This window comes from Babylonia areolata, chromosome 21, assembly GCF_041734735.1.
Source record: "Babylonia areolata isolate BAREFJ2019XMU chromosome 21, ASM4173473v1, whole genome shotgun sequence".
In the NCBI taxonomy this organism is placed as follows: Eukaryota; Metazoa; Mollusca; class Gastropoda; order Neogastropoda; family Buccinidae; genus Babylonia; species Babylonia areolata.
Window position 1 is genome coordinate 31885159 of NC_134896.1, and position 135000 is coordinate 32020158.

Consider the following 135000-nt stretch of genomic DNA (forward strand, 5'->3'; position numbering starts at 1 on the left):
GACCAGTTACAGAAGCATCGACGACAAAGAACCAAAACATTCACCTGGGCAAGGAAGGGTCTCCGTCCCGGAGACTTATGACGCGGTGCAGTGAAAGCCGAAAGGAAGCTGCAAGGCTGACTCCCCTTCTGACACCCAGGACAACAACGCGAGTACCCACATGGAACATCAGGACGATGTATGAAGCAGGAAGAACCATCCAAGTAGCAAGAGAGATGAAAAACGACAAGGTCGGAGTGCTAGGATTGAGTGAGACAAGGTGGCTACAGTCAGGACAGATGAGACTTTCATCTGAAGAGCAACTGCTGTATTCAGCACGCACAGAGGATGGAGCCCCCCACACTGAGGGTGTGGCCCTGATGTTGGCACCGGAGGCACAGGGGGCACTCATCGGCTGGGAACCTGTCAACTCCCGCATCATCACAGCCAAGTTTACCACCAAGAAGAATGACATCAAGCTGAACATCATCCAGTGCTATGCTCCCACCAATGATGCGTAAGAAGAGAAGAAAGATGACTTCTACCAACAACTGCAGACAGTGATAGACAGAAGAGGAGCCAAAGACATAACCATACTGATGGGAGATTTCAACGCCAAGATCGGAAGGGACAACACCGGCTACGAAGACACCATGGGGACACACGGACTGGGACAGATGAATGAGAATGGTGAGCGCTTTGCAGACCTGTGCGCCCTGAACCAGCTGGTGATAGAAGGAAGTATCTTCCCACACAAGCGCATCCACAAGGTCACATGGAGATCCCCGAACCACGTCACGGAGAACCAGAGCGACCACATCTGCATTAGCCGCACGTTCAGGGGATCATGGCAGGATGTACGAGTGATGAGAGGAGCCGATGTGTCATCAGACCACCACCACCTTCTTACGACGACAGTGAAATTTCGCCTCAAGAGATTCACTAACGCCAACAACACACGGACAAGGTACAATGTTGGACTGCTCAGAAACAAGGACACACAAGTAGTATTCCAGATCAGCCTGTCCAACAGGTTCCAGCCACTACAAGAGCTGATAGAAGACGGTTAGATGGACATCGAGACACAGTGGGAACACAGCAAGAAGCTCTGGCACGACACATGTGAAGAAGTCCTTGGCAAGAAGAAAACTCAGCATAATGAATGGATCTCTGCCAACACCATCCACAAGCTGAAAACAAGGAAAGAGAAGAAAACTTTGCTGAACACGAGCAGAACAAGAGCAACTAAGGCAAAGACACAGGAAGAGTACACAGCAGCGGACAGAGATGTAAAGAGGAGCATCAAGAAGGACAAGAGGGAATACATCGACGACCTGGCCAGTCAAGCAGAGGCAGCAGCCGGACAGGGGAACCTGAAGGACCTGTACCTGGTGACCAAGAAGCTGACGGCAAGTTCCAGCAGACAGACAAGCCAGTGAAGGATAAGAACGGGAACCCACTGACAACAACCGAGGAACAGCTGAAACGATGGGCAGAACACTTCAGGGAGCTGCTGAACCGCCCCGCCCCTGACGCACCACCGGACATTCCACCTGCAGAGACAGAACTGCCCATCAGCTGCGACAAACCCTCAAAGGTAGAGATCAAGAAGGCCATCATGACTCTGAGAAATGGGAAGACTGCAGGGCCGGACGAGATACCAGCAGAAACCATCAAAGCAGACATGGAAACAGCTGTCAACATGCTATACAGCCTCTTCAGCAAGATCTGGGAGAAGGAGGAAGTACCGGTCCAGTGGAAAGAAGAAATCATCATCAAGCTGCCGAAGAAAGGAGACCTCAGGGACTGCAGCAACTACCGAGGGATCATGCTCCTGTCAACGCCAGGCAAGGTTCTCAACAGGGTTCTACTGGAAAGGATGAAAAAGGCCGTAGACCCCAAGCTCCGAGACCAGCAAGCAGGCTTCCGGCGGAAAAAATCCCGTGCCGACCAGATCACCAACCTGCACATCATCGTGGAGCAGTCGCTGGAATGGAACTCACCCCTCTACATCAACTTCATAGATTATGAGGCCTTCGACAGTGTGGACAGAGAGACGCTGTAGAAGCTGCTGAGGCACTACGGAGTCCCAGAGAAGATCATCTCCCTCATCCGGTGCACCTACCAGGACATGAGCTGCAGGACTGCCCACGCAGGCCAGCTGTCCGAAAGTTTTGAGGTGGAGACCGGAGTTCGCCAGGGGTGCCTGCTGTCACCGTTCCTCTTCCTCCTGGTCATCGACTGGATCATGAAGACCACTACAACAGGCAGGAACAACGGTATACAGTGGACACTCTGGACACAGCTGGACGATCTCGACTTCGCTGACGACCTGACGCTCCTGTCACACAACCACAGCCAGATGCAGGACAAGACCACTCGCCTGGAGACCACGTCAGCCAGGCCAGGGCTCAAGATCAACAACAAGACCACCGAGCAGATGAAGATCAACACCACTGCCAACACACCAGTCACAGTCGGTGGAGAGCACATCAGGGAGGTGGAGTCTTTCGTCTACTTGGGAAGCGTGGTTGACCGACAGGGAGACACGGACCGAGACGTCACAGCCAGAATCGGCAAGGCAAGAACAGCTTTCATCATGCTCAAGAACATCTGGGCATCTGGAGCAATCAGTATGAAAACCAAACTCCGCATTTTCAACTCCAGTGTGAAGCCAATTCTGCTCTACGGATGCGAGACATGGCGGACAACACAGACAATGCAGCAGAAGATTCAGACATTCTTCAACACCTGTCTGAGGCGCATCTACAAGATCCGATGGCAGGAGAAGATCCGAAACGAAGATCTGTGGGAGCGAGCGGGACAGGAAACAGTGGCCAAGCAGATACTGCGGAGGAAGTGGGGCTGGATCGGACACACCCTCAGGAAGCCAGTGTCCAGCATTACACGCCAAGCCCTAACCTGGAACCCACAGGGAAAGAGGAAGAGAGGCCGGCCTCGCAACAGCTGGAGGCGAGATACCGAGGCAGATCTGAAGCAGCAAGGGACCAACTGGACTGGAATGGCCAGAACAGCCCAGAACAGAGTGCGTTGGCGAGGGGTCGTCGATGGCCTATGCTCCACCAGGAGCGATAGGCATAATAAAATGAATGAAAAATCCCTATGACAAAGTTAATCAGGAAAATAAAAGGGGGGGGGGGGGGTATGAAACTTAGCAATACATAAATAATAAAAACACAAAATATATGGCGACTGTGATGACACTGTGACGGACGCTACCAAGTAATCGCAAAGAATATCATACAAATCCGACAGTATTGACTGTGAACAAAAACACTGAAACTGGAGAAAATGATATAAACTGCATTGCTTTAAAGAAAGAAAGAGGAAGTGGAGAAAAAGAGAGAAGGGGGAGAAGAAGAAGAAGAAGAAGACAACAACGTGAACAAGAAAACGAAGAATTGAGAAACCGATCGAAAGAGAGCACAAAAGATCAGGAAGATAGGAAAATCGAGTTATTCACACACCAAGAGCAATGCCAACTACAATGACGATCATCATCACGGAGGCTGAAAAGCAACAAATACAACGTAGAGGTTGAATTATATGTGCAGACAAAGCGGAACCAAATGCTCTGCTGAGTGTGTGCTGATATCGCGCGCGCGCGTGTGTATGTGTGTGTGTGTGTGCGCGCGCGTGTATGCATACGTGCGTGCGTGCGTGTGTGCGTGGGTGCATGCGTCCGATGTGTGTCCGCTCGTGTGTGTGTGTGTGTGTGCAGTGCGTGCGTGCGTGCTTGTGTGTGTGTGTGTATGTGTGTGCAGTGCGTGCGTGCTTGTGTGTGTGTGTGTGTGTGTGTGTGTGTGTGTGTGTGTGTGTGTGTGGTGTGGTGTGGTGTGTGTGTGTGTGTGTGTGTGTGTGTGTGTGTGTGTGCGCCTGCTTTCTGGCTTTACGCAAACGCTTGCACACATGTATGCCTCATAGATGTGTATGAAAAGTTGCGTCTTTGCACGTGCATGCGCATACAGCTCCCACTATATCATGCACATGCGTCTGCATGCAAACAACGTGATATGTCCCACAAAATGATAAGCTGGCTCATACAATGGCGTGTACATATATGTCCATGTGCACCCAGATATGCGTGCCGTGCTTGCGCTAATTAAGTGCGTGTACGTGAACTACAGGGCGCGCGCACTCGCACGTGCGCGTCCGTGCATGTGACACACGAGTACTCACAGCTGGGTGATGTTGGCAGGCAGGTGTCCAGGTACCGAGGTGACGTTCTCCCCTTTGCAGGTGAAGCTGTACACATTGTTATCCGTCTCCTCCGTGGGGAAACAACCACTGCCCGCACCCTCTCTCCTCTTACCGTCCCCGTCGTCGTCGTCGCCCAGCTCATCGGTCCAGGACGCCAACGATAGCGGCAAGAAAAGAAGTGCAGTCATCGCCGCTGTCGTTAATACAACCACCACCGTCATCTTTGGCTACAACGGTGACAGCGTCGCCAGCGTCGTCAGTGTAAAGAAGAGTGCGTTTCGCTGATGGTTTCTTTCAGTTTGGGGAGAGAATGAGTGGAGAAGAGGGAGTTAATGATGCAGGTGTTTTCGATGTTGTAGCTGCTGTTGGTGCTGTTTGATCTGTTGTCCAGGAAATGTGTTGCCCCTTTCCAGATAGTTTATACTTGGTAGCCGATGTGGTGGTGATGATGATGGAGGATTGGCTTTAGCGCGGCATTTTGCTGTTCCCGTCAACAATTTGTTGATTATTTGAAGTCGATTTGTTCTTGTTGTAGATGATAACTATGATTTTCTGTTGATTTCTGTTGGACTGACCGTTCGCTAGGGCCTTTCTTTTTTCTTTTTCTTTTTTTTTTCTTTTCTTTTTTTTTTCTTTTCTTTTTTTCCTTCTTTTTCTTTTTGGTTATAAAGTTGTTTTTGTTTTGGTTCCTTGTCGTTGCACTTCTACCGTCTTCGTCGTCGGAATCGTCTTGACTAACGTTCTGTGACTTGTCGAGAAGAACATGATATAACACTGCAAAATCAATGTGCTGTGGAGACCACACTCTCGGGAGTGTTTAATATCACTCAAGTCAAATTCTTATCGAACCGTTCTTGCTCTGTGTGTGAGTGTGTGTGTGTGTGTGTGTGGTTTGTTTTCGGGTTGTTGGTTGTTGTTGGGGTTTTTTTGTTTGTTTTTGTTGTTGTTTTTGTGTGTGTGTGTTTTTTGTTTTGTTTGTTTGTTGTTGTTTTTTGTTGTTGTTTTGGTTGTTTTTTTTGTTTTTGTTTTTGTTGTTGTTTGTTGTTGTTTTTTGTTCTTTTTGCTGTTTGTTGTGGGTTTTTTCCTTTTTTTTCTTTGTTGATGTTGTTGTGTGAGTGTTTGGTCTAAAAATAGTAGTTAACGGCGAAATTCAGTCCAGTTTTCACAACGGTCGCTGTTGTTGCTGCCTTGTTAACGGCGAAATTCAGTTCACTTTTCACAACGGTCGCTGTTGTTGCTGCCTTGTTAACTGGCGACTTTTTTTTTCCTAGATGTTTCAGTCTGATGTATCAAAATGATATCCTTTTAACACACTAAGACGGCGTTCACACCACACAAGAATAATTCACAAACGAAGTTAATATCACATGAATGATGAAAATACTATAGGTTGATGTTCAGTCTGATGACAAGGAACGGAAATTGATCAAAATATCAAATTTTGTTTTCAAATAAAATAGTGAAAAAAGTAGTCTCTCAAAGTGTCTGGCAAGTTACTCACCGAGTGTTTATTCTGTTAATCCTCATTCGCAAAATTTCAACATGAATTTGATGAAATTTTCCACCCAAATATATGTGACTGAATTGGACGAAAAATATCGTGGAGAATATCCGAGGATGTACACACACAAACGCTGCATGCACTTGTTGGTCGGAAGCGTTGATCTTCCGAAATTCACATTTCCACTCACTTGCGTAGTTTTCTCTCAATCTTTTACGAATAAGTCAAGGAACGTACCATCGGAGCAGACGCTCTACTCAGTTTCTCCCTTTTGCACACGAACCTGACTTTGCCGTCTGCAAGTGACAAGAGGTGCAAAACGTGCTCAATCTTTTGAACAGTATTGGTTTTGTTGAAATCAATGACCAGATGTGATCAGGTGAGAAAGGTTTGTGGTCACTCGATCCTTCAAAAAAAAAAAAAAAAAAATTAAAATGCCCGGCAACCGGGTCACTATCAGAAACCAGATTGTGTCTTTTCATTCCAGCCTATCTTTGAAGTTATTGACTTTCGCCGTTCACGTTGATTCGCCTGTAAGGCCTACCTTTGAAGTTCCTCACCTTGTTACTGTGAAGTTAGTTTACCTGTCTGGCTTCAAGGTGGCAGGGTAGACCTAATTAAATATCCGCAAACTGCGCTGCCTTCTGGGATACACAAAATGCTGACAAGAAACCTAATTCCAAACAGAAAAAAATGTTCGTACAAGCCTACAAATCTGTCAGATTGATTTTTTTCATATCAGAATATACCGTTTGCATCAGTTTCGTTTATCTTTTTGTCTATTTGTTCAGTTTATTTATTATTTTCAGTAGGAACTTCTGCCTCAAAAGTTCGTAAGCCTTGGGATATTGTAACACTGATCAATCATCGCTAAAATTGTTTATTTCAAGAAAGTTTTTTGGCAAAAATGTCTCAAAGAAAAACTAAATCATCACATTTTCCATTCACCTTACATTCTGTCAGCTGGTATCTATGTCTGCAGACTCTGGAGTTGAAATCTTAAATCAATGAAGTGAAACCAGTTATCGAGTGGGTGAAAAAAAAAAAAATCAATGTCGATGCAGAGAAGTGTAAACATAAATTTCAATTCAGCGATATCTCCCATGGAAACTGCCACAATATCTGCTGCCGCGCATGCCAGACACGAAAACTGACAGATGAACAATCACGTGAAGCTTGTTGCCTGTTTATTGGTCAACCGCGCGTGCCGTTTGCCTGCCAATTTCCCTCCCGTCATGCGACGTGCCGGGGAATACCGGCTCGCGGCTCGGGCAGTCGCCGGCTTTCAATGGACATCTCACAGGTCAATGGGCCTGCACAGCACAGCCTTCGCGAATCCGCACGCGCCGTCCGTGTCAGTTTTCATGCACGTTCCCCACTCGGCAGAGTCCACCGCACACGCGCGCGCACACACACACACGCACACATACACACACGCACGCATGCACACACTTATTTACGCGCGCGTATGCACACGCATGCACGCAGGCTGGGTGATGGCTTGTGGACAAGATCGACTTGATTGCAGCACCATTCGGTGTGACTGAGTTCACATCGTCATCAACTGGTATGAGAAGCACGTGCGAGATAGTTCGGGTCTTTTTTTTCTTCTTCTTCTTCTTCTTTGTGTCAGTGTGTGTGTGTGCGTGTGAGTGTGTGTCATCAGCTCGTCAATTTCGTTTTTGTTCTGCTTCTTCTTCTTTTTCTGTTTTTTTTTCCCCACACGCGTGTCTCGAGGGTGCTGGAGTGGGAGCCGTGATCTGTGTTTTTGTGAGTGAACTCTGGATTCTCAGCACGTAAGCACGTTGGCGAAAAAAACACATTATGTAGCCAATAATCGGATAGACGTTTGACCACATTTGCTCAGAATTCATTCAAATGTGAAACATCTTTGTTGAACCATTCAAATATTTGGAAACCCCAAATACAGTCATTTAAGAAGATTGATCCATTAGATTTCTCTCTCTCTCTCTCTCTCTCTCTCTCTAGGTCTGACAAAGCGCGTAGGTTTATGCTGCTGGTCAGGAATCTGCTTGGCAGATGTGGTGTAACGTATATGGATTTGACCGAACGCAGTGACGCCTCCTTGAGCTACTGATACTGATACTGCCACTTCGTTTGGGTTGTATCCACATTTCTTCCCTTCGACTCTTCTGTGTGACTGGCGGAGTGAACGTCCACGCCTTGTGAACACTACTCAATCCGTCTTGAGTGGGAAATTGTGAATATTGCCCTTCCTTTGTATGCATACCATAAGTATTAAGTTTCATTGACTCTGTCATTATCTCCGCGCAAAGTCTCCAAGAATCCCACTGTGACTTGAAGCCACTGTACAGCACAGTAGACTTGATTTTTTGCTGTGAAAGAAGTATTTTTAAATACATGGAGCACACGGCAGTTCTCTATTTTCCATCCCATGTTAACCTGAGTAGGCTGTCAAGGCCTGGTCAGTGCGCTGGGTTTAAACGAAAATCAGGCATCTGATCTTTATATATGTATGTGTATATATATATATATATATATATATATATATATATATATATATATATCAGATGTGGTGTAGAGTATATGGATCAGCCCGCACGCTTTCACACCTGAAAACTGAAATTATTCTGTCTCCTTAGATCCGACAAAGACAAGGTTGTCTCACAAAGAAACAAAACAAAACAAAACAAACAAACAAAAAGGGGGGGGGGGGGCATCTCATAAAAGGATATCTTCAACAAAAACTAAGACACTTTACATCAGTCGAACCATACTTGCGTTACTGTTAAACTCTTTGTCTTTGGATCATTCTGAAGCGTTTTTACTGCTCTTCAAAGCTTTTGGAATCATACAGCTAGCTGATCCCTGTTGGAATTTTAGCCCAGGTACTCTTCAATGGCAATGTCTTCAATACGTTTGAGATAAGCAAAGTTGTTAGGCAGGGATGCGCTTTAGACCGGGTTGAATGTTTTTTTTCACGAGCATGCTGTCTCACGCAGTGCAAGATCTGGAGGAGGAAGTATTCATCCAAGACAGCTTGTACAGTTTCTCCTTTGAGCTCTGATGCATCGGTGCCAAAACAAAGTGCCTTGAGGACCTTAAGAAAAAAATCTTTTGTTTGTTTGATAACAACGTTTTCATAGTTCCAGCACACAAACACCTATCTGCAGATGCTGCTTGATCGATTTCTAGAAACATCCACACCACCCAGTCATGCTATAAGTCTCAGCAATCTATAGGTACTGCTCCAGAACGTCCAGAGCAAACTATCTGAACAGCAACGTGACAATATTGACAGTTTCAGATACATGGAGAATGAACTTTACAGCGATTACACAGTTTTTGGACGGAAAGGTCGCCGGGCAGCAACTAACAAAGTTGCTGTGTGCGGAGTTGCGACTGGGAAGATAAACCAGGATGGTTCACGAAAGCATTAATTAGAAAGACACCATCGGCAGCAACCCGGGCCCTGTCGGCGGAACGTCCAGCCACAAGAACTGGAGGATGCAGATGCTGACCTCCCTCGATGGCACACACACACACACACGCGCGCGCATGCACGCACGCACACATACAAGCTTGCACACACACACACAGACATACGCACGCACGCACACTTGCACACACACACACAGACATACGCACGCACACACACGCGCGCGCGCGCACATACACACACACACACATACACACATACACACTGTAAATTTGTTCTATACTACAATATTTTTTTTTAAACGGTTAAGGAATGAATAAATGGAAAGTGGGAACAAAAACCCACGTCTTTCCATCATAGCATCCACGTCTGCATTAACAACAGACTGTTTGGGCCCTTTCTTCACAGAACAGCAAACCACGCCAACGAAGAAAACACAAGATTGTTTACTATCCATCTGAAATAATGGATGAAACACAAACTTTACTCTGTGCTTATAATCGATTTTCTATAACGTTCTCTTGCTCTGATGCATAGTATGCACAATAAACACCACTTTCGTTTTCTGTAACACGAATGCATTCCTTTTTGGCATATCTGTTTGTTGTAGCAGATTCTGAGTTTATTTGTATCCAATATAAGTTTCATATGAGTGTCGTCGGACAGAATTCGATTGTTGCAAGCAGATTCATGAGATTATTTGTATCCAATATAAGTGTCATATAAGTATCCTTGGACAGAATTGTTTTCTGCGGAATCGCTTGTGCGGATCGATTCAAGTGGTGGGTTGTAATGTAGTAAACCTATACATCAGAATCTGTTCCATCCATCAAAGCGATAAACAATCAAACAGCTGGGCCCTCTCAAAACACGAACACGAAACCAGCATGGAATGTGAAAGACAGACATGCATGCAGACAGTGAGAGACGGACAGTTTCAATAACACGCGCCATGTTATGAAGGCCACCAACCCCAACACAAAGCAAGGAAACAGACACATGGACAGACGCAAATAGAGAACTAAAATGAGAAAATATTCACGCTTGATTCGGGTCTACTGTCGTGCATAGAAGAACAAGGTGAAGAGGGTTTGGGGTGCTGGAGGGGGTTGGGGGTTGCGGACGACGAGTTAAGACAGACGGAGACAAAGCAAGATTTTTGCACCTGCTCACTCGTTGATGAGATGGAATTGAGACAGCTATACAGGCGACAGAGATACACACACAAACCAACAGGTGACAGGGATACATATGAAGTCTTGCACCTGCTGATATGACCAGTGGGACAGTTATAAACGGAGTATGGCTGCCTACATGGTGGGGAAATGACCAAACTGTCAAACAAGTGAAACGGTGTGTGTGTGTGTATGTATGTGTGTGTGTGTTTGTGTGTGTGTGTGTTCGTTCTTTAGTTTAACATCTTTTTACTGTAAGTGATATTAGACGAGGGTTGGAAAAGGGGGTGGAATAAATTACTGTGTTCGCATGCTAGTAAGTGAAAGTGTGTTTGTGTGTGTTACATATAGAAAATGATTGATTAAGTTTTGTTAAAAGAGAAAGAGAGAGAGAGAGAAAAGCATAACAATATAACATCTTTCTAATAACAACTAAAACAGCGAACCAACTGGACTATTTAACAAGGATTTGCAAAAGTCATACATTATCAATGGACTGCTGAAGATTGTCAACACTGAAGATGATTTCAGTTCAGGGATGTGAGACTTTAACATATGGTAAGTTAGTATATGATCCGTTGTTATGCCGGTGAGCACCACAGATGCAAGGAACATTACCGACATACTTGGTCTTAAAACAATTCATTTCCCATCTGCAGATTAGAAAAATGATTTGCCTCTTATGAAAATCATTTTGGTAATGTTTTCCCTTGAAATCATACATTTTCCGTATATTTTTATGTAACTCCGAGTTACCGGTGGTTTGTTTGTTTTTGTTCTTGTTTTTTGTTGTTGTTGTTGTTGTTATTGTTTTTATTGTTTGTTTGTTTTTTGTGGGGTTTTGTTTGTTTGTTTGTTGTTGTTGTTGTTGTTTCTGGCTGAAATTTTTATCATTGGACTTTTTCTACCATGGTGTAACATTCCAGTAGTGAAAGCGAAATATCAAAATCTGCCTCCTTCATGGAACTTCTAGTTCCTTTTTTTTTTAGCCAAAATGTCATCTTTTTCATTATAGTAAAAACCGCAATGAGAAGGAATCCAGCAAAAGTTTGTGTGTGTAAGAGCCTCTGAGTACGAGTTCGTGAATCAAATGGTTGGTTTCAATAATGAGTTCATACCTAACAGTTTCTTTTTAAAGTTCAATAGCGTGAAGAACTGATTTAGAATAAATACAAAATAGAATCTGAAACATAGTTTTCGGAAAGGATATCATGAAATATAACGCCATTAGAATTATTATGAGTTCAGTTGTGAAGATGGACTTATTCTCTCCCAGATGAAATGAGTTTTGAAAGTTAAGGTCTGGAATATCGAAAGCAGCACCAGCTTTAGTATTTACAACAGAGCCGTCTGTAAATATCTTTAGATGATTAAGGTATTTCTCTTCCAAATGAATTCGTACATGCGATGTAAGTAAATTTATGTTGTCATCTTTGGTCAGATCAGTATGATCTATATCAAATTGCGCTCTTTGGAGTTCCCATACAGGTGTAGGTGATGCCACAGACCTTTTAGCAAAGTGTGGGTTTCTAATCACGCCGGAATTTGTGGTGTGAGGGGATATAGATCTAAGCTCTCTTTGGAAAACTGCGGTCGGATTTGAGAGTTATTTCTGATTCCAAATCATTTCAATCACTTAGACTTCTCAAGACAAATGTGTGTGTGTGTGTGTGTGTGTGTGTGTGTGTGTGTGTGTGTGTGTGTGTGCGTGCGTGCGTGCGCGCGCACGTGTGTGTTTGTTGTTGTTGTTGGTATGTGTGTGTGTGTGTGTGTGCGTGCGTGACTGAGACATGACTGAATGACACAGGAAACGAATGATGAGCGCCCAAAGTCATTTGACAGCCGGCTCTGCCCAAGCAGGCAGCCTATGTGCAAATGACCCCGTGTTTGAATAGTGCTTTGAGCTTGGTCTCGAACTAAGGATAGGCGCTGTATAAGTATCCACATCACCATCATCATCATCCTTGTCCTAAGCTTATTTTCTTTGAACTAGGAAAAATGGTACAGGATAATTTCCTATGCTTTTGCCCTCTCATGTGCTTATGTGTACGTATGTTTGTGTTTATTTGGGATGAAAAGAGGGTTTAAAATTAAAACGGTGTGTTGTTGACAAACAAACACAAAAACGTCATCTGGGCTGGAACTAGCGATCTTTGCCGCTTTTGTCCCCGACGTTCACACATGTTCTGATGTCTTGGATGCAGCACCCATCAGAGAGAGAGAGAGAGACTTATATGGCACTTACACTGGATGCAAATAACCTCATGAGAGAGAGACAGACAGACAGAACGAACGAACGTACGAACGAAATTTTATATAATTTTTCCAGGGTATTGAGATAAGCATAATGTCAAAAACGCTTTTTCCATCCAGCTCTGGGGTACTTTTTTTTCCCCTAAAGAAACGAATAAGAAGAAATAGAGAAAGTTCATATTAGAAGAGAGGAAAAGAGAGGGGGCAGGGGGGGAGGCGAGAGAGGAGAGAGGAAAGAAGAAGATAGAGAGACAGAGACAGAGAGAGACGGAGAGAGATGTGGATACCGTCGGACCGGATACGGATATTTTACTCATATAAAGGCCAAGTTATCCCTCATGAAAGGGTACAATATACAAATAAGCACAGTATTTGCACAAAATTATGAAGTAGCAACAGATCAGAAATGTGATGCCTTGTACAAATAAATTGACAAATTTCTTATGATGCTTTCCTTTTTCAGATGCAAGAAGCAAACTTTAGCGAAACTGACAGGGATATCTATAAAATATACCTTCAAACTATTTAAAGCAGGACAACATAAAACAGAATGTACCTCATCAGTATTCGTTTCCACTTTTGCATGAAGGACAAATTAAGTTATGTGCAAAATGTTTCCTGTAATGATAGTAATGATGAGAAATCTCTGGAATGCCAAAACTACGAAACCTTGTCATGATATATTTCAAGTGTCTGTTTAAATTCATTCGCAGGTAGATCTTAATATATTTGAATATGCAGCATAATCATTACTTAAAATACGTTCTGATCAGAACTAGAACGCCACAAGTTTTGTGATTGTATTTATCTTTGTTTTTTAATTTAATTTTAAAAAATAATAAAAAAATAAAAAGCTGCACAGCCATCAATTTGTGTGATATCAGTATCCGCCACTATAAGGGAGGGGGGTTGACGGGGGGGGGAGGGGGCGGGGGGGGGGGGGCGCAGGGGGGAAGGGAGTGACGATTGCTATACATACATTCAAAGCTAAGCAACTGAGACAAAGTGCAGCAGGACCACACATACTACCCAATTAACTAACAGAGCTTTCTTTATTGTTGTCATCATTCTTATCATCTCTCACTTCGTCATCCTCATTCCGATTGTCACGTCCATCTGTATCACTGGCTGCCATCGTCAACATAATCATCAATGACTGTACGTAACATTTATGTGTGTGGGTGGGTGCGGGTTTAGATTGATGTTTGGGGTTCCTATGTGCATGTGTTATTCATTTATTTTACATATTTTCACTAACTGATATTTTTGTAAGACAGCCCCGTGTGTGCGCGTGAGTATAATTAAATTCATTGTTATTTGTATTAATTTACTTTTGTTGTTTTTTCATCTCTCTCACTCAATATGTTACCTGAGCAAGAGAGAAATTCCACATTATTTTTCTCCCTCATTCCAATAAACCTTATAAGATTATAAGGCCCGACCAGCACATATGGCCTGTGGTTGATAAAGAATCCTCCATATCCCCAATCTATTTCAAGTAAATGTGCAGCTTTTTTTTTTTTTTCTTTGTCTTTAGTCATTGGAGCGACGTTTTCTTTGATGGGCTGAGTCATGTCTCGTTCTGTTTCCCCAGCATCAGTGCTGGAGTTCCAAAAACAAGGTTTATAAGCAACAATAAATAATAATAATCTTTTTTCGAGAAAGCCTTGAATATGTTACGTAATGTCTGCCAGAGGGCCAGTTCAGAATTGACAATTTTAAAAACTGGTTTTCAATAAAAAGTACTTACACAATTATGTTTATATTATTATTTTATAAAGTTAATCAAAAGTTTTCATTAACATTTATTAAAACTTTAATTAGTATTTATGTGCAGTAACATTAATAGTTTGCATTGCTAAATTGAAAAAAAAATCCACAAAGTTAATACATTACAAAACTCTTTATCAAGGGAAATAACTGCTAATGACCTTTCAGAATAACAGAACATGTGAGTTGCTCGTAACAAGTACATCAACACACACGAATATTCTTACACGTATGTGGTTTCTTATAACTTTTATTATCGTCGTCTCAATTATCGTCATTACTTCATTGTAAGTGAACAGTTGAGCTTTACATCAACACATTACATCATAGCTATATTTATGTCCCATTTACGAATGACCCCTCTCTCTCTCTGTGATCATGATGTCAAACCACCTCTCTAAAAACAGTAATGACAGCAATAACAACAATAAGGAACTCTTGGTTTATTGTTAAAAAAAATCTCATGCATTGAAAAATTATAATTGTAATGTGTCAGAAATTATCACTAGAGAATGGGGGTAGTCCTGTCTCAAATAATGTTTCTCAATGACAATTTATTTACAAAGGAGTATCTCATCTTACAATAATCAAAACCAAAGTTATCATTCAAACATCCTGTGCATGGTTTGTCTTAAGAATGCGATTAAGTGTCGGCACCTTTGTGAAAGTTTGCGTTTCGCAAACTTGCGTGTCAGGGGAAATAACTGCCAAAAGACTTATTGTGCCAAAAGACTTCTCATTGAATAGTCACAGTTACGGGGGAGCGCAAAATTGCCATCAGTTCCTGATCACACTCAAAATGGCATGGAATAGTCACCAGCAGAAAGACGGTGACCCAAATTTTATCATGAAAAATACAATCACAGAACAGCCACTTAGACGCATCACTGAGTGGGAACTTCAAGTTAATTGAGGCCCTTGTACTGATATACAAACAGTATTCCAGTGCGAACATAACCCTCCCTCCCCCACCCACCCACCCCGCCAAAAATAAACCCAACCTCTTTCAGTCATCTGTTCATCTTCATACTGCCTGACACCGGCCCATGACCCAGAGTATTCTGACAAACGCGTTCGTCTGCTCGAACTCACGCCGCGTGCCAGTGCACACCGGCCGACTCCGTCGGACACGCACTGACGCCGCCGCTGACACTACTCCGTCAGTGACACACACACTCAGTGACTGACGGACCGGCACTGGCACTCACGGCTCACACACACACACACACAGACACGGGCACACACTCAGTGGCACACCGGGCACACACGGCACACACACAAATAAACAACGGCACCGGAACAGAATCCGGCACACACACACACGCGCGCGCGCACACACACACACACACACACACACACACACTACGGCACACAGCACACACACACACAACTTAGTGATACCGAAGACATCGCCACACACACACACACACACACACACACACACACTGACACGGGCACACACTCAGTGGCACACCGGGCACACACGGCACACTCGCAAATAAACAACGGTACCGGAACAGCGGACTCCGGCACACACACACACACACACACACACACACACTACGGCACACAGCACACACACACACACAACTTAGTGATACCGAAGACACCGCCACACACACACACACAGACAGACAACGGCGCGCGCACACACGGCCGATATGTACAACGACACACACACACACACACACACACACACACGTCTTTTGGGCCTGTCTAACAAACGTATACACAACAATGATCCCAGTGGCATATGGTCTGAGTCAAATCTCTCTTTGATATTAAATACACTGACAGGATGAACACGAAAAGGCAAACAAATCGTTTGACATAAGAAAATAATCGTTCACACCACTGCCAGAATCAGTGATGATGAATGCGGCGTAGCAGCAACTTTGATGATCGCAATTACATGCACCATTCAAGATCGATAAGTCAAATGTAGTTCACTCAGTAACGTTTCCCGTAATTATCTTCTGTTTCTATTGATCCTAACTGGATGATTTATAGTTAATGAGCTGGAATTATTGATGGAGTCTTCCGTCGGTCCGACGGATGAGTAGGCAGGCAGGCTTATCTGTCGGTGTGTGTCCTCCATGATATGGGAGAAGAGGCCGATTCTGGATGCGCAGCACTTCCCACAGGTGTTGCAAGGGAAAACGTCTCCAGAAGTTGAGCCCTGCTTCCTTCGCTCACGCTTCTCCTTAATGGCCAGCATTCTCTTGTTTTCAAACGTCTTTATGCCACTAGAGCACAGCATCCGTCAGCGACAGCGGTCAAAGGCATCAGTTTCCCAGGAAGCGATGTCTATGTCACAGGCTTTGAGGTTTGTCTTCAAGGTGTCCTTGAAGCGCTTGCAGGATCTTCCAACTTCACGGTGGCCTTCCTTCAGCTGGCCATACAAAAGTATCTTCGGGATACTGCTGTCTGTCATGCGGACAACGTGTCCTGTCCAGCGTAACTCGGGCACTGGATCAGCAGGCTTTCGATGCTGGGCAGGCCGCTCCTCTCTAGGACCTGGAGGTTGGAGACCCTGTCTTGCCACTTTATGCCGAGGATCTTTCGTATGCATCTCTGGTGAAACTGCCCAAGTTGTTGAATGTGACGGCGATACATCGTCCATGTTTGACAGCAATACAACAGCTCTGTAGGTTTTCATCTTGGTGCTGAGCCTGATACCTTTGTTGTTCCACAGCCTGTTGTTGAGTCTGCCAAAGGCGGAGCTGGCCTTGGCGATGCGCAGCGTCACTTCTGCATCAAGGGCTCCGTTGCTGCATAGGGTGCTGCCCAGGTAGCAAAACTTGTCGACTGACTTGATCTCAGTGTCATTGATCTTGATTGCAGGTGGGGGGGAAGCACTGGCGTTCTGTGAGCTAGCTGGTTGGTACATGGCCTCCGTCTTGCTGAGGCTGACGGTGAGTCCAAAGCACCTGCAGGAGGTTGAGAACCTGTCCATAATGAACTGCATGTCCTCATGGGTGCGTGCAGCAAGCGCACAGTCATCAGCGAAGAGGAACTCTCTTATCAGTGCCTCAAACACCCTGGACCTGGCATGGAGTCGCCGCAAGTTGAAAAGTTTGCCATCTGTGCGAAACTGAATGTAGATGCCCCGGTCACAGTCTTGGAAGGCGTCAATCAGCATGGCAGAGAAGAGAATGGAGAACAGTGTGGGTGCCAAGACGCAACCCTGCTTCAGTCCATTTACCACAGGGAACGGATCCGACATGTCAGTATTTTCCTGTACTCTTGCGTGCATGCCATCGTGGAAAGATGCAATCAGCTGGATTAGGCTCTCTGGGCAGCCGAACTTTAGGAGGATCTTCCACAGACCATGGCGGTTCACCGTGTCAAAGGCCTTAGGCAGGTCTACAAAGACCATGTGGAGCTCCTTGTTCTGCTCACGGCACTTCTCTTGCATCTGGCGTACAGCAAACACCATGTCACATGTTCCCCTGCCTGAGCGGAATCCGCACTGTGCTTCAGGGATGACTGTGTTGGAGACATGGTCAACCAGTCTGTTCAGTATCATGCGGGCAAAGATCTTGCCGGCGATGCAGAGGAGAGAGATTCCACGGTGGTTATCGCAGGAATCGGAGGAATTATTATCATCATCATTATCACCAGGAGTAATGATTGATGGAAGTTCTGCTATTTAAGTCACCAGAAACAACAAAAACATCAGTAAATGCAGGTAAACAATCTGATAGTCATTCTTCTAATATATCAATGCCATTGTCAACACCAAAATTTGAAAGGCGATTCCTCAGGTGTAACATAACACATACATACAAAATCAGTATCTTTCAAAGTGCCCTGTATGGCTTTGTCAATCACAGTAAAAACCAGAACATTAACATACACATCATTAATACATGTACAACGATTATAAGGGGCGTACACTTTCTTAATGAGACTTAAAACACCACCTGAAGGTCAACAGTGTCTTTATTCTCAGTCCATGTTGACGAGATTTTGAACTCGTTCTCATCACCATGAAAATGAATGAATCAATCAATAAATAAATAAAAACAAAGAGTCCACATCATTGTCTAAAGGCAATGCCTCTATTCCGAAGGCATGATACTTCAGGACGACGTATGCTACAAATGAAGGCACACGTGTGTCTGTATCACTGGCAATAGACAATTTCGCGAGGGTTGAATTTACATGCTATGCGCAGGCTGGGCTTCATTCCTAACTTTTGAGAGAGAGAGAAAAAGAAACAACAATAACAATATCATAAATCCATAGCATTTCACAGAGAGCGTCCCTTAACCAACACCGAATATATATAATGATAATTCACTCCCAAATTCGAATGGTAAAGACTCCTTATCACCACCGTGACCACTGACCACCATCCAGCTGAGTGATCCTTGGCCCTTAGCTGACACTTCCACGGAACTTGAAGAAAATCTGGCGACATGGAGCGGTGGCCTAGTGGTAATGCGCCCGACGAGGAAGCTAGTGTCCACGGGTTCGAGACCTAAAATACGGACCGGTAATTTTACTCCCCCCTCCATTAGACCTTGAGTGGTGGCCTGGGCGACAGTTTTTCGCATGAGTCAATAAACCGACTTAGTCTCGCATGCACATCGATGCGCACATAAAAGACCACACGATAGAAAAAGCGGGTTGTCCCTGACAAAACTGCAACAGCACTCAATTACAACTACAGACATTTAATAAGATAACGCACACGATATTCCTTATCGGTGCGTGCATGCGTGTGTATGTGTGTGTGTGTGTGTGTGTGTGTGTGTGTGTGTGTGTGTGTGCGTGCGCGCGCGTGTGTGTGAAATGTAACCCAACTCTAACTTTCTCAAATGATGGACTGTGATAGATTTCCAGTAAGCCTACACGGAAATTACTTCCTTTCAAAACCCATGTGACATTCATCTCTGAATTGTGCGTAGCTTAGAATACTAGTTTGTATACGTTATCTTGAAATACCTTTCGTTTTATCCGTAGTTTATTCTCCCGAACCTCATCCTCACCCTTCCTTTCCCCATCCTTCTTCCTCAAGAAATCAGTTGCTGTCGAGGCTTTTGTTCCATTCTTCTGTATCCAAGAGGAATGAGAAGCCGGCTGTCAACAATTCCAAAGAGAATTAGCTCAACAAGAAAGGACAGTCTGTTACACACCCACACACACACACACACACACACGCGAGCGCGCACACACCCACACCCACACGAGAGCGCGCACGCACTGCGGCAGAGAGAAGAGAGAGCGGAGAGAGAGAAAGAGAGAATGAACTGATGAATGAATGAATCTTTATTTTCCAACGGTAAAGATATTAGCACTTTGGCCGATTTACATATCTGCCGTCGTTCTAAGAGACACGCAAACAAAAACATATATAAATGTTGTTATATTCAATACATGTATAATGTACAAGTATAACACAGCGTCAAACTGAGAGACACAACATATCATCTGTACGAAACGGAAGCGAGTCACACACACACACACACACACACACACACACACACACACACAGAGAGAGAGAGAGAGAGAGAGAGAGAGAGCATTTCTCTATGTTCATTCTTTCGATTTCCGTAGCCTAAGCCGAATTCATTAACACCTCCTCTACCTCCTCCTCCTCCTCCTCTCCCTTTCTCCAACTTCCCCACTTTCGATCTCCTTCCACCCCACCCCTTTCTCCACTCTGTAACTTCCAGGTTTCTTACAGTAATATCATATTTTCCCTCTTCAGCTTCTTTCTGCGTACTGTAGCCTTTTCCACCACCTCACGCCCACAGGCATTCACCTCCACCCCCTAAGCCCTTCCCCACTCCTCTCCACCGTCCACGTGACACGCCGCGCTCCTTTATAGTTCGTCTTTGCGGCTGCTCGAAGTTCCTGTGCGTACGTTTGTTTTTTTTGGGTTTTTTTGTTGTTGTTTTTAAATAATGCAGACACCAGAAAAGAATGACTGATGACATACAGATAAAAGGTCACCAGGCAAGTCATATAACAAGAGCTTGGTCAATTTTCAATACACATTCAACCGTAAAACTATGTTGGTATCAGGACTTAGCTACGTATGCAATCGAGCACATTTCTTTGGATAATACAGAATACCTGATTCTCTCAAGAAGAGAAATTCAAGTGTGGTGTATGCAACACACGAGACACCATGCAGGTCTTTTGTTTGTTTGTTTTACCGTCATTTGTGTTTACTTATATGAACAGGACAGATGACAGAACTATATTAGGGGAGCAGTTGTTGAAGTTATTTGGACAGGAGGAGAGAAGACTAGCTTGATGAAAACGGACATACTGAGCTCTGCTGACAGGAAAATTGGCCGGTGATCCATAGAACGAGCTTTTGGATGAAAGAAGTTTCAGTGCCATTAGAGGTGGTTGGGTGAACGAAGAAGAAAATTCTATAAACAGAATATAAGAAGGAATTTGGTTTCTCGGGTACATTTTTGAACTTTTTGATGTTGTTGTTGTTGTTTTTCTAAGTCGCTAGTTTTCAAGTCATTGCGTTGTGAGAGCGTCGACAGAACTCGTTAAACCGGTTTAGAATGCGTCAACTAATTTCTAAGTCCGCTTCGTCATCATTGTCTTCATCATCATCACCAGCAACAGCATTGAGAAAAACACCTTCTTAAGTTTCAAGTGATGTGTGTTCGGACGGTATTTTCTTGTTTTCGACGATAGATCATGTCACTGGACGGACGCTGACATGGATTAGGTATACACGATATCTGACTTGCATGATATAATTTTATCTTCAGAATGTGCATACACATGAAGAAGAATCAGGTACTAACAAGTCTGCAATATATACGTTCTTATGTTGAACTGACAAACACTCCGGCATCAGATTCAAAGCTTTCAGTTGTTACATTCTTCTTCATCTTTGAGGGGAGCTCCTCAGTGGTCACTGTGACAAACCGCCGCAGCCGCCGGAGTGGTCCAAAAGGAAATGATAGCTTCAACACCTCCTAAGAGAACTAGCCTATCACATGCACACGCGCCGTGCGCCCCCAACCCCTCCCCACCTTTGTCTGCCGTGCTAATTTCTCTTTTCATTTCCGTAACCTAAGCCTAATTAATACCCTTCTCTCCTTCTCTCCCTTCACCAACCTCCGTGTCCTGACATTCTTCCATCTCGTCCTCCTTCGCCGTCTTTAACCATTTTCAGTCCTCAGAGCATATCATATCCAACTTTTCCTCTTCCTTCAACACACATTTGCTTTTTCCACATTTCCACCTGCCCAGTCGATGCCCCCAACTTTCAAACCCTTCTGTCTGCATACTATTGTCTTCAGTGTCTTGCCTCACAGATCTCTGCCTGCCTTTTCAATCCCCCCCCCCCCCACCCCCCAACCCCCTCCACTACCTACCTCCAACTGACCCACCTCGACCCCCATCACTTTGCCACTCCCCCTCTTTCCCGCCCATCCGCTGCCCTCGCTCTTGTTCGTTTTCTCGGTCGCTTCCTGTCTGCTACTCATTCTTCGTCCGCTTAGCCATCGTCGTCGTCGTGTATTTTGTCATCGTCATCAGCAGCAGCAGCAGCAACAGCAGAACAATACTTTCTCCTCAGTCTCGCCCTTTCATCCACCCTTCCCTCATTCATCAATGAAGCAGTTGCCGTTGAAGGCTTTTGTTCCACTCAGCCGGATTCTCCTTCATCCTCAGTGGACAGAATGGGTTTTGGAGAAACGCCGCTGCGAAGTGCCCCAAAAAGGAAATGAGAAGCTGTCATACTTCGAAAGAGAATTACGTGAACAGTAAAAGACAGCGCACACACACACACACACACACACACACACACACACCGTATCTGCACATACTTTCGGTTTTTACCTCACAGTGATGTCATGTGATCTGTCAGTGATCATGCGCGGCAAACTTAATTACACTTCCGCTTTCGTTGTTTACGGCTGTGTGCAGACCAGTCAGTGGTAGAGTATCGATCAATTTTATTGTCGTCTGCTGTTTATGGAGGCCATTTTTTTCAACAGGTGAAAAATAGGCATGCTTGCTCAAACTATTGGGTTGCTTTGTGCATCCTTTTTGTGCCTGGTTTGGGTTGCTGAAAGCCATGTTCGCTTCGTTTGCCCGCGTCCAACGAGCGTTCAATCTGACATCTCATTTAGCAATCAGGTTCGTATTTTTGTTTTTTTAAACTCATGTCAGTATGTTTAGATGGAAAGTGTGTAGTTTTGTCCAGAAATATTATTCCTTCAACACTGTGATTATTTATACGTTCAATTTGAGTATTTAAATGCTGACTTGCTGGATTTTAGATGCTGCATTTTCGATTTGTTTTGACTACAAGATAAGGGTGCTAACTTGGCTTCAAACATTGATGGATGATCGATTATCATTAAAATAGGATGCTAAAGCTTTGATTTTGAGTTTTGGTTTCTGAAGGTGTCGTCACTACAATAAAACAAATCCATGTGCGCTACACCACATCTGCTAGGCAGATGCTTGACAGAAGCATAATCCAACGCACTTTTCAGGCCTTGGGTGCTTATATATATTTGTGTACCTGTTTTGCCAGAGGACAACATGCCATGGGCTCTTTTTCAGTGCGCCAAGTGCATGCTGCACATGGGACCTTGGTTTATTGTCTCATCAGAATGACTAGGCGGTCAGTTTGATTTTCTACTCTAACTTGGGAGAAAGAGTGAGAGCGAGAATCGAACTCACACTCTCATGTACACTGTATTGTCAGATAAGCATCATAAACATTGTGCCACCTTGCTTGCTTCCACACACACACACACACACACACACACACACACACACACACACACACACACACATTCCCTGCATCCTCTTCATTTGATTCATAAACAGTTTCTTGACAGTTTGAAACGGTTTGCTTGGTGTTGATGGGCTGAATCACTCGTGCTTTTTTTTTTCTTTCCTTTCGTGTGTGTGTGTGTGTGTGTGTGTGCTTGGGTGCTCAAAAGAAGTTGTGGACAAGACAGAGGTGCAAGAAAAAGAGTGGGGTGGGGGCGGGAGGACAGCAACGGTAGAAGGAGGAATGAGAGTTGGGGGTATCACTTAATAAATTTCATACATCAACACACTTGCTTCTCGCACTAACTCATGCACTCATGTATTATGTACACAGTGGTACAGTGGATAAGAGACTAGAGAGCATTCTTTTGCTTAAAAAAAAAGAAAAATTTAACTAATTCAGACTAATTCATGGTTGTGTATACTCCTTGCATACTTCATTGATCATATTTAATTTAAAGATAAAATATATTTATATAGACAGAAGTGTACAAGACAGTTATGTAAAATTTGAGTTTTCATATCCACTAGTTCTTTAACTTGTTTAAGACTCATTGCATTTTATAACTTAATATAGATATTTATTTTATACTCTTATTAAAAAATTTTTTTTAAAGATATTGAATGAAAATACCTTATGAGAATTGTTCATTTTGTTGTTGTTGTTTTATATTTTCCACAGAGCATGGGCTACTGTGGAGTGGATATGAAAGGGCAGTTTGACCAAGAATATATGGAAGTCATGCCAGGTCTCTTGACCATTCGCTTTGAGGAGACAGAGTTTCACAGAAGTGAGTAATTCAGTTGTTTTGGGTTGGGTTTTTTTGTTTTTTGGTTATTTTGGTTGTTGTTTTTTTCAGAATTAAATGGCAGTAGTATTTTCTGTACTCTGAAACTTGGGCTGATGTGTATAACTATAAGGATTTAGTTTTTGTTGGGTTTTTTTGTTGTTGTTGTTGTTATTCTTGTTCTTTTTCATTCAAGGTTATGAATCCACTATACGCTTTAAGATGCCCACATTTTGCATATGGTTTGCAATTTTCCATCCACAGCCTAAACTATCATGTAGATCTCAGTCTTTCTGTTGATTCAACGGTACTCATATTTTTTACAGCAATAAAGCCAAGCTTATTGGATTTTCTGTGTACATGTAAACTTCCATTATTTTAGATTGTAGTGCATTAATGCAAAAACTTTTTTAAAAATATATGTTGGCCAACAAATACATGATTGAAGATTTGTGTTTTCTTGTGTAAGAGTTACGTGTGTGTGTGTGTGTGTGTGTGTGTGTGTGTGATACAGCTTTGTCTGAATGGAATATATTAACCAGAGTTTGTTTCTTATTGATTAAAGAACTGGCAGGGGCTGTTTGAGAGATGGGGCAGTGTATGGCTGTGTGTAGTGTGGTGAGGGTGAGTAATTGAAGGAGTGTAGTGTGGAGAGGGTGAGAAAATGAAGAAGTGTAGTGTGGAGAGGAGGAAAAACTGAAGAAGTGTAGTGTGGAGAGGAGGAAAAAATGTAGAAATGTAGTGTAGAGAGAAAGAAAAAATGAGTGTCGTGTAGAGAGGAGGAAAAAATGAAGTGTAGTGTAGAGAGAAGGAAAAAAATGAAGAGGTGTAGTGTGGAGGGGAGGAGAAAATGAAGGAGTGTAGTGTAGAGAGAAGGAAAAACTGAAGAAGTGTACTGTGTAGTGCGGAGAGGAGGAAAAAATGAAGAAGTATTGTGTAGAAAGAAAGAAAAAATGAAGAGGTGTAGTGTAGAGAGATGGAAAAAAAAAAGAAGTGTAGTGTGGAGAGAATGAAGAGGTACAGCAGAGAGAAGGAAGAAAAAAATAAAGAGGTGTAGTGCAGAGAGAAGTAAAAAATGAAGAGGTGTAGTGTAGAGAAGGAAAATAATGAAGAGGTGTAGTGTGGAGAGAAGGAAAAAATTAAGAGGTGTAGTGTGTAGTGTAGAGAGAAGGAAAAAAATAAGAGGTGTAGTGTAGAGAGAAGGAAAAAATGAAGAGGTGTAGTGTGGTGGTGGTGTGTGTCCATCAAGATTGATGATGACAATCGTTGTCATCCAGCTGGGGGATGGGGGGAGGGTGGTGGGGGAGTGGGGGTGGGGGGGGCAATGCTCATGAATCTATCTGTGAATGCGCAGATGGCTGAATAGTCCAATCTGCGCACGAAATGTTCGCTGACAGTTGGGGCAGACAAAGACAGGCATATCATTGTCAGGGAGCTTGTTTGCCCGTGACTTTCTGGCCTGCCTCTTCTGAACAGCTGCAGCAGTCCTGTTAGCCTCGCACAACTTGGCGCCTTTGTGCATAGAAGCGCGCCATTTGTCACGGTCTTCTGCAGATTCCTCCCAGGAGTCAGGGTTGATGTCAAACGCTTTCAGAGAGACTTTCAGAGTATCTCTGAAGCGCTTCTCCTGACCTCCGTGTGATCTCTTCCCTTGTTGCAGCTTGCCATAGAAGAGCCTTTTGGGCAGCCGATGGTCTGGCATGCACGCCAGAGGTGTAGTGTAGAGAGAAGGGAAAACATGAAGCGGTGTAGTGTAGAGAGAAGGAAAAAATAAAGAGGTGTAATGTAGGAAAAAATGAAGAGGTGTGGTGTAGAGAGAAGAAAAAAATGAAGAGGTGTAGTGTAGATAGAAGGAAAAACATGAAGAGGTGTCTCTAGAGAGAAGGAAAATAATGAAGAGGTGTACTGTACAGAGAAGAAAAAAAAATGAAGAGATGTAGTGTGGAGAGAAGGAAAACATAAAGAGGTGTTGTGTAGAGAGAAGGAAAAACTGAAGAAATGTAGTGTATAAGGGAGGGGGAAAAATGAAGTGCAGTGCAGAGAGAAAGAGGAATTCTTTGAAAGGGTTCTTTCCCATGGGCTGACAATTTTCAGCAAATGAGAAGCGTGAGACCTTTGAGGGCTCCCCTGACTGGGCGCAGTGCAGAGTGGCGCTGTGAAGTCTGATGGGAGTATGTCGCAGGAATTAGCCAGCTGATGAGGCAGACTGGCATCAGCAGGGCTCTGCACTGATGGGGCTTTCTTCTCTCTTGTCAGACACCTTGGAAGGAGAGAGAGAGAGACAGCGACGGTAGTTTGTGTGTTTTGAAAGTGGGTGAGGGCAGGGGGAGTGTTTGTGTGTGAAGCGTGTGCGTGTGCATGTGTGTGTGTGTGTGTACGTATTATACCATTCGCTGATTCAGGCCAATGTCTGTACATATTACATGTTTTTGTGTGTGTGTGTATACATTACATACATGTGTGTGTGTGTGTGTGTGTGTGTGAATATTTGTATCATTCAGGTTAATGTCTGTCCACAGATCATGGTATAAGACTCACAACAACAACAACAACAACAACAAAAAAAAAGCAGAATAAGAGAGAATGCAACATAGACTTAATAAAAAACACAAAAAATAACGAACTTAACTGCAAATGTCAGAACACAGAGTTGATGATAAAACAATACATGCTCTGTGCGTATGCATGTGTATGCATAGACAGTGTGAGTGTATGTGTGTCTATGCATCCTTTATGAGTGACCACAAACATTGGCAGATATCTTTTGGGGATGGCATAATAGTCATCTGGCTTAAAAACAAAAAAAGAGACATATTCATCTTTTTGATAGTTTATATATCGGTCTTCAGTCATGAGTGCTAACGTAGAAAGCTTGGGTTCTTTTAGAATTTATGGGTGCTCTTTAATCAACTCCAGACAGTCACACACACACACACACACACACACACACGGACACACCCACACATACACACACACACACAATGTTGATCACAAAATTGAACCTACTTGTCACCCTCAGAATGAAATCAATGTTTTTGATTAAGGAAAATGTAGAATGTTAGCACCATCAGGAACACTTTTTAACAGTTTTTTTTTTTTTTATTAAGGAGGTGCAGAAGAAGAAGAAGGAAAAAAAAGGGAAAATCATGGTAAAGTGTAAGTTTTAAAGTTGACTTGGCGTTAACAGTATTTAAAAGTTATTGCTTGGCTGTAAAATTCTGTGCAAAGCAAGTTTTCAGGAAAACCAGAATGTCTTCAAACGACTGTTGAAATGCCACACAAACTGTGGCATTATTTTTTGCAATAACTGGATAAGAAAGCTGTGATTTTGAGGAGAAAAGTAAGATGGAGTCTTCAGCATTTTTGCATAATTCGTCTCCTGTCTACATATTGTGTGTGCACATGTGTGTTGTGGATGTGTGTGTGTGTGTGTGTGTGTGTGTGTGTGTGTCTGTCTGTCTGTCTGTCTGTCTGTCTGTCTTTGAAGATGGATTTGGAGGGATGTGTGAGTTTCTCTTTGAGTGTTAATGCAGCATAACTCTCTCCCACTGTCTGTCTGTCTGTCTGTCCCTCCCTCTCTCTATGTCTGTCTGTCTGTCTCTCTCCCCCTTTCTGTCTGTCTGTCTCTCCCTCCTTCTCTTTCTCCCTTCATCCCCCTCTCTCTGTCAGTCTCTGTCTGTCTGTCTGTCTGTCTGTCTCCCCTTCTCTCTTCATCTCTCTCTCCCTCTGTCACTATAGTGTCAGTCTCTTGCTTCTTGTGAGTGCCAAGTCAGAAATGAATCATAACACACTGGAAATGAAGTTGGAGTACATTATTGATTGTCGGCATGCTTCACTTTCCCTGAATCTGTCATCTTTCATCATATATATATGGTTATTACATATGTGTTATCATATACCTTTTGTTTTTCTTCTTCTTTCTCCTCTGTCCATGCAGGGACCTTTATCATGTTCATTGTCTTCTTTTCCTCCGCCTCTTTCTTTCAGTTTGTCTTGTTTTCCTCAGATTCTTTTCCCCCCATTTGATTTGTATTCACCTCTTTCTTCTTCATCTTCTTGTTTATGTGTTCCTCTTCGTCTTAGTGTTCAAATTGTCATGATAGTTTTTGCCTCCTGAAAAATGTACCGGTACTCTTCTAGATGGAGTTATTATATGTGAAACAAAAGAAATTATATATATATATATATATATATAGAGAGAGAGAGAGAGCTACTGTCAACATGTTATTCTCAGCCATGCAGTGACAGCCTGGTACTGTGCTTCATGTGTTTGGTTTTACTTTCTTTCTTTCTTTTTTTTCTTTTTTCTTTTTCATAATAAATTTACAGCTTTGTAATCTAGTCACTTTTAAAGTTTTTCTTCCATTTTCATGGATCTTCATGATTGTTGTCATTTCAAATGCAAAGAATATATAGACTAAAAACATTTTTTTCAAAACAATAGAAGAGTACTTAGGAGTACATTCATAATAAGTTCTCAGGTAAGAAACAGCAAAAGTCACTCCAAAAGCCTGTATATTTGCAAAATATTGTGAAAAACAACTTTGATGTGTGTTCGTTAGGTCACAACAAACCAGTAAAAAACAAATTGTTCATTGCACAAACACACACACACACACACACACACACACACACACACACACACACACACACTACCACCACCACCACCACCAAAAAAAACCACCCCCAACAGAATGCAGTAAATCGGTGCACTCAAGAAGTTTTTTTTCCTCACTTTTGTCCACAGATTCTCCATACCGAGTGAGCCTTCACAGCGCAGACAGTGAGGCCTACTGTGTGCTGCTGGACCACATACCACACAACAACCATGCACTGTTCTCCAGCAAGTGTGCAGAAAAGGTCTGCTGCTTATTACTACTACTACTACGACTACTACTACTACTATTACTACTACCACCAACACCACTTCTCCTCCTCCTCCTCCACCTATGAAAGTACTACTATTGCTGCTGCTGCTTTTTTTTTTTTTTCTTTCTTTTTTTTGTTTTTTGTTTTGTTTTTTGTTGTTGTTTTTTTGTACGCTTATAGTTGACTTCATCAAGTTTTTGCGCCTTATACATATTATTATTAGTAGTAGTAGTTCTTTTTTTTATGTATTTATCTTCTTTTTTTTCTCAAGGCCTGACTAAGCGCGTTGGGTTACGCTGCTGGTCAGGCATCTGCTTGGCAGATGTGGTGTAGCATATATGGATTTGTCCGAATGCAGTGACGCCTCCTTGAGCTACTGAAACTGAAACTGCTGCTACAACTACTACTACTACAACTTCTACAACTACTACAACTGCTGCTGCTGCTGCTACTACTACTACTACTACTAAGGAACACCTCCCAGGCATGGAGCTCGTGGCGTTTACAATAGAATGTTAGGCTTACAAAAAAGTTAATTGTGCACAAAGACGGCCAGCTGATACCAAATCAGGAATTTTGCAAAATGTTTATGGTCAAGATACGTTTTGCTATATATCTGTATTTCTGTGGTTTGCATCATACTTTGTGTGTGTGTGTGTGTGTGAGTGAGTGCATGTGTGTGTGTTTTAATATGAATGTATATGCATGTGTGTGTGTGAATATGTGCAAGTGTTTGTGTTCATGTGTGCTCACACATGGGTGTGTATGTGTGCATCTGTGTATGAGTGTGTGTGTGAACACATGAATGATCTGCATGAAGTTGTGCATACATTCCTTCAGTTTCTGTGTTCAGGGAAATGACTATCCCCTGGGAGTGTGTGAGAGCAGTACCTACTACATCACCATCAACATTCCAAATGTCATGTGCCACAGGTGTTACCTTCGCCTCACCCACATCCTTTTGGATTCCAGTGACAGTGAGTGATCATTTTGCTTCTAATCCTCAGCAACAACAGGAAATGTGGATCAGACCCTCAGATTAACCAGCTGGCTGGCTGAATTAGTTGAGCGCTGAGCTTGCATTCAAAACGTTGTGAGTTTAAATCGCCAGACACCCAAGTGCAAAAATTGGCATTGTTGCTGCCCATCTTACCAATGCAGTTTCTCTCTGGTAGTGTCAGTGTGGTGTTATGTAGTTCTTCCTCTTCCCCCACCTTTCCTGGAATGGTTAAATCCCCATCAGCCATTCCACCTGAGCCAGGTGTTGTTGTCAAACTCGGACATAACTAACTTGGCTTCTTTCTAGGTTCTCCACAAAGGAAATGATACACACACACACACACACACACACGCACACACAAATTCACACCACACACACCATACACACACTCACACACACACACGCACACACACACACACATACACACACACAAAATCATTCATTCACACTCTCTATGTCACTTCAAATTCAGGCTGGTTTAACTTTTGTTATTTTTTTACCTTTCAGATGCAAACCATTTTGATGTAGCATTCCGTGTTGTGTGTGTTTGCAGAAATCCCATGTGATCTGAACAATGGAACCTGCTTAGGCTACGTCAGCTGCGCCAATATCAGAATCAGGTATGTGACCTGTTACTTGAACATATTTGATTCTGAGTATTTTCAGGGGGCGCCATGGCAGAATCAGTTGGGTGTTGGACACATGATATATGATCCCGTGTTCATCAATGTTCAGAGTTCAGGCCCCATTTCAGCCTGGTGGTGTGTCCTTGGGAAAAGGTACAATACTCTGATTTCCTCTCTCCGCCCAGGTGTAAATGGGTACCGTAAAGTTCGGTCTGTAAGCCGTGACTTTTTTACTCCAGCTTCAACCTCTGCGGGTTATACAATGATGTGGCTTTTTTTGAGGATTTTAACGATCCCAGGAGTGTCACGTTCTCGTCTATTCTTAGCTGCCTTTCAACTCACCAAAATCATGACTTCTGTCCATGAATTTTTGGATGAGCTTCAGGATAGTGTGCTAACTGTTCACGTTTTATAAATCAAATCCGCACACATTAAAGCCTTCAGATCAGCATTCAGTTCTACTCTGCTCAAGCGTACACCCTCATCATGCCAAAACGTGACGTTATGCCTATGATGCAGCCTTCAAATTGAAGGCGATCAACCTAACAGACGACGAACCAGCAGCGACCTCCACCTTCATGTTTATGAAGTGAAAGCGAGGCTGAAGTCAGTGATAAGATGGCGGAGGAAGCTGTGCTGGTTCTCTTCAACTCGGACACTGAAGACGAAGATTTCAGTGGATTCAGTGAGCAGGATGACGTTGAATAAATGTGACTATCCCAAAATTATGGATCTTAGTTTCATTGTGTTTGTTTATTATTTTTTTGTGGCACTAGCAGTATTTTCGCTTGCTTTTCTTTCTTTTGTTCCTGCTTGTGTTTATTTCATAACCTACAGTATTGACAGCTTTTCTGTAGTATCAGTATGTGTTCCGGTACCGGAAATAGCCAGTGCGGCTTATGCATGTATAAAGTTTAATTTTTTTCCAAAATTAAGTGGGTGTGGCTTATATACCGGTGCGCTCAATAGACCGAACTTTACGGTACTTGACTTTGACTGGGCAAGGCTGAACTGGTGGAAGGAGAGAACTGGGCCCCACCATTTTTATGCCAAGCCGTGGACACAGTGAATATGTAAGGGCTACAGCAGAAAAAAAGCTATGGGACCGTTAGCATTCTTTAACTGAACTTAATCTGGAGAGGGCACCATACTTTTCAGCCAGGAAACCAATATGCTACAATACATAGTCGCATAGGTATTTGGTTTTTGATATTCTGAGACATCAGCCTGAAGTGTGGTGGGTGTGACTGCCAAATGTTTCAAGTGTTGGACTTTCAATCTGAGGGTCTTGGGTTTCGATCCTGGTATTGTTGCACACACACACACACACACATGCACACGCACACATGCAGACACCACACACATATTGTTCCCATAAATAAAGAAATAAGTAAATAAATAAATAAATAATAGATAAATACATAAAAAAAAGAACGACTACTACTACTAATTTTTTTTGTTGTTGTTTGTTGTTTTTTTTTTGGTTTTTTTTTGTTTTGTTTTTTTTTCTCAAGGCCTAAGTGCGTTGGGTTACGCTGCTGGTCAGGCATCTGCTTGGCAGATGTAGTGTAGCGTATATGGATTTGTCCGAACGCAGTGACACCTCCTTGAGCTACTGATACTGATACTGTTCCCATACAGATAAACTATGTTCACACACGTGAGTGGAAAATGCCCACAGTGAGGGGTGGTTGTTGTTGCAGGGCGAGGGGTGAAGGGCAGGGGAGGAACCTCAGCAGCTGCAGCAGGTATGAAGACAACCTGGCTGGCAACTGGCCCTTCAGACCCCAGGACCAGTACAAGGTATTGTTATTGAAGTATCATCGCTACTTGTGTACAAGGTTTATACAAGAATACTTTATGATAAGAGAAATTGTTGACACGTTTGCTGACAGAAAGGCAGCACATGCGTTAGCTCCCCAGAACAACACAGTGCAGCTCAGAGACCAAACTCAGAGTGCTTCACAAACACTTACATAGCGCCTGTCTTCAGTCAAAGACAAAAGTTGAAGTGCTTTACAAACACCGAGTCATTTGCACAACAGGCTGTCTGTATTGGTAGAGCCAAACGACAGCTGCTGTTAGTTGCTCATCATTTGCTTCCTGTGTCATTCAGTCAGGCTCACACACACACACATACACACACGCGCACACAGACGCACACGCACACGCGCGCACACAGACACAGATGCACACGCACACGCGCGCGCACACACACACGCACACACACACACACACACACACACACACACACACACACAAACACACACACACACACATGTATAGTAAAGTAGATTTTACAACAAATTTTGCCTGATGCTAATCTTGTATTGCTGTGGGTTCGTTTGCATGCACGAAGTGTATGCTGCACACAGAAGCTCAGTTTATCGTCTCATCCAAATGACGAAGACAAGGGGCACAGAGCTGTCAGTTGTCCTCCACAATGCTATGTGTATTGCTCACCAATTTGACGCTTTCTGTAAATTCAGTCACAAACAAAAAGCCATTTTGTAATCAAAAACAAATGAAGAAAAAGAATTATATGACTGTGTCTGCTTTTCCATGTGTGTGTTGTGCTTGTACATGGGCAGGTGGGCGTGGCAGTGGGGGAGGAGGTGGAGGTGGACCCTTTGTTGGTGTATGACGCCATGCACAGGGCCCTGCACATGGACATCCCACGCCATGCTTGTCCGTAAGTCTGAAGGCTTTGTCTCTCTGAGTCAGGGAGATTTTTAAGGCTTTTATCTCTAAGTCAGAGAGATTATGAAGGTGGTATTTTTTCTGAAAGTCTGGGAGACCTATAAAGGCTTTTAACCATAAGTCATGGAGACTTCTGAAGGCTTCTGTAAATCTTACAAGACTTCTTCGGGTTTTTATCTGAAAATCAGACTTCTGAAAGCTTTTATCTGTTTTTGAGGATGCTCTGAATGCCTGATGTTGTTTGGTTTTTATCCATAAGTCAGGGATTCTCCTGAAAGCTTTAATCTCTAAGTTGGGTAGACCTTTGTCTGTAAATTGGGAGACTTTTGAAGGCTTTTGTTTGTATGTTCAGGAGATTTTGAAGGCTTTCATCTGTAACTCCCAAAGACTTACGAAGGCTTTTAAATGTAGTGTAAGTTGGGGAGACATCTGAAGGCTTTTATCCCTCTAAGTTAGGGGTTAGAGATAATATATATCCATGTGATGATGAAGATGAGATTTTTGTTTTCCCAAGACAGAAATAAAGGAGGATAAACATAGTGTCGTGTTGGGTTTTAGTTTAGCACAAAGAATGATGGTGATAAAACATGAACATTATGATGGGTTTTTAAGCACAAAAGGACAACGATGGTGAACATAAGGCTGTGTTGTTTCTCCAGGACAGAGATTGAGGAGGTACAGGTGGCGGCGAATGGAAGCGTGGTGTGGAACATGACGGTGCAAGAGGAGGACAGACTGGCGGACACTGTGGTGGTGGTGTGGCCAGGTGTGGACAGCGAGTACCTGCAGCTTCTTCAGGTAACACACTACATAGATGTGGACAGTGGCTCCCTACGGCTGTTTATAGGCTGTTTGTAGGCTGTTCTTGTTTGACATCATGCAAAGATGTCAACTGTTACAATTTCACCATATTTTGTTACGCTTGATCGCAGTTTGTTCCGACGTTACGCCAATATCAAAATTGTTCCGACGAGTTCATTTTTGACTATGTAGCATGGTTACATGCATTCCTGTCTTAAAATTACCCAGACGCTTTAGACCTATTGATCACGAGGCCAGGGCAGTCACTTCTAACCTTGGTCTCACATGATGATCTCAGCTAATCGTGTGTGTGTTTACATTGAAACAGCATTAAAGTAGACCAATCAGCTTAATCAGTAACAGTTACACCATGTTGTAGGTAGGCCCTTTTGTTTGTTGGCTTGTAGATAAAATGTACGTTTGCTGATGTGGCTGGGAGTGTGAGTGTTCCTACCAAATTCAAAATGTTCTTACCAAATTTTCTGATTGCTCCTTCAAACACTTGACAGGAGTTGGCATCTCTGGTCATGTGCTGTTATAGTGATCCATGTCATTGTAAAGGGCACTTTTGAAATGGAGCATGTCTGAGCAGATTATTTTTGTTGTGGTGAACTGAAAGTACAGGGACACCTCAGACTTTTTTTTTTTCTTTTCATGTGTATGTGTTGCATATATGCATGATACACTCATACTTATTTCTCTGTGTGATTGCTGAATCAAAACTTTTTATATTTCAGGATGGGCAGTTGATGCTCAGATTCAGGTGTGAGGATGATTTGTTTGAAGGCAACATTTCTCTTCAAGCACAGGTAATTAACGTTTGTTGGCAGATCTTTGTTTTGTTTTTAGATTGTTTGTATGCTGTGACACCTCTGTGAAAATATCTGGAAATAACTCTGCAGTTTCCAGAAAGAAGGGATAAGAATGAAGAAACAGAAAAAGTTCAGTTTTGAATGGTTGTTCCAAATACAACAAAAAAAGCAAACAATAAAATGTGGGGTTGGGGTGAGAGTAGAAAATAAAGAAAAAACACAAATAGCTATAAATTTTTCCCGGGATGTGTTTACAGACACATATTTGTGTACATGCGACCACATGTGTGTGTGTTTTTTTGAAAAGCATTTTTGTCTGCCTGTATTTGATGAGTATTGGTACTTGTATCTATTTACATGTATAGTAAGTTTCTGAAGGCTGTGTACAGTGTATGTGTATGTATCAGCATCACTGTACAGGTACAGTTTGCAGGGTTCATACAGTCATGGAAGCCTGGAAAATTCTTGGGAAAATACCATTTCCAGGGCAGGAAAAGTCTTCAAAAAATATGTTTTTCCCTTCAGGGTCTACAAAAGTCTTGGAGTTTTAATTGAAGACTTGACCAATATCATTCAACAAGGAGTTTCATGCATTTTTTAAAAAGCAAAAAGGGATGAAACTGGAATAACGATACCAGGATATTCGCCAATCATCAGCGGTGTAGTTGACAAATTTTTCAGTCAGTTTGGGTTTGTGTTTGGTATGGAAAATCTTAAGTGTGGACTGACAAAGGTATGGAGAAAGTGTGGAATTTTGGTCTGGTCATATGTGTGGGAGTTACGATGTTTGTTTGTGATGGTGCACTACCTTGTGTATGGTTCTGTCCACCCGCTCTGACACCTCCTTGAAACAGAAACTGCCACTGTGTTTTTCAGAACTACGCAGAAGGGAAGTACGTACAGGGGGAGAAGGAAGAGTACTCATTGGACGGCTGGTTGGCTGGCTACAGGTTCAGAGGTCGTCAGGCCGAGGACCTGACTGTGGTGACTCCAGCCGGACCTTGCTCTCCCACACCCAGAAACTTCATCGTGAGGAGGAATTTTGTTTACTGTCCTGTCACAAATACTGATGATTGTAGATAAATGTTATTGTTTAAGAGGTAGGTGGGCAGGGGGGAGTTGAATGATGAGTTTTGGGAAGCAGGGTAGAATGAGGGTGGAATAATTTATTGTGACTCACATTCCTTAGTGTGTCATTGTCTTCACTGTCTGAATGGATTGAGGTTTCTGGCTCTGGCTTTTTATCATGAAGACGATATCAGATAAAGGATGTTTAATTACACATACTTAACCGTGACCCAACTAGTGCAGACTCCGGCAGGGGTCTGACATTCCTGTCCTGTGCAAACTACTATCCGCCTATGCGGATAAAGGATGTTTAAAAGTGTTACTGAGCCACATGATAGAAATCCCGTAGAAGCAAATTTAAAAGGTTAAAGCCCCTATAACTATTTTCAGCCACTGGGGCAGTGAATTCATATCCACTCTGTCTAGGGCTCAGCATAGGAGAGCAGGGCTCAGTCCTCTCCTTCCACTGTTTTCCCCAGTGGAAGTCAGGTACACATTCAACAAATTTTGAGTAGTTCTTGCATTGATTGAATTTTTTATTTTTATTTTTATTTTTATTATTTTTTTCATGATTCTGATTGGGCATAACTTTGTTTCTGATTACTCTAATGTTTGTGTGCATACTTGCGGTCTGCTTGTGTAAATATTTTGTGATCTGTTTTTGATTAGTTTGTTTGTGGTTTGTACTGTACGTTTGTGTGAATGCTTGCTGTCTGTTTTTGATGAGTCTGTTTGCAGTCAGTGTACAATGTTTGGTTGAATACCTGCAGTTTAATCTTATTAGTCCCAAGTTTTTGGCAGAATGTTTACATTGCATATTTGCAGTCTTTCCTACACCTGCGGGAAAGTAGAGAGTTTGTTCACGGAATTCTGGTGGCGTCCATCGTGGGAGGCTATGCGGACATCACAATGGCATTTTACAACATCAAAGACGACATCACTTCTATTGTCATCCGAGGATCAGAACTTTTGGGTAAGTGCTGGACACTGTAACAGAAAGACACTCAGTTCATATTTGAGGCTGCAATTTACCAGTAACCATTACCAAAATTCAGCCCTGTATGAACATTTCAAAGTAATTTTACAGTGCCTAAAATAGCCAGTAAATAAATGCAGCCTTGTATAAAATGTTCAAAGTAACTTCACAGTGCCTAGATTAGCTAGCAAATAAAATTCACTTACATGCATGATCATCACTGTTGCACATACATAAACATGCACACTATATTTTTCTCTTTCTCTCCCTCTCACTCATACATAAGTAATAAGTGAAGTTTCACAAAGAGGAACAACAGTTAATTGATGTTTCGTACAGCTCCATTGATCTGCCGCCGTCACTTTTTCAGCATGGCATGCTTTGCTGAGCTTCAGAATTCTTCTGCACATAATTGTCATATCAGAAAAAAACTGTGTGACAGTGAGGTAGACATATAATTGATATACTGACTGATGCAGTTTCACATTTTCAGAGAAACATATGATTATGATTTTCATGCTTAAAAAAATAATTAATTAAAAATAAATAATTTGGAAAAATATATATATATGTATATACATATAAAAATTAACCTCTTCCCTCTTAAACCCCCACTTTGTTAATGGTCACTTGCATCTGTGATTTCAGTTGATTCAGCTTTCTTGTGTATTCTTTGATTGTCAGTCATGATAAAGAGCTGTGATAGATAACATGTAAAAACCTTTTCACTGCTGCTGAGAAGTGATCTCATCAGTGAAGGGCTGTCACTTCACTGAGCGAAGATTGAGCTTACATGGTGACAGCCACCATTCTTTATTTGAACTTCTTCCTCTTGGGATTGTTTACTTTTGATCAAAAGAGTCAGTCACATCATTGAGAAGCACACAGAGAGTAGTAGCTACTGCACTTGACATTCACGCCACACTGATCTCATTACATCAAGGTGTGAGAAGCACACAGAGAGTAGTAGCTACTGCACTTGACATTCACGCCACACTGATCTCATTACATCAAGGTGTGAGAAGCACACAGAGAGTAGTAGCTACTGCACTTGACATTCACGCCACACTGATCTCATTACATCAAGGTGTGAGAAGCACACAGAGAGTAGTAGCTACTGCACTTGACATTCACGTCACACTGATCTCATTACATCAAGGTGTGAGAAGCACACAGAGAGTAGTAGCTACTGCACTTGACATTCACGCCACACTGATCTCATTACATCAAGGTGTGAGAAGCACACAGAGAGTAGTAGCTACTGCACTTGACATTCACGTCACACTGATCTCATTACATCAAGGTGTGAGAAGCACACAGAGTAGTAGCTACTGCACTTGACATTCACGCCACACTGATCTCATTACATCAAGGTGTGAGAAGCACACAGAGAGTAGTAGCTACTGCACTTGACATTCACGCCACACTGATCTCATTACATCAAGGTTCAGCAGTTTAGGGGTTAAAAAAAAAAAAAATGACGGGCGCCATAGCCGAATGGTTAAAGCGTTGGACTTTCGATCTGAGGGTCTCGGGTTCGAATCACGGTGACGGCACCTTGTGGGTAAAGGGTGGAGATTTTTACAATCTCCCAGGTCAACATATGCGCAGACCTGGCACTGGCCTGAACCCCCTTCGTGTGTATGCGCAAGCATAAGATCAAATACGCACGTTAAAGATCCTGTAATCCATGTCAGCGTTCGTTGGGTTATGGAAACAAGAACATACCCAGCATGCACGTTAAAGCCCACTCGCGTATATACGAGTGAACGTGGGAGTTGAAGCCCACGAACGCAGAAGAAGAAGGGGTTAAAATGATGATTGTTTTGGTTTGGTGAGTGCTGGTGGCTGATAGTTTTGCTTCTTTTCAATAATGAAAAAAAAAACCACTACTTTTTGTCCAGTTAGAGTTAGACATGTGTTTCAACATGCGACAGTACAAAGTTCTTCATGCTCACTGCTGTGCCGATATGCTTTGGGCTGTGGACTGCTGACTGGGAGGATGCAGGTTTGAGCCCCATCAGAGGTTATTTGTGGGATTTTTTATGCTCATGGCCGGCTCCTACCCATAGTTGAGCATGCTATGGGCTCAAATATGAAGACTGGGACCACACGTTCAAAGGTCATCCACTTCACCGATGTGCCTCTGGAAGTATTGATCAAATTTCCTGACCTACACAACAGGTGTCTGTATTTTTCAGCCAGGATAAATTATGAGAATACAGTTTTGTCAAGTCGTCCCAAACCTAAAGGGAACCCCATAGCTGCATCTTATTATCCCAGTCATCACTCATCATCATTGAAATATAGAAAACAAAAAGTCACATAGAGAACAGAATGTCACACAGAGAACAAAATGTCACAACCCACACACGTGTCCACATGAGCATGCGTGCATAGACAGTTGGATACCAACAGTGTGATCTGACTTGATTCCCGTGGCTGCAGGAGCACCAGACCTGAAGATACCTTTGCCCAAGGAGAGGAGCAGCATTCTGCAGGTTTCTGTGGACATCTCCAGGCAGATCCCCTACATCGGCACAGGTAGAATTGTCACGGTCTTACTCAGCAGTCATTAGTCCTTGCTGTGGTCAATTATTTTTTTCTTTGTTTGAGGAGACTGTCGTGTTAGATTGTACTGTTCATTGTCCATGTGCAGCTCATGTTCCAGACTTTTGTTCAGGTTTTGTGTGTGTGTGTGTGACTGTTTGTGTGTGTGTGTGTGTGTTTATCATAAAACTCCAACTTTTTTAAAATTTTAACCAGATTATGACATACTAAATACTTACAATTTAACCAGAGTTTGACATACTTGAAACTTAGATTTTATACAGATTATGACATATTTCAAAACTTACATTTTATAGGAAATGAACAAACATCCTTGTGAATGGAGAGAGTTGCCACTCTTTACTATTTGTTCCGTATGAATGGAGAGTTACCACTCTTCACTGTTTGTCACATTTTATAGGTTTTAATCAGATTTTATATTTTGGCATACTTCAGAACTTACATTTTAACCAGATTATGACATACTTTTACCATAGAGATGATCTTTGGGTAGGCTACGTTTTTAACCAAAACAAAAGGAAATCGGTGTCGGCAGATTCATGGGGGGCTGTTGTTTGAGGGACGTGGTGGTGGTCTCCAACTCTGGAGGGGACACTCAATCAGTCTGGCTCCGCTACTAAGCCATTATTGTCGTTAGTAGGGGGCTTAGTAGGTGGTGTCCTAAGTACGTTAAATCAGAACAGGCTCCACTGAACACCACCGAAGTGACTCAGCAGCAGTGCAGGGTCTCCTCTGGTGTGTGGCCTCCAGGCGACCTAACATCGATGGTTCCCTGCGGACTGCCGACGCTGAAACTGACGGACGAACCCGGGTGTGGCCGTATATGGGGGAATCTAAATGAGCGGTGTGGGAGTCATGCCACTGAAATGGTGCAGATGATGGGGCAGCAAAAAATAAATAAAATAAAATAAAAGGAAAACATTGCAAGCACAAGTGGCACCTTTTTTTCTTTTGTGGGGGTTGGGGGGATACTGATTTAGGTGTTGGGGGTGGGGATGCTTGGGAGGAATGCTGAAATGTTTGTGACTGTTGTTTTATATGTGAGAGTTCACTGCATCTTGCAAGTTTGCTTCATGTTTTATGTCACATGCAAGTTTGTTTTTATCTTTCAGAGCCCGATTGCTTGTTTTCACAAAGGTATTTTAATGTGTTCATGGATTGATTGATTTTTTTATTTTTTTTTATTTTCATCTTCATTATTTGAGTTTCTTGTAACAGTAATTCAAAGAAGGGTATGTAATAACGTGAAATTTATATTCATTGGTTTGTTTTTAACATTTTTCTTGTTATAGTTTGTGATTATGTTATAGCTTGCAGTTTGTGATTATTATAGTTTGATTTCTTTCTTCATTTGTGCATTGATTTTTTTTTTTTTTTTTTTTTTTTGTTACTTGTGCATTCATTATACTGTTCTTGGATTGTGCATTTAGTATATTTTTTGTTTATTTGTGCATTCGTCGTATTTTTCTTCACTTGGGCACTCATTATATTTTTATTCACTTGTCCATTGATTATTTTGCAGTTCAGTTCTTGAAGACAGTGGAGGTCAAAACAGACAACCCACAAATTGGTCTGTCAGGCAACTTTGAAGAAGGGATGTATGTAAGTAGTTCAAACATTGTCAGCAAAGAAATTACTTTTATATACATCGAATCATGTTTCTTTTTCATGTCAGAAATGAGGAATTCCTGTGTGATGTCATGTTATGACGACAGTGGAGAAGAATTGTTTACCAGGTTTTGGTTGAGGCCTTTGTGTGTGATGGGAAGTGTGGACATTATCTTGTTTTTCCATGTTGAAATACTTTTTCAGTTTGTGTATCTCGTTGAATTGATTATTATTAACCTTCAAGTGAGAGTGAATTCAGTTTGAATGTGTTGATGTCCTGCCCGCCAGCTGTATAATCCTTGACAAGCATCATGGAATGTTTTGGCTGCATGTGTGGGAGAACCACTGAAAGAATATGAGAGGGATTGACAGACATCTTCTGACAGGAAAGTGGCCACTAGATTGTGACTGTTATATTACAGGGTAAAGGTCCCATGTCCTTTTGCAGCCATGGGGGCAGTGGATTCATATCCACATGTCCAGGGCTCAGCATAGGAACACAATCCTCTCCTTCTGCTGTTTTACCCTCCCCACTAACTGAAGTCTGGTACCCATTCACGTCTGGGCGGAATGAGGAAAACTCTGCGTAAAGTGCCTTTCTTAACTCACTCGGGACGACAAGTTTTCTCCCTTGCTTTTCCCCACAGACGGCCCATTTGTAAGGGTTTGGAAAAAAAATTACAAAAAATACAAAATACTGTGTAAGAAAATGAAACTTTCAGAACTGGTTTATTACATGTTGAGCTATTACATATTAAAAAAAAAATCAAATTTCTCATCTTATTTTTACAGTTTTGCCATATGTAGAAAATACTGCCAATTTTTCACCCCGAATCACCATACCCATGCTCGCTTTCTGCATTAAATTCGCTTTCTTCTTCGTCATCATCCACCTCTTCAATGTCCGACCCTTCAGTTTGTAGCATTTCAAGTACTTCAGCAACCCTAAAACATTGCCGTTACTGCCTTGTTCGCTTCACAACATTCTGAGAAGAGGCCGCTTTGCTAACAGGCTGGCACGCAAGCAGACGACCGGTCAGTGACTTTGTCAGCGTGTGTGCGAGACAGGCCACACATCCCAGACTAACCAGTCATACTGTTCGATTGTGGAGTGACCCAGAATAGCGCACTCTGCTTGGCTAATCACAAAATCACGTGTACAGTGCATGATGGAATTTTACTTTCGGAGAATGCTATTCCATTCCTTCGTCCGAAACCGAATACGTTTTGTGTAGGAATGCGTGAGCATTCCTTTGTCCAGAAAGAGTTAAGGACACAGCACCATGGCAAAACGGAGCCTCGAACCCTGTTCACTAATGACCACTGAATCAGAAGTCCAAGACCTATCTGATTCTGCCACTGCGCTTGCAACTGTTATATATTATGTTTAAAACAAAAATTTTAAACATGCACTCCTCAAAGTGCAAAGTATCACATAAGCCACTCTCATGATAAAATAGTATAAAGGCATATTTAGCTGCCCCCCCCAACCCTCCTAAAAAATAAATATATTCTTTTTGCTGTATGAATGACATGAGTAGCTGTTACAATATTCAAGAAAATGTCATGTGTGACAAGTTTACAGAAGAAATTGCAATCTGTTGATGTGTATAGATGTTTAAGGATATGTGGCCTGTTTGGAAATGCTGCAGAACTGACACGGATAATGGGGAAGTCAAAACAAATAAATAAATAGATTGATTAATTAGAGAATGGATAAACACACAAAAAAATAAAATTAGCAAGTTTCACAGGGTAAAAAATACTATCAGAGAGTCAGCTGAATGAACATGTGGTGTGTGCGTGTGCATTTGTCATGAAAGAGAGAAAACTCATGTTTGGAAATAATAATGATTTTTTGGTGTAATTTGTTATGATGTTATTTTTTTTCTTTTTTCTTTGTGTGTGTGTGTGTGTGTGTGTTTGCATTTATATCTGAATGCTACGATTCTTGATGTGTGTTTGAACAGACACAGAATTTTCCCTGTGAGGGTTTTACAGAGTGGTTTTGTATTGTATTCTGCTGTGTTGTATCGTATTGTGTTGTATTTGCAAGCATGTATTTTGTTTGCATGTTACAAAGTGCTTTGTTTTCTTCAGACAATCTTGAGAGATGGCCGAGACATACAAGGAATTGGAGCGTTTCAGTTTACCAAAGGACAATGGCTGAAATATGAAGTGTTGGTAGGTACAATCATTTGTCATGTATGTGTGTGTCCGTGTATTTACTGTACATAGATATATAGATGAAAAAAAGTTTTACACAGACTTGTTATCTTATTCCTCTCTCTCTATCTCTCACTCTTTCTCTCATACTTTGTTCTACTTTCTCACTCTCATCTCTTTTTTCTTCTTTTTTTTTTCATCTGTTATTCAGTTAGGTGACCATCTGTTTGAGTGATGTGAGCACAGAGTGACTTTGAGTATACATATTAACTTGGAGTTTGCAATAAGAAATGTGCCAGATGAGATTTGGGGTGTGCTTTCTACATTTAACATGACCAACAAGAAGTTGTTCTGGGACCTGGTGTCTTCCCCTTGACTGTGGTGGCTGAATGGTTTGAGTGTTTGATTCTCCCCTGGTTTGTTTGTGTGTGTGTGTGTGTGTGTGTGTATGTGTGTGTGTGTGTGTGTGCATGTGTGTGTGTGTATGTATGTGTGTGTGTGTATGTGTGTGTGGGTGTTTGTGTGTGTGTGTGTATATATATGTGTGTTTGTGCATGTGTGTGTGTTTTACTGAGTGGAGTGCTGGCCTAGTGGTAACATGTCCACATAGGAAGCGAGAGAATATGAGTGCACTGGTTCGAATCCCACAGTCGCCAGTAGTTTCTCCCCCCTCCACTATACCTTGAGTGGTGGTCTGGACGCTAGTCATTTGGTTAAGGTGATAAAAAAAAAGCAGGTCCTGTGTGTAGCATGCTTTTAGTGCTCGTAAAAGAACCCACAGCAACAGAAGGGTTGTCCCTGGCAAAATTCTTTTGAAAAAAAAAAATCCACTTCAAGAGGAGAACAAATAGAATTGCAAGCAGAAAAAAATATTTTAAAAAGATGGGTGACACTCTCAGTGTAACGTCACGCTGTCCTCGAGGAGAGCAGCCCAAATTTCACACAGAGAAATCTGTTGTGACAAAATGAGTAAGACAATACAATACAGTGCAATGCAATACAATACATTGCAATGCAATACAGTACAAAACAACAGCGACATGCTCTCCTTTGGGAGAGCAGCCCGAATTTCACACAGAGAAATCTGTTTTGACAAAATGAATACAATGCAATACAATACAATACAATGTAGTACAATGCAGTGCAACACAGTACATATATATGAATATATGTATGTGTGTGTGTGTGTCAGGTGACTGGGCTTCAGTCCAACATTCAGAGCATGGAGCTGCAGGGTGACCCAGGTGTGGTGTACAACCTGAGTCGCAGCTTGTTGCACCTGGACCAGGGCTTCTGTCTGGTGGAGGGACTCGTGCAGGTCAGGGCCCACCTGGTGTCCATGGTGATGATGATCATGATGGTTGATGTGGTTATGATGATGATGATGGATGATGTAGAGATGATCATGATGGATGATGTGGTTATAATGATGATGATGGATGTTGTGGTGGTGGTGGATGATGTGATGGTGATGATGATGGATAATGTGGTGGTGGTGATGTGATGATGATGATGGATGTTGTGGTGTTGGTGGATGATGTGATGGTGATGATGATGTGGTGGTGGTGGTGGTGGTGATGATGATGGATGTTGTGGTGGTGGTGGTGATGGATGATGTGTTGGTGATGATGGCCCCAAGAAACGGAGTATGACTGCTTGCAGGCGGGGGGGCGTAAAAACAGTCATACACGTAAAAGTCCTGTTGTGTACATTGTGAAAGTAGTTGCATACCACTTTTGGCTGCTCTGGAATGGTCCAGGGTAGGTTCATATCTAACTTAACATGCCATAGCCAGTCTGTCCTCGTTGGTCATGATCCACTCCTTCTGTGTTGAAGTATGGAGTGCCACAGGGTTCAGTCTTGGGCCCAGTTTTATTTGCTACATACACGCGATCTCTCAGCGCTGTCATTCGTCAGTCAGGTCATTCATGCCATTTCTTTGTAGATGATTCCCAGCCCCACAACTCTACTGTCCCACACATTTCCCAGCTCTTGCCTGTAGTTTGAAAAATTGCTTTAATGACACATACTTAACCGTGATCCACTAGTGCAGACTCCGGCAGGGGTCTGACATTCCTGTCCTGTGCAAACTACTATCCACCTATGCAGAGAAAACAAAAGTAGCTACAGCCGATAACCTCCCGGAAGTAGGTAACCTCCCATTTGCCCCCCTGAAAAGTAGGTAACCTCCCATTTGCCCCCCTGACTAGCGCCTTCTTTTTCCGGCAGCCACCAAGCTTTCCGTATGCCCCTTCATGATGGTACCTACCTGGGCAATTACACAGCCCTGTCCCAGGGACACCAGGGACCTCAAGTCTCTTGTTGCCAAATGTCCGCCATTCTATGCATAGGCAACATGCCAGTGCTGTTTTTTTGGCAACAACAGAACAGGGGGGAGCGCTCATTGCCTGTCAGCTCACATGGAGAAGCTCTACAGATCTGGCTGTCATGCCTAAGGCAAGCCCAACATGGTGGGCTACCTCTGTCTCGTGCCACAGTTTCCTTCAAACACATATATCCCTTCCACTATCGGCCCACAACCAATGTGGAATCATCAGATCAAACCACATGTGCACCTCCTTGCATTGACGCTCACCCACGCTCAAGTGAGACAACCCTATAGGGTAAGTGTTTCCTTCCCTTCCTTTGATTCGAAGGGCTCTCAATATAGTGTGGATTCAACACACTGACCCGATTTTCTTTGCACTACATTTATCAGCACAGCTGTGGTCCACAGACCTCTCCCACAATACAGCTGCGGACCTCAGTCTTCTTTGCCCGCTCCAATATCCTTAGGCGACACAGTACACTCTACCTTCATTGAATTCTACTTGAGGGACGTCTATCACTTTAGGGATGATGGCTCAAGAGGCGTTGCCTCTGCAGTGGTCACACAACGGGCCATCGCAGCGCACTGGCGATAGAACAGATGAGCCCTCCACCTTGTCGTGCCATTCTGCACTAGTGGGTCACGGTTAAATATGTGTAATTAAAAGGAAATTTTCTGCCTAAAATTACGTTTAAGTAACATACTTACCGTGACCCACATTTAAGACCCTCCCATTCCTCCCCGCTTTCTGTTCTCCCTGCACACTGCGCTGCTTGCGGCGATTTGCCATAAAAAGAGGATGCTAGTCAGGGGGGCAAAGGGGACGTTACCTACTTCCGGGAAGTTATCGGCCATGGCTACTTTCGTTTTCTCCACATAGGCGGATAGTAGTTTGCACAGGACAGGAATGTCAGACCCCTGCCGGAGTCTGCACTAGTGGGTCACGGTAAGTATGTTACTTAAACGTAATTTTAGATAGAAAATTTCCTATTGAGGATGTGGGTGAATGGATGAGTGATAACAAGTTGAAGATGAATGAGGATAAGACGGAGCTTACTGCAGTTAGCACCAAATGAAAGATTAACCAGGTCACTTCTGCTCCAATGTCCATCTCTGGCTGTGACATACCTTTCTCCCTGTTTGTAAGAAGCCTTTGCGTCTCCTTTGATGTCAAACACTCGTGCCACACTCTGTTCTGTCACATGGGTTAATCAACATTTGCTCCTTCCTTTCCACTGCTGCTGCCAATAAACTCGCTGTCTCTTTAATACAATCTGGATTGACTGCTGTAACTCTGTCCTAGTTGGTCTCCCTGATAACAAACAAAGTAAACTTCAATGCATTCAGAATCTTGCAGCTCAACTCATGCTCTGTAAACCCAGGCGCAAGAGTGTGACATCACTGCTCAGAACACTTCACTGGCTTCCTGTGAAGGAAAGAATTCAATACAAAATTACTTTTCTCTGCTTTCAGTGCCTCTATCACAACAGTATGCCACTATGTCTTACATATCTCCATATAATATATATAAGATCCTTCTAGATCGCAACACTCTTTTGACACATCTCTGTTGAAATTTCCTCAGTTCTCTCTTGAGATCTTGGGCAAAAAATCTTTTTCAGTCTTTAGCCCCACAGTCTGGAACCTACTTCCCTCCGTCCCTCAGAAAAACTCAGTGTTTTTCAACATTGAAAAATTATTTAAAGACACACCTTTATCAAGTTTGCCTCTCTTGATGTGTGTGAATGAGTGCTTGTTTCTGCTTTCTGTGTATGGTGTGTTGTGGGGAAGGTGGAGGGGTGTGACTTTTTAAATTTTGTACTTTAATAGTGTATTGTGATGTGTGTGACTGGCTTTAAGAGTTAGAAGTGGATTTTCAGTATTGTGGTGTTGTTTTCATGTATTATGATATTGGGTGTAGTTTCAAGTGTTGTGATATGGTTTTTAAGTATTGTGATATGATATGTGCATGATTTAGGTGTTGTTATTTATTATATAAATATAATGAGTGTTGTGTAGTCTATGATTATTTTGTGTGTGTGTATGATGAATTTGTGCTTGAGCGTTTCGTTGGTTTTCAGTTTATTGTTTAAATGCATGTTTTAAACGTCAGTTCTTTCATTGTACAGCGCAGTTGAGCATTTATTACGTGGAAAGGGGCTTTTTGCATTAAATCATCATTTCATTATTATCATGAAACAAAGCTGGCGTGTCTGTTACAGGACTTGAGCAGCAAGCTGGTGCTGCAGCTGTGGCAGGGCAGACTACAGCTGGTGGCTTACACCAACACCTCCACCATGATTGGCATGGTAGGTCAGACACCCATCTGTCTGTCTGTCTCATCCCTGCCTCTTGTTTTTCTTTTCTTTTTCTTTTCTGGGCATTTTTTTTTTTTTAGTTCCAATTTTCATAGTAATATGAATAGAATATATTGACGGGCGCCATAGCCGAATGGTTAAAGCGTTGGGCTTTCGTTCTGAGGGTCCCGGGTTCAAATCACGGTGACGGCGCCTGGTGGGTAAAGGGTGGAGATTTTTACGATCTCCCAGGTCAACATATGTGCAGACCTGCTAGTGCCTGAACCCCCTTCGTGTGTATATGCAAGCAGATCAAATACGCACGTTAAAGATCCTGTAATCCATGTCAGCGTTCGGTGGGTTATGGAAACAAGAACATACCCAGCATGCACACCCCCGAAAACGGAGTATGGCTGCCTACATGGCGGGGTAAAAACGGTGATACACGTAAAAGCCCACTCGTGTGCATACGAGTGAACGCAGAAGAAGAAGAAGAATAGAATATAGAACAGAATGTGTCTTTATTACCAAGTGTACCAGGCTCACAAGGAATATCAGGGGGATGGGGGGATGGTACATCAAGGGTACTATCATGAATTGGAAATCATATACCAGTACACACCCGCAAACAGAGTACGGCTGCCTACATGGTGGGGTGAAAACAGTCATACATGTAAAAGCCCACTCATGTGCATACGAGTGAACATGGGAGTTGCACCCCTTGAACGAAGAAGAAGATTTACCAGCACATATACAGAAGAATTTTTTAAACATATGCATATACATATAAGTGCAGGTACATGCTTGAATGAAACGCAAATACAATATTAGAATATGAAAAATAAGAAATCAGAATAAATAAATGGAAAAACGGGGGGAAAACATTGACCCCTGTAAAGACAGGAATAAGTAAGACATGCTTTGATCAATGGTCAGTGATTTTTTATGGGTTTTTTTTTTTTTACTCATTTGTGAACTGTGTGTTTTTGTGCAAACTTATGCGCATGATTAACATGCCCATGTATGCACGCAAGCACATGCTCAAGCACACACAGACAGCATGCCCAGTGTGTAAACATACTCTTATAGCTTGCATGCTCACAAACACACATCCTTACACACACTAATGTTCTTATAAGTGTGTGAGTGTATGAGAGGGAAAGTGTGCATGCATGTATTTATGAGCAGGTGATAACCACTCTTCTTTTTTTTTTTTTTTCTTTTCTGTTTTTTTTTTTTTTTTTTTTTTAATAGATACACATTCACACCATTTAGAGTTGTTAGATGTGAATCACAGATTGGTTTGTTTTTGTTTCTGTTCTCCTTCATGAGCGTCCAGGCACTATAGTGGAGCGATGGCCTAGTGGTAAAGCGCCCAACTAGGAAGCGAGTGTCCACAGGTTCAAGTCCTGTTTACAGACCAGGATATTTACTCCCCCCCCCACAAGACCTTGAGTGGTGGTCAGGGTGCTAGTCTGTTGGATGAGACAATAAACTGAGGCCCATGTGCAGCAAGCACTTTGCGCACATTAAAGAACCCAAGACAAGCAAAGGGTTTCCCTGACAAAATTCTGCAGAGAATTCTATTTTGATAGTAAAACAAATACATCTGCAGACAGAATAAAGGGGGGGGGGAATATATAATTTTATGTATATATATGTTGCGCACAGTGGTGACATGTTGTCTCTGAGGAGAACAGCCAGAATTCTACACAGAGAAATCTGTTGTGTGACAAAAAAGTAATAGAACACAATACAGTACAGTACAACATGGTACAATATAACACAATGCATGGATAGTCAGTCATGTCTGACTATGACCATCAGAACAGCAGAGGAGGCAATCGCCGTCCCGACTATATCTGGGCTAGAATTTGATCACAGTGGAAATTGCCTTGCCCACGTTAGACCCCTACTCTATCAGCCAAGCACGATACCGTTCAGTTCAGTTCAGTCACTCAAGGAGGTATCACTGCGCTCAGACAAATCTATATACGCTACACCACATCTGCTAAACAGATGCCTGACCAGCAGTGTAACTCAACGTGCTTAGTCAGGCCTTGAGGCAAAAAAGCACAGTGCAGTACAATACAACACAAACTTCTTCTGTGTTCGTGAGCTGCAACTCCCACGTTCACTCATATGTACACAAGTGGGTTTTTACGTGTATGACCGTTTTTACCCCGCCATGTAGACAGCCATACTCCGCTTTCGGGGGGGTGTATGCTGGGTATGTTCTTGTTTCCATAACCCACCAAACGCTGATATGGATTACAGGATCTTTAACATGCGTATTTGATCTTCTGCTTGTGTATACACACAAAGGGGGTTCAGGCACTAGCAGGTCTGCACATATGCTGACCTTGGAGATCGTAAATATCACCACCCTTTACCCACCAGGTGCCGTTGCTGTGATATACAACACAAACAATACGCCATGTGTCGCCACAGGTGACGGTGCCGGGGTCAGTTTACTGCAAGGAAGCCAGCAGCACGGCATGCTACTTCGTGGAAATGACACCCGACGGGAAACCCACAACTTCCGGACTGGAGAAAACGGTGCCCCCTTCTGGTCAGGCCGTGTTTCTCCTGCAGGGGAGCAAACTCCTGCAGTACAGGTGGGGGCTTGTGGGATACACACATGCAGTTTTAGCTTTGAAGGAGGGGTCAAAGCATGTTGTTTGATCCTTGTGCGAAAAAGATGGGATGTGGGGAGTGCAGCGTTGGGGGGAGGGCTTGCCTGACCAATGCGGAAACCCAGCGTACTGTTTAGGCCCAGAGAGCCTACCAAATACTGCAGGAAAAGACAAATATATATGTGCATTCATGTGTATGTGCGTAACATTGAGATCAAATGCTATGAAATAAACCAAATGAATATGCAAATAAAGTAGAATAAAATGAAAAATAGAAATATATAAAGAAGGCAAGGCAATTAATGAATGTTGAAGACTATTTAAGATGTAGTTAACTTCTTCAGATTGTTATTACACACAGGCACAAATGTACATGTGCACAGTATGCTCAAATGCTGGCACATGCGTACAAATACACTTTGGTATTTGTGTGATATTTGTTTGGGACTTTTTTGTGTGTGTTGTTTTTTGTTTGTTTTTTTACTGTGTTCTGCAAAGTTTGGCTTGAAACAGGGTGCTTTGGAGCTTCACGTATTGAACTGTAGAATACATGTCCATTTCTGTTCCATATCCAGCTTTAAATGTAACAGTTTTTGCCAGGATTAGCTTCACATATTGAACTGTAGAATACATGTCCATTTCTGTTCCATATCCAGCTTTAAATGTAACAGTTTTTGCCAGGATTAGCTTCACATATTGAACTGTAGAATACATGTCCATTTCTGTTCCATATCCAGCTTTAAATGTAACAGTTTCTGCCAGGATTACCTTCACATATTGAACTGTAGAATACATGTCCGTTTCTGTTCCATATCCAGCTTTAAATGTAACAGTTTTTGTCAGGATTATCTTCACATATTGAACTGTAGAATACATGTCCGTTTCTGTTCCATATCCAGCTTTAAATGTAACAGTTTTTGTCAGGATTACCTTCACATATTGAACTGTAGAATACATGTCCGTTTCTGTTCCATATCCAGCTTTAAATGTAACAGTTTTTGTCAGGATTATCTTCACATATTGAACTGTAGAATACATGTCCAGCTTTAAATAACAGTTTTTGCCAGGATTACCTTGACATATTGAACTGTAGAATACATGTCCATTTCTGTTCCATATTCAGCTGTAGAGTACATGTCCATTTCTGTTCCATATTCAGCTGGAGAATACATGTCCATTTCTGTTCCATATCCAGCTTTAAATGTAACAGCTTTTGCCAGGATTAAATAATTCCTTTTGAAGAGAGATGAGACCAGTAACGTTTTGATTTTTCAGACAAGAAAAAGCAAATTCAAGTACCCATATTGTTTTCATACATGTGTTTTGCTGTTGGGGAGGGGGGGGGGGTAGACGAGTCAAGACACTTAACAAAAATAGTCCTGATGAATCTTTTTACAGTTAGTTTAAGTTGCTTCAGGAAAAGAAAATTCTGTTTGGCTTGTGTTTTTCAAAACTCTTCATATCTTCATAAATTCTGTGGCTCATGATTACATGTAGGGATATTGATATGGACAGCTGGAATGATGGTGAGCTGATGTGAAGAGATGAAAAAGAGATGAAGTAAATACATCATATTGTTTCCTGTTTTTTTTCCCCCTTTTTTTCCCCTTTCTTCTTCTGTTTTTGTAAAAGTATTAGTAAGTTGTTGGTATTCTGTCATTATGCCTGTGGTTACAGAGAATTGGTGATGATTGTGATAGTAATAATGATAATGCTGATTGATGCTCACACGTAGTCCGGGAGCTCATGGCGTTTACAGTTAAAAATCTATACATTCATAAACTTACTTGTATCAAGTACACTATACATGAACAAACGTGTGCACACACAAACAGGCAAACAAACACACCCGCATGCACACACACACACAGCCAGGAGAAGTCCAAGGACATTAGTCGAAAAAAAAAAAGGTAGGCAGAACAGGAGGTGCATTTAAAGACAATTTTTAAACTGAAGTGAGGAATCCGTGTGACATACTGAGAAGGGCAGTTCGTTACATGTTACTGGGTCAAGATATTAGAAAGAGAAAGGATTTTTTTTTTTATTCTGTAAAGAATATTCAGCAGCCAAACATAAAGAAGGAGTACAGATCAAAAGTAAGTCATAAAGGTGTGTGGGTGCAGAGTTTTTTTTATGACATTAAGCACATTGTAGCTGGTTTGTAATCTATCCTGAAAGGGATGGGCATTGTAAAAACCATCCTTGGGTCAGTTGGTTTATTGTAGTTCTCTGATGTTCCCTGAGATGCAGGGATGGTGACTGTCAGTATGTTCTATGACTGGAAAACTGAGGTGTCATGTTCTATGATTTACTCAATATTTATGTTTCTGAGTTGTTTATATTTGTTGGAAAAAACTTTCGAAATTGTTGCCATATTGCATGGGAAATTGCTAAAGTGTGTCATGAGTTATCATTGTGCTGTATATAGTGATGTGGTGTGTAGTGTGTAGAAATGAACAGTTATGGTGGTGGTGATGTTCAAGAGAAAATATCTTATTTGATGCAAGGGGAAAAAAAGAGATGAAGTGAAAGACATAAACCAGTAAGTCATCACAGCTGCTGCCTGCCTTGGCAAAGTGGTTAGTGTTGTGGGCTTACAACTGGGAGGACACAGGTTCCAACCACCCCATCAGAGTTGGGGGGGGTTCGGCCTGTAGCTGGCTCCTACCCACAGTTGAGTGTGCTGTGGGCTCAAATGGGAAGACTGGGACTGCACAGTTGAGAGTCATCCACTTTACAAATACATCCTTTGGCAGTGTTGTTCAAATTTCCTGACCAAAACCGCAAGTGTCCATCAGTCTGGTTGATGTGGGGATACATTATGAGAGCACAGCCTGCCTTGTCAAGCAGTCCCAGACCTAGATAAATCCCAGTAGCAGCATCTTCAGTTGATTGACTGTGATTCTCCTGCATTGTTTATGCAGCATACACCACACACGAATTTCTCTTGCTGAGATGATGAAATATTCTGTATTTTGTACCTTCATCACCCTAGCATCATTCATCATTGCAGAATATATAGAAAATAAAATGCCCCAATTCTGGGGCACAAGAAAAGAAAGAAAAAAAAAGGTGTTCAGAGCTTGAAGGGATGGTGTGGCTGTGGCAGCATTGAGGTGCATGGGGCGAAGGAGCACAGGCGAGAGTTGGATGTGAGCGTGAGGGACGGGGACGACCTGGTGTTCAGCATCAAGCTGAAGCCGGATCAGCACCGCCCTGCCACCTACATTGCCGACGTCAGTATACATGTGTGTGTGTGAATGTTTGTGAATGTGTGTGTGTGTGTGGGAGTGTGTGTGTTTGTGTGAGTGAGTGAGTGTGTGAGTGTGTGTGTGTGTGTCGGTGTGTGTGTGTGTGTGTGTGAGTGTGTGTGTGTCTTTTTGTGTGTGAGTGTGTGTGTGTCTTTTTGTGTGTGAGTGTGTGTGTGTGAATGTTTGAGTATGTGTGTGTGTTTGTGTATGAGTGAGTATGTGAGTGTGTTGGGGGAGGGGGCATGGGGGGCGGCCTGAGAGAGAGAAAGACTAAAGCCTGACACGGGAGATGTGTGTGTGAGTGTCTGTGTGTGTGTATGTGGGTGCGTGAGAGAGAGGGGAGGAAACTGAAGCCTGACACAGGAAATGAATGACGAGCATGTAAAGGCAGCTCTCATTTGGCTCTACCCAGGTTGTGTAAGTGACTGTGAGTTTGTAAACTGCATTGAGTTTGGTCTCTGATCAAGGACAGATGCTATATAAGTATTCATATCGATCAGTCAGGAAAACAATACAAAACATCTTTATCAATCTGATTGGGAAATTTTAGGTGAAGCGTGTGTTGAAGCCATGAGTCCTGTGCAGATTGTGATGAACGTGAAGGAGTTGGGCCTGTCTTCAGTTAGTTACAGAATATCTAACCATGTCTTTTCACTGTAGCTTTTTTTCCACTTAGACTGGTGGGAATGTCTGGAACATATGCTGCAGGAGATTAGTTCGTTTTCTTTCTGTTAACCATCTTCTTCTTCTCCCTCAACTTTGTGAACAGTAACTGGGGTGCCGCACAGATTCCTCCAGTTTCAGTTTCAGTTTCTGAAGGAGGCATCACTGTGTTTGGAAAAATCCATATATGCTACCTACACCACATCTGCTAGGTAGATGCCTGACCAGCAGCATAACCCAATGTGTTTAGTCATGCCATGAGTGCATGCATATATGTATGTTTGTGTACCTATCAGAGTGGATTTCTTCTACAGTTTTGCCAGAGGACAACACTCTTGTTGTCATGGGTTCGTTTTCAGTGCTCCAAGTGTATGCTGCACACAGGACCTCGGTTAATTGTCTCATTCGAATGACTAGACGCTCAGTTTGATTTCCAGTCAAACTTGGGAGAAAGGGTGAGAGCAGGATTCAAACCCAGATCCTCACAGACTGTGTATTGGCAGATGAGCATCTTAACCATTCTGCCACCTTCCTCAAGATTCCTCCAGGAATGTCTGTCGTGTGTCAAAGCCTGGATCTCTGTGGATGGCTTTCCCTTCCATTCTGCAATGTTGTCAGTCCTTTGGTTGTTTGCTGTTGTTTTCTTCTATTGCTTCAATGGAGATTTTCCTCTTCCAGCTCTTTTCTTCACCAGTCAAGCACTTGTGCTCGTCAAAAAAGAAAAGAGAAAAAAGAAAGTTTCAAAAACTTTTATTATGGTTCCAGAATTAAAATAAAAAAGAGTCATGTCTCTCTGAACTGTTTTCTTTCATGGTACCCTTTCACAGAGCTGAGCACATGCACACACAGAGCATAAATGGGCAAAATGGAGGTAATAGTACTTTGGGATGTCATTAGCAGTGCATATTTTTTATTTCTCTACATGAACAGAGTAATTATTTGCACAGGACAGGATTCAAACTCCAGCTGGAGTCTTCACCAGTGGGTAACAGTAAGTATATGTTAAATTAGATGTTCTTTCTTTGGGGGGGAGGGGGGGGGTGTCATTTTTATCATCTCTGCTCACTCGGACCCTGTCCTGATGTGCACTTTTTTTTTTTTTAAATTACAGAGCCGCTTACAGGTGTCGGCAGACCTGCTAGAGAAACTGTCAGCTGGCGGCATGAAGTTGGAGGTCCTTCCCACACCTGGTCAGCCGCTCACAGGTCTAACGGGCAACCTGCCTCCCATCAAAGACCACCTGTGTATGGAGCCCAAGGTGGGTGATTGGTTAAACTTTTTGTCAGAAGATATCGGTCTTGATATTTACTCTTGAGCAACATGGAAGCATGCACCTGCATACTCACATGCATGCATGTGTACACATGCACACACACTCACACACACGAGCGCACGTACACACACACACACACACACACGCACACACACACTACAGGTTAAAACTAAATGCTTTTAAAACTAAATATAGCCAAGATGTTACATCCTACTGTGGAAGACAGTCTCAAATATGCATGCACTCTTTGAATGTGAGGCCTTAAAGTGGTTTTTACGTAGATTTTCAGAAAAATTGTTTAAAGATCTTGTTGGTAATTAAATTTTTTTGTATTGTTGAAAATTTTTGAAAGTTTGCTTTGCAGTCCAGATGGACATTTGATTTAATCAAGTTTACAGCTTACTTTGTTCTAGGTTCTGGCTCCTTTGTACATGGACCTTTTTTTCTTTTTTTTTCCCCCCCTTTTTGTTGTCTAAAATCACGATATGTGTATAGACGTTAAACTGAAGAAAACACACACAGACGCGCATGAGCACACACACACACACACACACACACACACACACACACACACACACACACATACACACACACACACACACACACACACACACACACACACACACACACACACACACACACACACACACACACACACACACATACACACACACACACACACACGCACGCACGCACACACACATACACACACACGCACGCACGCACCGGTGGTGTCCCTTTCAGACATATATCATCGGAGAGCACCGAGGCTTCTGGTCAGTGGAGGCAGCCCCCTTCCAGCCCATGTTCGTCATGGTTGGCGACACGCTGCAGTTCAAGTACAACAGCAACGTTTCCCTCTACGTGTTCTCTTCAAAGGTAAGTGTGTGTGTGTGTGTGTACGTGTGCGTGTGTGTGTGCACATGTGCGTGTGCTTGTGTGTGCTGTGCAGCACAAATGAAACAAGAGAGAAATAAAACGAGAGAGACAAGGCCTTCGCAGCTCTCCGTGTGATGCCCACTTCATTCAACAAAGGAATCATGAAAAAAAAAACCCAAAAAACCCACTGCAAAGCAGATCAGATCATCTCTCTGAAAGACACACACATTGTGGAATTTTGATAAAACCCTTGACCAGTACTATTCAACAAAGCTGAAAGCACTGAAGAAAACAATCAAAAAAAACAAAAAGCGATGAAAATTGAACATCAATACAATCTCTTTTTGTCAGTGGTGTAGCAGACGAATTTTCCATTTAGCCTGGCTTTGTGTTTGGTGTGGAGAATTTTCAGTCAGGTCTGAAAAAGATTTGGGAAAAGTATGGAATTTGCCCAGTGACATCAGTGTGAACCCATCAGTGAGCATTGCTTTTCCTCCCTTGGTAAGAGAACATACAGCTGCATTACCTCCCGTGGTAAGAAAACATATAAAGGTTGTTTGTTTGTTTTTATTGTTATTTTATTGATATTTTTTATAGTAATTTTTGGAGGTGTTGTTTTTTCAAGTGTTCCTGTTGACAACTATAACCACTAAGCAATGTTGTGTTGTTTTTCACAGGAAGATCTGAAGTCCTGCAACTTCAGCAACGCCAGGCAGGTTGGGAAAGGTGGCAATGACACGGACCCGTACACCATGTACACACACACGGACACAGAGACTGTGTACACCGTGCACCTGACCAGAATTGAGTCGCTCTACTTTGCCTCCCAGCAGCACTGCAACGCCACGCCTCCGCTTCAGCTGGTTGTCAACGTGGTGCCCACAGGTCAGTCCTCAGACCTGTTACTGTCCTGGTCACCGACTGTCCACCTCTGACAGGATACACTGCAGACTAGCTGCCATGCTCCAGGAGGAAGGTGGCAAAATGGTTAAGATGCTTATCTACCAATATAGAGTCCGTGAAGGTCTGGGGTTCAAATCCCATTCTGGCCCTTTCTCCCAAGTTTGATTGGAAAATCAAACTGAGCGTCTAGTTGTTCGGATGAGATGATAAACTGAGGTCGTGTGTGTAGCACATGCCTAGCGCTCTGAGAAAGAACCCACAGCAATAAAATTGTCCTCTGGCAAAATTCTGTAGAAGAAATTCACTCTGATTGGAACATAAATATAATGCATGCACTCTAGGCATGACTGAGCATGTTGGGTTATGCTGCTGTCAGGCATCTGCCTAGCTGATATGGTGTAGCATATATGGGTTTGTATGAGCACAGCGACGCCTCCTTGAGAAACTGAAACTGACATGTTTTTTCATGCCATAAACTATACTGCATTCATGTACCTTTGTGACTTACTTTCAGTTCCTACTCCTAAATTATTTTACCCTCAGGTTGCTCATTATAGAGACTGAAAATTCCTTGAAGAATCAAAAAGATCACAAGATCAGCGCCCTTACTCCTGTCTTGTCCCAGTGGTGTGGAACAAACTGGTCATGTCGGTCCGTCACATGGATTCCCCAGTTCACTATAAAAAGTCTCTCAAAATACACCTCTGCTGTTCTTCATGCTATCTCATTCACTGATATTCTTCTTGAACTTCTGCTGGTCACGCACGTGTGTGTGTGGGTGGGTGCAGGTGTGTTTTTGTGTTCACATGCTTGTTTGTATCTGGTGTGCTTGATGCATGTATGTTTATGAACATAAAACATTATATTACAGTAAACACCACAAACTGCCTACCTGAGACATGCGAGCGTCAGTCTGTGTTGATATTATTATTATTATGTTTACAGTAGTTTGGTGGGATTGTGTGCATTTTCGTGTGCATGTGCTCAGTGATGGTGTGTTAGATAGTGTGTTAAAACCTTTATCAGAAGATGGGCTTTTGCATTGCTTCCAGAAAATAGTTCGCATTGCCTTGATTTTCCTGTCTTCGAATTCCAGGCCTGGCTTTTCAACTATTTTTGATAACTTTGTTTTTTTTTCATAACACAATGGACACACAGAAAAACAACAACAAAACAAACACATTCAAAAAAGCAAAATAAAGTCGGTGCTTTTCAACAAGTTAGTAAATGTGATCAAACAAAAAAGAGAGAGAAAAACGTGGTAAATATGTGTGTGTGTGTGTGTGTGTGTGAGAGTGTGTGTGTGTGTGTGAAGTTTAATGATTGTGTGTGTTTGTGTGTGTCACATTTTACTTGTGTATATGTAAATGTGTGTATGTGAGTAATATGTTCCAGGTGAGTCTTCGTTTTGTTTAGCCCCAGATGCTGATTTAATTTTTTTTTTCTTTCTCAGCTGTGCCTATCATACCATAATGATACATGAACAAATAATTTAAAAGAATGTATAATGTGTTTCCCCACACAGTTCATTTCTCTGTGGGAGACTCGATGGACAGCTGCGGCCTGCTGGTGTTTTCTGACTGGCGACGGAAACAGCTGCAGGCTTACTCTGGACCCGAACCCACAGGGCCCGCCATCGCTGGGGTGGTTCTGGGGACAATGGTGGCCCTGGGTTTCTTCCTCTGGGATCGCCGACTGCAAGAGAAAGCCGACATTGCGGTTCCAGGCAGCCGGTTCCAAAGGTTTTGAAACCACCTGGATTAGCATGGAGGCTGTGATGCGTCTGTGTGTTTTGCTGTCTGCTGTATTTTGAGGGTGAGGGTGGAAAGGGGGTGTTGGAGTTAAGATTTTATATTGTTACAGCTCAGTGCAGATTTAGGGGAGGAGAGATGATAAGATAAGGCTGGATTTATAAATGACGGGGTTGTTTTTTTTAATGCAGAAATGGTTGAGCGTATATGGATCAGTCTGCTTGCTTAACACCTTTTTGAAACTGAAAGTGAAATAGGGAGCGATGAGAAAACCTAGAAGTTTTTGTGCTTTGGGGGTTTTTCTGTTTTGTTTTGCTGTTTGCTAAACATAGTCCCACCCCCACTCCCCTCTTGTCCTTAACACCTGTACAGGGATGAGAGAATACATGAGGAGACGACTGGTTTTCTGATGATGTTGATATATGTATGTTTAGGGCTGGATATACGCATTTTGGTTTTCTTTAAAGTTGAATCTGTTGGTTGGCAGGTTTTATGGGGTTTGTCACAAGGAAAGCAGTTACCTTGTCTGCTGTTCTAATGGTTACAGTTGGACATGACTGACTGAAAATCATACAAGGATTTTAATCCTCCAGACACTTACAACAGCAGCATCTGCTGTGAACCTGTACACATATTGTCATTCCAAAAAGTGTTTATTTTCACTGCACGAATATTGAGACTCTTCCTCTATTGACTCTTACTGGTCAGCAAAACCACAGCAAACACAACTTGTGATGTCTTCTGAGTGTAAGTTATTTTGCACATAATTATATATGAATATCTGTGTGTGTCTGTGTGTGTGTGTGTGTGTGTAAAGTGTGATAGAGAGAGAATAGAGGTTTGGGGGCAGGATTTGGTTCTGTGAGGGAAAGGATTTAATCATGTATATGAATGTAGTTTCCAGTCCGAATCTCTATGCCCATTTCACACACTGAAGAATGTTGTGATTTTCCTCCACTGTCCATCGCACATTTAATCAAGCTTTTTTTTTCCATACTGGGCGGCAAAACCACAGCCAAAATATAACTGATGACTTCTTCTGACTGTATGTTATTTACTCATAAGTGTAAATGTATGTTTGTGCTTGTGCATGTGTCCCCATGTATGTATGTGTGACAGAGAGAGAGAGTGAGTGTTGGGGAAGGGGAGGTGGCTGTGTGTGTGAGGAAGAAGGTTTAATCATGAAGATGATTGCAGTATTCAGTGCTGGTCTCTCTGCGCCCATATCCCAACCTCAGAAATATTGTGATGTGTCTTTTACATTCCCCACCCCTACTCCACCCACCCTTACCCCAACAGTCCCATTTCCCAAAGGTGGTTGTGTCTTGTGTTTAGTCTTTTTCTTAGATAAATACTTTGTGAAAATGGCACCAAACACTTTTGGCTGATGAATCGCACTGTTGTCATTGTATAGAATTATCGCATTATGTAAGATCTGTTGTTGGTCACAAAGAAATGTAATATGTACATGGTTGTGAAGCCCTTCTACAAGTTGTTTTTTTTTCTCTTTACATTGTGTAGAGCATGAAGATGTTTTGAAATTGTGATAGTGTGACAATCTTGTTGGTTTTTGTTTTGTTATTCATTTACTGTTGTTTTTTGTTTTTTTAAATTATGATGAATCTGTGGTTTTTGGAGAGAAAATGATAAGTGTATTATTACTCATAGATTTTGACCCATATTTTGTTTCAGTCATTAATTTTGCTCCATACTATGTGTATTTCATTTTATGATGTTTTGATATATTATTAACTTTAAAAAAATTTCTTTCTGTTGTCTTCTATTTTTCTGTTGCAAACAAACCAAGGTAGGCTCTTAAGGCCTGCCCAATGAGTTGGTTTTGTGCGTATGTCAGCATGAGCTCTTTTTTTTTTTTTTCATTTTTCTTTTTGTTAAGCCAGTGTAAAGTATATATGGATCAATCCGCATGCTTTGATACCTCCTTAAAACTGAAACTGTTGACCCTGTGTTCCTTCTCTTCTTTAAAAAAAAAAAAAAGAAATTTTTTCACTGATATGTGCATGAATTGGTGTAGTGTAGTATCTGTCCCTGGATTGAAGATAACATGATGATTAAAAAAAATTTTTATAAACCAGCAACGACAAGCAACACAATTTCAGTAATGAGGAAAATACTCTGGATTAATTTTCAAGGTTCACAAAAATTTAAGGAACGCTTATGAACATGTTCAGTTTTCTTCTTGGGGGCATAATGAATTCATGCTGAATTTCCAGCAAACAGTGGTGTGTGTGATGGAGTCTCCCGTGGGACCGACGGATGAGTAGGCAGGCAGGCTTATCTGTCGGTGTGTGTCCTCATATGGGAGAAGAGGCTGATTCTGGATGCGCAGCACTTCCCACAGGTGTTGCAAGGGAAAACGTCTCCAGAAGTTGGTGTGTGTAGTCAGTGTTATTAGCACCACTCATATCCAGAGGCGTTTCCTTGCACTGCACATGCACTTCTGTTTTTGACAACGATAAACCACAGCTTATAAACAGCTGATTAACTGTACATTTTTGGCTGAAATGTTGATTTTTCAAACACATTTCTTGAGCTGTTGTGGTGGATGTGTGCCTGACGCATCCATTTCTGTTTTTGAAAAGAGTTCAGTGGTAAATTATATGCAGTTGTTTGTGTGTTCTTTTACCAGAGAAAAATTATTTATCTTTAAAAAGGGATTTCAAGTGTTGTGGTTTCGTCCAGTTTCTCAGGACATGTAAAACCATGTTAGGAATTTGGTTGGCGTTACAGTGGGTGGCTGTGTGTGAGTGAAAATTTGAATGTGCCAAATGCGACCATTTTTTGTTGCTTTTTGGTTGGTATTCAAAGCTTTTGTTGACAGATGTGAATTTTGTAATGCTCTTTGTTCATCCTTCTTAATTTTTGTGTATGAAAGATAAACTTTTTGTTTTCTATTCCTGTTTATTTATCATCTGGCTGTTGGAAACCAGTTTTAGAGCTGCATACCATTGTATTTTTACAGCCTATTTGCTGTTCAGTATTTCAGTTTTGTTCATGTAGATATCTTTACCAAAAAATTATTTTGCTTTGCATTTTTGCTTCTATTTTTAAATTTACTATAAGATGTTCTCTGTCATGTGATTTGCAGATTTTGTTTAATGGTTTATGTGAATTATTGTTGCATTATTGTGTGCTGTACAAGTGATTTCCTTTTTTCCCCTCTTTTCTGATGGCTTGCATTCATCAACATCTTGTATGTTTATTATTCTTTGTTTATATGTGTGTGTATCAGTGTGTCAGTATCAGTGTGTGAGTGTGTATGTGTGCACATGTGGATGTGTAGTATAAAATGCAACCTTCAAAAATGACATCATGGAAACTTTGTTTGTTTGTTTGTTTGTTTTGTTCAGTATGCATTTTCTTAACCAACAGAGGCATTTTTCTTGTCGGTGCATTGACAGAATTTGTTTTTGTCACCTTTGAGGTGTAGGTGCTTTACTCAGTCCCTCTCTCTCTCTCTCTCTCTCTCTCTCTCTCTGTGCCCTCAGTGACCAGTACCTCAACTTCAATTTCACACTATTCATCTTTCACAGTTATTCATTTTGTTTGCCTCATTTCCAGAAGGTGGTAACTGAAATAGGTTAAGTACAGTCTAATAGGTGACAAATTTGTTAAAACCCATAATACAGCTAGTCCTGTTTTGTTTGTAGATTATTCCACTTTTTTCTTAGATTGGGGAGAGTGACAACTAAACCAGAGAAACATTAACACTTGCACACTCATAGGTGTGTATGCTTGCAGTTAGACACCAGCCGGTGCATACACAAATGAAAATGGCAGAATGATACAATTTGTTTATATTTTATAATACTGTTCATCTGAGCAAGTGTTCTGAGACAGGAGTACTGATCAGTCTTTCCATTCTTTAATTACCTTTCAAATATAGTTGGCAAAAAAGTATAGTCATTATTACTTAGTAGTTTGAAAATCATTCAGAAAGACTGTAGTTCTTTTGCATATTTTCAAGATAAACGCATTTGAAAATCTTTCACAAAAAAACTACAATTCAGATGCATATTTTCTTGATAAAAATGGTGAATGTAGACTTGGTGTATTACAAAACTATGTTGGCTTTTTTTCCTTAAATTATTTTGAAGGTGGCAGCTACACCATTTGACTTTTGCCAAATATTAGCTTAGTATGAATACTACCAGGACTGCACAAAGAAAATTAGTATCATAGAATACAAGGGCATGTAAAGTGGTTGGGTTTTGGAAAAGATGGTAGTCATTACTCTGTTTCATTACTGGGATCAAAGATTTAAAATACACACAAAATATCCACTATTGTTTATGAATGTATCAGTCAGGACATTTTGAAATGGAATGTGAATGTAGAGCAGCATTCCTGATCAAAATGATTTAAGGGTTGACAAAGGTAGGGTTTTTTTTGTTTGTTTGTTGTTTTTTGTTTGCTTTTGTTTTTTTAGCTGAAGAAATATGTAGGTAGTGATTTTCTTGAATCAAATCTGTGTACGTACAAAATGTGAACATGTTCATATTCTTGCCAAGGATTATGAGGTTTTCCCATCAGCTTTGCTGTGTGAAAATGATTCAAGTTTTGTATGATTTGAACAAAAAGACTTTTTATTGACAGTTTTTCAGTGTCTTATTTTAGAAAACTGCCAGTCTTTTTTTGTTAATATTTGTCAGAATTCCATGTTCCCTGAAAAGCAGTGTGAAGGTGAAAGGAACAAATTCAGCAATGTAGGTGATTTGTGCTACTTTTTTGTGATATTTGTTGTATTTGTTGTCGCTTATTACTACAGAATTTTTGTGTTGGATTTCAGAATCTCTGTTTAAAAGAGGGCAACTTTTTTGTATGCATTCTTTATTTAAAATGAGACAAAGGGGAACAGCAATTCAGATTTTACTGAATTGTTTGCGAAAGTATAAAAACTTTGTTGTTTTTTTTTGTTGTTATTTTTGTTGTTGTTTTTCTAAATTCATCTCAGCACTTTTCTTCTGGTTGTATGCAGCTACCCATATTGCTGAAAATAACTTGTATCAGTGAAAAGTGGATGTTGGTGGTCAGTAGAAACAGTAATGGAGATTTTTATGATCTCTTGACCATTTTTGTTTTTTAATTAAATCAGCTTGCTTTCTGCTTTGAGTAAAAATTGACATGAGCAACTTACCTCACCAGTGTTAGCACATCAGGTCATCATATGTGATGTTTGTAAGTTCAGTGTGGTTTGATGTAGCATTGTTTGATTGACTTTTGCCATCAGAAGATGCTCAGCTCAGTACAGTTCAGTTCAGTGGTTTTATCCAATGTCTCTTCACCGCTGATGGCATCAGATGATGAAGGTGATTATCTGACTTGAAACATTCCAAAACATATGTATTGATCGATAGTCCATGATTTGTGATAGGTACTTATGTGTTTATGGGACCGATAAACATGTAACCACTAAAAGCATATCATTTGTATTCTTGCCAATTTACAAACATACAGACAAGCGCATTCACACTCATGCATGCACACAAAGACAAGTTAACTTAATGACAAGATGAAATCCAAATAGTCTTCAACAGCTCTGTCAGAAAAGAGTATATGGTTATTTGTGATGTTTATTGTCACATATTTATGGAAATAAATGTTTTGGTCAGAGCTGGTCTTGTAAACGCCTTCATGTTTGTCTGGTAAATGAGTGTGTGTAAATGTGTGTGGATTAAGTGCACATGCATGCTGATGTGTTTGCCAGTCCAAAGTCACACAAAGTAAAACACCCAAGCAGTACATGAAGATGGTCTCCACTCCAAGTGTGGGTCACTCCCTTAGTACTGCTCCACAACAGAGTGCTTGTCATCAACAGTGAGCTTAGTAGTTGGTGTGAGCGCGCGCGCGCACATGTGTGTGTGTGTGTGTGTGCGCCTGCACGGTCACAGACACAGAGAGAGGGAGAGAGAGCATCACAAGATGAACTCAGCACATGATTCTCGTTTATTTCGGTATGAGCGGGAGACATTGTATTGTCAGCGCGCGAGCACACACACACACACACGGACACAAAGAGCGAACGACGAACACTGCATGCTGTTCTCGTTTATTTCAATAAGAGCAGCGATGATTTAGTTGTCAGAACACACATACACACACAGATTCAGAATATGAACTCAGCACGTGATTGCCATTATTTCAATATCAGCAAGGATGTAAAATTTTTATCAGGAAACAGAGAGAGAGATTCAGAAGCTGAACTCAATGATTGTCGTTTTTTGTTTGTTTTTTTCAATCTGGACAGGGAACAGTGAATTGCACGGTCAGCACACACACACACACACACACACGCTTGTGCGCGCTCTGATTTAGAACGTCAAGTCAACACGTGATATGAGCAGGGGCCATTGTACTCAAAGATAAAGTGAAAGAAAGAGAACATGAATTCGGAACGTGAATCTTGTTAGCTTGATATGAGCAGGAACCATTGCATGTTGTCTACACACACACACACACACACACAGAGATTCAGTGAGATGAACTCAGCACGTAATTATCGTTTATTTCGATATGGGCCATTACATTGTTCTCAGCTTATACACACACGCATTCTCTCTCTCTCTCTCTCTCTCTCTCACACACACACACACACACACACACACACGCGCGCGCGCCCGGCAGATCCACTGAGAAGCGCTGCCGGAACTCAGCACGTGATTTTCGTCAGTTTCCTGATTTCGACATGAGCAGTGGCCGTAGCATTGTCAGCTCTCTCTCTCTCTCTCTCTCTCACACACACACACACACACACACAAAATAACTCACACAGAGTTACATTGAAAAGAAAACACATGCATACACACACATTTTCTCATCCCAACACAAACACACGTGCACAAGCACAAAAACATCCCCGCCCTTTCCTCCCCCGACACCCCCGCTCACCTCCCTCCCCCACACACAGAGGAGAGAGAGTTGCATTGAAAACAAAATACTTTTTTTTTTCTTTTTTGATTGCAGGAGTCTTCCAGATGCTTTTTAAACCAATTTTCTGATTCAGCTTCAAACCGTACCCCGTCATTTAGGCACTTCATACTCTGTTCTTTCAATCGGTCCTCACATCTAGAGGAGGCTTCGCCCCCTTATCCCTGCCAGAGCCATTGCCCAATGCAGCGCCAATGATAAATATTATATATATATGCAGAAGTACGATAAGTCTGAATTTTTCACCTAGAAACAATCTAACTTTGTACATCGATTGTTTATGGCCACACCCCACAAAAAAGAAAAAGAAAAAAAAGAAGAAAAAAAATTGTTGACAAATCCACCCTAGCTGTAAAAAAACACACTTGATACACTTTCAGATAGCATATATATATATATATATATATATATATATATATATATGGGGTGGTGCTGCACTGTGGTGACACGCTGTCCACAGGGAGAATCGCCCCATATTTCACACAGAAACATTTTTGACTAAAACCAATACAATATAATACAATACAATTCAATACATTGCAAAGCAATAAAATGCAATACAGTGTTGGGACTTGAAAGCTTTCGAGTTTCCTCCATTCTTAGGACATTGCATCCATTATTTTTTGTCAACTGATCGGAAAAAAAAAAAACCCATTGTGCAGTCACTCTTACTCACCTGGAGTTGTTTCCCTGTATGAACGGAACGATAACTCTCAGATTTTCAGCGAAGTTCCGAGTGATACGTGTGCGAAGTCGCGCCGAGTTCAGAGGTTCCAATGTTTCATTTTGACTCTTGAGCGTGCAGAAGATCGCATTGAAATATGCCCCAAGACAGAGACCAGCGTCCAAGCACAAGCAGCAGGAAAAGTGAGATCATGCATTTGTGCTGACCTTGGAGACATAAAGAAACATGCACGATACATACACTGACTCACTGAGTTCACGTTCACGCTCCAGTTTGGGTCTTTACTTCTTCTTCCTGTATACAACCAACATCATTTTATTGATGATTCTGTTATAGTTTGGGAGGTTGCTGAGGATTGCGCTGTTGTGAGGATTGAAAAAAAAAAAAAAACACACAAAAAAAAAACAACAACAAAACAACAGTTTGTAAGAAATAATAGCATCCTGAATCATTGCACCTATTTTACCAGCAATTTTTTTATGCATGTATGAAACGATATTACCATTAGTAGATGTTGTAACCCATTTACAGTGGATTTCGACTCTGTACGTTATTTATTTCTCAATTTTGATGTGTATTCAGTCACAAAACTAACTTGCCATCATCTTGCTTTTCCGCTTTTCGTCCCTTGAACCATGGAAATGTAACTAATAGATGCAATAATTTACAATGCTAAAATAGGAGAACCTAAATTTGATGTTTTCTAACATATTTTGCTCTTTTTTCACATCGCAGAATCTCTTTGACTTTGATGCGGTACGTTGTAGGAGCCTAGTCGGCTATATATATATATACTCTTTTAAAAATTAAATTTCAGGAAGCAGAAAACGGTCCCACCAGAGAGACTCATCATCTGCATCAGAATCTTCCGATACCAGTGAGTCATCTTCAGACTCTGGTGTTTGTCACAAACGTCGCCACAGTCCAGATCGCCACAGTTCCCACAAGACGAAGAAGCAGCGTCGCAGTAGGGATACATCGTCGTCGGACAGCAGTTCAAGCAGCTCATCGTCAGGTACACAAACTATTTCAAAGCTGAATGCTCTCTTTGATTTTCTTCTTCCAATAATGTCCAACGGTCGCTGCCAACTTTATGGACATTTACCTGTATTACCACTTTGTTTATTTACCCCACCATGTAGGCAGCCATACTCTGTTTTTGGGGGTGTGCATGCTGGGTATGTTTGTTTCCATAACCCACAGAACACTGACATGGATTACAGGTTCTTTAACTTGCATATTTGATTTTCTGCATATATATACACAACAACTCTGACAGCGGGGGTTCAAGCACTAGCAGGTCTGCTCATATGTTGACCTGAGAGAACAGAAAAATCTCCACCCTTTACCCACCAGGCACCGTTACCAAGATTCAAACCCAGGACCCACAGATTGAAAGTCAAATGCTATAACCATTCAGTTGTTGTGCCAGTTAAGTTTCTTCTAATGCTCACTTTAATCCTAAAATTTTTTTCTTAGCAGTGATAATGTGGTAAAGTTTTTGAGTCATCCTTTTTGTAATCTATGATTTAATTACACATACTTAACCGTTGATTGTATGATAAAACAAACAGCCAAGAGTGAAAAGTACATTTCATTATTTCAAAACTAACAAGCATTTAATTACACACTTAACCGTGACCCAACTAGTGCAGACTCCGGCAGGGGTCTGACATTCCTGTCCTGTGCAAACTACTATCCGCCTATGCGGAGAAAACGAAACTACGGCCGATAACCTCCTGGAAGAAGGTAACCTCACCTTTGTCCCGCTGGCTAGCGCCCTCTTTTTCCAGCAGCCATTATGACTCCTGTTCCGGTGCTCTCCATACGGCTAAGTTTTTTCTTATTTCCTGTCGGTCTGTCGATTCTCTGGCGTTATTGTTTTTTGTCAAATTTTGTCTTCAACCAGGTCACATAATTATATGGTTCGATTTGGAGATCGGGCTAAAATTAAGGCGCGATCGCAATCGATTCGCGGACACTCTGGGCCCTCTATTTCTGGCCCTCTCAACAACGCCAACCCACCACCTCCTCCACTTCCTTCGCTTCCGGTCGACTCCAGACCTCCACCACCTCCTGCACCTTCTCCGGCGTCTTTTCTAGGGGTACGTTACCCCATACTCGGGTCAGTGGTGCCATTGTTGCTATTCTTTTCAATTCGCGAACGAACTCGACGCGACCCGCATTTCTCAGCCCTGCCAGTCAGCAGGACACCCAAGTCGATCTCCTCTATCACTTTTCCCATGCCAACAATGGAATGTGCCATAATCCCTTTGGGAAAACAACACCATACACTGGCTTTGGATCTGCATGCTAGACTGGGCCCTATGTGCGATGCGTCTGTGGCGGCGGCCCTGACATTGGCTCACGCGCCCCCCACGCGGCATGCCTCTTCCATCTCGGATCCTATGGCGACCGAGGCGCTTAGGGATGCCCTCCCCAGGGGTAGGGAGGAAGGTGGACCACTAGGGAACACGCTCGCCCATGCGCATGCGCCCTGCCCTTGTCCCGATTTTCAGATCCAAGGGAGACAACTCCTGCTTCGGCACCCTTGCTGGTGACCGCCGCAGTTACTTCCCTTTACCGGCTCGGCCCCTCGCCAACAGTGCGGGTGCGTGCACGGTCCCTTCAAGCTTTGCGGTGATGACCCCATCGGCCACACCGCCGGTTGCTGCTGTTTCCCATCCACTAATGGCGTCTCAGCAAGCTGCTCAACCAAACAACCAGCAACCCATTGTTAACTTGCTGCAGCAATTATGTACTGGTGCCACACCTAGTGCCTGCTCCGCCCCTTGCCCACAGAGCAGATGCGTGCACAGCCCATTGAACTTCAGCAGTGCCGGTTTTTTCTGCCCCACTGCATATCTCCACTGTTACCCAGACTAATATCGGCACTTCCACGTCGGAGTGCCTCTTGATAACTCGATCCTGCCACTCGGCAGTGCTCGGGCCGATCTTGTCTATCCCTTTATCCGTCAACACACAACAGTTGAACGTCAGTCCTCTCGCAGGAACTATTCGCGAGATTGGACCGCCGTTCACCTACAGGGGGATGCACATCCCACAGCAAGCCAACGGACCACCCATAACACTGGTTACGGCGCCGTCATGCCACATGTCCCGACCGTCTCACGTCCGATGGCAACCGATTCGGGTAGGGATGCCCACGGCACTAAGGGACATTATAAGTATTCCCCTTGCGGCCGTATTCACCTGTATCGGTTACGGTGGCATCGAACCATGGACTCTCACACGCAGCAAGACACTCCTCCCTCTACAGCAAGGAAACGTCACACCAAGGGATATGTGCTCTAAAGACACCATCCTTTTCTCTGCATATCGGCGCCAAAGGAGGCAACTCCGCATTTGTAACCGACACAGCACGTCACTCCTGCCCCCCGTGCTGTCCACCAGCGATGTTTCTTCGATTTCTCATTGGGTCCTGATGCCCATTCATGGACTTAACACAACTTTGCACAGCAACTGCACCTTTCTTGCTGTTTCTCATGCTATTGGCGACTGAACTTTTGGGTTCTTCACACAGCCCTCTGCAGGCAACCATCCCTATTACCATTCTCTTCTTGTTATACACAATAACAGGAAATAAATCACAATATTTCACCTTCTATTCTTTTTGATTTATTATCACAATCAACAATCACGAAATATATGTATATACCAGTGCTGTCATTTTTTGGCAGCGACAAAAAAGTGATGGGGGGAGTGCCATCGCCTGTCAGCTCGCATGGAGGAGAGGAGCTCTACAGATCTGGCTGTCATGCCTAAGGCAAGCCCAACATGGCGGCCTACCTCTGTCTCGTGCCACAGTTTCTTTCAAACACATATATCACTTCCACTATCGGCCCACATCCGATGTGGAATCATCAGATCAAACCACATGTGCACCTCCTTGCATTGATGCTCAACCGCGCTCAAATGAGACAACCCTATAAGGGTACGTGTTTCCTTCCATTCCTTTGATTCGAAGGGCTCTCATTAAAATGTGGATTTAACACTTACTTACTTAGGCCCATCACTCCCCCTGGAGCATAGGCCGCCAACAACAGTCCGCCAGAGTCCTCTGTCCTGGGCTATTCTCTCCAGCTGTCTCCAGGTATATCCCATCCTCTTGGTTTCTGCCTCAAGGTCTCGTCGCCAGGTGTTTCTTGGCCTTCCTCTTTTTCGTTTTCCTTGGGGGTTCCATGATAGTGCCTGCCTTGTGATGTTGCTGGCTGGCTTCCTCAGGGTGTGCCCGATCCATCCCCATCTCCTGCGCCGGATTTCATTCTCGGCTGGCAGCTGGTTGGTACGTTGCCACAGGTCTGCGTTGCTGATGGTGTCGGGCCAGTGGATCTGAAGAATTCTTCTCAGGCAGCTGTTGATGAAGGTCTGCACTTTCTTGATGGTGGTCTTTGTTGTCCTCCATGTCTCCGCTCCATACAGTAGGACTGACTTGACGTTGGAGTTGAACAGCCTGATCTTTGTGCGAGTCGACACCACCTTGGAGCTCCAGATGTTCTTCAGCTGCAAGTACGCTGCCCTCGCCTTGCCAATTCTTGCTCTGACGTCTGCGTCTGTGCCGCCCTGCGTGTTGATGATGCTACCCAGATACGTGAGGATTCAACACACCAACCCGATTTTCTTTGCGCTACATTTATCAGCACAGCTGTGGTCCACAGACCTCTCCCACAATACAGCTGTGGACCTCTGTCTTCTTTGCCCGCACCAATATCCTTAGGTGACACAGTACACTCTACTTTCGTTGAATTCTACTTGAGGGACATCTATCGCTTTAGGGATGATGGCTCATCGACTTCTACCACAGAGACGTCGCACGCCTGCGGGATGATGGCTCAAGAGGCATCGCTTCTGTGGTAGTTGCACAACAGGCCATCACAGCACACAGACAGTAGAACAGGCAAGCCCTCCACCTTGTCACTATTCTGCACTAGTTGGGTCATGGTTAAGTATGTGTAATTAAAAGGAAATTTTCTATCTAAAATTACGTTTAAATAACATACTTACCGTGACCCAAATTTAAGACCCTCCCGTCCTCCCCGCTTCCTGTTCTCCCTGCTCGCTGCGCTGGTGATAGCATATTGCCATCAAAAGAGGGCGCTAGCCAGCAGGACAAAGGGGAGGTTACCTTCTTGCAGGAGGTCATCGGCCGTAGTTTGTTTTGTCTGCCGGAGTCTGCACTAGTTGGGTCATGGTAAGTATGTTATTTAAACCTAACTTTAGATAGAAAATTTCCTTTTAGAAATATTGCTTCAGTAATTGTCATTAACCTCTGGAACTAACTGCCACCAAAATTTATAACAGCACATTTAAAAAATCTTCTGGACACATTTGAATTTTTTGTAAAATGCTTCTTGACTTTGATGATTGATTTGCCATCTTATATGTGCACAAACAATTGCAAACCAAGTAAACAAGCATTTTGATTAATGGGACCGAGATTATATAAGCCGCAATCAAAGTTAAGCCTTAAACAAGTCCCTTTATTACTACTTGTACTAGTAAGTCCATCACATTACTGGGTAACAATGCAACATCCAAGTTTAAAATTAAAAATAAAATGTTTGGAAAATTGCTGGAGATTAGAGTTCTGTTTTCATTTCTTGTTTTTGGCAATCTCTCGTCCTCCCCCCACCCCCCACACCCCCCCAAAAAACCCAGTTTTTTTTCAGAATTGGCACAGTGATCAGAGTATTGATAGTGGCTGCGCCATGTAGTGCCTCTGTCAATCCCAAGACCTCAACAGGTGATCACGTCTTATCTTTATAAATAAAACATATTAAGCTCTTTGTCATAGCAGTATGTAATCCCATAGATTAACTATACTTCTTGAATATTGGTCAGTTTGTTGGCACATTAGCATCTCAACAGTAATATTGATCTCTTATAAAGTTACATTATCGATCAACAGGTTGGCAGATCTATTTTTTTCAGTGTGCGAACATCATCAGTGCTAAAAGTGGTGAGTTCTAATTTGTTACTTTAACTCCCTTCAGTGCATATCTTCTGGAAGATGCTAGGATGGATTTCTGGAAGATGTGTATATATATTCCTTTATGTGCTGTTGAATTTGTGGATTTCTTACACTTATGTAGCCCAGATTTTTTTTTAGGGTAAAAATTTGGTATAGTTTGGAAAAAAAATATTTTGCTATTGATTCTGCATAAAATGATGTGAATGTTACAGATCACCGGCGAAAGAAGAAGAAGAAGCGACCTCATAAGAAAGAGAAGAAGCACAAACACAAGGTAGCATTGCATAACCATTTATTGTGAAAAGTTGTATTATTTTTCCCAAGGGATGCCAGGAGATTAGGGGGTTTGCATGTAACTATGTGTGTATATGTGTGCAATTATTTAATTTTGAATTAGTGCCTTCAGTCTTAAAAACTAATTAACTTGTGTCCTAATCTTTTTTCTTTTTTTTTTATCAATCTGGGGTGTATTCTGTCCAAATTTGTGGAATCTCATCACAGGTATCTTATTTGTTTTATTTTGAATACTCTGTAGATTATTAGATATATCACATTTGTATCTAATGTGTTGCTGAAGATGTAGTTCTAGTTAGATTTTCATTCAGACTGGTAGAGGAGTGTGGCCATATAAGTATGATAACAAATTTAAAAAAAGAATTTGAGTTGATACTACTTCACTGTCAGTGTGTGTATCTGTTCTAGGCTGTTTAGAACCAGTCATTTTTTCAGTGGCACACATGTTGAAAAGTAATAGGTATCTTGTGTACATTTTGGGTTCATTACTGACAAAGAACCCCTTCAGAATCAGTTTCTTTTCTTTTCTTTTCTTTTTTCTTTCTTCGTTTTTTGTAGGTGGCATAATCATTCATCCATTTGTATTTTTATGCCAACTTCTTCTAAGGTGGAAAAAGCAAGTTCTAAGGCTCATAGTGTTTTATTCACAACACTGAGTGTTATAAACTGTCATAAGCCAGATATATGTTTGTTTTTACCGGCTGATGGCATCGACTGAACGTGATACTGACACATGGACATGGTGGCTGACTGCCCAATGATGACGCCATCCTGCGCCTCTGTTCCTGGGACTGGTCTTCTGCATCCCAACCCGCCTCCCGCCCTGCCCCCCACAGAAGGCCCACAAAAAGCACAAGAGCAAGAAAGAGGATGGGGAGGCACCTGTTCAGCTGTCGAAGGTATGCAGCAGAAAGTTAGTTCTGAGGCGTGTTACAGTGGATTATTTAGTGCTTTTACACACGCATGCATACCACACACCCACACCACCACTACCACCCTACACAAACACCTACACACACATACCTCTGTACATACACGTGCACACTAACACATACTCACAGACACAGATGTTCCTTTATACAAGTTTTTATACCACTGCAGATCTGTTCAGTGCATTTGTAGTTGGTGTTTTTGTCCTTTCCTCACCAAGAACACAAGTTGACCTTGTTACAATTTATGCTATTTGAGATTAGATGAAAAGAATTTTTCTATCTCACAAAGAGAATTTTCACCATTTGCATCAAACCAAAAGTGGACAGTTACTGGACACAAAAACATTAAACATATATACAGCATGCATATACATGACAGCATTGGACATATTCACTTTAAAACATTGTAATTGATGCACAAATTCTTAGCCATAATATAGCACATATCATCATAAACATTCTTTCTGCACATTGCCATATAGTTTCAAATTGATAATATTAAAAATAGGTTATTTTAGAACAAAAACAAAACAAAACAAAAAACCCAATATTTTAGGCATGCACTGTTGTACATATTCACATGCAAAAACATGGTCCAAAGAAGATGCAGACTTGTAATGTCTAGATGTACATTCACTCATAATCTAACTCAGAAAATGTTATTTGGGGTTGTTGTTTTTTTTTAATAATTTTTTTCTTTTATCAGTTCTGGAACACTGGTGGCAAACATGGCAGTGACAGTGACAGCAGCGAGCCACAAAGAAGTGCTATCTCAGGGAAGAAGATCAAGCGCAAAATCAAAAAGTCCAAAGAGGACAAAGAGGTTGGTTTTCGTTTAGAAGAAAATTTACTTACTCAGAACCAAAATGCTGAAATTGATTTCAGTGATTTTTCACCACCATCTTCTGCAATACCGAGGTTGTGCAAAGGAAGGTGGTAAGAAACCACTGATATATATATATATATATATGTGTGTGTGTGTGTATGTATATGTAAAGTTCTAAGTTTTGATTCTGAGTGAGGAAAATTTCTTTAATATACATAAACAAAATCAGAGTTTCTGTACCAGAGAAAGTTAGTTTTCCAGTTCTGATGTGTTTTTGATGGTAGTCCCTCGACCCACTTCCTCTAATCTCATAACAGATAGTATTGTTTGAGCACAAATGTGACTGGAAGTGACTGTCATCTCAAGGAGTGGCAGGTGTAGGTAGGCAGTTGTTCATATCTACTGCAGGCTTATTGGTGGTTGATGAAGCCAGTGCAGGACAGGCAGTTCCATCTGCAGCGGCTACAATGGAAAGTCTGTTCGGTTGCTTTGACATGTGTTTTCCCCTTTTTCATTCAGGCAGGTTCTGGGTGAGTGGTCGTTAGAGGTGACAGTTTGGCGGATGGTGCATCGCCAGTCACACGATCTGCGGCTGGAATGGTCCACAGTCGATGGTCATTGTGACAGGCGACAAGGGATTTCCTCAGTTCAGTCACTGCATTCAAACAAATCCATATATGCTAGTTGCTACAACACTTCTGCTAAGCAGATGCCTGACCAGCAGCATAACCCAATGTGCTTTGTCAGGCCTTGAGGATTTCTCTGATTTCTTCAGAGTCCTTGTACCTCATTTTGGGCTCGGCTCTGTCACAGTTGAGTTCCCTATGCAGCACAATCTTGGGCAGGCGGTGGTCCTCCATCTTGGAGACATGCCCCACCCAGCACAACTGCATCTTCCAACAGCATGGCCTTGATGCTGGTGACCACTTGTTCAAGGACTTCAGTGTTGGTGACAAAGTCACTCCAGCTGATGTTGAGGATGGTGCAGATGCAGCATAAGTGGACACAAGGAGTCACAGGTTATGACAATAAGTGACCCATGACTCAAGAGCTGTAGAGGTTTGTCAGAACAACTGCTCTGTACACACTGATCTTTGTGCCAGTTTTCAGATGCTTGTTCTAGACTAGTTTGTACAGTCTGCCAAACACGCTGCTTGCCTTTTGCAAGTTTGTTGTCAATTTCTTTGTTGATTTTGGTATTTGACAATATAGTGCACCCCATGTAGCTGAACTGGGGGACTGTCTTCAGCTCTGTCTCACAGCTGGTGATGTCAGGAGAATGGTAATCATGTTATGGTGCGGGCTAATAAAAAAAGTCATCTCTTTTTCAGTCCAATTTCCAGTTTGAAGAGCTTAGTAGCCTCTGAAAAGCAGCTTGTTATGCACTGTAGAACTTTCTCTGTGTGCAACAAGGGCAGCATCATTTGCTAAGAGAAGCTCATAGGTGAGTAGCTCCATCATCTTCATTTGGGCCTGTAGGCACCTCACGTTGAACAGACTGCCACCAGGCAGTATTGAATGTAGATACTGTCCACTTCATCAGGTCTTCTGTGGAGCATCATGCTGAAGAAGATAGTGAAAAGAAATGGTGCAAGGATGCAGCCTTGCTTTCTCTGTTTTGTATGGGGAAAAGCTGGTTGCTGTCTTGGGAAAGCTGCATGTAACACATGAAAAAACCCACTGAAGACAGTGAAGGTGAGCTATCTGGTCAGAGAGGTAGCACTGATCGTTTCATTCATTGATATTAAGTGATATATTTTTTAGGGTGCAACTCTGATAATTCAACAGAATTAATACTTTTAATGTTTGTGCAGTGAAGATTTGACAGTTGATTACAAACAAGCATATTGATGTACTCGTACTTATCAGCTGTTAGATTTTGCTTGGAGTTGGAATGGGGTAAAAAGTATCAGATTTTCATTTTTCTGGATGAATTTGTTCCTGTTGTTGCTTTTTACGTTTTTCATACAGACCTTTTGTCTTTTTTTGCAGAGGGACAAGAACAGACAGAAAGTCCTGGAGTTTTTGAATTCAACCATGTAGATGTGACACCAAGACTTAGGATGACTGACATTTATATTGTTCATTTGAAATTTATTGAACATTGTATTTTCTCAATTCATTGTGCATGTTTAAATAAAATTAATTGCTCATCCAGCACATTATTTCGTCAACAGTCAAGTGCACCATTCTTTTAGCATCTGAATACAGTTAATTACATTGAATGACTTCACATGTTCTTCACTTGGAAGAATTAGGTAGGCTCGTGTTATTTGTACTTTTGATTGTACTCGATTATTGCAGTCATAGAATTATTGTCATTCCATTGATTTTGCTTTCATGTTTCCACAAGATTTTCATTTACATTGAAGGAGAAATTTTGAATTGTTACTGAATATCCAGTTGGCTGCATTATGAGCTGCTTTCAAGAGATGATTGTAAAAACGGTCATACACGTAAAATCCCATTCGTGTATATACTAGTGAATGTGGGAGCTGCAGCCCATGAACGAAGAAGAAGAAGAAGAAAAGATGATTGTCATTCAGTCTTGTAAACTTATTTCATACTTCATTTTGTTGCAAAAAAGAACAGTTCATTCCAGATAATGAGTGTGGTCACTCTGAAAGACGAAGTTGTTCACTTGCTGTCAGCATCTGTTTTCCCATACCAGTAGTGTAAATATAAATATAGAGAGTTTAAAAACTAGATCTGTTTCTCGCAACCTCACTTTTTACATTTTTTGCACTTTGTTCAGTATCATTTTGTATGGTGTTGGCATTTCAGAGTTGACTGATAAAGATATTTATAGTGATCCTTAACAGTTTATAAATCATAACATTACATGGATATGAATCCATTTCGACATCTATCCAGAAACAGATTCTGGCAGAGCATCGGTAAGCTAGGCAAGGAAAGAAGGTGGAACAGACCTGAGCAGTATGTCTTGGGTCACGGTCAGAGGATGTGTTAACTGTTAAGTCATTGGAAAAGAAGGAAAAAAAGAAAGGACTCTCAAGATTCAGAGGTTTGCTCAGAGGTTTTCTCTCACTGTGTAAGATCTTGGAGGCTGCCATTTTGTTTCTCTTGTGTCTCTCTCATGTTGCTATTAATCAGTTGGAACGGTTGTTGTAATTGATAATGAGCACAGAGTTGGTCAAAATTTCAAAAACATCAAGCCATCTGGAAAATAAAAAGTTGCCAGATGTGCTTCATTTTAGTATCAGATACATTAGATATGTTACATTCTCAGGTACCCCATCGGGGTTTCCTTAATTAAATGATTATGTTCAGTCCCTACTTTTATTCTTTGTTATGTTTTCAGTATGGCAGTGTATTAGTATTTTCAGTGGGTCTCTTGCAGGATTTATTGAAAGTTACAGGACTGTCGTGGATCTTTCATGTAAGGTAAATGGTGTGCTTACTGCACAATGTCTTCCATTGTTAAAAAGCATGGTATGTATAAAAACAAAAAAACACACACATGAATTTGGTTCTTGTGTTGATTTGTATCTGGTTTGGTTCACCATATTGTCCCCTCTCATTCAGACATATTTGATTGCAGTTTGTGTGTGAAAACAATCAAATATAGTGTTCCCATTTTTCTTCTTTTTATATGAAATCTTACAAGTATGGCTGTTGCACTCACATCAGGAAGAAAGGGCATATATGTGCATGTGTGCGCACGTGCAAAAGAAAGCAGGCAAGAGGACATGGAAATAAAACTGTGTTTACCTAAGGTTTTGATCAGCATACAAGAGAATCTTGATTAAGACAGAAAAATAAAACGTTTACAGGCGATATTTTGAGCTGCTTGAAGCCGCCTTCCCCACACACCCCAGGACTCGTAGCTTGGACCTTCCATGACTCTCTTTTCCCTTTCATAGATGAAGCATTTATTGTGTATAAACCACTAAATACCTGTAACATTCTGGCTGAAGCATTAATTTTCAAACACATTTTTCAAGCTGTTCATGGTACAGGTGTGCCTGAAACGGCCTTTAGACTACCGGTATTCAATGAAAACATACCAGCTTTTATATAGTGATCCAAAATGTTTTTGTTAAGTTTGTATGTGGGCCTGCAAGATTGCCAAAATACAGGTGGACAGACAGACCGACCGACTCGCAAAACAAAAGATTGTACCCTTCCACTGATTCAAAATGGTACCTGTTTTTGCCAGAAACTTGACACATATACAAGAAGAGAGATGGATTTCCAGTTGCTGTTGTATTTATGCCAATTTGTTCATCTATGCCAAGTGTGTGTGTTATATAGTGATAGTCTGTCTTGGGATGTATGGGTTGGTTGTTTTTTTTGCTAGTCCAAGAGCATGTATGAACTTTTTGTATTCATGAAATAGTTATGTTTTCCTTTGTTCAATTGACCTTTACCGATTAGTTAGATAAGCAATCTATTCATGATCATAGTGTTTGTTCAGGTCGCTGGTGTGTTGCCGAGTATGAGTGCTGGGTGAAGAGTTGTATTTGAATAAATGTTATGACAAAGTTTGTGTTGGCTTTGTTAATTTTCTTTTTGAAAAGATTTTTTACCATCTATCTGTGTGTGTGAGAGAGAGAGAGAGAGAGAGATACACACAGACACACACACAAAATTCAATTTCTGTTGCTCAAAAACACATCCTCCAGCAATAACAGTCCACAATCAGAAAGTTTGTGTTCACTTGCATGCAAAACACACACGCACACAAACACACTTTTTTATAATATCCCAAAGGATCTTCCATTTGCAAAAATAGAAAGGTTGCAAGAAGGAAAAGCAGCAAGAATAAAAATGGTGCAGTTGATTCATTTAAATTCTTTCAATGATTTATTTTCTAAAAACACATGATCAACTAGAAATAGCTCGGTAACAACTGTTTTGCATAGACTGTACAATTCTTCCTTTAATGATTCAAGTCATTGATCTGATTTTTTTTTTTTTTTTAAGAAAAAAGCATATCCTTTTTTTCTACGTAACAAAACTTTCCCTCCCTATTTTCCCCCTACTTTTATCAACACAGTTAATTGGTTTTAACTCTAACCAGTACAAGTCAGCTTGTTATCTAGCAATGTTTCACAACAGACAAGCAGATAGATGATTATATAATTATACATCTTTTATCTGCATATATAATTCAACATGCCACCACCTTTACAAAAGTACTTGTACCTGTAGATTACTTGTCATACTGATACCTCCAATATCAAACACAAAAAAATTCATTTTCAGTTTTTGTAACCTCTTCTACCAAATTTTTCAAAGACTAGATTCTAGATGCTGTTTGAGACCTGATTCATTAAACAAACTCTGAATGCACCACTAAAATTTGAATTAGTATTACAAGTATGCATACAATTCAAAATGAACAGTCCAGCTTTTTGACAATCACTCACACAAAACGTGATCTCTCTCTCTGTTTCTCATCCACACACACACACACTCACACAGTTCACATCATGCATACAGACAAAATGAAGTTCACAAAGAATCAATGGAGATGAAGATGTCATAATGAATAAAGCATTCCATGTCATCACACAAGCTTGCTCCCCATATGTTCTCTGTGCTGCTGCATCACTCCGCCCTGATTGTCATCTGCTAACACCAATGCTTGGTCTTTCTGTTGTTCAGCCAGCTGCTTGTCGGCATAATCATCCAACAGCCCACGCACCTTTCTCATCACATCGTCTGTGTTCTCTCTCTTCATGGCGGACATTGTCAAAACATCATCAAATTTCATCAGGGTGTCTGGCCGCAACTCTGAATCTATTGTATCCATGGAAACAGGCAGATCTTCCAGTTGCGACATCACTTCTCCCTCCAGGCGTCCGTCTGGGTCTGTGTCGGATTTGTTCAGAACCAACAGCGCCGGTTTGTCCAGCAGATCTGGCTGATACAGCTCCAGCTCCTTGTTGAGCAGTATCACAGTCTGGAAAGCGGAACGCATGGGATAGTCCTGAGCCAGCTGAAAACCGTTCACATCCACCACAAACAGCAGCAGCTTGGTGCGCTCAACATGTTTCAGAAAACGATGACCCATGCCAAAGTTGGCATGCGCCCCTTCTATCAACCCAGGCAAATCAGCCACCGAAATCTTCCTGAAGTCAGGGAACTCCACAATGCCAATCTGAGGACGGATTGTGGTGAAAGGATAATTTGCAATCTTGGGTTTGGCTCTGGAAACAGCTTTCAGAAACGTGGATTTCCCAGCGTTGGGAAACCCGACCAGCCCAACGTCTGCAATAAGCTTCAGATTGAGGCGAACTGATCTTGCCTCGCCTCGACGACCGATGAACTGGTTGTTGGGATTTCCTCCCTGCCCACCATGAGCAGCAATCACTCTGTCGCCTTCTTCATTCGCATCTCCCAGCAGGTGTCCCTCATCAGTCAGAACCTCCACCCCCGGAGGGACTTTCAGTTCTACGTCTTCACCCTCTTCACCACACAAGCTGAACTTGGTGCAGTTTCCACCACTGCCTGCCACAAAGCGCCGAGATGGATACCTTCTGTACATGTTAACCAGGGTTTGTTTTTTTTCACAAACGACGACGATGTCACCCCCTTTTCCACCGATGCCTCCATACTTGGGCAAACCCTGACCCCCTGCTCCTCCCCTAACATAGATCCTGAGAGAATCAATGAATTTCTTCTTGTTTGGGACATAGTTCTTGTCTGGGACATAGTCATTTTCACCTTTCTCGTTTGCGCCACTGCGTCGAAATGAGCCCATCAGTCGTCGCTGTGTTGAGGAAACAAAGTTTTGGCATCTCATCGCCAGCTGAATGTGTTTGTAAGAATTACACATTTTGCTCTGTTACTTTATGTTGCAGTAAGGATTGAATAAATACACAGTGATTAAGTTATAAGAAGAACCATCAACAGGTCAATAACAAAGCCGGTAACACAATTTTCTATCAGTCAATGAGCACTACAGACCTGACACGCAAATGATGTGAAATGGGACTGATATGTTCATGAATCAGTTCAAAAAAATTCTTTTGAAACCCTGAGTTTAAGCACACAAGTGAACTTGTTAAAATGCCCCAATGAAGAGAATGAATGAAATGTAACCCAATGTATCACACAAGATCTGATTTCTTAACTAATGCTGCTATTTCTTGGTGTCCTTGTCTTCTATCCCAGCGCTTTGTTTGAGCACTGCCATGAAGTCCTTGTTTCTTTGCCTTGTCCCAGATATGTCCTTCTCCCTCAGCTTCTGTAAAAGAAACATGCCACTGACAGAAAATTACATACATGATGATCTTAATAATAATATTAGCCTTACTTTTTGATATCAAAAGCACCTATTTCTTGGCTTTTGTTTATACACATATACTCTGCATGTGCGTCTCTGTGTGTGTGTGTGTGTGTGTGTGTGTGTGTGTGTGTGTGACAGAGATTATGTGTGTTTGTGTGCTTATTTTTACAACATCATTAATCAATCAAGTCTAGACAAAGTGGTTTATCCAGCTCTGCTCAAAAATGAAGTCACTCTCCTCTGGAACTTCTACAAATACATTATACAACTAACTCTACTGCTTCACAGTTCTGGTGACTGGCTGAGGCAGTTATCACTGAAAAAATCCTGTTATGTGTGCACATATACAGACTCCACATCTACTAACTGCATTAGCCTGATTAAGAAAATGAAAGTGGCAATGTCCAAACCATTGACAAAGATGCTTAGAAAAATACATTCAAAACTGCAAATGTGCAATGTAACTTGCAAGTCATTTTGGATAGATTTTTTTCTCTCTTTTTTAAAATTAAATTCAACCCTTTATTTTAAATAATAACATTCATATTTGTGAAAATTACTACTTTCACAAAATATCCACAATCACCACCTTGTGTGATGGGACATTAAACAAAATTCCTCCTTCTCATAAAATAATAATAACTAAACAACAAACAAAAAACTTTCAACCCTTGTGAATTTACTGCCTTGACAAGCTTCCATGCCATACTCATGATACTGGAGTGGAAAAAGGCAGAAAATATACTGAAACTGACCAGTTTTTCCTCCAAATTGACAAGGATGGACACAGGTGGAAATAGTGCAGAAGTTAATTCTCTTTACTTGTGGATTATACAAAGCAGTATGGAGGGAAGTGGAAACCATTCTAGTGAAACAAATATTGGCGCCCTAGCAGTGTTCAATGAGTTAAGGGTTTTATTCAAAGATCTCTTATAACTGGGTTATAAAATAAATGCTTAACAATTCATCCCTTCACATCAAAAGATTTTAATAATGGAAGTCCAAATAATGAAAGTATGCTCATTCTCTCCCTCCCTGCTTCCAAATGGCCATGGTCAGCCCTCTGAAGTCAGCACTCCATAACATTTTTTGTGCCAAAGATATTCAGCTATTTAAAGTTTTATATTTATGTAAAAACAATAAAAAAAAATGTTTTCACAAATGGGACAAACTATCTTGAAAGTATCATTCATGCATTCTGCTGAGACAGCAAATAACTGACAGAACATGATGATTATTTGGGTTCATTAAAGAAGTTAAAACATGATCAACAGCAGGAAAGGCATGCCCTCTATCAGCAAGCATGCATACCAGCCCGCTGTTGCTCTGGTATTGATAGAAACTAAGAAAGACCAGTGTGGAATCCAATTTGTTGACCACCTATCCCATTTTAAGTATATGATCAAACATACCATATCTGGCACTGACAACCATGAACTTATGATGTTATGTATAATTCATTTTACATCCATGACATTTGTTTCAGCTAGATCAGAACACCAGGTATTCATATCGATAATGTGTAGCCTTATGTTAATCTAAAACAGTAAAACTAAAACTAGCGAAAGGACTGAAAATGTATAGTAGTAGTAGGCCTCCTTCGGTCATGGCTGACCATGGATAGAGTATATCCAACCTAATGTCTAACTGGGCTGTCTGCTTGGACCAAGCAGCGTCACCTGTGACTGTAGAGACCAATGCAAGAGAGACAGTCTCTGTCGCAGAAGTCACATGTGTAAGCTGATGCTGGTTTGCTGGCTGCCGTCCCTTTTCTGTGAGCTCACTTTTCTGCTGCAGCAGCTGACAGTTTGTCCTCACCAATCCGTAGCTGATTCTTGAGAGTGCTTCTCCATCTGTTGTGGTCATCTGCAAGGCCCTCCCAGGACTCAGTGTTGATCTCAAGTGCCTTCATGTCACATTTGTAAACGTCTTTGTATCTCAGCTGTCGGCGGCCGCTGCTTCTCTGCCCCGTGGTGAGCTCTCCATAAAGGATGTCTTCTGGGATGCAACCATCTTCCATGCGGCGAACGTGGCCCAGCCAGCGCAGCCGACGCTGTCTCAGCATGGAATACATGGTTGGGAGGCCAGCGTGAGTCAGGACTTCGGTGTCTGTCACTTTGTCTTGCCAGGAGATGCTGAGTATGCGCCGTAGGCTTCTCAGGTGGAAGGTATTGAGCCTTTCCTCCTGACAAGCATGTGTGGTCCACACCTCACTGCCATACAGCACGGTGCTGAGGACGCAGGCATTGTATACAGATCTTTGTCTTCGTGGTCAGCTTGGGATTTGTCCACACTCTTTGTGTGAGGCAGGCTAGCGTTGTGGCTGCCTTCCCAATCCTCTTGTCGATCTTGGTGTCAAGGGAGAGGTTGTCGGTGATGGTGGACCCAAGGTAAGTGAATTGATGGATGGCTTCAAGCTCGTAGTCATCAATGGTGATGGCTGGTGGAGATGGCATGTCTTGGCCTAGGACATGTCTTCTTGAGACTGATGGTCAGGCCAAAATCTTTGCAGGCCTGGGAGAAGCGGTCTATCAGTGACTGCAAGTCCCGCTGGGTGTGGGTCACAACTGCGGCATCATCAGCAAAGAGCATGTCTCTGATGAGGGCTTCGTGGACTTTTGTCCTTGCTCTGAGGCGGGCGAGACTGAAGAGCCTGCCATCTGATCTGGTCCGCAGGTAGATCCCTTCTTGCACTGTGCTGAACGCATGTCTCAGGAGAAGAGCAAAGATGATTCCAAATAGGGTGGGGGCGAGGACACAGCCTTGTTTGACACCGCTGCATACGTCGAAGGGCTTGGAGAGGTTACCATTAAACTGCACCGTCCCTTTCATGTTGGAGTGGAAGGACTCAATCAAGCTGTGCAGTTTGGGGGGATGGGGGGGGGGGGGGGGGGGGGGGCAGCCGATCCTTCAAAGAGCCCTGAAAAGGCCATCTCTGCTGACTAGGTCAAAGGCCTTGGTGAGGTCAATGAATGCGACATACAGGGGCATCCTCTGCTCTCTGCCCTTCTCCTGGATTTGGCAAAGGGAGAAGATCATGTCTACTGTGGATCTCTCTGCTCGGAAACCGCACTGTGATTCTGGGTAAACGCGTTCGGCCAGTTTCTGCAGGTGAATTAGGAGGACCCAAGCGTAGACTTTGCCTACAATGCTGAAAAGTCAGATGCCTCTGTAGTTGTTGCAGTCGCTCCTTTCACCCTTGTTTTTGTAGAGGGTGATAATCTTGGCGTCTCTCATGTACTGCCGTACAGCTCCCTCATTCCAGCACTGACAGAGGACTGTGTGCAGAGGATGTAGAAGAGCAGTCTTGCAGTGCTTAATGAGGTCTGGGGGAATTCCGTCACTGCCAGGTGCCTTGCCTGTTGTCAAGCTGTTAATGGCCTTGCTGAGTTCGTCCTCAGTTGGCTCTGTGTCAAGTTCTTCCATGACCGACATGCACTTGATGGCATCGAGGGCTGAGTTGGACACCATGTTTTCTGTGGAGTAGAGGTCGGAGTAGTGTTCTGCCCATCTCTCCATCTGCTGGCTAGGATCGTTGATTACTTCCCCAGTGGAGGATTTGAGGGGGGCAGTCTTGCTCTGTGTTGGTCCCAGTGCCTTCTTGATACCATCATACATCCCTCGGATGTTGCCTCTTTCAGCAGCATTCTGTATCTCTTCGCTGAGCTCTGTCCAGTACTGATTTGCACATCGCCTGGCGTTAAACTGAACCTTACTCCTGGCGGCCCTGAGGTTTTGCAGGTTCTTCTCACTGGGTGACCATTTGTACTCAGTGAGTGCAGCGCACTTGGCCTCAATAATGGGAGTCATCTTTGATGATCTGGCCTCAAACTAGTTGTGGGACTTCGCGGTTTTCTTCCCAAAGGTGGCCATAGCAATGCGGTGCATGGTGTCTCGTAGCATTTCCCATCTCTGGGCTGCAATGCGTCGAATTCTCTCTCAAAGGCCTCTGCGAACTGTTCTACAGGGTCTGGCTGAGACATCTTGCTGACGTCAATGCGAGTGTTCCCTTGTTTCTTTGAGCAGTGGAACTTCTTTGGTTGCAGTCTGATCTTGCAGCATACAAGAGAGTGGTCCGTGTCGCAGTCTGCGCTGTGGTGAGAGCGAGTGTGGAGAAAGTTTTTGATGGCAGCTCGTCTTACTAGGATCAGATCCAGTTGGTGCCAATGTTTTGAGCACGGGTGCCTTCAGGAGACTTTGTGTTGGGGCTTCGTCTTGAAGAAGGAGTTGGCGATGCACAGTTCATGGCAGATACAAAACTCAAGTAGTCGCTGTCCATTCTCATTCATTTTCCCACTCCAAAGGAACCGACACAGGAGGGCCACGAATCATTGTCTGCACCCACTCTGGCACTGAAGTCACCCAGGAGAACACGTTGTTCTGTCCTGGGGATGTTCCTTATGGTTGATGCGAGATTTTCGTAGAAAATAACATCGACAACATATTGATAATGTGTAGCCTTATGTTAAGCTAAAACAGTAAAACTAAAACTAGTGAAAGAACTGAAAATGTATACAGCAGTATTAAATGAAGTCATATGCATGTGCTGATGTCTCATCATTATAGGGGAGTTTGATGAAGCAGACTCACCACATTATAAGCAAAGGGATATGCAATGATGTATACATTGTACTAAAATTATTGAAATTCACAGGTGTGGACAAAAATCGTCCCATCAATAAAGTGGGTACAACACTAACAACTATTGAAGCTCAAACAACAGGCAAGTTGGCAGCTATTATGATAATCATTAAACATGTATGATGTACATATGCAACCCATATAAAATCTGTCACTATCAATGAGAGTATTGTAGTGTCTCCATTTCAGATTTATACTGTTTGTCAGGAACAATCCTGCTGAGGATGTAACACTAAACAGGGTGGGGTCTGCTAACCCTAACACAACATCAATGACCAGAGAGCTATTAAAAAAAAAAATTAATCAAAAAAATCTGTAGCCCTTCAAGCTTTAGACCCTTCACTCCTACCATTTAATTTCATTCTAAAATTATGCAAAAGTGTGAGAAACAACCAACACTGCTTTAGTTATTAGCACTTAAACAAGCGTACACAAGAATGGCCAAGCTGCTCCACAGCTCAAGGGTAACATGTATAGTAGGGTAGGTATGCCTAATTGTAAACAGTATGCACTTAACAAACGGTTTGTGTACCACCCCACTTCAAAGAGTTCTCATCACACACATTTCACAATTCAACCTCATTCTGATACTGTAATGAATCTTCATTTCCAAGAACCAGTCAAACATCAGCTATTTCTGACTATTTCCACACTCTTTCTTCTCTTCACACACCATTGCAGACCATGTTCACAAACATGCTCTCACTCTCAGTCTCACAATTCTAAAATCAAGGGAAACAAGCAAGACTCAACATGAACTTTGACACAGTTTAAAATAGCTGATCTGGCTGGATATGTGAATGAATTGTGAATTAGTAGTGCTGAGAGAATTTAAGAAAGTATGTTAGTGACTGATCAGAACGTCAGTTTTGACAGGTATCTCCAAAATCGTGTCATTTGGAATCAGATCATAGAGTATTTTAACGTGAGTATTTGTGAATGATGCTGCAGTTACTGAGTGCTCTCAAAAGGGCATGTTTATGTGTGGTGTGGGGCATGTGTTTTTAAATATGTGTTTGTGTGTAAGTGTGCATGTGTGATCAAACCAACAAATGAACAATATAACAGTCTTCTTCTTCTTTCCGTTACACATCCAACATCGACTTGCTGATGACTCTGTCGTGGTTCATGCATGCTGGGTATTTTCGTGTCTCCATAACCCACCGAACACTGACATGGGTTACAGGATCTTTAACATGCATATTTGATCTTCTGCGTGTGTATACATATGAAGGGGGTTCAGGCATTAGCAGGTCTGCACATATGTTGACCTGGGAGATCGGAAAAATCTCCACGCTTTACCCACCAGACGCCGTTACCGTGATTTAAACCCAGGACCTCAGATTGAAAGTCCAACGCTTAAACCACTCGGCTACTGTGCCCGTCAGTCTGATGTGATGTTCCCAATGAGTTCAAGACCTGCTTCTGTTTTAATTGTCCACATGTACCCAACCCCATCGTTTGGAAACTGACTTGCCCATTCGCATAATTTACCCTCAGACACCTCAGCTATTTCAACTGTTGAAATAACATTGAAAAGAAGCTGACAATTTTTGGGTGGGTGCATCCCTGCAAACAATCGAAGAAAACCTTCAGAACAGAAGGGCTACATTTGACGATGCTACGACCTGTTATCTGTACAATATACACGTTACGCTGGTCGCTTCGACTGGATCGTTTGCAGTCTGGCCTTCCAACCCTTGACTTGACTTGACTTGTACGATGTTTGAGGCCCAGTTAAAAGGCCTGTTGGTCGTTCTCTGGATATTAACTATATACTTTGCAGCATGCGTGGCTGGCGTATGGGGCAATACGCCAATAGTTAAGTTAAAAACCACCTGATAACAATTTGGTGAGTACAAAGTGGGCAAATCTTTCCAGTGGCAATCGAGTCGATTTAAAAGAGTTGATGGAAGGTGCAGTTACAACGCTGTTGGGCAAACTGTTCCAGAGGGAAACAACCCTACATTAAGTTGATTAACATTAATTACACCAGTACATGTTCACTGCATTTTCACGTGTACTGGTTATGAAACAGTACCAGCAAAGGTCAATGACATAGGTGAAATAACCAAATGAAAATAAACAAAAAGCGTACTTCTCTTATGTCGCTTTCTGATGGCGAAAATGCTCGCATCAATCCATAACCAACTCCGGTAAACACAATGGTCCAAATGACACCTTTGGCAACTTGGGACATTTTTCGCTGTTCCACAAGCTTTTGCCTGTCCAATGCAGGGGAGATTAATCCGAATATGCACGGTATATAGGGAGGCTTCTGCGACTGCGTTTGTGAGTTTTTATTTATTTTCAGAAACAAGTACGTTTGGTTTAAAGAACCCAATAATTATATTACAATATAACTAGTTTTGTAGATATCACATGAGTGATAAAGAATGCACGAAAACAAATACGTAACATTTTGAGTTTGGTACGACTAATACGACATCCCTGCGAAGGAGGAGCTGGCCCATAGTCAACATCTCGTACCAGAAATATCAACACTGAGATCTGAGGCAATTTACGCCCGATGATTTGGACAGCTACATTCACATTCAGAGCTTGACTTTCCCTAGTGGTGTTAGCAGGTGGCCATATCTACAGGTGAGAATGAAAAGTGTAGTTCTGCATAACACTGAGCCACAATCATGGTTGACTTTACTTTCGTCGCCAAGTCGGTTCCAGTCTTCTCGTTGTTTTTCTTTTTTCTTTTTTAAATGCCAGAGCCATGTTAAAAGTAGGGTGTGGTGAACATCTGTTGACTTCTCTGTGCATTCTTTGTCCCGTATGCAGCACTCACTTCATGCACTGACAAAGAACCCATGGCAACGAGAGCCTTGTCCTCTGGCAAAATTCTGTGGCAAAATTCTGTAGGAGAAATCCACACGAATAGGTACACAAATATATATATTTAGATATAGGTACAGATATATATATATATATATATATATATATATATATATATATGCATGCACCCACGGCCTGACAAAGTGGTTTAGGTTATGCTGCTGGTAAGGCATCTGCCTAGCAGATTTGATGTTGTGTATGTATATATATGGATTCTTCTTCTTCTTCATTGTTGAGGGCCCACAATCATACAGGTTGATTATTCTGGCACCTAAAACTGGGGGGTTTCACTGCTAATATTTTGCAATTGGTGTTCCTTGATGATATGAAGAAGAGGTAGAAGTGAAGGTGGCTGTTCAGCGGAATTGGGGGGTGAGGAGGGACAGAAGGTAGCAGGACAGGGGATCAGGTTGGGAGAGGTGGGGTGGGGGAGGTGGCGTTCGGGGTGGGGGGGTTACAGGAAGTGGTGTTTACTGCTTGGAGACGCTTGACACAAATGTTTTGGCCTCCACAGCTACTTGGGGCAGGCAGTTCCAGTCTATGATGGTCGGTCCTAGACAAAAGTGAAGAGCCTCTGTACTGTGTTCTGGTGGTGATGATGGAAAACTGTTGGTGTTTCCTTGGCATTGGCGACACGGCAGTGGTTTGAGTTTCCTTCTGAGGTTCGGACAGTGGGCTTGACTGGTGTAGATTTTGTACAGCATCGAGTTCCTGGAGGTCTTGCATCACTTCTGCAGAGAGGGCCAACTAAATGACTCTAGCATATCGTTGACACTTGAGGTGTTCCGGTACCTGCCCAGGATGAAGTGAGCTGCTCAACGCTGTACGGCTTCCAGTGTGTCAGTGTTCTTCTTGGTGGAGGGGTCCCAGACAGATGAGCCATACTCCAGCAAGGGGCGTACAAAGACTTTATGTGCTCTTCCTTTGATGTTGATGGAGCTGATCTTCAGGTTCCATCTGAGGAAGCCCAGGGTTTGATTAGCTTTGCAGCAGATACTGTTGATGTGGTCGTTCCAGTCCAGTTCTCTGTGGGTCATGATGCCCAGGTACTTAATCGATGAGATGGTGTCCAGGGTGTGGCCATGCAGGTCATATTAGTGATGGAGGAGGTTCTTGCTCCATGTGACGCGGAGAGTTTAGCACTTCGCAGGATGAAACTCCATGTGCCAGCTCTTCTCCCAGTCTGCTAGGCGCTGGAAGTCATGTTGTAGCTGGTCCTGACCATTGCCGCTGGAAATCATCCTGTATACTGCCATATCCGCAAAGAGCTGTGCCAGTGAGGTCAGTTTCTCTGGAAGGTTATTAATGTATGCTAGAAACAAGCATGGTCCTAGCACAGACCCCTGAGGGACTCCAGACCTCACACTGATGTAGGAATACATGGCTTCATCCACTGCCATTGCTTGGTGCCGGTTGCTGAGGAAGTTGGAGATCCATGCTTTGGTGGTACCCTGGATGCCGTACTGCTGAAGCTTGTGGAGTAGCAAGGAGTGGTTGACCCGGTCAAATGCCTTTGAGAAGTCCATTATGAAGACTTCGGTCTGCTTGCCTCCCTCCATGTTGGTTAGCAGTCCGTCTGTGAATTCCAGGAGCTGTGACGCCCCCTTGAGAAACAAACAGTATTATAATATAATATTATATATATATATACATACATGAGTTGTTTATTCATGTGCAGAGATATGTTACAATTGTTTTTATATTGTTTCATGTGAGGCACTTTAATTAGAGCCCAATATATGGTGAGTTTGAGCCATGTAGGTACTATCTACTATTATTATCATTATCATTATTGTTGTTATTGTGATTATTATTATTGAATGGCCCCTTTGTAGTCGGCTGGGCTATTAATATAATGAACATGATTTCACAAAGACAGAGAGAGGAGAGAGAGAGAGGCACACACACACACTCTCTCTCTCTTTCTCTCCCTCTCCCCCCCCCTTCTCTCTCTCTCTCTCTCTCTCTCTCTCTCTCTCTCTCTCTTTCACTCACACAGAACCTAATACCTGCATGAAAGTTACACCAGTGTGAAACAGTTTGTCATCCATTTTTTTCAGACTTTGGCTGAGGCCAGTGAGGGACTTTCACAGCAGATGGCATCCCAGAATGTGCCATCACTGAGTTCCATGGGCAGCAGCGGTGGCTTGGCCATGTCTCACAACCATGTGGAAAAAGAGCAGCAGTGTGTGGTGCACTGGTTCATGGGCTGGGGCAACTATCAGAAACAAGACTTCCTCAAATTCCTCTTAGACCGAGCTTTACCCCAAAACATGGACACTTTATTTGAGGCCATGGACTCTCTCAATGTGCGTGACAAACCGCCCAGTATTTTCCAGTGTCAGCTGAAACTCATGGGGCAGTGGTTCTCCGAATGGACAGACAAGGAGAGAACCGATCTTATGGTACAATTGGCTGCAACTGATCCAGATTTTGTGCGCTGTTTTAATGAGGAAATTACAAAAGCAGCACAGATGTAGTCACTGGTAGTTAGCAGTTACTGGTTGTTTCTTCTGGGTGAAAGGATGGGTGGGAGCAGGGGATACAATAAATTGTCAGATTTTTTACATTTTTGGCCAACATCTGTAAACAATATGATAATCCTTCTCAGTTTTCTGTGTGTGTGTGTAGATATATATTATACGTATACATATGTGAGTGTTGTAGTTTTTAGGCTGACGTGTTTACAGTGTAATAACCCATTCTCAGTTGTCTCTGTGTTTGTGTATCATCATATGGATATGTGTGTGTTGTAGATTTTTGGCCGACATGTGTAAATAATTCTCAGTTGTGTGTGTGCATACATATATGCATCATTGTATGAATGTGCACATATGTCCAGTCATTTTACTGATAGATTTTTATTTCTTTTTCACAAGACTTTAGCAGTGTACATACTGACACATTGATAGCAGTCATGTATGGTCAGTATGGAAGTCATTGATGTAATCATATATATGCCAGGAATGGTACAAATATTTTATTCTGTTTATACTATGGAAAAAATGTTTTTATGGATCTCACTCATTCATGAAACATTGTTATTTTTCATTGATTCAAACCACAGAAAGACTGCTGTCTTTTAGTTTTACAATCAATGAGAAAAACTGAATCCATTTGCATTAACCCAAAAGATCATTTTATCATTAAAAGGAGTATGCTTGGTGACTGTTACCCTCATCTGTTTGTGTATTCCTGTTTGTGTCTTTAGTGTGTGACAAACAACTTCCCTTCCAATAGAATTATTTTTTATGACATAATGATACAACATTAACATCCAGGTTATTCATTGTTATAACCTAAAACATACAAATAAAAAGACACATCAATAAAAATGGTTATGGTGATACAGTAAGTGCCTGTGCCTAAATCAGCTCTGCAGCAGAAGTTCTCAGATCTAGTTGTGGAACATATCCATAGTTTGTGATAACATGTTGATCTAGATGTGGATCAGTCATGTATATAGTTTGTGATAATATGTTATTCAAAAGAGTTAATTTGGCCACTCATTGAATTAATTTATTTTCTTTTATGAGTGAAGTGGACTAAGAAAGGACATGGGTTTTTGTTTGTTTGTTTTTTTCATCCAACCCTTGGGGCAAAGAAATTAACTTGACAAGCAAACAAAACAAACAAGAGAGGCAAGGCCTTCAAGACTCATTTGTGATACACTTTAAAAAAAAATCCAAGCTTTTTATGTATTGAGTATAATTTCAAAATGTAATGTTTAAGATGAGAAAGATCAGTTTAAAGCAAATTAACTCCCCTAGCATTACAGAGTAATTTCCCTTTTTTACTATCTGCACCAAAACGTTTCCAAAATAAATAAAACTTCCATGCTTAGCAAAAGAAGTTCTGTTTGAGCAAAAAATGATAATAATGACTGCTCTAGCTGTTGGGTCAGAATATCAGATCAAAGTGCCAAGTTCAGAGAATACAAAAAATATAAATATAACAGTATGCAGTTTGCATATAATTAGGCTTCATTCTTTTTTTTTTTTTGTGCCCATCCCAGAGGCGCAATATTGTTTTGAACAAGATGACTGGAAAGAACTGAATTTTTCCTATTTTTATGCCAAATTTGGTGTCAACTGACAAAGTAGTTGCAGAGAAAATGTCACTGTTAAAGTTTACCACGGACACACACACACACACACACACAGACAACCGAACACCGGGTTAAAACATAGACTCACTTGTTTACACAAGTGAGTCAAAAAATGCAATCATGGTAAGCACCGTAATGATACTAAGTAAATAAAACGAAGTATGTACATCTCTTATATATAGGTGCATACACAGATTCCTTCCCATTACGGATTATGCACACACCCATTTACTTGGGTATATCTGTGCACACTACTCGTTTGCTTATACAGCCGCTTATTTCTCATGACTCGGTCTCTTGTCATGTCATTGGTATATTCCTCACACCATCACTTGTGTTATTGGAAGTTTATAATCCCACTGCACATATATGGGGGGGGGGGGGAGCGCCTATCGCCTGTCAGCTCTCATGGAGGAGCTCTACAGATCTGGCTGTCACGCCTAAGGCAAGCCCAACATGGTGGCCTACCTCTGTCTCGTGCCACAGTTTCCTCTAAACACATATATCACTTCCACTATCGGCCCACAACCGATGTGGAATCATCAAATCAAACCACATGTGCACCTCCTTGCATTGACGCTCACCCGCGCTCAAGTGAGACAACCCTATAGGGTAAGTGTTTCCTTCCCTTCCTTTGATTCGAAGGGCTCTCAGTGCAGTGTGGATTTACACACCGACCCGATTTTCTTTGCGCTACATTTATCAGCACAGCTGTGGTCCACAGACCTCTCCCACAATACAGCTGCGGACCTCAGTTTTCTTTGCCCGCACCAATATCCTTAGGTGACACAGTACACTCTACCTTCATCGAATTCTACTTGAGGAACATCCATCGCTTTAGGGATAATTCAAGAGGCGTTGCCTCTGCAGTGGTCACACAACGGGCCATTGCAGCGCACTGGCGATAGAACAGAAGGATTGAGACTTGATGCCTCCTCAGCCAGAGCACATGAAGTCAGAGCATGGTCCTCTTCTCTTGCCTTAGCGCACTCAACACGGCTGCAAGACATGGAGGCTGCCTACTGGAAAAACCCTGCCACCTTCATCGACTTCTACCTGAGAGACGTCGCACGCTTGCGGGATGATGGCTCAAGAGGCATCGCTTCTGTGGTAGTTGCATAACAGGCCATCGCAGCACACAGACGGTAGAACAGGTGAGCCCTCCACCTTGTGCTATTCTGCACTAGTTGGGTCACGGTTAAGTATGTGTAATTAAAAGGAAATTTTCTATCTAAAATTACGTTTAAATAACATATTTACCGTGACCCAAATTTAAGACCCTCCCGTCCTCCCCGCTTCCTGTTCTCCCTGCTCGCTGCGCTGGTGATGGCATATTGCCGTCAAAAGAGAGCGCTAGCCAGCGGGACAAAGGGGAGGTTACCTACTTCCGGGAGGTTATCGGCCGTAGTTGCTTTCGTTTTCTCCGCATAGGCGGATAGTAGTTTGCACAGGACAGGAATGTCAGACCCTTGCCGGAGTCTGCACTAGTTGGGTCACGGTAAGTATGTTATTTAAACGTAATTTTAGATAGAAAATTTCCTTTTGGGTATTACCATATATTTAAGCATTGATAACAACCCTTACCCCTTCCCAGTCTCTCTTAAACTCCCATGACCTTCCCATCTCCTCAATTAACACCCACCCCCACCACCCCAAATGCCCCCCGTCTTACCCCTGCCGTTTTCAGTTTCATCAGTGTGGATGGGTTGTTTTTTTCTTTGCTTTTTATTATTTTATTTTTTTTAAATCAGGAGTAATTGCACATTAGTCAGGAAGCCCTTTTCTTTTGTTAAATTAGTTGTTTTTAATGATAACTGGTTAATTATAGTTCCTTTTGTCTGTTTTTTTTTTCATGAAAATCTTACCAGAAGTAATATTTGCTGTAGTGTCATGCATTTTATCTACCAGTCTCACAGAATTGAACTCCAAAATACAAATCTCACTGATAAGGGTCTGAGTAGTGTACTGCTGGTGATCTTCTTCTTCTTCTTCTTCGTTCGTGGGCTGCAACTCCCACGTTCACTCGTATGTACACGAGTGGGCTTTTATGTGTATGACCGTTTTTACCCCGCCATGTAGGCAGCCATTCTCCGTTTTCGGGGGTGTGCATGCTGGGTATGTTCTTGTTTCCATAACCCACCGAACGCTGACATGGATTACAGGATCTTTAACGTGCGTATTTGATCTTATGCTTGCATATACACACGAAGGGGGTTCAGGCACTAGCAGTTCTGCACATATGTTGACCTGGGAGATCATAAAAATCTCCACCCTTCACCCACCAGGTGCCGTCACCGTGATTCGAACCCGGGACCCTCAGATTGACAGTCCAACGCTTTTAACCACTCGGCTATTGCGCCCGTCACTCCTGGCGATCAAAACTGATTTTATTTTCTTATCATGTTGTAATGTCCAATGATGCAAGTAATAATATTATTCAAGATGACTTTGTTCTGTTTTCCTACACATGATTGTTTTAATGTTTATAAAATGTGAAATGATGATAATAAATTCACAAATGAGTTGCCCCCCAAATACGTTTGTTTTATATTCATGGACTGCTTCTTTTCGTGGCATGCCTTTAGTTATTTTATTTATCAAAATATATCGGGTTTTTTTAATTTATTCTTATAAATGGTGCACATTTTTTAGTAGCAAAACCTTCAGGTCTGTTGCTCCTTCTCTTTGGAATTTGGTCACTGAGAACCCTATAAAAAATGTGTTCTCTTGCACTCTTTAAAAAAAAAAAGTGGGAAAAATAATACTTCTAATGTTAGAAAGAGCACCACCAACAGCAACAAAAACAAATTTAGTTATACCATTCAAAACAATGTCCTATAATCAGCATTGTTGTAGTTTCAGTTTCACTTTCTTCAAGGAGGCGTCACTGCGTTCGGACAAATCCATACACGCTACACCACATCTGTTGAGCAGATGCCTGACCAGCAGCATAACCCAACGCGCTTAGTCAGGCCTTGAGTGCATGCTTACATATTTGTGTACCTATGAAAGGGGATTTCATTTTACGTAATTTCGCCAGAGGACAACACTCTCGTTGCCATGGGTTCTTTTTCAGTGCGCCAAGTGCGTGCTGCACACGGGACCTCGGTTTATCGTCTCATCCGAAAGACTAGACGCTCAGTTTGATTTTCCAGTCAAACTTAGGAGAAAGGGCGAGAGCGGGATTCGAACCCACACCCTCACGGACTCTGTGTATTGGCAGCTGAGCGTCTTAACCATTCTGCCACCTTCCTCCCCATTGTTGTAACAAACATAATTATTATTTCAGTTAGTTATACCAGTCAAAACAATTTCTTATAATCAGCATTGTTGTAACAAATAATTATTATGATTTCAGGTGTCAGATTTGCACAGCAACGCGATAGATGGGAAGTTTTGTGACAGTTTTTCAGTCAGGTGGTCACTGCTCATCGTCCAGTTCCTAAACTGAAAAGTGAGGTGGAAAACCACGGAGCACAGTGGAGAAAAATGGAGGGACATGCATAACTTAAGTCCGTGGGATAAAATGACACAAATGAGAACGGTACACTGTGTGTGTGTTCTCTTTTTCGGGTGCACGCGTGTGGTGTGTATGTTTAAGCGCGTGCCTCGTTAATGTGTGTTTACGTCTATTCACTTAAATAATTTTAGAAGAAGAAAAAGTGTTTGTCAGTCGGTGTGTTCGTGTCCCTATAAACGTGATCAAATATGCATGTCACTGTATAAAGCCGCTCTCTCTCTCTCTCTCTCTCTCTCTCTCTTAATAACATTAGTATTGAAACATGGTATGAACATTTTAAGGCACTTCTAACGAAAGATATCCGTTTTAATGATACACTGCAATTGGGGAATGACGAAGAAGATGAAAACAGTACCATATCATATATCAATATCAAGGCGTGCAGACTTGACAAGGCCTTTTGCCTGCTTGAAGTGGGGAAGAAAAAGAGAGTCCCCACATGTCTGGTGCATTTTTCAACATTGAGTGCGCAATGCTTGAAAAATCAATAAATATGTAAATGAGTTTTGTATTTAAAATTTTGTAAATGAGTGTCAAGATAATTTTTAAATGTATTCACTGTTCCTGCGGAAACAGCGTCTTGTGACAAATTATTCCAAACATTTGTTACTCTGTTGGTAAAGAAATGTGCAAATCTGGAAGTTTTTACTGAAACATTTAATAGTTTGTAGGAATGGCCTCTTGTAGCACTGTTCTCATTCAATGTAAACAAAGAGTTTATAGTTCTGCTGTCCTATAATCCATGAGTCATTTTATACATCTCTATTAAATCACGATGCAGTCTTCTATATTCTAAACTAGGTAACTGAAGTGCTTGCCTATTTTCATATTTTCATAGTCCATATCAGCAAAGCCAATGGTTCTTCCAGTAAATCTTTGCTGAACATTTTCAACACTGTCTATATGTTTCACTAAGCCCGTATTCCAAACAACATTCCCATATTCTAAGACTGGTCTGACTAATGACTTAAATAATGGCACCATGTCTTTACTTTTACACTGTATATTCCCAGCTAGCATTCCAGTCAATCTATTGGCTTTTTTTAATGGTTTCATTAACATGAACAACAAAAGAGAGACCAGAGTCAACAATGACTCCAAGATCTCTCTCCGATGAAGTCTCCTGCAAGTCCGTGCCATCCATATAATACTTATAATGTGGATTATTTCTGCCTACGTGCAAAACTTTACATTTATTGCTGTTAAATTTAATTTGCCATCTATCAGTCCAGTGTACTAATTTATCAATGCTAACTTGTAACTTCAATCTACCAACATCAGAATCTGCTTTCCCATCGACCTTCGTATCATCTGCAAAGATTTTCACAGTCTAGTATATCAGGCATGTCATTTATATGATATACAAAGAGTGTGGGCCCCAAATCGTCCAATTTCTAAGGAAGAGGTATTATTTGAATTAAGAAAATTAAAGAATCGTAAAGCTACAGGGCCAGATGGCATTATTGGGGAACTGTTAAAAAATGCTTGTAAAATAGAACCGATTTTGAACTTTTTGGTGACTTTTTTTCAATTCTTTCTTTGATAGAGGAGTTTATCCTGATGAATGGGTTGAATCCATCGTCCTGCCTCTTTACAAAAAAGGTGACGTGAATAATCCCAATAATTACAGGGGTATTTCTTTGTGTGACACCAGCAGTAAAATATACAGTACGATCATTAACCATAGACTACAGGAATGGATTGAAGAAAATAATCTTACAGGAGAATATCAAGCAGGGTTTAAACGTAATTATTCTAGTATAGATCATATATTTACTTTGATGGCTTTTGTACAGAAACAGTTTTCCCTCAATTGTAAATTATGTGTTGCCTTTATAGATTTTGAAAAAGCCTTTGATTCCATTAACAGAGCTATTCTTTGGCCTGTTCTCTTAAAAGCAGGTGGTAATGGAAAGCTACTTAAATGTGCGATGAGTATGTATAAATGTGTGAAAGCAAGGGTGAGATGTGGAGGCAAAATGACTGATTACATACAGTGTTCATCTGTTGTGAAGCAAGGAGACGTATGCAGTCCTGTTTTGTTCTCTCTGTTCATAAACGAACTGACCTCTGAAGTTCTTAAACATGGAAAGCATGGTGCACAGTTTATTGGTGACTTCTTAGAAATATTTATACTTTTTTTGGCTGATGATATTGTTTTAATGTCTGAAACAATTATAGGATTGCAAACACAGTTGAATAATTTATATTGAGCTGCTACTTCACTTCAGTTGAAAGTCAATATGTTAAAGAGTAATATAATTGTGTTTAGAAAAGGGGGGGAGGGGGGGGGGGGTATTTAGGGATCAGAGAAAAATGGACTTACAATGGAATACTTATGCCAGTTGTGAATGTTTATAAATACTTAGGAATTTATTTTCCGTTAAAACTTAGTTTTACTGTTGCATGTAAAGACCTTGCAAGCAGAGCGAAATATGCGCTTTTCTGTATCATGCAAAAATTATCCAGTTTAGAAAATCAATCTTTTGAATTGTTTATGAAATTATTTGACTGTTAGATTCAACCTATTACACAATACGGAGCTGAAATTTAGGGTCTTTACGAATCAGCAATTTACTGTGAAAAATTCATTTATTAGCATTAAAGAAATTTCTTGGAGTGACTATGAAAACACCTAATGATTTAATCTATGCTGACACTAATCGCTATCCGATATATCTGAATTCGATTATCAGATGTATTTCTTATTGGTTAAAAATAATGCCAATGGAAAACGTAAGACTGCCAAGGAAAGCCTACAACATGATATATGATTTGGATAACAGAGGCAGACTAACTGGGTATCAAAGGTGAGAATAAAACTACATGATTTAGGCTTTGCTTACGTGTGGCTAAATCAAGGAGTAGATGATATAAACGGATTTCTACGTACACTTCGCTCGAGACTAATCGACTGTCGTTGGCAGGAATGGTCGAGCCATATCCAAGGTAGTAATCGTTTTGATTTTTATAGACAGATTAATTTGAGACATATGGTACTAGTTTATTTGGCTATGAATATGGACAGACATTTAAAATGTATCATGGCAAAGTTTAGATTTGGAATTTCTGATTTGTTTACGCATTATTACCGTTACAGGCAACATAAAGATAGTGACCTTATTTGCCCTTTATGTAAAAGTGCGACGGAGAGTAAACTCCACTTATTTGTACTTTGTTGTCCTGTGTTAAGTGATCTTAGAAATCAGCTGATACCTTCAAAATTTCATAGGCAGCCCTCCTTGTTCAGACTGTATTTGCTTATGTCATCCACCGAGGAACACGTTAATAAACAGCTAGCAATTTACTTGTATAAAGCCTTAAAGATTAGAAATACAATATGCAGTTGATTGTGTGCTAGTTTTCCGCTTTTTTTTTTTGTTTTTTTGTTTTTTTTGTTTTTTGTTTTTTTTGTTTTGTTATTCTGTGTGAATAAGACTAAATGCAGATAATGACTGTTTTTTCTCATTTTCAGGTTACATCTGTGTTATATTACATATCTGAATATATTACCTCTGTAATGTTTGTTTACACCACCCCTTCATGAGGGGCCATGGCCTATATTGAATAAAACATCCGTATCCGTATCTCTCGCACGCACGCACGCACACACACACACACACTCTGGAAACCATAGAATCAGTTTTCTTCGTAAAAAACTTCGTTGATTGTCTTAGCAAATTGTTTTGTGCATCCACAGTCTTCTCTAGGGAAGAAATACGGTTGCAGAGAGCTGTTACCGTCTGCCTCAGATCTAGTATGTTTAGGTCTGCCTGGATCAAAGGCGTCTCTTCGACTTCTTTTGCCGTGTCGAATTACGTCAAAGAAAAAGCAGACTTACACGAAACGTTCCAATAAGAACACAGAGGAACACGAGGACCTTCCAGAAGTGCTGATCCTACATGATTCAGTAATGAATGGAGTACACGAAAAAAGACTTGGAAGATCATACTTCTTTCAGGCTTCGAAACAAAGGAACCACACCTTACATGAGACACAGAAATCCCTACAAGAGTTTTCTTCACCCCCAGAAAAAAAGGACCTTGTTGTAATTCACTGCGGTATCAACGACCTGAAAGTGAACGAACCTGCAGAACTATGCAAATCATTCGTTTCCACAATAAAAGAAACTGCGCAGAAATAAACCCATATAAAATTCGTCATAAGCAAAGTCACACCAGTAAAAGATAAAAAAAAAAACCCAGAAATCAGAAGACAGTTGTTTAACGCTATCGTCAGTTCCGACCTGTACGATGTGGCCAACATTTCATTTGTAGAAAATGATAACTTCAAACCGCATCATCTTCGGGACGGCGTCCATCTGAATCAGAGGGGGTCCAGTCTACTGGCAGTCAACGTAGGGCGACACGTCCGAGATCTGCTGTGGGAGAGACCAAGACGACGTGCACGCCCCACCAGATACCATCCACACCAGTTCTACCCCGCACGTCCTCGTCATGACTGGTACAACAATTTCGCCGTCCTGACAGACTGGTCCATGTATTGACATTTGCATCATCTTAAACGCCACAACCAGCCTTGACTGTTTTCACCACAGACAGAACTGCTGAGTTTTCTACGCTTCGCCGTTTCTTACACAATATAATTTCATTGTTTTATTAGACGTTAAGCATTTTATTTTTTTTTTCTTGTTCATAACTAGTCCATGCAGTTACTGTTTTAAGTGACAAAAATTACTGTTTAATTTTCGATTTACAACTGTGGTAAGTCGAATAAGTAGTTGACTCAATCACAAATTGTATAATAATAATTATTATTATTGTTGTTGTTGTTTTATTTTCTAATTAAGACTTTCTTATTTTCTTTTTCCTTATACCCTCCACACACTATACCCAACATACGCATACTCTTCTCCATAATGCCCCCCATTCGCAAACATGCAATCCAGGTTATGCAGTGGAATGCTAGATCCATCTCCACAAATTTACCATATCTTATCCAACATTTGGCAAATAATAACTACCAAGCACTTATATTACAATCACTTAATGTTAAGAAGAATAAATTACCCAAGCTTCCAGGTTATTATTACCCACCTGTGCACCAGAATGTAGATGCTGCCACAAAAATCAGTGCCGCACTATATATTCAAGTAGGAATAGAGTACAGCGTATGCTCTCCACCAGCACAGCACCTAACACTACTCCAGATTTTCATTCATGCGCGGCACGTATTAAGTTCAGTGATCACCTTACTCTACGTGTCGTCTCTGTGTATTTACCGAGAGGCCCTAATGAAGTAAACACGGAATGGTTACATAATATTCAGGATAATGAAAAATGGTTGATTGGGGGAGATTTTAACGCCCATTCTCCTTTTTGGGACAAAGATTGTGAATCAGTTACTTGTAATCGCTTTGTAGAAAATATTGTTGATTCCTCCTTGAGCCTTTTAAATGATGGCAGCGTTACCAGAATCCCTAATATTGTCACTCACAGGGCATCTGCTATAGATCTGTCTTTCATATCTCCTACGTTGTATCGGAGATTAGAAAAGAGAGATAAACCACTTGCAGAAATTGCTGAAGCCAGGCAGCCTGCGCCGCGACACGCATTCATTATTCATGAGCTGCCTTTGCCCCGCCCAAACGAAAGGAAGATTTTATAATTTGGATTACACCTTTTTTCCCTTTTCTGTTTGCTTCATCCCCAATTTTGTTGTGAATAACATTCCTAAATATTTATATGTATTGGTTACTTTTATTTCCCTATCACCACAGCACCATTTTTCACGAGTCGAAAGATGACCTCCATTGCGGAAAACTATAATATTGGTCTTATCGAGATTCACTGTTTGTTGTAGTCTGTCTGTTTCTTGCTTAAGGGCATTTAATTGATTTTGAAACCCTATGGGTGTGTCAGACAAGAGAACAACATCATCAGCAAATAGCATTAAGAGCAAATCTGTTGCGCCAGGTATCATTTGTATTCCATGTCTCCCCTTCTTTGATAACTCCACTGCCAATTCACCGATGAAAAAGGAAAACAGCTGTGTGCTTGGCATACAACCTTGTTTAACCCCTCTTGGACACTGAAAAAAGTCTGAATAAATGCCTTTGTCACGAACACATACAAGTACAGAATCGTAGATGCTTTTAACAGCCATGTAAAACTCCCGAGAGAGAGAGACAGAGACAGAGACTTAGAGAGAGAGATAGAGCACAATACAACGGTCTGCTCGGGCAACATGAAGCGTTCGTATATATATGAATTATATATATGATTATGTACATACAGATAGATTTAGATTTACATACTGATAGATCTATATGAAATTATGTATATATGTATTCATGTATGTATGTATAGACAGATGTTAGAAGAGAGACAGAGCTGAATATGTGTTTTATGTTTTGATATATATATATATATATATATATATATATATATATTTGTGTTTTTTTGAAGAAATGGTGATGTAAACCAGAAAGTGTGAAGAAAAAGTAGCGTTACGAAAACGCAGTTCAATTATTTATAACTGTCTCTCTCATGTGCAACATCGCGCTGGGGGAGGGGGGGGGGGAGTTGGTGGTGGGGGGAGCTGCTTTATTTTCTTTTTATATTATCTATATTCAAGCAGATGCAAACGTGCTAAAAACCAAAGCAAAAATGAATCGGTTTTCATTGTATACAGCGAATCTTACTACACGTGGGAAATTCCAGGCGTAACTTAACTTTCGCTTCACTGCAGCTGAACCGTCAGAACCGACCAGTTTCCTTCAGGTGGGGAAGGAGAGGGTGATTTACCCCCACCCTTCCGCACTGCGTGTGTGCCCCAAAACGGCTTCAGCACTGTTATAGACAGTAAGAAGGGGCCTGCCGCGAGTGGTTTATCTCTCTTTTCTAATCTCCGGTTGTATCCAGAATGTAAATGGACGACATATAAAGATACATTGGGAAGTGATCACTTACCGATCATCATGACTTTTAATGTAACTCAAAGACCTACAGAATTTCAAAAAGACAAAATTCCAAGATATAAATATAAAGATGCTAACTGGGAGAAATTCGAAAGTATGCTTGCTAGCTATAACACAGAGTTCATAAACACCGCGGATACAGATACATTATATTCATTCTTTACTGATACCATTTTACAAGCTGCCGACATATCAATTCCAAAATACAATTCACTTAAATCAAGCAAGCATTCAGGAAATATTTGGTAGACACCAGCCTGTGAAGCAGCAGTAGATAATAAAAAATCTAAATTTATAACTTATCTGAACAACAACAAATCACCAGAGAATCTTATTGAAAAGAAAAAGGCAAAATCATCATAGCAACATGGTCATTGCACAGGCAAAAAGACAATATTGGTCTTCCTTCTGTAATAGGGAGATTTCTGATCATAAAGATACTAAAAAGGTATGGAAAAAATTTAATGAAATGAAAGAAGGTATAAATTTGCCATCTTGTCCTATTAAGATAAAAGACAAAGATTTTCCGTCCAATGTAGAGAAGGCAGAAACATTTGTAGAAATGTTCTCGGAGTCTATGCGATTGGAAGGTCTCTCACTTAAAAACAGAAAACACAGAACCGAAGAAGAGAGCAAAAGTGATTATACAGATCCAAGTCCTGATAACAGTCAGTACGTCAATGCTCCACTCACACTCAACGAGGTTAAAGAAGCATCAGTATCCCTCCCTAAAAAGAAAACATCTGTATGACTTGATGCAGTCTCAAATGAGATGTTGAGACATTTACCAGAAAATTTTGGTGTTTTATTGTTTGAGATTTTTCAAAAGTGCTGGATTGATGGTTTAATGCCAGCACACTGGAAACAGTCTATTGTGATACCAGTTCATAAACAAGGAAAATGCAAAACAGATAAGAGCAGCTACGGGCCAATTGCACTAACATCACATACTGGAATAATTTTGAGAAGGCTGATGTGCTATTGTCATAAAAATAAGATTATCCCAATTAACCAAGCGGGCTTTCAGAGAGGTAGATCTGCAATTGATAATTTGGTAAAACTTACAACACATGTAAAACAACAATTCGCTAGAAGGAAAAACGTTCTTGCAACTTTTTTGATGTGAAGAAAGCCTATGATCAAGTTTGGCATGCAAAGTTACTCTTTAAACTGAAATCTGTTGGCTTTTCAGGACATCTCTATGATTATATCAAAGATTTCCTGAGTGAAAGAAGTATACAGGTACGGGTCGGGAATACGTACTCAAATCCTAAAACTCTTCACATGGGATTACCCCAAGGTTCTGTTATTGCCCCTGTTCGGTTTTAATATCTTGTTGAACGACTTACCCAAACACTTATCAAATGATGTGATCCTAGTGCAATACGCAGATGATATATGTATGTGGATGAATGTAACTATGAAACGGAATACATCCAAAAGGGCTTTAAACTATATCAAGAAAATATACCAAAGAGAAATAGATAGATTAAATAGATATATTGCTGATAATGGTCTTACATTATCATCAGAAAAAACACACATTATGCTTTTTAACAATGGTACAAACCCAGAAGAGTTACCAACATTTAAGATTGAAAATGAGACAATTCAGTATAAAGATACTGTTAAGTTTTTAGGATTGATACTTACTTCAAAACTAACTTGGAACAGCCATATTGAATATATATTAACAAAAGCAAGAAAATCTTTAAACTGATAAAGCCCAAGATCGAGAAAGAGACACACAAAGATACGGAGAAGTCAGATAAGAAAATAGTTCCACAGGCTGCACCACACTAAGATCTGCCTCGCAAAAAGAAAAAAGAATGAGGAGAAAAAAAAAGTGGGTGGAATGGGGATGCTCATACAGAGAGACCGGCACACACCGTGGCTTTCGTGAGAGCACACACACACACACACACACACACACACACACACACACACATACAGAGAGAGAGAGAGAGAGAGAGAGAGAGAGAGAGAGATGCAGAAAGATTTTTTTTTAAAGTACACCAGTTCTAGCGACAAACAACAAAACTCAACACATACACCCCCCCGCCCCCTGCTCCCCCTCCCCCCCGCCCCCTGAGACCCCCTGCTCTCACCCCTCAGTCCATCGCCCATCCCCAAAAAAGAATAAACGTTGCCCTGACTGCTTGCAGCTACATAACATTATTCTTTTCATGAATAAATCAACAGAGCATGACGCGTAGGCTACCAGACCAGCTAAACCTTCACATAATCCAACAAAGCGGCCTGACGACGCGGTGGTGATACCAAAGGCTGTGCATTGAGGTTACAGTTCACCCGCAGTCAAAGTCTTTGCAAGGTAAGTTTGTGTTTGGTGTCATATACTGTACCATGTCAAACTGATGCCAACTAGGCCTATCGGTTTGTGTGTGTTTGGCAAGCGGCAAGCGTCGCGTCCTCTTTGTCAATGTGTCAGTCGCGCGCGCGCACGCGTGTGTGTGTTGTATGCTGTAGATTTAGTCCTTGTTTTCATTCTCCTTGGATATAATTCCACAGGCAGTTTATTTTTTGGCATTTTTTTCCAACTCTCACTTTTATACAATTGTTTTGTTTTTGTTGTTGTTGTTGTTTGTTTGTTTTTTTGTTTTTTAACTTATTCCATGTACATAAACTGTCTTTTAAATTCTTGATAAATTTCGTGGTATGAAACTTAGGCTATATATCTCGTATTCTCATAAACAGTGGGGCACCATGCATTTGGCGGTAGCCAGCCTCCTCCACCCCTCGCGGTGGTATATACGACAGCGACCCCATTGTGTGCATAATTTTCATTCATAATCAGCACGTGGATCGCATCGATAGCCTATCGGAGCTGGCGATAACACTCAGTATTAGAAGGAGGCGGAGGATGCGAGTGAATTTTATTCACAGACTGATTAATTACTGAGTTGTGTGAAGGCCTTATCGTGAAGCGTACTGTCACGTGTGATGTATGTTAATAAGCGATCATCAAAATCAGCAAATCTTGTTGACTTGCGGTCCAAAAATTGTCAGTAAGACTCAAGTAACTCGAACTACACATGCATGTTTGAAGATCAGTTTTCTAGGTTATAGGAACAATGTCACCTTCCACCAATATTTGGACACTGAGAAGCATTCGTGGTTTTTAAAGATGTTCGCATGTTTTCACGAATTTTGAAACTTGGTAGCCTTTTTTTTTTTCAGTCCCATCCGCCGCCGGATCCTTATTTCGCTGAAAGAATTGACTCGGAAGTGAACTTAGCAGGAGTGATACTGTGTATGACGGCTTACATTTCGCCGCCTGAAAATGTGTTTGACGATTCTGAAGCTGAAAAGTCGGGATGAAGAGGGTAAAAAAAAGTTTGACACTTTGATAGATCTCAGTGCATTATGATTCGTAAAACAATGAAATACCGATCGACGCGTTGCTGCTCAAGATGATAATATTGTTCCATTTCCAACGCATAATTTTCAGTTCGACAAAAAAAACTGACAACGGACAAACAAACAAACAAAACAAAAAACAAATTGTTTCTGATGGTGAGTTGCAAAAATATCATTTGGATCGTTATGTAGCCTATGTACTAGTAACCCCTCGCCACCGTCTTACCGGCCACCCAAGCCCTCAAGATCACCCCGGCCGCCGGCGCTTTCGATTTTGAACAGCAAGAATCACACTCACGTGATCTATGAAAGCTTTAATTGCCTTTTTTTCTCAGTTCTTTTTTTCTTTTCTTTCTTTCTTTTTCTTCTTCTTCCACCCCACCCCCCACCCCCACTCCAGCCCCCTTTTTTATTATTTTTATTTTTTTTTTATTTTTTTACTGACCGCAAATGCATCAGTTTGCATTTTTCTTCAGACTTTTGCCAGTCGGACAACCGGCCCACTGTCACGCCGTGCACTGGCTGGATGCACTGACTGATGCTGCACACAGGATCTCGGTCCTCAGTTTACAGGTTATCGTCTCATCCGGCGAAAGACTAGCACCCAGCATCTCACTCAAGGTCTAGTGGAGGCCGTCGGGGGGAGTGAAAACTGAATCAGAGTCCGATGCAGGACAAAACCTCTTCAGTTTAGAAAACTCGCTTCTTGTGCGGTTTTTTTCCCCCGCTCTTTCTTCACTTCATTTGAGATGATCTTGATGTGTCTGCTTAGGATACCAGGGGTCTTTGACTATGTTTTGCCATGCTGCCGCAACCAGCTAGGTCTCGGCTGAAACGGTATTTATCGGATTTGAATCTGATCTTTCAGTTGGGAAGTGTTTTCCAAGGAAAGGTAATGCAGTATCAAAGTGTCCAAATTCCTGAAAGCTTCAGTCCCTTGAACGGACGGGACGGGAGAAAACGCGCTTGTGCTCGGTTGGCGTGCAGTGCGTAAAAAAGTCGTCCTAGCTTAGTATGGATGCAAGCACACACGCATAGGCACGCACACAAACATACATGTACGCGCATACGCGCGTGTCCTACCTACTAGCCTACTACTATTATCATACTTACTATAACAACGGACCGACAATGACCAAATAATTATCACGTAGTAATTAAGTAATCAGTAACGACAACTGATGAAGATGACAATGGTAGTATACATGCGTGTTTGTGCGTATCTGGAACAAAACAAAAACGACTCGAAACCAGTTTTATTTCAAGAGGGAAGGGGAATGATGATCGTTGTTTTTTGATATCCAGCCCTCCGGCTGGGCAAAATGAGATATAGAAGCTTGATCGATCATGTGCTACTGCCGGACACACACACACACACAGCGAATTGTGGCGGCCTGTTGCCGTAGGCTACTGAGTCACGTGAATCTGACTGCGTTTCGTGCGCGTCTTTGTGTGTGTGTGTGTGTGTGTGTGTGTGTGTGTGTGCAGTGAAGTGTAGTGTGTCCATGGTGATTAGAGTTGAACAATTTTTTTCTTTTTCTGGAAATACTGTTTGTTAACACCAAACGTTTGCCGGGCTAAATCTAAATTAAAAAAAAAAACAAAAAACAAAAAAAAAACAACCAACAGCAACAACAACAAAAAATTTAAAAAAATCGGTTTCTACACATTCTAATCATATTGAAAATGTAGCTCTGGGAAAGGCACAGAAATTATAAAGAAGCCAAAAGGGTGTACACAGACACGGTACAGTTTTTTTTTCTTCTTATTCACAACTTTGCACCTTTATCTGATATGCCGACACAATGATTTAGTAGTAGTTATTTTATCAGTTTTTAGTTAAGATGTTTAGTAATGAATCAAGTTCTGCTTAGTAATGAAGTTATATTGATGCATACATTTACTAGGAGCTGCAGCAAATTTCGGCCAAGTCATCAGTGGGACATGAATCTGAATAATATACTATCGGAAATATATTTTGCAAACAGAGATGACTCATCAGTCTAAAAGTTTTGATTCTAAACTATGACTGAAGGCAGAGAAAGGCTATTGCCAGTGTTTATTACACTCAGTGTGTCAGTCAGTAAAGCAGCGTAGTAACGAAACCAGTGACAGTGACTCACTTTCATGTATATATCAAGTATTGACACGTGGAACGCATCGATAGCTCGCGGCGATAACTTAACTTTCGAAGGAGGCAAAGAAGGCTGCCAAATTTTATTCGGAGAATAATTTGTGCATTGGCCTCGTCTCTTACGAGCCAATATCCACGACCAGCCATCTAAAGGAACATATCTTACTGACTGCGGACAATGAGCAGTTGTTTTATTTTTGTTTGGGGGGTGTTTTTTTTTGTTTGTTTGTTTGTTGTTGGGTTTTTTTGGGGGGTTTTTTTGGGGGGAGAGGGGGGGGGGAGGGGGAGGGGGCCCTAGGGAGGAAGCCGGGGGGCAGGGGGCTGGGGGGCAGGTCACTAGTGGTCGCATCATCTGTCTGCACTCATTGGAGTGGGAAGGCGCGTCCGATCTGCCAGTTATAATTTTGCCAAACGAACCGGACTCAGTTGTCCGGAGTCATTCCGTGCATAGAATTATCATACGGCGATGTTTGTTGCGATTTACTGAAGGCGAGAAGTAAAAATGATAAAGTGTGACACTTTGATAGATCTAGATTATGATCGAAAGACAATATAATGTCGATCGATGTGGCAACAAACAAACACACACACACACACACACACACACACACACACACACACACACACAGACACACACACACACACACACACACACACACACACACACACACACACACACACACACAAACAAACAACGACAACAGCAACTAAAATCTTGTTGCCGAAACGGCATTACAACCTTTTGTTTATTTTCCTCGGGTCAGTAGTGTGCGGTGTTGCGTGGAAATGTTTATGGGAAACTCCCAACCCGAAATCAGTCTCGGGATAGCTAAACAACCGCCGCCAAAAACCGGCCGTGGACACATAAGCAACTTCGTGTTTTATAAGTCGTCGCGATTTTTCCAAAAAGAAATCTTATGTTCGATCATTAACCCTATCATTTATATCTGTAATCTTGACCAGTGGCTTTGACAATGTCTTTCATTGCTGTGTGTGTGTGTGTGTGTGTGTGAGGTAGATGTGTGTGTGTGTGTGTGTGTGAGGTAGATGTGTGTGTGTGTGTGTGTGTGTGTGTGTGTGTGTGTGTGTGTGAGGTAGGTAATATCTGTGTGTGTGTGTGTGTGTGTGTGTGTCTGTGTGTCTGTGTGGCGTCGTGCGGGGGGCCCGCGCCCTGGTGTGTACATCAGTTGTTTAAGGTCCGGAATGGCTTCCGTCTGTCGGCTCAAGTTTGCTGTCCGGCACTGCATTCTCCTGCTGGTCACCGGGTCATTGTTGATCTTGCTTTGGCATCATATGCAGTCTGCTCCACCTGACGTTGCCACACCCCAGCAGCCCACAGACGACGTTGAAGACTTCATAAAGGAAGTGAGGAACAAAGTTGACGAGAGCCCTGACAGTCCTGTAAAAGCGAATCAGGAACCCGCCTTACTCGACGTTCTTGGAGTCTTCGTCTCCAGGAACGAAGGGGGCTGGTTTCGCCGGGACTGCAACAGCAGCAGACAACTCCGCGAGGTCTCCGTCTCCACGCCTGTCGGGGACCTGAGAATGTACGTGTACGACTCGCCCTCCGACGACAAAGACTACACCAAGATGCTGCTGAAGGGTTGGTACGTGGAGAAGAAAGAGATGGCACAGTTCCTGCGCCTGTCACGCGACCTGCCGCTCATCGACGTGGGCGGGAACCTGGGCCTGGTGACTCTGCAAGCGGCGACCATGGGGAGACAGGTGGTGGTGGTGGAACCGGTGCCCGAAACTGCTCTCCGCCTGTGTCGCTCTGTCATGGACTTCGGGCACTCTGCGCTCGTTCACGTGGTGCAGAACGCCGTGTCTTCTCGGCGAGGACCGGTCTCGCTGGCCGCGAGCGAACCCAAGGCAGTTGGGCGGTACGAAGTGCTCCGTTTCCAGGAATGGGGATTCGAACCTGTCCAAGTGGATGCCATTCTGCTGGACGATCTTGTGGACGTGCTACCCTTCCGCAGGGCAGCGTTAAAGGTTGGTATGAATGGAACGTCTTGTCTACACCTCCGGTGGGGATTCTCAGGGCATATAGTGAACTGGACATTCTGTGCCAGAAATTCCTTCTGTTTCTTCTGTTTCCTTTTCTTTCTGGTTTCTTTCTCATTTTCTGTTATGTTCCTCTGATTTTGTATTTTGTGTTTCTGCGTGCCTGCAAGGAGATCTTCCTTACTGTATGAGGCTGGAGCAAGGAGAAAGGTGGAACAATGGTTTAGACGCATATCTGCCGGATACAGTGTCCGTGAGGGTCGGTGTTTGAATCCCGGTCTTGCCCTTTCTCCCAAGTTTGACTGGAAAATCAAACTGAGCGTCTAGTCTTTCGGATGAGACGATAAACCGACTGAGTCCTAAGCGCAGCACGCACTTGGTGCAGTGAAAAAGAACCCTTGGCAACATCAGTCCTCTGGCAAAAATCACAGGTGCACAAATATGTCAATGCATGCACCCAAGGCCTGACTTGGTGTGTTAGGTTATGCTGCTGGCCAGATATCTGCCTAGCAGATGTGGTATAATGGATACGGATTTGTCCGAACGCAGTGACGCAGCCTTGAGAAATTGAAACTGAAACTGCGTTCGTGGGTTACAGCTTCTGCATTCACTGTTGTTCAGAGTATCACACACGGCAGGGTCAACAGAACAACAAAAGTACACAGTGCACCCTCTCTCTCTCTCTCTCTCACTCTGTGTGTGTGTGTGTGTGTGTGTGTGTGTGTGTGTGTGTGTGTGTGTGTGTGTGTGTGTGTGTGTGTGTAAGAACTGACAGGAATAATTAATCAGAATAAGTCAAACAACAAAATATACCGACCCCAAATGCTTCGTATGGGAACTGACAATGCATGGTCGACACTGAAACAACTAAAACGTTTTAAAAATGCTTTGTACAAACAAACATAAATAGTCATTAATCCCTAGATGCTTTGTACAACAGCGTTGGTTCAATGAAAGTACACTGCTAAATGTTTTGTGGAGTTTAACATGGAGTATCCCAGGCCTCAAGTGCTTGGTGCAAGCTGACGGACAGCGTTGGCACAACAAAAGTGCACCCTTTAAAACTTTGTGGAGATTAACGTTGAGTGTGGTCAGTTCTCACAACAGCACATCACAACACGCCCAATGCCCTGTGCAGATTGACGTGGAGAGCCACGAGGGTCACGTGCTGGCTGGTGCTGAGAGGCTGTTCCAAGAAATCGACATCCCCCTGGTGTGGATGGAATGGGAACACGTCAAATACAGGCCAGAGTACGGAGGGGCCGACATTCTTCAGTTCATGCAGAAGCACCATATGGAGCCTTTCGACCTGATGACGGGCGAGAGGCTTAGAACAGAACTGTTCTTGTTTTGGCCTCCTACTGTACTGTGGCGTAAAACACAGTAATTCACACAGATCAGAATATGACACACATACACACATTAACGCGCACACACCAAACTGACAGCGCCTGAGAGAGTGAGTATAAGAGTCATTTCACAGGATGTAACACTTGCAAGAAAATACCCAGACATTCGTAACCTCTCGCCAAACATTAAAGAGTAGATATTTTGTCCATCAGAAAAAAAACAAACCAAAAAACAAAAACAAAACGAAACAAAGCAAAATAAGATAAAGAATTTGCAAGAATGACGTCAGTGTGTGAATGTTGGGGGGTCTTTTGTTTTTCTTTTCCTGTTTTGTTGTTGGTGTTGTTGTTTTTTCCACATGAGGAGAGACATGTATGGGGTACTTAGAAATGGAGAGAAAAATATATGAAAAGATGAGAATGATACAACGTGCTCCAGGGTCTTGCATACAACTGAGGACACACACACACACACACACACACAAACTGAATCTGATTGATGAAGTTAGTTATCGACCCTGTGTGTTCACTGTTAGTACTTGCCTGTCTGAACACTTGAACTGACATCACTGATGTGTGTCCATCGCCCATCCACGTTTTACTTTGTTCAAACACACAGCAACATGGGTTTAGATGTAAGTTAGGCATATTTGTTTTAAGGTCAGCAGTTAGAGACTTGTGGTCATCCATCCATCTCTTGCCACTCTCCACTCATTCCTGGTGTTGGTTTTAACAGACTCAACACAATGTATGTTCACTGGCAATGCATTGTTATAGAATGTATATTTGTAAGTGTGTGTTTTTTTTTCTTAATAGTTATCGAAAATAAAGTAAACCAACCCCCAAATGACTCTGTGTTTATTAGATGCGTTTGAAAAAAAAAATCTTGACCAGTAAAAAAAAAAAAAAAAATTGGTGAATGTCATGAGTTCATTCTTACCACCAGACAAGAACAGAAGAACGTAATATGGGTCTTGAAAAGATGGTGTCTTTGGACCAAGCGCTAAAAGGTCAATTCAGTAGTTTGAAGGGGTTGACATAAGAATCAAGTGCAGAAACCTACAAACAATCATGTGTGTGTGTTTTCCCCTAATCTCTTTCATTCCAGGCAGCTTTTGTTTGGCTCTCAAGACCTGACCAGTGCCTTTGGTCTTCACGTAAGTCAGGCATCTGCCCCCAGCACACACCCTTTCCTTTATTTAGATACATGCAGATGTGATGAGTGTATATGTATCAGTCTGCATGCTTTGATGCTTCCCAGAAACTGAAACTAAAACTCCAATATGTGTGCACGAGTGTGTGCATGCGTGTGTTCATGCTCTTCAAGTTGGCCATGGTCTGCAAGAAAATATGCTGACTGCTCACACCATACAATAAAAAACAAACAAACAAAAATACAACAACAACAAAATCACACAGTGATAGCTCTGTAAAAGTCTGGAACACACTTCCCTAAAACTGAAAAAACAAAAAAACAACAAAAAAAAACAACAAAACAAACAACAAAAAAAAACCAGAAAAAAGAGACAATACATAAATAACTTCTATACATAATCTCTGGGCAGTGATCCAACACAAGCAGAAAAAAAACACTGTGGAGAATATTGAATGAATATAAATGTTACTTGATCAGCATATGCAAAGTGCACTGATGCATATCACCAGCAGAGAGATGTACGATGGAATGCAAACTTGGCCAAATGGCCTCCAGGCATGATTTACCAGTCCTCTCTACAACTATAACACAGCTGAAGATTTAGAACAAATGCAGCTGCTTGCAACAGAGTTAGTTCTACCCATATTATACCCAAGCAAAACAAAACAACAACATAATTTGACCAGCTGCCTTGGTGAAGTGGTCAGTACTGTGGATTGAAGACTGTGAAGTTTTGAGTTTGAGGCCCAACAGAAGTGGGTCAGACACCTGCCGGAGTCTGCACCAGTGGGTCACGGTTATTTGTATTTGTATTTCTTTTCATCACAACAGATTTATCTTTGTGAAATTCGGACTGCTCTCCCCAGGGAGAGTGCATCGCTACACTACAGCACCACCCATTTTTTTGTATTTTTTCCTGCGTGCAGTTTAATTGGTTTTTCCTATCGAAGTGGATTTTTCTACAGAATTTTGCTAGGAACAACCCTTTTTTTGCCGTGGGTTCTTTTACGTGCGCTAAGTGCACGCTGTCTCATCCAAATGACTAGCGTCCAGACCACCACTTAAGGCCTAGTGGAGGGGGAGAAAATATCGGCGGCTGAGCCGTGATTCGAGGCAGTGCGCTCAGATTCTCTCGCTTCCTATGTGGACGCGTTACCTATAGGCCATCACTCCAGGTTAAGTATGTGTAGTTCAAGTGGGTTTTTATGTCCTGTGGCCAGCTCCTGACCAGAACTGCGTGTGCTTTGCCATGAAGCGGAAGACTGGAAACACAGGCAAGGATCATCCACTCCATGAACATGTATTTGCCAGTGTTGCTTAAATTTCCTAGCCAACACTGCATGTGTCTGTATCTCACAGGCTTGGCTGATGAAAGATATTGGAAGAAAGTGCAGAGTACAGCCTTGTCATATAGTTCCCCTCGCCCAACCAATGCAGCATTGTCACCATCCTCATCTATCATCAGTGCAGTAAAATTCGTCTCAGATTTTGTGGCCTTTCATTCCTTACTCTTACACTAAAAACATCCTGTTATAATGACCTAATTTTGCAGTTTTCTTCTGTTCTAAAATTGTGGTGTTGGATCTGGTGTGGATTACATGCACTACACCCAAGTCTTGAAGGCCTTGTCTCCCTCTTGCTTTTCCTATTCTTATGCAGATAATTACTTAGGCTGTTGTTGGTTCCTGGTGGGGTGGAGTGCAGAAAACAGAAGATAATGATTTACTCTCACTCTGCTCCTAGAACTGTCCACTGTGGGACTGAATGTCGAGTATTTGCGTGGTTCTAGTTAAGACTGCAGAACTGATGGGTGTGGTGGCAGAATGGTTGGAGCGATGGGTTCTCACCTGAGTTTCCCCTAGTTTGATCCCCGGTTTCAGCACACCTGATGGGTTAACGATGGAGATTTTTCTGATCTCCCAGGTCAACACATGTGCAGGCCTGTTAATGCCCCTTCATGTGTATACACATGCAGATCAAATACGCACATTAACTCACTCGGGACAGCAAGTTTTCTCCCTTGCTTTTCTCCACAGACGGCCCATTTGTAAGGGTTTGGAAAAAAATTACAAAAATATAAAATACAGAGTTAGAAAATGAAACTTTCAGAACTGGTTTATTACGTGTTGGGCTATTACATAAAAAAAATCAAATTTCTCGTCTTATTTTTACAGTTTGGCCATTATGTAGAAAATAATGCCAATTTTTCACCCCAAATCACTTTTCTGCACTTAATTCACTCCTTCGTCATCATCCACCTCTTTGATGTCCGACCCTTCAGTTTGTAGCATGTCAAGTACTTCGGCAACACTAAAACATTGTCGTCGCTGCCATGTTCGCTCCGCAACATTTTGAGAACCCCCTGCTTCAGACGCCACTTTGCTAACAGGCTGGTACGCGAGCAGGTGACCAGTCAGTGACTTTGTCAGCATGTGTGCGAGACAGGCCACACATGACAGGCTGGCCATTCATACCATTTGGTTGTGGAGTGACCCAGAATAGCACACTCTGCTTATCTAATCACAAAATCATGTGTACAGCGCGTGATGGATTTTTATTTTTGGAAAATGCTATTCCATTCCATCATCCGAATCCGAATACATTTTATGTAGGAACGCTCACACATTCTATCTTCTGGAGAGAGTTAAAGATCCTGTAATCCATGTCAGCATTCAGAGAGTCATGGAAATAAGAATATACCCTGCATGCACACCCCTGAAAATGGAGTATGGCTGCCTACATGGTCAGGTAAAAATGGTCATACATGTAAAAGCCCATTCATACATATGAGTGAACATGGGCGTTACAGCCACGAACAGAAGAGGAAGACTGCAGAACCAGTAACATTGCCATTGTGCATTTCATATATGTGTGTACGCATATATTTTATATATGTATATAGATGTGTATGTGTGGGGTGGGGGGCGGGAAGGGGAGGGTGTCAGTACACTCTTATAAAAAGAAAAACTGAACACAAAGGAATGCATCATAATCAACATTTATTGGTCTCACTGGTAGAAAACTGGGCACCACTTTGCATGTTGAAAACAAAACAGTACATTTCAGATAACATTCCCAACCAATCTTTGTCTTTCACACACACACACACACACACACACACACATGCACCCACGCACGCACACACAAATTTCAATTCATACAAGCCACAGGCTTCTGAAACATACATAAGCAGTGACAGAATCAAACCTTCCCCACACAACTTCATTCTGCATCATACACACACAAAATTTGTACAAAGCCACACACATTAGAAACATGCACTAACCGCGACAGAATCAAGATGTCCATCACACACAACTTCTACAAAACATCAGATACACTACAGATGTCATTCTGAAAACAGACAAGACACCAGACCTGCTGTAAGGCAATATTTCAAGGGTGAACACAACATGGCCAACAAAAGGGTTGATGCAAGACCTTTCAATGATGCTGTCAATGAACACACAGCACACATTAGTTCCCTGTGGACTGCCAGCACAGGGACTGTGACAGACTAACCTGGGTGTGACTGTGTTTGGGGGACTGGGAATTAGTGGCGTGAGAGACATGCCACTGAAAAATGGTGCAGAAGATGGTGCAAAAAAAAAAAAAATGCAAAAAAAAAAGCAGCACACAACACTGAATTTCATTGCCCTGACGCACACTCTCGTTCTCTCCATCACCAACAATGAAATGTCCACATCCCCAACACGGACACAATCTACACACACAATGTATCACAGCTGCTGTATGTATGTGTTCCGCTTGCCTTGCCATGGAAACACCGTCAGTAATGTAACTCAATGTCGTCATTTTGGTTGAAATACTTTATCTCACTCTGAAATACCATGTGACAAGGCATGGTGATGAATTGTGCTCACTTGGTTGTGCTGCCTTTTCATGTCCATGTCAGCTGTGTTTCTTGCATCTCAATTCTGCACACATATATACAGAGTATATATTTTATTGTGTGAATTATTGACTGCAAAGCATAACCTGACTGCATACCAGTCAGGTAGACATGGAATATTTATAAGTCCAAGCATGAGCTAAACAAACAAAACAAAAAGTCTAAGCATGAAACAAACGAAAAAAAAAGTCCAAGCATGAAACAAAAAAAAAAAAGAAAAAGAAAAAAAGTCCAAGCATGAAACAAAACAATAAAAATAAAGTCCAAGCATGAAACAAACAAACAAACAAAAACAAAAACAAAAAAAGTCCACGCATTAAAAAAAAGAAAAAAAAATTTTTTAAAGGCAGAAAAATTAACCAAATTCATGCATAAAACGATAAAACTGCTGAATATTTTTTGTCCATGCACAACAACCCCCCCAAAAAAAAATCTGCATACAAACTTACCCAAATAAATCCATGATGTACGTTCCCTCCCCCTAACAACACCGGACCATGGACATCATCAGCTGGTATCACCAGACACCAGCATGTGCACCGTCTTGCTGGAGGCAGCCATCTGCCGTGCGCGGGCCGTGCCCACCACCTCCGTCAGGCGCATCAGGTCGAAACGGGAGTAGATCACTGTGCAGGTCAGCATGTCCACAGACATCCGCCCAGGCTCTGACAGCAGGTTGCACATCTCTGCGTAGAACTGAGGGTACTGGGGCAGGGCGTAGAACACTATGTGGCGGATGCCTCGTAGCTTGAACCTGCACATTGGAACATCTAATTTAATCTTTTTTGTTTACCCTAAAAACAAGGTACGGCTGCCTACATGGCAGGGTGTAAAAGGTCTAATACTTTTAAAAGCCCACTCAAAGGTATGAGTGATAGCAGCAGAATCCCTTGTCTCTATCAAAGTTATGGAGGACAACAAAATTCACAGCAATCAGTACTTGAAACATATATATCCTGATGGTAAATGAAAGTAAATGATGCAGCAAATCCAAATGATAAATAGAAATGTAGAAGAAAGACTACTCAAATAATCTTCTGCATGTGTGTGGAATAGAATAGAACAGAACAGAATAGTATAGAATAGAATGTCGTTATTACCAAGAGTACCAGGGTCACAAGGAATAATGGAGAGGATAGTACATAAAAGATAGAGATATAATTCAGAAATCACATCCACACGCAAATACAGTTCGATTTTAAACACACAAAACCAGTTAAGGCACTACTAGCAAGTCTGCATATCTGTTGAGCTGGGATACTAGAAATAAGATCCTCCACCCACCTGGCACCAACACCGGGAAGGGAGCCCAAGACCCAAATATTGACAGTCCTATGCCGTGGCTGTTCAGCCATTATGTCTGTCTGAAGAAAATAAGCTTAGGATTCAAATATATTCAAATGCTCCCCCATTTTTATCCTCCCCACCCAAGCAATCTACTTCGGGAGGTTATCAGCCGTAGCTACTTTCGTTTTCTCCGCACAGGCAGGTAGTAGTTTGCACAGGACAGGAATCAGACCCCTGCCAGAGTCTGCACTAGTGGGCCACGGTTAAGTATGTGTAGTTAAATTAACTTTTATCTGTACATTTGCACACATTCATCTGCAAATGCGAATGTAATGAAGAAAGAACACTTCAGAAACAAGGGAAAACATGCAATCATAAGGAAAGACTGACAAAGCGGCGAGGCATCAAAGTACAAATCACCTTCTGTAAAAGTGCACCCTCTCTGTGTACAGCATGAAGTGCGACCGTCTCCTCTTGAACTCAATGCGAGCCCTCCGGATGCCCTTGGAGGTGGCGTACCTGCACACAGTACACTTCTTTCTTCAACAAAGGTACTCTTGCCATGTTATTTCAGTTTTGTTTGTTCACTTGTTGACTGTGGTCTTAAACTTACCCTTTGATAATAAGGATTATGCTTTCACATTTCTTGAAGTGGTAATAAATCACTATCAGGCATGTGTCGTCTGTCAGAAGAAATCAGTGCGTGCGAGTGTGTGCCTGTGCATGTCTCTATGAGTGTGTGTGTCTGTGTGCACCCCACAACAAAGGCAGATATACTCCATTTTTGAGGGTGTGCATGCTGGCCATGCTCTTGTTTTCATTGAACACTGACATTCCAGGATCTTTAACATGCACATATGATTGTCTGCATGCACATAAACAGTTAAACAAAGGGGGTTCATGTACGAACAGATCTTAACATCTCTTGACCTGGGAGACTGGAAAAATCTCCACATTTCTTCCTCTTATTCGCTCATGGGCTGCAACTCCCATGTTCCCTTGAATGCATCAGTGGGCTTTTTATCCTTATGACCGTTTTGTACCTCCACCATGTAGGCAGCCATACTCCGTTTGACCCTACAGGCTATGACTGGGGTTCAAAACCAAGGGACCCTCATAGTTACTCGGTTGTTGTGCCCATCTGTACCCAGCTTTTCAAGCTGGCAGCCATGTTCTAAACTGTCAATGGAAGGGAGAAAAGAGGGGTTGGGTAATCCGTCATGACAGAGGTTCAGTACAGTGGAAGTAAAAATACCAACATCACAAATGAACACCTACAGCAATTTGGAGGGGGCAGATGATAATATTTTGGTAAAAACTGAAAAAAAAAAGTCACAAGGATATCTGTGATGAATACAGAACACTGGTGTGCCTGATAATGAATTTAAATTAAAAACTGTGAGCATCAGAGAGCTGTGTTTTGTGTGATAGATACCAACATTATATTCTGTCTCAACTTTCATACAAATAAACAGTACTTCAGCTAAACTGCTTGCATGCAATCTTCCTCTCCTTGTCAACTGGTCTCACTCATGCATACACACAGGTACAAATCACACGCATACACACAGAGATACACATACATACTAACAAACACACACACACACAATCACTCACTCATTGATGTGGGTGAAACTGATGGCTTCCTTCTTGAAGTGGTTGCGGATGCGCACAAAGTCAAAGTAGTTGGGGATGAAGATGAGCGTCTGTTTCATGTCCTTTTCCTTGTGCTGAGGCAACACCTGAAGCACACACATATGTACCATGTATGCACACACACATACACACACACATACACAATGTATGAAGGCATACACATAAGTGCAAACATATGAATGTGTACACATGAATGCACAAACACACATGTACACACACACATCAACTATGCATGCAAACACAAGTGCAAACATTATCATGCAAGTGCACAGATGACTGCACACACACACACACATAAAAGGAAAAATTATGAATGTGCATACAAGTACACACACACACACACACACACACATGTACACGCATGCACACACACACACAATTTAGGAATGGGAACTTTACTATTTACTGAGTCTAGATAGCTTCTCAACTTTTTCAAATGAGAGACAGAGTCCAAAGCAGTCATTTGGCAATGGAAAGAAGACATAGTGTAGGAGGTTTTGAATGGGTATGTAAGAGGTTTGGAGAGTGTGTGTGTTGTGTTGTGTTGTGTTGTGTGTGAGTATATGTGTGTGTGCACACACACACACAGAGGGGAAGAAATCATCTTTACTCAGCTTTACTATGATAACACACTGAGATGTGCTGTACTGTGCTATGCTGTGCTGTGCTGAATTACACAGAACAAAGGAAAATCAGGACACAGCAGTCTGAATCTGCAACTGAGTTAACTCCAGACATATGACCGTGTCAAGCTGACACATCAATACCTCTTTCAGAAAGAACTGGAACCTGGCCTCGGATATGTCTGCAGGGCTGTCACAATCAAGTCTGTGAAACATCTGAAACAACATAACACAGATACAGAATACAGAATACTTTATAATCTCAACCAGAGAAATTTCTTTTTTTTCCCGGACTTTCTTGGGTCGACCACAGTTTTTTTATTTTGTTTATAAATTACACAATCCACTCAAAAGAAGGCATACAACTTTTCATTCACTTTACACAAACATGATCACACTCATGCATTCATGACCCGACCAGGACATTGGGCCATGGTGCTGGTCAGGCATCCGCCCGGCACATGTGATGCAGGGTATTACACAAAGGACCCACCAGAGCTCAGCTATTTTTTTTAGATCACTTTTCACAAAAGTACACCAAAGCAACATGCGAAACAAAGCAATGAAGATACACAAAACATGGCAACCAAGCCTCACATACACAAGGCTCATCCATCCACACATCTCCTCTTTTTTCCAAGGACAAAAGTCTTGAATGAAGTTTAGAAAGAACAAAAACAAATAAAATAAAATAATATAATAAATTAAAAAAAAAATTAAAAAGAAAGAAAGAAGAAAGAAGAAGAAGAAGAAAAAAAGAGGTTATAATGTACTGTCTATGCATACTATTCTGCACTCATGAATCACTGTTCACTCTGTTTTTTATATATATATATATATACACACACACACACACACAATTTTTTTCAAAGAATAAATAAAATAAATGAATGAATTAATAAATAAATAAATAAGGGGGGGGAAGCTGTCATAAAAAAGATAGAGACAAAAATAAAATAATTTTAAAAAAAAAAAGGAAAAAAAAGGAGAAATTGTTGACATATACTTAAACACACAGCGACAACTGTCGATGTGCAGCATAATCAAAAAAGCAGGTGAAAAGAAGGGGGAAGGCACACTGATTACACTGCATTCTGGGTATTGTTGCACGTGAAAAGACAGGTGAAAAGAAACAACAAGAGAAACTAAGAGATGATAACTATTCTAATCAGAATCACGAACACACAAAGTAAGCTAGCAGCAGCAACAGAATCACTGGTGACAAGCAGTAATGACAAGTACAGTCTGTAGCAGTAGAAGCAGCAGTTGCACTGAATGTTTTTTTAAAACAGATTCCTCTTCTTCATTCATGGAATGCGACTCCCACGTTCACTCGTATACATGTATGAGTGGCTTTTACGTGTATGACAGTCTTTACCTCGCCACATAGGCAGCTATACTCGTTTTCGGAGGTTTTTAAAAAAAAAGAAGAATCTGAAAATAAACATTTTCATTCTAAAATATTTGGACCCTAACCATCAAACAGACATTAAATTATTATCTTAATGCAAAGTCTTCTCCTGTTTAATTGACCACAGTCCATGTTCATCTGAAATATAGGAAATGACACAGGGGTCAGAATCACATGATGTAATGGACTGATGGTCACACGGACATAAAGATAGAATGAACCAAACTAATAACAACCCTGCATTCTGCAGGAACACCATGAAGAAATAACCTTACACAAGCCCAGACCAAGAAATTAACACTACCAACCACCACGACAAAGCAGTTAGCATAGCCGACTGACAACTGTAAGGATGCAGGTTCAAACCCCACAAGTGGTGTGTTTCTTTTTTTTGGCCTGTGGTTGGCTCCTACCCAGAGCTGAGTCTGCCATGGGCTAAAAAGGGACGACAGGGAAGACACAGTCAAGAGTCATCCACTTCATGGATGCGTCTTCTTCTTCTTCTTCGTTCGTGGGCTGTAACTCCCATGCTCACTCGTATGTACGCGAGTGGGCTTTTTACGTGTATGGCCGTTTTTTCCCCCCGCCATGTAGGCAGCCACACTCCGTTTTCGGGGGTGTGCATGCTGGGTATGTTCTTGTTTCCATAACCCACCTAACGCTGACATGGATTACAGGATCTTTAACGTGCGTATTTGATCTTCTGCTTGCGTATACACACGAAGGGGGTTCAGGCACTAGCAGGTCTGCACATATGTTGACCTGGGAGATCGTAAAAATCTCCACCCTTTACCCACCAGGCACCGTCACCGTGATTCGAACCCAGGACCCTCAGATTGAAAGTCCAACGCTTTAACCACTTGGCTATTGCGCCAGTCATGGATGCGTCTGTGGAAGCGTTGCTCAAATTTCCCGACAAACACTGCAGGCGTCTTTATCTCTCAGCCTTGTAGATGCTGGGGAAAATTATGAGAGAACACCCTTGTCAAAATGTCCCAAACCTGAATGGACCCCTACAGCAGCAGCATTGTAATCACCCCCAACATCATTGAAATAAACAAAACAAAAATATCCTAAATTCTGGGGCATCCCCCCCCCCCCCACCAAAACCCTTAAATAAAATAAATAACAAATAAATGAATGAACAAACCAACCCTACCTGTGGCAGCTGAACATACACCTGGCAAACACTTCCCTGGGCAGGTTTGGTTGACACCTCCACTCTGCCGCAATAGTCTGTTACTGAGTTAAGGAAAAAGGTAAAACATTTGCCTCTTACATAGCTACACCATGCCTTTCAGGGTGAATCCACAAAGCTACATTGGGTCTTTCAGGACAAATGCACATAGCTACACTGTACCTTTCAGGGAGAGTGCACATTGCTACACTGTACCTTTCAGGGTGAATGCACATAGCTACACTGTACCTTTCAGGGTGAATGCACATAGCTACACTGTACCTTTCAGGACAAATGCACATAGCTACACTGTACCTTTCAGGAAGAAAGCACATAGCTACACTGTACCTTTCAGGGAGAAAGCACATAGCTACACTGTACCTTTCAGGACAAATGCACAAAACTACACTGTACCTTTCAGGGTGAATGCACATAGCTACACTGTACATTTTAGGGAGAAAGCACATAGCTGCACTGTACCTTTCAGGACAAATGCATATAGCTACACTGTACCTTTCGGGACAAATCCATACGCGAAATTTGGCCAAGCAGAGCAAACCAATAGGCCTAGTTTGCATCAGTTTGACATGGTACAGTATATGACACCAAACCATATAGCTACACTGTACCTTTCAGGGAGAATGCACAAAGCTACACTATAGCTTTCAGGGTGAATGCACATAGCTACACTGTACCTTTCAGGGCGAATGTACATAGCTACACTGTACCTTTCAGGGAGAATGCACATAGCTACACTGTACCTTTCAGGGCAAATGCACATAGCTACACTATAGCTTTCAGGGCAAATGCACATAGCTACACTGTACCTTTCAGGGCAAATGCACATAGCTACACTGTACCTTTCAGGGTGAATGCACATAGCTACACTGTACATTTCAGGGAGAAAGCACATAGCTGCACTGTACCTTTCAGGACAAATGCACATAGCTACACTGTACCTTTCGGGACAAATCCATACGCGAAATTTGGCCAAGCAGAGCAAACCAATAGGCCTAGTTTGCATCAGTTTGACATGGTACAGTATATGACACCAAACCACATAGCTACACTGTACCTTTCAGGGAGAATGCACAAAGCTACACTATAGCTTTCAGGGTGAATGCACATAGCTACACTGTACCTTTCAGGGCGAATGTACATAGCTACACTGTACCTTTCAGGGAGAATGCACATAGCTACACTGTACCTTTCAGGGCAAATGCACATAGCTACACTATAGCTTTCAGGGCAAATGCACATAGCTACACTGTACCTTTCAGGGCAAATGCACATAGCTACACTGTACCTTTCAGGGAGATTGCACTGTGTATTGCTTCACTGGTTTTTGATGGAAACTGATTATTACGTATTTTTGAGATTTTGATCATGCAGTTTCCCCCGACTTTGATCACCTTAATGTGGAATCTGATTACATGATTGTCTTTTCTTGACAAACATAACCTTCACTGCAAGGGAAAACAAAACAAAACAAAAAACACAAGGATACTGTGGCAGTGCACTTTAAAGACGTTGAAGATCTCCGGCGTGAGCAGGGAGCTGAAGATGAGGGTCTGGCGGTAGTGCTGGCTCCAGCCGTTGAGCGCCCACATCCGCGACCTGGTGAAGTCCATGTTGTGCGCCTGTCGGGGCTGAAGGTGCATGTGGTCAAACAGGTGCTGGAACACGACACAAAGGGCACTGAGGGTGGTAACAAAGGTGGTGGGGGTGGTGGTGGTGGTGGTGGTGCGAACGGTGGTTATGAAGGTGGTGATGGCTGTAGTGGTTGAGGTGGTGGTGGTGGTGGTGATGATTGTGGTGGTAATGAAGGTGGTGACAGCTGTGGTGGTAAAGAAGATGGCGGTGCTGGTGGTGGTGACAGCGGTAATGGTGGTGGTATCGAAGGCGACTGTAGTGGTGGTTATGAAGGTGGTGATGGTGGTGGTGGTGATAATGATGGTGATTGTGTTGGTGGTGGTGGTAGCAATGAAGGCGGTGGTGGTGGCAATGAAGGTGGTGATGGTGGTGGTGGTGATAATGACGGTGGTTGTGGTGATGGTGATGGTGGTGGCAATGTTGATACTGATGCTGGTGGTAATGGAGGTGGTGGTTGTGGTGATGGTAGTGATGGTGGTAAAAGAGGTGTTAATTGTGATGGTGGTGGTGGTGGTGGTGGTGGTAATGTTGGTATTGATGATGGAAGTGGCAGCGGTGGTAACAGAGGAGTTGGTTGTGGTGAAGGTAGAGGTGGTGGTGGTAATGGAAGAGCTGATGGTTGTGAAGAACACAAAGGGTGTTGGTTTTCATCATCTGCCTTTGTGGGCTACAACTCCCACATTTACTCTTTTTTCCCCCCCCATTCATTCATTTTGTGACTTTTGTCGTGTTTTGATTTGTGAATTTGGTGAATGGACATACAAAGACATCTAACGATCAACTGAGAATCATGCCTCACCAGCACATGGTCCCAGTTCTGCATGAGGAAGAAGTCGGTCTGGTCCAGGATCATCACTTCAATAGATGACAGAAAATCATAGTCTCTGTCTCGGTCTCTGCAATCCAACAAAAAGGCATGCAACTTCAGGTAATGGTATGCACAAACACAAGCAAGTCTTTTACACACACAAACACACACGTATGTGCACCTGTATTTACATACACACAAACACACATGTACACACACACAAACACACTGTTTCCAGAACCTGTGGGAACCATGAGTTACCCCACCACAACAAAGTACGACCAACAGACCAACTGACCCTGGGGCTCCAATGATGGTGCGCAGGCCTAGCGGCGAAGCGATGATGATGTCTGCCATGTAGAACGGGCTGTAGAGGCGCAGGCTTTTCTTGGACACGCTCAGACCAATACGGAAATGCTCGTCAATGTTACCAGCAAAAGTGACATTGTAGTCGTCTGCAAACAGAATTCATTTCCTGAGAAGAAAAGATTTCTTTGTCGCCAGCAAACACAACCATTTCTTGATTTATCTAACAGTGTACTTCAGGGAGAAGATAGAAATTCTTTGTTGTCTGCAACAGAACTGTTTCTTGATTTATCTATCAGCATCTTATTGGGAAAAGATAGGGAATCTTAGTTGTCTGCACAAGAACTATTTCTTGATTTATTCATCAGCATTTTACTAGGAGAAGATAGGATTTCACAGTCATCTGCAATGAGCCATTTCTTGATTCATCTATGTGCCTTACAGGTTAGTAGACAGGATTTCTGGCATCCTGAGTCTGGTTTTCCACTTGCTATGTCATGAAAACTTTAAATGTATTCCAGGTAGATTTCACTTGTAAATGCATCATAAACACAAGCACACACATCCTGACACATTTGAAACAGATACAAGTGTATGATAGATTAAAAAATACACAACAGTTTGTATGTATTTGTGCACACACAAATTCACCTAATGAAGTAATAAACATGATTACCATTTTCCTATCATCATTTTCTCCCTTAGCCACTCACAAATCAGACACCATTACTATTCTTTCTTCACCATTCTCTCTCTCCCCCTTTCAACGTTATTGTTGTTACAATTGTCACAAGGACAGACCGGAAGACTAGGCAATGCCTAAAATCATTATCCTTGAGTAATAAAGCTTCTTTAATCTTGAATCTTGAATCCTTTTCTTTCTTTAACACACAAACACAGGCATGCACACACATACATACACACACACACACACGCACACACACACACATTTTCAGACAGAAACAATTTGGTTTGCAACTTGCTCTCACTAGAAAATTATTGAGAGTTTCAGTTTCAGCTTCAAGAAGGCATCAAAGCCTGTGGACTGATCCATATACACTACACTATATCTGCTAAAAAAACCCAACCCAACATATTAATGAATAGTTAAAAATAAAAGTAAATCTAAGTAGGGGAGCAGATGTCTATCTATGCATAGGCCCAAAGTGCAAAGCAAAACAAAAGTTAAGCTCCAACACCTAGTCAGTGACACTGTACGGTACATAAAAAGAGAATGAAGGAAAGAAAGAAGGAAAGAAAGAAAAAAGGAAAGAAAGATGACACAAAACATGAAGGTGCATCTACCTGGCTTGAGTCCCTTCTGATCGTCATCGTGACCTTCAGGTCCAAACTCAGCTTTGAAACGCTTTCTTTTGCTCACCATCTCCTGTCAATGATACAATGCATGCAAATGTATAAACAAGCACGCACACACACACACACGCATGCGCGTGCACGCAACACACACAAACAACAGACACAGAGCAATCAGTCAGAAAATCTGGGTTACTGAAATTCATCAACCCAAATGTTACTTGCATTGTTTGTAAAGCCCACACAAGCATATTCAAAAGGAGACAGAAGACATACTTTATAGACAATTTGTGAAAGAATTTTGTTCCCCTCCACCAGAGCTTGAGTGGTAGTGTGGACATGAGCATTTGGATAAGAAGATAAATCAAGGTTCGATATGCTGCATGCACTTCGTACATGTAAAAGAACCAATGGCAACAAGAGTTGTCTCTAGCAAAATTTCAAAGTAAAATGCACTCTAATATACATGTGTGTGCATGCATGTGCATGTGTATGTGCGACTGAAGCCTCAATAAATGACACAGGAAACAAATGATCAATGCCAAAACTTAGCCCTCAGTCGGCTCTACCATGGTAGGCAGCCTGCTGTGCAATTGATTCATTATTTGTAAAGCACTTTGAGCTTGGTCTCTAACCAAGTATAGGTACTATTAACAAATTAAGTATCTACATCAATCAATGAAGAGAAACTGTTGGTCACCTGGCTATACATCTAGCTGTCCAGGAATTATGGACACAAGGGGATAAAATTACTACTTTTTAGACTGCTGTCTTTCAGAAGAGATGATAAAACAAGGTCCCATAGCAAGCACTTTAGCTTAATGTATGAAAAAGAACCCACAGCAACAAGAGAGTGATGCTTGCCAGAAAACAGTATACCCAAACAAAATGTCTTTGACTCAGAAACTGCCCAAAGCAAGATGGATGACTTGCACCCCTATATATACATGTAACTTGATCTGATGTTAGCTTATGACAAGGTGGATGCCTTTTTGCACAAACATGCATAAATGCACAAATACACCCACAAAGCCTTTTGCAATCACACACACACAAATAAACTTTTAGCACATATACACACACACAAAGCTTTTTGCATATTCCCACTGACACCTATACATGCACAAGCTTTTTGCTTGGAAACACATACACACACAATTTATATGCACACAAATACATACGCATACTCTCTCTCTGTGCCCCCTTTCTCACTCTTTCTCTCTAACTGTCCATGTGTTTGCCATGAGACTGACCTGATCCGATGAGGAGAGGAGACTGATGATGATGGAGACGACCCGGTAAGCCACATGACGTGTGGGCACCACCACCAGAACTTTGGGGCGGGTCAGACCCTGGTCCCTATATTCCACTCTGCACAACATACAGTAAACAATAATGTGTGAGACTCAGCAGCAGTGCAGGGTCTCCGCTGGTGTGTGGCCTCCTGGTGACCTAACATCGATGGTTCCCTGCGGACTGCTGACGGTGGAACTGTGACGGACGAACCCGGTTATGGCCGTGTATGGAGGAATCTAAATGAGCGGTGTGGGAGTAATGCCACTGAAACGGTGCAGATGATGGGGCAGCAAAAAAAAAAAAAAGCAACAAAAATAAGCAAAAAAAACAACAACAAAAACCCCAATAATGTGTGAGGATCAGTCGTGTCCAGCCATGACCATCAGAACAGTGGAGGCAGCAACTGCAGTCCCGTCTATCTGGACTAGAGTTTGATTTTAGTGGGGAGTGTCATGCCAGAGTTACATCCCCATTGTTTCCGCCAAGAGGGCATTGGGACAGATGCTACTGGGATGGTCCCCAAAGGCCAACTAGCCCCCAAGGCTGCAGCACCAAGAGCTGGTAAAATCTTGCCTCCTATCTTGAGAACCATAGTCCTTTACAAAAGACTAAGCTGTAAATGAATTCACATTGCAATGGAGAAACAATTGAATTATAATGATAAATTGAAAAACCAATTTATATAGTGCCTTTTTGTGCATAAGCGCTCTGTGTAATGTAAAAACTGATGTATATAACATGCAATGCAAACACTAAAATGAAAGCTTATGTGCATAACCATGGACAGACTGATTTATGTTGAAACACACATAAAAATCAAAATACACAACTCAATACTCATCATACATATACATTACAATACCTAAATAATGAACATATCCTATCACAATAGTTAACACTAATATCATAATAAACTGTGTCATAAAACTTTAAAAAATCACAATACTTAGAAACTAATTTGTTGGTCAACATCAGCATAAACAATGTATAAGAGTCACAGTCATTCAACATGAATACATAAAAGACATAAAATTAAGCTTAAGTGCTAAACTGATGTAAACCTTACATACAGTAATCACAATCATATACATGCAATCACACTCACATTAAGATAATATGCACAAAATATCATACTATGAATACACAGACATGAAATGAAAATTCATGCATATCCTTACCATGACTACTGTATGTGTATGACTGTGATTACTGTATCAGAGAATGTGAGGCTCCTGTCACCATTTAAGCCATAAAGTTTTTACAGAACAAAAACAAAAAATATAAGTACTATTATTATCAAATCATTATGAAGTTTAAATCTGATATTAGCTTATGAAAAGGTAGTGGCCTTTTTGCACGCACACATGCACAAATCCAAGCAATGTAGGAGGCAAACATAATTATGGTACTCAGAAGGAAAAGATGTACACAAACACTCACTAAAAATGAATTTTAATTCCTTTTGCCTTTTTGCAGGAATGCAGAGACAAATAAAACAACAACAACAACAAAAAAAACCCAACAACAACGACAACAACAAAAAAAAAAAAAAAAAAAAAAAAAAAAAAACCACCAGAAGAAGTGTAAAACAGGGTAAAACAACAAGAAATGTAAAAGATACAAGCATAAGCTCACTCAAAACACATTTACTGTGTTTCAAATCTATCTGATCTAAAACAACCTTGATGAACAAAGCCACGAAATATCAAAACCTGAACGTATTTCAAAATGACACCGGGCATGAAACAATCAGACAAAGAACTCAAACAAAACTTTGTCACTCACTCAGAGCTGTCACCGCTCTCTGCTCTGTTCTTGAGTTTAGTGTTGTGGGCTATGACTCGGCTCCGAGTTCTGCAAGTCAGAAAAATGAAAACCATTCTTACAAAAAGGAAATCATTCCTACAAAAAAGAAACACTCAAAGAGCAAAAAAACAAAAGTGAAAACCAATTTGTATGAGTTCCTTTGTGTTATACAAAGCCCCACCCCCCCATTAGTCCCAATGCCTGAGATATTTTCAGCTGGAAGTACACAGTGGTGGTGGTGTGTCCATCGAGATCGATGATGACCATCGTTGTCATCCAGCGGGGGATGGGGGGAGGGTGGTGGTGGGGTGGGGGGGGAGGATGCTCATGAGTCTATCTGTGAATGCGCAGATGGCTGTATAGTCCAATCTGCGCACGAAATGTTCGCTGACAGTTGGGGCAGACAAAGACAGGCATACCATTGTCTGGGAGCTTGTTTGCCCGTGACTTTCTGGCCTGCCTCTTCTGAACAGCTGCAGCAGTCCTGTTGGCCTCGCACAACTTGGCGCCTTTGTGCACAGCAGCGCGCCATTTGTCACGGTCCACTGCAGATTCCTCCCAGGAGTCAGGGTTGATATCAAACGCTTTCAGAGAGACTTTCAGAGTATCTCTGAAGCGCTTCTTCTGACCTCCGTGTGATCTCTTCCCTTGCTGCAGCTCGCCATAGAAGAGCCTTTTGGGCAGCCGATGGTCAGGCATGCGCGCCACGTGTCCAGCCCAGCGAAGCTGGGACTGCATCAGGATGGTGAAGATGCTGGGAAGGGTGGCTTTTGCGAGCACCTCTGTGTCTGGGGTCCTGTCTTGCCACTTGATGTTCAGTAGCTTCCTGAGGCATGTTGTGTGGAAGTGGTTCAGCTTCTTGGCATGTCGTTGATACACTGTCCAAGTTTCGCAGGCATACACAGTAATCAGCCTATGGAGGTCGCCATTTTTTATTTGCTTTTAAATATTTTTTTCAATAACTAGTAATAGTATTTTTTAGCAAGTTTGAACCTCAACATTTTTATCATATTTCTGTGTCTTATTCATTCTACATGTAATTAAAAATGTGCTTTGAGCCACAGGGTAAATGCTATATCAGTATATGTATAAAAATGCACATTTTGTCGTTGTTTTAACTATCATCATCATAAGTAATGCATAACAAGTAATTAAAAAACAACTGCAGAGCAAAAAGGGAGACAAACTGAGCCTGCACTAACAAAGAACGTATCTTAAGAATGTAAATTGTTGGCCAAATAAAATTTGTGGTATTCATGTTTCAAACATCTTTTACAACAGTTATGGGTGTGGTCACATCAGTGACAGGGAATACAAGAATGCATTACCAACTCTACTCTTTCCCGTTTTGTCAGTGAAGCTGTTGTGAAAGTACAGGTGACATATTGTATAAACATCAAATCTGGCAAACTACATTTATTATAAGTCAGATGGAATATAAACAACAAGAAACACAAGCATGTGTACACGTGTGTGTGTGTCTGTGTGTGTGTGTGTGTGTGTGTGTGAATCTGTTCATGACAGGAGGACTGGATGTGAAGGTGTGTTAAAGATAAAAAGAGAGGGAAAGAGAACCAAGCCAAATAATTAAAAAAAACTATCTATGGCTAAACAGAAAAGAACATGCTAGTTTTGATTTGATTAGTCCAGAAATGGAACAGATGTTAAAAATAATTCAACCCAAATAAGACAAGGCAAACAAAATCATTCTAATCTAATGCCCATCCCCAAGCAAACAAAACAATCAACAAAGTAAACAAATAAGAAATCAAACTTACTTCAAAACATGGTTGACAGCATGTAGACAATACGTTAAACGAATCTTCTCAGAGTTGTCATGGCTTTGTCGAGGATACAACAAATCCTGAAATATGATAAAATAAAAAGAAAAAAGAAAAAAAAAAAGAAAAAGAAAATGAGTCAATGGAAAAACAACAAAGAATTAAAGCAATCAGTACTTCTCTTTTTTAAACTGTGATAAAATCATTTAGGCAAATCAATGACTGTGATAATTCATATAAAACTTTACTGTTTTTCAACTATCCTCAAAATTCCTTACAGTCGTAGTCCAGAAGTTTTAGTTACAACAGCCAGCTGACACGCTTACAGGAAACCAGACTGAGTCAATTTTCACACATTAGCGTAATTTCCTACACACACAAACACACACAGAAATGCACACACACACACACACACACACACACACACACACATACATGCACAAACACAAACACAGAAATTGTATATCGACTGACAGAACTACAGATGCACAAAGACAGGGATGGAGACGTGACTTAATGAGACAGACAGTTACAAAGACAAAGCAAGCAATGTGCAGATAATAACAATACTGATAAGAATTTATAACGCGCTGTACCTCCTTAGCACAGAGGCATAGAATGCTAACAATCAACATCAGTATGGGGAAAAAAATTATTACAAGAAATTAAAAACATGGGGCAATATTTTCAGGACTTACAAGCAAGACAGATGAATGTCAAAAAAACAGAACACATGACACACATACACATAGGCACACACACACACACAGACAGACACAAACATATACAGTGATACACACACCACACTACAGTTTCAGTTTCTCAAGGAGGCGTCACTGCATTCAGACAAATCCACATACTCTAAACCACATCTGGCAGGCAGATGCCTGCCAGCAGTATAACCCAACGCGCTTGTCAGGCCTCGACTTGTGTACTTATCATGGTGGATTTCTTTTTACATAATTTGCCAGAGGACAACACTCTTGTTGCCATGGGTTCTTTTTCATTGTGCCAAAGGCATGCTACCTTGGTTTATCGTTTCATTTGAAAGACTGGACGCTCAGTTTGATTTTCCAGTCAACCTTGGGAGAAAGGACAAGAGCAGGATTCAAACCCACACCCTCACAGACTCTGTACTGGGAGCTGAGCATCTTAACCATTCTGCCACCTTCATCCTTCCACACCTCACTACACACCAACAATCCATGAAAGCGGATTTGAACAGATGTGTTTTTGAGGTCACATTTGAACAGAGATTTTGCTGAGAGACAAAGATGAAAATTTTGATTTTCTTTACAAGAGACAGAGCGGAGCAGGATTCAAAATAAAAACAGGGGTGCCTTAAAGTTGAACAAACACAGAAAGTGAGAGACTTGACGTGGAAGGAAGACACAACTAAACACATTCATACACACAAATAACAAGCAATACATACCTGGTATTTGTTAATAATGCTGAACAAACCATGCTGAAATGGTGTCAGACCATCTGCAACAAATCAAATACTTTTTTTTTTTTTCGTCCTTCCTATTGAATTCAGTCTCCTCAATCACACACACAAACACAAAAAAACCACATATCTATCTATCTTTATAATATACATTGCTTGTGTGCCAAGTTCCAAGAAAAACTTTTTTTTTTTCCAATTTTCAATATGTCCTTACAAGGAGACACAGACACGCAATACAAACGTTTCAGAGTACACACCACATATCAATGAAGTCCCACACATCCCATAGTACTTGATCTGTTTAGTTTTGCACTTTGTTAGTGTGTCTATAAACCTGTATTGACGGTTTTCCTAGCAAAAATACGTATAATTCTGATTCTACATCATAGATGGAAAACACAATGTAAACACACACAGACAACACACACACACAAACAAATGCATC

General features: G+C 41.8%; 5 protein-coding genes across 6 annotated transcripts in view; 3 read left to right on the forward strand and 2 right to left on the reverse strand.

The window, feature by feature from the left end:
• The first annotated feature begins 22225 nt into the window (after positions 1-22225).
• LOC143295681 (uncharacterized) lies at positions 22226-64697 on the forward strand. Its single transcript, XM_076607299.1, has 22 exons — positions 22226-22447; positions 23778-23886; positions 28631-28743; positions 29606-29729; positions 30306-30372; positions 32082-32181; positions 32970-33070; positions 33738-33876; positions 34617-34688; positions 35568-35720; positions 36585-36732; positions 39184-39279; positions 40829-40908; positions 43015-43098; positions 44273-44398; positions 47632-47718; positions 50158-50324; positions 53452-53578; positions 55368-55514; positions 56274-56408; positions 57086-57293; positions 58837-64697. The coding sequence occupies exons 1-22, from the start codon at positions 22319-22321 to the stop codon at positions 59058-59060; spliced, it is 2736 nt and encodes a 911-aa protein (XP_076463414.1). The 5' UTR covers positions 22226-22318; the 3' UTR covers positions 59061-64697.
• Positions 64698-66732: 2035 nt separating this feature from the next.
• Positions 66733-79247, forward strand: LOC143296121 (uncharacterized). The gene is made up of 6 exons (XM_076607904.1): positions 66733-66877; positions 67513-67710; positions 72900-72961; positions 73818-73880; positions 74620-74736; positions 76732-79247. Exons 1-6 carry the CDS (start codon positions 66832-66834, stop codon positions 76780-76782), a joined length of 537 nt encoding a protein of 178 aa, XP_076464019.1. The 5' UTR covers positions 66733-66831; the 3' UTR covers positions 76783-79247.
• Positions 79248-79490: 243 nt separating this feature from the next.
• On the reverse strand, positions 79491-88891 carry LOC143295763 (GTP-binding protein 10-like). Its single transcript, XM_076607383.1, has 2 exons — positions 88737-88891; positions 79491-81955 (listed from the first exon to the last, which is right to left on the reverse strand). Exon 2 carries the CDS (start codon positions 81542-81544, stop codon positions 80273-80275), a length of 1272 nt encoding a protein of 423 aa, XP_076463498.1. The 5' UTR covers positions 81545-81955; positions 88737-88891; the 3' UTR covers positions 79491-80272.
• Positions 88892-106246: 17355 nt separating this feature from the next.
• Positions 106247-113753, forward strand: LOC143296372 (uncharacterized). 2 transcript variants are annotated; one of them, XM_076608247.1, is made up of 4 exons: positions 106346-106385; positions 107908-108004; positions 110753-111557; positions 112708-113753. In XM_076608247.1, exons 2-4 carry the CDS (start codon positions 107970-107972, stop codon positions 112954-112956), a joined length of 1089 nt encoding a protein of 362 aa, XP_076464362.1. In that variant the 5' UTR covers positions 106346-106385; positions 107908-107969; the 3' UTR covers positions 112957-113753. The 2 variants fall into 2 exon arrangements, with proteins under 2 accessions (XP_076464363.1, XP_076464362.1); XM_076608248.1 differs by lacking the exon at positions 107908-108004 and having other exon boundaries at positions 106247-106385.
• A 3314-nt stretch (positions 113754-117067) lies between these two features.
• The window catches only part of LOC143295762 (U3 small nucleolar RNA-associated protein 25 homolog), a 28763-nt gene continuing 10830 nt past the window's right edge, over positions 117068-135000 (reverse strand). The window contains exons 8-21 of the mRNA XM_076607382.1: positions 134541-134593; positions 133103-133188; positions 131304-131372; positions 129476-129593; positions 128214-128295; positions 126901-127057; positions 126594-126690; positions 125649-125817; positions 124124-124200; positions 121698-121769; positions 120892-121016; positions 119695-119793; positions 118437-118741; positions 117068-118012 (exon numbers count right to left, since the gene is read on the reverse strand). Coding sequence (XP_076463497.1) covers positions 118495-118741; positions 119695-119793; positions 120892-121016; positions 121698-121769; positions 124124-124200; positions 125649-125817; positions 126594-126690; positions 126901-127057; positions 128214-128295; positions 129476-129593; positions 131304-131372; positions 133103-133188; positions 134541-134593 — 1451 coding nt within the window. The 3' untranslated portion in view covers positions 117068-118012; positions 118437-118494. The remainder of the gene's footprint in view (positions 118013-118436; positions 118742-119694; positions 119794-120891; positions 121017-121697; positions 121770-124123; positions 124201-125648; positions 125818-126593; positions 126691-126900; positions 127058-128213; positions 128296-129475; positions 129594-131303; positions 131373-133102; positions 133189-134540; positions 134594-135000) is intronic.

Coding starts and splice junctions, on each gene's coding strand:
- LOC143295681 (XM_076607299.1), top strand. CDS start 22,319: ATGCTTGCTCAAACTATTGGGTTGCTTTGTGCATCCTTTTTGTGCCTG. Junction 33,071..33,737: donor ATCCCACGCCATGCTTGTCC/GTAAGTCTGAAG, acceptor TTGTTTCTCCAG/GACAGAGATTGAGGAGGTAC. Junction 33,877..34,616: donor AGTACCTGCAGCTTCTTCAG/GTAACACACTAC, acceptor TTTATATTTCAG/GATGGGCAGTTGATGCTCAG.
- LOC143296121 (XM_076607904.1), top strand. CDS start 66,832: ATGCCCCAAGACAGAGACCAGCGTCCAAGCACAAGCAGCAGGAAAA. Junction 67,711..72,899: donor TTCAAGCAGCTCATCGTCAG/GTACACAAACTA, acceptor TGAATGTTACAG/ATCACCGGCGAAAGAAGAAG. Junction 74,737..76,731: donor AGTCCAAAGAGGACAAAGAG/GTTGGTTTTCGT, acceptor CTTTTTTTGCAG/AGGGACAAGAACAGACAGAA.
- LOC143295763 (XM_076607383.1), bottom strand. CDS start 81,544: ATGTGTAATTCTTACAAACACATTCAGCTGGCGATGAGATGCCAAAAC.
- LOC143296372 (XM_076608247.1), top strand. CDS start 107,970: ATGCTGCACACAGGATCTCGGTCCTCAGTTTACAG. Junction 108,005..110,752: donor TCTCGGTCCTCAGTTTACAG/GTTATCGTCTCA, acceptor TGTGTACATCAG/TTGTTTAAGGTCCGGAATGG. Junction 111,558..112,707: donor TCCGCAGGGCAGCGTTAAAG/GTTGGTATGAAT, acceptor TGCCCTGTGCAG/ATTGACGTGGAGAGCCACGA.